This window comes from Microtus oregoni, unplaced genomic scaffold (assembly GCF_018167655.1).
Source record: "Microtus oregoni isolate MIOR12 unplaced genomic scaffold, Mior012 000012F_ref0000307, whole genome shotgun sequence".
Taxonomy (NCBI): domain Eukaryota; kingdom Metazoa; phylum Chordata; class Mammalia; order Rodentia; family Cricetidae; genus Microtus; species Microtus oregoni.
In genome coordinates, this window is record NW_024543071.1 from 47,726,376 (window position 1) to 47,867,804 (window position 141,429).

At 52.2% G+C, this 141,429-nt stretch overlaps 3 protein-coding genes across 10 annotated transcripts; 2 read left to right on the forward strand and 1 right to left on the reverse strand.

Annotated features, from left to right (window-relative positions):
- Nucleotides 1–17,725: 17,725 nt before the first annotated feature.
- Ppp1r32 (protein phosphatase 1 regulatory subunit 32) lies at nucleotides 17,726–25,897 on the forward strand. The gene is made up of 14 exons (XM_041662183.1): nucleotides 17,726–17,760; nucleotides 17,858–17,951; nucleotides 18,363–18,498; nucleotides 18,903–19,020; nucleotides 19,264–19,417; nucleotides 20,787–20,915; nucleotides 21,438–21,501; nucleotides 21,816–21,922; nucleotides 22,293–22,352; nucleotides 22,459–22,545; nucleotides 22,775–22,888; nucleotides 22,966–23,060; nucleotides 25,215–25,379; nucleotides 25,828–25,897. Exons 1-14 carry the CDS (start codon nucleotides 17,735–17,737, stop codon nucleotides 25,895–25,897), a joined length of 1,419 nt encoding a protein of 472 aa, XP_041518117.1. The 5' UTR covers nucleotides 17,726–17,734.
- A 14,361-nt stretch (nucleotides 25,898–40,258) lies between these two features.
- On the forward strand, nucleotides 40,259–42,431 carry Lrrc10b (leucine rich repeat containing 10B). The gene has a single exon (XM_041660758.1). It carries the CDS (start codon nucleotides 40,503–40,505, stop codon nucleotides 41,379–41,381), a length of 879 nt encoding a protein of 292 aa, XP_041516692.1. The 5' UTR covers nucleotides 40,259–40,502; the 3' UTR covers nucleotides 41,382–42,431.
- A 3,597-nt stretch (nucleotides 42,432–46,028) lies between these two features.
- Nucleotides 46,029–105,091, reverse strand: Syt7 (synaptotagmin 7). Of its 8 annotated transcripts, XM_041661905.1 has the most exons (13): nucleotides 104,483–105,091; nucleotides 81,421–81,524; nucleotides 77,146–77,225; nucleotides 73,378–73,509; nucleotides 72,260–72,487; nucleotides 68,705–69,073; nucleotides 64,931–65,053; nucleotides 59,734–59,869; nucleotides 55,990–56,260; nucleotides 54,119–54,288; nucleotides 53,621–53,735; nucleotides 52,915–53,114; nucleotides 46,029–49,278 (listed from the first exon to the last, which is right to left on the reverse strand). In XM_041661905.1, exons 1-13 carry the CDS (start codon nucleotides 104,511–104,513, stop codon nucleotides 49,174–49,176), a joined length of 2,064 nt encoding a protein of 687 aa, XP_041517839.1. In that variant the 5' UTR covers nucleotides 104,514–105,091; the 3' UTR covers nucleotides 46,029–49,173. The 8 variants fall into 8 exon arrangements, with proteins under 8 accessions (XP_041517839.1, XP_041517841.1, XP_041517843.1 ...); XM_041661907.1 differs by lacking the exon at nucleotides 72,260–72,487 and having other exon boundaries at nucleotides 104,483–105,090; XM_041661909.1 differs by lacking the exon at nucleotides 68,705–69,073 and having other exon boundaries at nucleotides 104,483–105,090.
- Between the last annotated feature and the right edge of the window lie 36,338 nt (nucleotides 105,092–141,429).

Genomic DNA, 141,429 nt, shown 5'->3' on the forward strand with positions numbered 1-141,429 from the left:
AAATCACTTGAGTCTCGAGAAAACTAGGAACTATAATTCATAACACTGGGATGGCTCCCAGCACACAGGGCACCATAGGAAGACAGGAGACTGCTTGTAGCCTCACCCCGAGACTTAGAGCCTGTCATCTAACAGATTGCTCATCATCAGTTGCATGCACACATGAGGGCAGTTTTGTCTGAAAGTCAGAAGGCTAAGCCTATTAAAGTAACCACAGAGTTCCTTACCAGCCAGTGGAAACTGGAAAGAAAAAACCTACCTTGGTGACAAGTCCTTTGGGAAAGTATAGCTCTCTCTCACTTAAAGCAAGTAATGGGGAATGAGACCTAGGGAGTAGAAGCAGAAGGTTACAGAGATGCTGGCCCTTCGTTTGGGCTTCTGATGTCCCTTGGGGGGTGCTAAATAGGCAGGGTTTATATATAGAAACATCCGGACTGTAAGGAATGCACAGGAATTGCTAGCACTTCCCTATTTATCCTGAGCACATTACACAACAAACCCCAGAAGCCACGTATGCTGTGTCGGCTCTCCCCACCTCGACTCTGATCCCGTCTTACCCTCATTTGTCTTATTTCACACAGTGTTCGGTTGCTGTCACTTGCACCTGAGAATGGCATGCTTCTAAAGGAACTGTTTTCCTTCTATGCTGCTGGTTTGTGTAATCTTTGAAAGTGAAGGATCGTGCTACCTTGAGCTGCTCAGTGTCAAGCCCAAGGGTGCTATGTAAACACTTTTCCCCTTTATTAGGCATTAAGGAAAACTAGGCCGGCCACAGTGCATTTTCAAAAGAGTTAATAAATGTATCACCAGGGCCAGCAGCTCCCCAGGACCCATAAGAATCACCAGCTAGACTCATTGTTCTTAGTTTGACATGTTGCTGCTCACTGACCTCATTCAGAGCCTGCGTCAGACACATGAGTATCTGACCTGCAGAGTATGGGTTACTTGATTAGAGTTACAGGTAGGAAGTGATAGGGTCTGAAAGGAGGCAGTGTCCCCCCACAGGGCTACCGTGTGTCATGCCGCTTCATGGCACTAGCCCCTTTGTAGATCTTGCCGCAGTCTGTGGAAGGCTGCCGATCCTGATGACTCAGCTGTGGCTACCCTTTAGTGGCTCCCTGTAGAACTGTTAGTCACTTCTTGTAAAATCATGCCTAGTATAATTAACTTAAAAGGAGAAAAGGTTTGTTTTTAACTCACAGTTTCAAAAGTTATGGTCCATGGTTGACTGACTCTGTTACTTTGGGGCTTTTGACAGAGCACCACAGCAGAAGGGTATGGAGTCCCAACATTCTTCATCTCAGTGGGCAGGCAGTAGGAAGAAGCAGACAGAATTGACAAGATGCATCCTGGGTATGTCTCCAGGACCTACTTTCTCCAGCTAGGCCCCACCTCTTGCTATTTACTACCTTCAAATAATGCCACCATATGATAACTCCATAAGGAGCGAGGTCAGAGTCCTCAGGAGCCAGTCACTTCCCAAAAATGTATCAGCTGGCAGTGCAGTCCCCAGTATAAGCCTGTGGGAGTCATTTCATATTCAAACTGTAATGAGTACCCTGGGGCATTGATTTTCACAGAGAGATGGTCACAGCCTTAGCCACTGCAGACTTAATTACTTAAGCCCTCCAAGTAGGACACATGAAGCCAAACTCTTCATGAGCTCAGACTTCCTCTGGACTTAGAGAGGGGGAGAAAGAGGGAAGGATTAGAGTTCTTATTCTACTGTGAGTATTTTCTACTCTCCTGCCCAACAAAGACAAAGTCTAGTGCTTACAAGGTTGTCCTGTCACTTACTGGCTGTTTCCTCAGTGTGGGTGAGGGGGATGGCTGAGGGTTGGATGAGTGTTGTCAGCAAGCACATGGGGACCTCATTCCAGGGTCCCCACATTGGCTTTCACTCCATCACAGCTTCTGTTTCAAGGCTGATGCTGACAAGCCAGCCTCCTGAGGTTCCTCCTGAGGCTGGAGACCCTGAGGCTGGCAACCCTGAGGCTAGCCCTCTTTAGCTGGACGCTTGCTCCCGGACCCCTGCTGCTCCTGGCTCCCATCCCTCAGCAGAGTCATGCCGCGGGAGGTTTTAGTGGATACTGAATTAGATCCTGTCTGAGTAGAAACAGGATGAGCGATGCTCAGAAATCTAATTGGAAAGATATACTGTAATGGTTTTCACTAGACACTGGGGATGGAGAAGAATGGGCCTTGTCTTTTCTTGAAGCGCTCACTGTTGTCTTCTGTGCTTTATTTCATTGATTGCCAAGCAGCGTGCTATGCTCAGTACCAGACACACAGACAAATCAATGAGATAAAGCCCACACCCCAGGGATGGCTGAAGAGAAGGCTTAGGAGGCCTTGTCTGTGTCTCAGCCACTGACACCCCCCCCCCCCCGGGCAGCAGCAGGGCAGAAGCTAGCCTTGGTTGATAGGTCTGTCTTTGCAGCAGCAATGAGGACACTAGGCCACAGAATCTTTAAGGCCATACTTATAATAAGTTCATTATTCTCCATTCAACTCATCAATCGGGATTGCCAGACAGACTCTTAAGCCTGGCAGCCTTACCCTTTGCTGTGCAACTTTTTAAAAAATAATTTATTATTAAATTTATTTTATGTGCATTGGTATGAAGGTGTCAGATCCCCTGGAACTGGAGTTGCAGACAGCTGTGAGTTGCCATGTGGGTGCTGGAACTTGAACTCAGGACCTCTGGAAGAGCTGCCAGTGCTCTTCACCACTGAGCCATCTCATCAGCCCCTGCTGTGCAGCTTTGATGGGATCAGCCATGGCTCTGGCATTGGCTACTGATTGCCAGTGATCGTGAAGCTCTCGTGATGAGTGCGTACTCTAGTTCTCATGCCATCTGTGAACCTGCCCAGGCCACGTGTGGAAAGTGAGGGACTATGTCTAAGCCACCCCCAGTCTCAACTGACATGTTAATTTGGTAAAGACAGGAAGAATTAGGCTGAGCAGTTAAGCACGCTCACTGCCCTTGCAGAGGACCTGAGTTGGGTTCCCAGAACCTACATGGCAACTCAAAACTGTAACTCCAGTTTCAGGGCAGTATCTTTCTCTGACCTCCACAGGTACTGTACATACATGGTGCATAGACAAACATGCAGGCAAGATACTCATACATATAAAATAAAAATAAATCTTTTTCTAAAAAGACCAGAATTAGCACATCCAGTCCTAATTGCTAACCCACAAACTCTTATGGGTTATTAGTTCATACCACCAAGTTTGGGCTCATGTGTTATGTGTCGTTATTGTCTCAGTTGATAATTGATGCCGGTGGTAAATTGGGCTCCAATGTAGCCTTGTTTACGGGGAGAAAAGTCACCGATTGCCTAGTGTGAATGAAAATTTGTCCCTTGAACTGGAGAACTTCCCACTTCAATTTGTGTTTAACTTTAGAAACATGCATGGGGATAGGGCAGGGCATGTATGACAGTCTGCGTGTGGAGATCAGAGGACAGCTTGTGGAAGTCCCTTTCTCTCCCTCCACCATGTGGGTTCTGGAGATTGAATGCTCCAGGCTAATAATACCGCAAAGCAAGCACCTTTACCTACTGAAGCCCTCAATTTTTTTTTTTGAAGGTAGTTACTTAGTATTTCCAACTCTAAGCACTTAGTACATCAATCTTACCTGAACACGTGCAATTTCTCCTTTGCTGTCTGAACAGCAAGTGATGACTAATACTATTGATCGTTTACTCCAACTATACTTGGGCTAGCCGTGGGGGCGGTACGTTGTTCCTAGGGATAGCTTTGCTCTGCCATCTTCCTTATCGCCAAGGAGTAGGATGACAAAGGAAGATTCCTCCCCCCTCCCCCCGCCCAGAGAGAAGGGCTGAGCCAACAGGAAGACTGAAAGTAGAGTCCAAGAGCCCAGCAGTGGCTGGCGTTCCCACTCAGCCTGAGCAGGTAACCAGGGTGGTCTACCAGGCCTTTGGTGGCTGAATGGTTGGACAAAGAGAAGCCACACAAACAGGAGACAAAACTATGCATATCACCACAGGTTCTGGACTTTGAGGTAGATATGGGGGCTTGTGCCCCGAGTATAAAGTAAATCTTGACTTGGCAAACAAAAGGATTGACGGTGCGAGAGATGAGGGTAGCTGGCCAGGATACCATTTCTGCTTTCCACTTCATTTCCACTTTGTGCATAAGTGGCTTACTCTGTAGTGTGTGGGAAACCTCTAGACACCCAGGGAACCAGAGGGAGCCTCAGTAAGGAGGTTGGTGCTGTTATCAGTCAGGCCAGAGGGATGTGGGTAAAGGAATGAAAGGCCTTGGTCCTCAGGACCTTCAACCGGCCATTGTACTGCAACTGATTTCCCAGAGGCCACTTGGTCAGAACAGTGGGCTACACAAAGCAGGAGGGCTGCCTGTATTATTTCAAACTGAGTATGAAGAAACCACCTTTCCTGCGGTAAGCCGGAGATTTAGCTCAGCTGTCATTTCCTTGTTATTGCTTGCTGCAGTTTGACACAGATTAGAACAGAAGGCTCATGGTGTGTCACCAGCTCATCTTAGAACAGGCTCATTGTGTGTCACCAGTGCAACTGGGGACAGTGACCTCATGGTGTGTCACTATCTTTCTACCTCATTACTCCCTTCCCAAGCACACTGAGACCTCTGCATCCTCAGACCATTGCTACTAAACCGTAGGAGAAACCTCTGACCTTAGATATACAGTCTGACGTTACCGTGGGCTTCTTGAGTCTCTGGTCATCCTTTTGCCTCTGTGAGTCATGGCCAAGTTGTGGAAAACAGTGATCTTTCTGATGCTGACCTCTTTTTTTCTGAATACTCCAGTGACCTCCACACCAGGGTGTCCCTGACCACATGTATGCGAGTTATTCTCTTTCAAACCATGCTTCTGAGTTCCAGCCTCAGAGCTGACTACTAATGTGGCACCTCTACTATACTTTAGAGACTCGACAGGTCCAGGGATCCAGGAACATGGTTCTGTGGTAGAGCTCTGACCTATTATACACAAGGCCTTGGGTTCAAGACTCAGCAATACCCCACCTCTTGCCTAGGCAGCATGGGAGAGCTGGCAGACTGACCAGCTCAGCTACCACCCAGGCCTAGATTCAGAGATTTGAGATGGCCCACCCCAACATCTCCCTCATCTATGAACTTCTGGAATGTGTGAAGGGGCTGGTCCTGCAGAATCATAACCACAGGATCTCCATGGTCAAGACAACAGCAGGATATCAAAGAGGAATCTTGGTGAGGTGTAGCAGAAGTCAGAGGCCTTGAGCCAAACCAATGACTCATTGTGATGAACATTTTTTTTAATATTTATTTATTTATTACATATACAATATTCTGTCTGTGTGTATGTCTGCAGGCCAGAAGAGGGCACCAGACCTCATTACAGATGATTGTGAGCCACCATGTGGTTGCCAGGAATTGAACTCAGGACCTTTGGAAGAGCAGGCAATGCTCTTAACTGCTGAGCCATCTCTCCAGCCCTGTGATGAACATTTTTAAGTAAAGCTTTTTGGGCAAAAGGGTCCACTGTGTAACACATCATAGCTTCCAATGCCACTACAACAGACAAATATGTGATGGAGAGGTGGGCAAGGTGGAGCAGAGTGGAGAAGGTGCACACAGCTGTGAGGAGAGAGGGATTGGGGAGACTTCTTCTTTTTTGTTTTGTTTTGTTTTTGTTTTTCAAAACAGGGTTTCTCTAGTTCTCTGTAACAGCCCTGGCTGTCCTGGAACTCACTTTGTAGAGGCTGGCCTCAAACTCACAAAGATCTGCCTGCCTCTGCCTCCTGACTGCTGTGATTACAGGTATATGCCATGACTGTCCAGTTATTTTTTTATTTTCTTTGAGGGGGAGGTGACAGGGATGGAGGGTGGATATAGAAGGAATGGAAAATGAGTGGGATTGGGGTACATGATGTGAAATTGCCAAAGAATCAACACCCCCGCCCCAGCCTCAGCTGGATGCTTCCTCAGCTTTCCCAGGAGACATGTCCTTGGTCTGTCCCCAGAGACCAGAAGGAAGGGACTGAGTACTGAAGCCTCCCTACTTATTGTCCTTGGGTTGTCTTCATCAGTTCCCAGCCAGAGCCCTATGTATGAAGGTGGAGAAAGCAAAAGACTTGAAGGATTGCTTACTCTGGCACAGGTTATCACTTTGTCACCAAAGGGAATAGAATGGTGGCCAGTGTCCAGAATGTTTAGTTTCAGTGATGTGTGAGTGGGTATAGTTTCCAGAACTCACAGGAGACTCCTGCCACCTAACAGGCCCCTGTGCAGCATTGCCAGAGGCTCTGGAGCTGGGAACTTGGGTCACATGGCCTGTTGCCTGGTCAGTGTCAGGAAAACAGTCAAACAGTTCTTCTTTCCCCTAATTTGGTTAGTCATCACCTCTGGGAGCCTGAGTCTCAGACTGTAAGCTAAACAGTGCTTACGTACGTGTGGTGTGCTGCGTGCATACCTCACTCCTATCTCTACAGAAGAGCGGGAGCTGAGCAGCAGAGGCAATGACATGTCTTGCTGCCTGCCCACGTGTCTTCTGGTTTGGATCCCTCCTGAAACAGCAGCGAGCCGCCCTCTTGAATGCACCACACTGCTATTTGGGCCTGCATTCTGCCACCTCTCTCTAGTCTGAGGCTACTGCCCAAGACCTCAGCCTCTAGTGAGCGCTTCAGCCCCCGAGTCAGGTCCCATTGAACCTCAAGGCGAGCTCTTGATCTTCTAGTAGCTGGTAGCACTCAAGATCCAATTTCTTAGATATGACTTTCATCTTTCCCAACAAAACACAGATGCAGCTAGAGAGTGAGCTCTTGTCACTTTGGGAACCATCGAGGAGCTCTGTGCAGGGAGGGACTTTCCCGGTCTCTGCCCTGGGAGGGGTGCCCCAGCAAGGAGAGGGGTTGCAGGCAGAGAAAATTGTGCAGGCAAAGGCAAGCACGTGGAGGGTGCAGAGTGTGTTTGGGAAGGGCTGCCAAGTTCCTGGCAGGGCAAGAACAGAGGGCATCGGTGGGAAAGCATTAGGTTGGGGCTTCAAGAAGGGGAATGACAGATCTTATGTGGCATGCTAAACCTACTGCACTTAATTATAAAGTTAAAGAGGTTTTCATTATGATGAAACAGCTGAGATAATTAACTTACAAATACAAAAAAGTTGTTGGGCTAAGGTTTCAGAGGTTCTTTCTGGTCTAGGACCGGGCAGACCCTCTGCTTTGGCATCTAATGGGGGAGTCAGCCGGCTATGGCAGGAAGTGTGTGACAGAGACTGTTCACTTTGTGGCCTGGAAGCCAAAGAAGGAGAAGAAGCCAAGGTCACCAAATCCCTGAGAACCAAATCCCTTCCAGTGACCTAAGGACCTCTGGTGAGGCTCCGCTTCTTAAGGGCCATAGTAATAGTACCTCCCAATAGCACCACTGTGGGGTCCTGGGCTTTAACACATTAACACTCGAGAGACATTTAACATATAAAATATAACAATGTAGTGTTTAAAAATTATGATGCTTAATCACAGACATAATTTAGTGATAAAGTGCTGGCCTACCATTTTTGTAAGGCCCTGAGTTCTATCCCCAGCATTATAAAATAAAAACAAATTAGTTAAAATTATGGAGGTTGGACCAGGGGTGATATCTCAATGGATAAAAGTGCTTATTGGGAAAGTTTGATGTCCTGAGCTCAAATCCTTAGAACCTGTAAAGCTGGGTTCAGTGTGGGGAGGTTGTGGCAGGAGAATCCCCTAGAAGCGCTCCAGCCAGGATCCCGGAGTGTGAAGCACAGATGGAAACAATGAGAAAGACTTTACCTCAGAAAAGGTGAGTGTGAAGAGCCAACACCTGAGGCTGGCCTTTGAACTCTATGCATCCTGTGGCCCACAGGCATCCTCGCACATAAACATGTTAACATGTAGATTCATCAGTCAGTCGATCAACCCATCAATATTGATGATAACAATGCATAAAAGTCAGGATATACTAAGTTGTATATAGTGACAGACCCCAGAACTTGGTGTCTCCCAGCAGCACATACCTGCTTCTTGTTTGTGTTCCAAGTCACCAAGGGCTGATTGTGGGCTTCCTGAGACGTCTTGATTGCCCCCACTCTGGGCCTCCCACTGGCAGAGAACTCCATGTGCCCCTGTGGAGTGCTGTAGGTCAAAGACCAGCATGTGTTCAGGCTATTTGGTCAGTCTTTTCTGCTGCGATCACAGAATGCCACTGACCAGGTCAGTTACAGCTGTAAATTACGTTTACAGCTCTGGAGACTGTGAAGTCCAGGGTATGGTGCCATGCTGGTCAGAGGGACACATCAGCGCCTGTTAGAAAGGGTTTCTGCTCAGGGGTCCCTCTCTTCATGTAAAGTCATTAATGCTGCCATCATGGACCCCATCTGACTCTAATCATGTCTTTATACCAGCAAATATACAAGTTTGGGGGTTAAATTTTCAACATGGATTTTGGGGGACATTAAAATCACAGCAGGCTTCCATAATAACACCAGGCTGTCCCCATCTGCCAGGTCTGACATTCATTCACTCTCTGTTCTTGAGGGGACACTTGTACCTCCAGGGTACCTCAGATGGGGGTGGCACAGAGTAGCTCCTCCCCTAGCTCCAGCCATTCCAGCTCAAGGCAGGATGGGAGTGTAGTTACTGCCCAACATAGTCACTAGGTCCTATCAGTGTGGCAGGCTGTGTGTTCAGCAGTTGGACACTGCCTTTTCTGGCTCCTCCACTCCACTCTGAACCGTCTCTCCATGATTCCAGTGTGCAGCCGAGGAAGTGGGCATAGGGAGGGGAGGCCTGGGTTTGGGATATGAGCCCAGATTCCTGGCCTTTGCAGGACTTGCCCTCTAACCCCTTTCCTGAATGTCTGTCTTGCTTTGGAGACTCTCCCTTGCTGTGTGAGACGGAGACTGGCTCATGCTTGCTCTTCCTTGCTGCATCTTCTGAGGGAGTCATAAGTTTTTAAATCTTCTGCAAGATCAACAAGTTCACCTGAGGAGACAGAACAGAACAGGCAGAGCCAGAACAGCCATCAAATCAGCACTGTAGAGTTCTTGCAGGAAGGCTCAGAGTTCTGCTAGGAGTGAGGAGAGAGCTTCTGTCCATCCTGGAAGTCAGTATCTTTGAGAATAAGGGAGCTGGGGAGAAATTACATTGAACCTATTAGACTCATGGCATTTTCGTTCCCAGGGTGATGTCACTCCATGAACAGAGTCCCCAAAGTGTGTGTGTGTGTGTGTGTGTGTGTGTGTGTGTGTGATGCATGTGTGTGCTCATGCAAACTTACCCTGCATGCACATTTACTTTTTTGCATGTGGAAGTCAGAGGACAGCCTTAACTGTTACTGATTAGACACTGCCCACCGTGTTTATTTTTTTAAATCAGTGTATGTGTGTATTAATGTTTGTGTGTGTACATAGGTGTGCATATGTGTGAAGGCCAGGGGTCAACATCAGATATCTTCCTCAGTCACTATCCACCTATATTTTTTAGATGGAGTCTCTCACTGAATCTAGAACTCACAGATTGGCTAGATTGACTGACCTGTGAGCCCCAGTGAACCATCCTCCTGTCCCTTCTTTCTCAGGGTTGGGATTACTGGCATGGGCTACTGTCCCCACCTTTTTCATGTGTCTCTGGGAGATCAAGCTCAGGTCCTCATGCTTGCATGACAGGCACTTTGCTGACTGAGCTGTTTCCACAGTCAGCCTTGTAGTTTGAGACAGGGTGTCTCACTGCCTAGAAACTTGCCCAGTAGGCTGGACCAGCTGACTAGCGAGCTCCAAGCAAGTGTCCTCTTATTTCTGCCTTCCAAGTGATAGGATTACAGGCATATGTCACTATACCTGGTTTTATTTTCTAATGTGTATGAGTGTTTTGCTTGTGTGTGTATGCATGGTGTGTGCATGCAGGCACACACGCATGCAACAGTTTTCTCTGACATTCCATCCTGCAGGGAAGTTCTTTAAGCAGGATGATAAAGGACTCAGAATAGCTTCAGGAAGTCCCTGAAACTGATCAGACTCACTGTGCCTCTCTGTACCAGCTATAAAAGCTGAGAGTCCCTCTTAGACAAGGCAGGCTGCAAAGAATTCTAAGATGAACCAAGCTGCAAAGAAGACTGAATCCAGACCAGTTTCCTGGAAGAAGCAGAAGCCAGCTGAGTTTTCTGGAAGAGGTTTAGACTAATTGAGGGTGAGAGGACATTCTCCAACTTTCTGAGCTGGTACAGGCTGTGCAGTGTGCCCCAGGTCCCTACTTTGTGAGCTGTCACCCATGCTGGGGTGGGCTTTGGTGATGCAGTTGTTATTGATGCCCTTCTTCTTCTGTAAGTAGTCCCTCACCCACATTCCTGTAAGTGACCTCAATAAAACTCACTGGTTAATCAAGTTGGACTTTGATGGTAGATACCTGTCTGGTACTTTTGTCTGCCATGGACTCCCTGTCTGGGGTGAGTAGATGTGTATGTTTGCCTCTCTACAAAAGGGTTGGTCACACAACTCACCATCTGTTCATGGCGGTTGTGGAGATCAGAGGCATCAGATCTCCTTGAACTGGAGTAGAGAGGGTTATAAATTACCTTGTGGGTACTGGGAACTGAACCTGGGTCCTCTGCAAGAGCAATGTGTGCTGAGCCATCTCTCCAGTCCTCCCCTTTTAGAAAATGTGGGTTCTAGCGGGGTGGTGGTGGCACATGCCTTTAATGCCAGCACTCACGAGGCAGAGATAGGTGGATCTCTGTGAATTTGAGGCCAGCTTGGTCTACAGAGCAAGTTCCAGGTCAGGCTCCAATGCTACAGAGAAACCCTGTCTTGAAAATCAAAAAAAAAAAAATTGGGTTCTGGGGATTGAATCAGATTCTCTTGCTTGCCTGGCAGACATGCTGCTGACTGGCCTGCCACCCCAGTTTGTCAAAGCAGTTTTGAAAGGTTGGTCCTGTCCTGGCATTGCTGCCTCACTAAGGCTGCTCACTGGTTCCAGTGTAGAGAAACTAGAGATGGTACCCGTCCACCGCATCTCTGGACACATGATCTGTCTACGCAGCCACATCACCCACCACTCCCCCCGTGGTCCTGGTGCTGGACCACCCAGACTCCTCTTTGCTCTGGTTGTGTCGTCTCCCTTTCCTCCAGCCCAGGAAGCAGCCACCTCCCACGGTCATGACTAGGACAAGCCTCCTTAGCCAGTGACAGATCTCTGATGGCCCCAAAGTTAGGGCTCTTTAAAATCTTTATATTTTCCTTTTGGGGCTAAGGTTTCATGTACCCTAAACTGGCCTTGACTTCACTATGTAGAAGAGGGTGACACTGAACTTCTAGGGTCCTTCTTCGACCTCCTGAATGCTGTGATTACATGTGTGTACCACTGCGTAGTGGCATCGCCAGTTTTATACAGTACTAGGGATTGAACCCAGGGCCTCATGCATGCTAGGCAAGCACTCTACCAACTGAGCTACATCCACAATCCCCTGCCTCACTTTTAATGTTCTTCTCTGTGAATTGTTTGCCCAGGGCATTTGAGGTACTGGGTGTGAGAGACCACCAGAGGGATGGATGAGTTTTTTTTGTTTTGGGGGGTTTTGTTTGTTTGTTTTTGTTTATAGGATTTAGGCTGGGCAGTGGTGGTGCATGCTTTTAATCCTAGCATTCAGGAGGCACAGGCAGGTGAATCTCTGAGTTTTAGGCCAGCCTGGTCTACAAATCAAGTTTCAAGTCAGCCAGGGGTACACAGAGAAACTCTGTTTCGAAAAACCAAGAACCAACCAGCCTAAGAAACCATGTCATCAAAGGTAAGATATTTGAAAAGAGATCAGAGAACCTCTGACACAATCTACGAAATGCTATCAAAGTGGTTGGCAGCGTGGCCTTGGAGGCGGGCCCACCTGCTTCAAATAGTGGCTGCTTCCTTCACTAGCTGTGTGACCCCAGGCAGGCAGGCTCTCTGTGCCTCGGCTCCTTCATCAATGAAGTAGAATCTGGTCTTTTCCACTGCTTGTGGTAAGGTTCAGGTGTGCTAGAGTGTGGGAAATGATCAGGATGGTTGGTGTCTGGTACCCCGCAAATCCCAAGTCGGTCTGCTGTCATTGTCAGCCTGTGCGGCTCTTGCTTGAATGCCCCTAATGGATGGTACCCTTCCATTAAGCTGGAATCTGCTGGCCTCTCTCTTCTTGAGAGCTCCGCACTCCGAGCTCAGCCATCAAGATGCTCCAGCCGAGGTGAAACCATGCATGCTTGATTGTGAGACATCTTACATGCTCCATTTAGCCCTCTTATGGGGACCTGTAGCCCAGAGCGTAGTACCTGAACTGATTCAGATCTAAAAAAGAGGAGGATGTTGCCCTCCTGCCCGAAGCAGCCATTACTTTGCAAAACCATTAAGCTGAACCGAGTGGTGTCAGAGCTCACGGCTGCTCTCCCAGCGCTCTGCAGAGGATCCAAGATCCACCTCTTCCTGCCTGTGAGACTGCAGCTGTTTTCCCCGCTTGTAAAATAGGTTACAGTAATCACTGGCTCTTAGGGCCGGAGCAAAAACTGATGGGGTGGCAAAGGGTGAGGACTGGGAGTGTAACTCACTTGGTGAAGCGCTTGCCTAGCATACGCAAAGCGCTGGGTTAAACCCCAGCACTGTATAAACTGAGTATAGTAGCCCGTGCCTGTGATCCCAGCATTTGGGAGGTGGAGACAGCAGGATCACAGACTCAAGGCCACCAGTGGCTACATAGCAAGTAGACGTGAAGCCCTGTCTCAAAAGTAAAGAGCCAGATGTTTCCTAGGTTGGTGTCCCACACAGAGATAGTAGTTAATAAATAGTAACAATTATGGGAAGAGCGAAGGGTGATGTGAGTCCTGAATTTCAACCTCGGTTGAAAGGATTGTTAGCTTCTCTGTAGAGGTAGAAAAACCTAGGCACACAGAGAGGCCCAAGTCACACAATTTGGCTACAAGGACCTTCATCCATGTGGGAAGCCATTAGGCTTTAGCCCTTCGTGAGACCCAGGCCTGTCCAGTTTGTTCTGAAGAGTGGTGTGTAAGGGGTGTGTAGGTGAACCTGGTCCCAGCCATCTTTCTGCAAGCTCCTCCAAGGAGTTGCCAGCTCTGTTAACCTTCTCATCCGCAGGTCTGAGTTATGACCACTAGATGTCACTGCACAACAAAAAACAAGGTTTGCAACAACCTGGGGCTGCTAACCCTAAGCAGCTGCTTTTGTAAGTCCAGCAGCCCAAGGTGCCCAAAGGGGCTATCTAGAACTTTCCTCCCACCTCTCTTCCCTGTACAGGATCCAGCCACATAGAGACACACATATGTCTCAGAATCTAGGCTGAAGTCCAGTTCACATTTGCCATTACCTTCCTGGTGGAGAGTCCTCTTTCCCTCTGCCTGTGCCGATTGCCAGACATGGTTGCCAGGTATTTCACCTCATCTGAGCCCCTGACCTTGTGAGTCAGATGTGTCCTCTCGGATTGCAGATGCAGAAACAGGCTCGGAGAAGTTACAGAGGAGACAGTTTTGAGCTCAAACTCAGAGTAGAGCTTTCTTTTACTCTATCACATGACTGTGTCTGAGACACTGTGGAATTCCTGTCTTTAACTGAATGCCTCAACTTTTTGCCTAAAGAACTAGGGCATGGCTCAGTAGGTAAAGCACTTGCCTCACAAGCGTGAGGGCCTGAGTTTGGATCCCTGGAAACCATGTATTGTGGAATATAACAATTGTTTGACTATGTAAAGATGTGTTGCTGTTTTACCTTGCCTGCCTAAGGCGCCTGATTGGTCTAATAAAAAGATGAACAGCCAATAGCTAGCAGAAGAGGGATAAGTGGGGCTAGTGAGCAGAGAGAAAAGGGGAGCTGGCCAGCCAGCTGGGGGTCAGCCAGCCAGACATGGAGGAAGCAGGAAAGTGGGCTGGACAGTACGAAAATGAGGTTAACAAGTCTCAAGACAGCACTTAAATTAATAGAAACAGTTAATTTTAGTTTTTTTTTTTAAATAGCTAGCTAGAAATAAGCCTAAGCTAAGGCTGAGCATTCCTAACTACTAATAAGTCCCTGTGCCATGATCTGAGGCTGGCAGTCCATAGAACACTGTGTGTAGAGGAATGAACTTGTAATTCCAGCCATGGCAGGATGGGAGACGGAGACAGGCAGATTCCTGGAACCTCGGAGAGTAGATAGCATAACTTATATGGCCAAGTTCCAGACAAATAAATAATTAGGTCTCAAACAAAATGTGGAAGGAGCCGACCATGGTACGTGCTCATTGTCAGCTTGACAGGACCCAAAATTTCCTGGAGATGGGCCACAGGTGTGCTTATGGGAGGGCTTGTTTTTTGTTTTTGTTGTTGTTGTTTGTTTTTGTTTTTTGATACAAGATCTCTCTGCAGGCCTGGCTGTCCTGGAACTCCATACGTAAACTAGACTGACTTCAAATCCACAGAGGTCTCCCTGCCTCTGCCCCTGTGGGGAGATTTAAATTATTGACAGCTCCATTCCCTGGCTAGGGAGGGGAGCCTGGAGAAAGCTAGCTGAGCAGAATGCATTCTTTGCGCTGTTTTCTTAGGGGGCATAGGAGTTCCTGGATCTGGAGTTCCAGATAACTGTGAGTCACCTGAAGCGCGCTGTCTGCAAGAGCAGAAGTGCCCCACCCCCGCGCCACCTCTCCAGACCCTGCTCTCTGCTTTCTGGTTGTGTACGCGATGAGAGCAGCTACTTCAAGCCTCTGTTACTTCGGCTTCTCTGCTTTGCTGGGCTGTACGCTTGAGCTGTGAGCCGAATAAACCCTTTCTCCCTTAAGTTGCCTTTTTCAGAGTGTTTTGTCCAAGCAACAGGAAAAGAAACCAAGACAGTGCCTAGAGTTGAAGGCAAAAGATTGATATGAGCTGAAGAGAAACCACTGAGAGCAACAGTCAATAAATGAGACCTCCTGAAACTGAGAAGCTTCTGCAAAGCAAAGGACACGGTCAACAAGACAAAATGGCAGCCTACAGAATGGGAAAAGATCTTCACCAAACCCACATCAGACAGAGAGCTGATCTCCAAAACAGACAAAGAACTCAAGACACTGGACAACAAAAGAACAAGTAATCCAATTAAAAATGGGGTACAGACCTAAACAGAGAAGTTTCAACAGATGAATCTAAAATGGCTGAAAGACACGGAAATGCTCAATGTCCTTAGTCAACAGAGAAATGCAAATCAAAACAACTCTGAGATTGCATTTTACACCTGTAAGAATGGTCAAGATAAAAAACACAGATGACAACTTATGCTGGAGAGGATGTAGGATAAGCTCCTCCATTGCTGGTGGGAGTGCAAACTGGTACAACCGCTTTAGAAATCAGTATGGCAATTTCTCAGAAAATTAGGAAACAATATATCTCAAGACCCAACAATGCCGCTGTTGGGTATATATCCAAAGGATGCTCAATTATATCACAAGAACATGTGCTCACCTATGTTCATTGAAGCATTGTTTGTCATAGCCAGAACCTGGAAACAACCTAGATGCCCCTGGATGCCCAGTCAACTGAAGACTAGATAAAGAAGATGTGGTCCATTTACATAATGAAGTACTTCTCAGCAGTAAAAAATAATGACATCTTGAAATTTGCATATAAATGAATGGATCTAGAAAAAAAAACATATTGAATGAGGTAACCCAGACCCAGAAAGACAAATGTAATATGTACTCACTCATAAGTGGCTTCTAGACATAAAGAAAAAAACCAACCTACAGTCCACAACTCCAGACAACCTAGACAACAAAGAGGACCCTAAGAGAGACGTACGGGGATCTACATAGGAAGGAAAAAAAGACAAGATCTCCTGAGTAAACTGGGAGCATGGGTGTCTCGGGAGATGGTAGAAGGGAGTGGGAGGAAGAGAGGGGATCAGAGGAAAATGTTTAGCTCAATAAAAACAATCAAAAGAAGAAAAAAATTATCCACAAGGAAGGATGACAATAATCCCCTAAAGATACTTAATTCCTAATTCTGAACACCCAACTGTTATCTTCAGGGGCAATAAAAGACTGCAGAAAAAAAGAACATACACTGGGGCTCCCCTCTGATATGCACATACATGCCATGCTGTACATACATACATACATACATACATACATACATACATACATACATTTACACACACACACACACACACACACACACACACACACACACGGCGCCTCTCTCCAGGGCTTTCCCTACCTCAGTAGATGGCCTTTAGCATGCACTGGTGCTTGGCTGCATGCTTCATTTGTGCTGCAACCTACAGGCAGTTGTCATTATTGTCCCCATTTCCCAGAAAGTCTATTAGGGCACACATACCCTGCACTAAGTTTCAAATGCATTTAATGGCAGACCAGAGCCCGTGTCACCCCGCTTCAGAATCTGAGCTCAGGCTGTGACCTCTTCTCCAGGGGCGCCTGGAGTAGCACTGCTCTTGCTCTCTCTGCCTTTGCCCTGAGTGTGCCCCACCAAGGGCCATCTAAATCTTCTCATGTTTCGTGCGTGGAGTGCCCATGGGCATCTCTGTTGGCAAGCTGGGAACTGCTTGGTGGGGGCAAGGCTGACTGCATTCACTCCTCCGCCCTTGGAACCCCGATCTCTGGGCTGAGTCATGACCTTGGAGGGTGAGAATCCATTGTGCCTTAGTTTGTCACGAAGCCCTTCTAGACCATGGCCACTTCTTGATCCGGGGTTTCTCTGTTGGGGTATAACGTACTCACAATCCCTGGTGCTGGTGGGCCAATGTAACGTGTTAATCCTAGGCAGGGCAGTCCCTTTCTTTCTGTGTTCCTTTTCTTCATAGGTCACTTGTCGCAGAGGAGAAGCTCACACACTAGTGACAGCTGAAGGCAGGGAATCGACAGGCTAGCTGTTAACCCTTGCTGTGTTAAACATGAAATTATTTAAAGTTTCTATTTGGGACATGGCATTGGTTGTCGGAAAGTAGCAGTGATGGCAGAGTTTGCACCCCAGTAGTTGGCAGACACTGCTCAGAGCCCCTCCCCTACCCCTGGAGACCCAACTGTCACAATGTTTACAAGGCCAGAAACCAGCCTGAGGCATGCAGGCTGTTGCAAGGGTCCCTGTGGAGTTGGCTGGGAGCGGCATTCAGACCACAGCTTGCAGATAAGTACCAACGTTGCCCCCTTCCTTTCATCAAACGCTGGCCCCACACTTTCTGCCGGAAGTCACATACTTGATTCAGATGGAGAAGAGAGGACATGAAAAGGCAAGGCGCCTTATCAAAGCCAACAGGCCTGGCTGGAGCTGTGACTTTAACCACTGCTGTAGTTATTGGCCATACACCAAGAGCCCCGAGCTCATCGGGGAGTCTGGAAATTGTAAGAGGTAATGTGTGTAAAGAGCTTAACACAGATTTGGTTGGAGCAGAACATAGTAAACATTAATTTACCAAGAGGCATAGGAGTGTGATCTGGGTCCACCCACGTGGAATCTTAACTGGGTTAATTTTTTTTTTTTTTTATTTTGAGACCTCTGGCTGGCCGAGCTGCTCTGCTTGTCTAAACCTCTTGTTCCCCAGCAAAGAGAAGATAATAATAGCTACCTGGAAGAGCCGGGAGGAGGATGGAGATAAAGGATGTAAAGTGTCTGGTGAGAAGTGGGTACTCTATAAATGGGAGCAATTGTCCAGAGTTAGCTTTTATTTTCTGTCAGTTAAGACATGGTCTTGTGCAGGCAGCTGGGGCCAGAGCCATGAGGAAGAAAGAAGTCTGTGCCATGCCTGGCGCTCCTCTCCTGGACAGGTCAGCCCCTCACTGGGCCATGGTTTGAGAAGGGCTTCAGAGACTTGGGACGCTGTTGCTAGGTGCTGGTTGCTAAGCAACACTCTGTTTCTTCTAGCTTGGCCATCTCCACCTCAGGAGGGCCGGCTTCTCTTGAGCAGCTCCTGCCTCCTGTGGCCTCTGCCGACCTCAGAGCCAACTGCAGAGGGCAGGTGAGGGTGGGGCCTACTGTCTAGGGTCCCAGGAGAGCACAGGGAACTTCCAGAGGGAGGGGATTGGAGAAGGAATTGAGTAAGAGATGGGGGTGCCTCACAGGAGAGAAATTACCAGGTAGGCAGTCATCTGGTCATGGACTCCCTAAAACACACATTGTGTGTGTGGGGGTGTCAGACCAGAGCACTGGGATTCAGATACCCCAGGTCTGAACCCCGGGCTCCTGCCTCTTCTTAAGAGCTTTGGCACCCAAGTTTCTTGGCTCTAAAATGGGGGTTTTTGAAAGCTGGTATGCGATAAGCCAGTGTGAGCGGAAGATGGGTTGACTCTTCCTTTGGCTTGGGGTCAGCATCCTTCTGGGGTTGGAGCCTGGGATCAGGACTCCTGAGGGCCTCATGGTTTCTTCTCAGGCCCGCGGGGCTCTGCCCCACAGCACCATGATGGGAAAACTCCCTCTCGGGGTTGTCTCTCCTTATGTGAAAATGAGTTCGGGGGGCTGCTCTGACCCTCTGAAGTTTTATGCTACCAGCTACTGCACAGCCTATGGTGAGGACCCCCTCTGTGGGAGCTACCTTCTGGACCCCGGGTGGGAAGAGAGGCCAGGAGCAGCACAGTTTCTAGGCCAATCCTACCAGTGACCTGCCACACTGAGCTGGCCTGTTATTCCCTGAACCCCAAAACTCGTGCTGTCAAGCTGGCCTTGTCTAGCCGCCCCCTCCCTCATCCTGTCACCGCAGTGAGTCTGCCACATGGTTCTTGTATCCCCACGCCATTGAATTTGTTTCCTGTCCTCATTGTCCTCTGAAGTGTCAGGCCTACTCAGCTCCCATCACCTGGGATGTTGGGTATTCCCCCAGCTTGGTGGGTCCTAGGGGACGCTGATCCGGCCTGGAAGCCACTCCTCCCCTTCTGATGACCTTTGGTCCTGTCTTGGTCTTGCCCCCTGGCAGGTCGGGAGGAGTTCAAGCCCCGAATGGGGAGCCATGTAGGTACAGGCTACAAATCCAACTATCGGCCTCTGGTCTCCTACCAACCCCATCTGGATACCCTGGACAATCCAGCCATAGGGTACAGTTTCCATTACCCCTTTCCTCCCACCTCCGTCCTGCTGAATCTTAGCTGTCAGAGATGTCATTTGCCCCAGGCTCCAAGGCAAGGCCTCAGTGGCTCTGGGCTCGCTGCCCAGTTGAAATGCTTGGGAGAGAGATGGGAGAGATGGAAGCTTCTGGGAATGAGTCATGCAGTCCTCAGCCCCAGAACAAAGGCAGATGGCACCAGAGGTCCTAGCTCTTGCTTCCTCCTACCCCTTAGGGAACAGATTCGTGACACTTCCAAGTCTGTGACCAGTCAGAGCTACTGTCCCCTAGAAGTGCCTGATGGCAAACACCCCATGCCCTGGAACCTGTACCAGACCACCTCTGGCTATGGGCGAGAGAAGCTCAATACTGGACCACTTTCCAAGGAGGTCAGTGCAGGGCCTGTGCGGGGAAGGAGTGAACCCCAGGATGTGTGCAGGAAGGTGGGGAGGGGGGTTCTTTCTAGCAAGCAGGAGCAGCACCTCCAACCATTGCACAAACCCGAGATGACGAAGTCTAGGGTGAGGGACCACCCCCAGTGTGATCTTATCTTCACATGCTATCCCCACTGCCCCTCCACACCCTCACCTCTACTCTAGCCTCACAGAGACCAGTATCCTATCCATATGTTCAAACTCATTGCCACCGCTCTCACTGCCTCTCCCTCACTGTCAGCACCCCCATCTGCTTTGCTTCTGTCGTCGTTATTAGCATCATTCAAGTCACCACCGTGGTCATGAGGACAGGTATTCATTCGTCCAACCAATCTGTTCTGAACACATTTTAAGTTTGGAGGGAGTGTGCTTAGGCTGTAGGTTCGTGGGTTTGGTGCTTGCCTAACACTCATGAGGCTCTGGGTTCCATCCCCTGGCACTTCAAAAATCAGGCCTAGTGCCGTTTACCTGGAATCCCAGCACTGGGGAGATGGAGGCATATCCTTAGCTACATATCAAATTTGAGGCCAGCCTGGACCACACGAGACCGAATCTCAATGCTAATAATGATGATGGAGATAAGACTCAGAGATTGAGTGTGCACTGCTCTTCTAGAGGATGCTGAGTTCAGTCCCCAGCACCCACATCAGGAGACTCATAACTGTCCGGAACTCCAGTCCTGGGGTATCTGATGCCCTCATCTGGCCTCTGTGGTCTACATGCAATATACACAAGCACAGGCACAGAAAATACTAACAAATCTTGTAAGCCGACACACGAGAAGAGGGCGCCAGATCTCATTACAGATGGTTGTGAGCCACCGTGTGGTTGCTGGGAATTGAACTCAGGACCTCTCCAGCCCCACTAATAAATCTTTTAAGATTAAAATAAAATTTAAAAAACCAGAAGGGGTAAGAGCAGAGGAAAATGCATCATGGGAGGAGAGATGAAGTACACACCCAAGATGGGAAAGAGGTTCCCATGGAGACACTGGGCAGGATTCAAGAGATGCAAGCATTCCTCTAGCCAAAGCTATCAAAGGGATATGTGCTCCAAGCAGTATATCAATGCAAAGGCCACAAGGCAGGAGTCTCTGGTTGAGGGGTCCAGCAAGGAGTTGTGTGCCTATAGCAGCTTGAGGACCCAGAGTCCCCATGAGAGTCACTCAGAGCAAGCTGTTGCAAACTCTGATCCAGGAGAGCCCACTGCCTTCATGGTAATCGAACCACACAGACTGCCATGAAGGTGCTCTGTAGAAATGGAGGTTAGAAAGTGATTGACATTTCTACACCCGCAGGATAACCACTTGTGTTCCCTCCTCCAGGTTAAGAAGGTCCATTTCGATACCCAGGATCATGGACCTCAGACCATCACAGGACTGGAGCCCAAGGAGGTTCCCCTGCTCCACCAGCAGCAGGGCAAGGGCTCTGTGGAGTGGGAGAACTCGCACTATGTGAGTGGGCCGGAATGGGAAGGAGTGGGGGGCCACACCAGCCTCCTCCCCCTGCAGAGGCTGGCCCTGTGATTACTCTTTCAGGGAGCTACGGCACGTGGGCTCCGGTCCTGAGGAACATTGCAAAGAGCAAGGCATTTTCAATTTGGTAGTTACCGAACTGTATCAAAGTGGCCACCATACCCTGCCCTGTCCCATGTGCCCCAGCTTATATGTATTTTCTTCCATCAGCTTTTCCCACTTCACCATGACCCCCTTGCTTCTGTCTGAGTTCCTCGGGGTCATTTCCAGGAACTCAGCATGGTGTGTGACTTGGAGTTTTCATGGAGGCATTCAGGACACTGCCATGCCTCCTCCTCAGGCATATCAGACGGGTATCATATCAGAGTGTTGTGCTAGTCTCCTCCTCCCAGGCCCACTGGGAGGTCACACACCCAAAGAGCTACCACTACCGCCATGGAATGTCTGCCCTCCATCCTGGCCACTGTGTGTGTCCCTATTGCCCCACCTTGTATGTTCCAGGGTCCACGCTTCATGGCTTCCGAGTACAATTCCAAGTATATCAAGGAAGCTCCAAACCATTCAGGTAGGCCTTCTCAGCTTGGCCTTCCTTCTCCAACCCCTAGGGAAGACTCCAGGGGGATTAGAGCTAGTACAGTTCTCAAAAGCCACCAGGGGAGAAAGAAGGACAGACATATTGGTGGCTTGAGGGAACCATGTCCTGATTTCAGAGCTCTGGCCTGCTGCTGTAGCAGAGTCTGTAGGGCCTGCCCACAGCTACTCCTGGCCTGTCAGTGCCCATTTCCTTCTCTTTTCCTGGCCTGGACCCTGGAACCTATCCCTTTCCTGCTGGGACACTGAGGCGGCCCCACAAAGCTCAGACAACTCTGCCTATTGCAGATCTCTTGCTCAAGAAGACGATTGGTTCCAAAGAAGAGACTGGCTTCACTGAAGAGTCAACCAAGAATCCCTTCCAGCCGCCCTCACAGGCATATCCTGGGGACCCCGTAAGTGTAGTCTCAGAAGCATTGAAATTCCCAATTCTGGGGGAGGGGCTGTGGTTACGTTTTAAACTCCTGACACAAAGGCCTCCAGTCACGTATGGAGTGGAAGACATGGACCGTGGTTCAGAATCCCACTTTATAGATGAGAATACTGAGGTCCAAATAGGTCCAAGAGGTGAGGCCAAGGTCACTTCCCTTCTGGCTCCCATTCAGGACCTTGGGGTTGGTCATTCCACTGAAACTCTACCTGTTCCTCAGTTGTCTGTACAGAACCCTTCTGCATTCTTGACACAGTGGGGGCTGGAGTCAGAGTGTGGGAGCCAGGAAGGACAAGGAAGGTTAAGCTGATCTCCCAGTGTGCACCCCTCCCCAGGTCCCCCACCCAGGACGGAGCATCACCAAGTCGGACTTCCTCCCTATAAGTCACCCTCAGGTAAGCTCTGTGCTCTTGGGGGTCCAGGGCTGCCTGTGAGGAGGACAATTACATCCGGCTTAGAATTGCGAAGGGATGGTACCCACAGATGCTCTGCTCCCTTCAGGGAAGTGAGTTTCTCCCTGTGCTGTCCAGAGGCTCTGATCGGGACACAGGATACAGCCGAGTGAATGAAAGGATCTTGAACCCCAGAGTGAGTGACAGGGGCCCAGCAGGGAAGAATGGGGACAGGCAGAATATCTGGAGAGGTGGGTGAAGGGTGTCTCGAATGGAGTGTAAAGTGGGGGCCTGGGCGGAGTGGCGTGTTTTGAAACACAGAATGATTTGGCAGGGGTGGAAGCACCCTGCCCGTCCTTCCTCCACCGTATGAACTCAGCCAGCCACCCAGCCTCCCATCTTGTCTGTGGCTCTGCTCCCTACAGATGCCTGCTCCAAGCCCACAGCCTGCCAGCATGAGCCACAGGTCCTACCAGCCGCCCCAGCGGATGCAACAGACAAACGTTGCCCTGCTCGGCAGGGAGTCTGTGGGGAACAAGGTAACAGTGCCACACCCATCCCTGCCCCTAACTATGCTCCTGAGTCCTGACCATCCCCCTGTCTCCATCTCTTGCAGGAGCCCACAGGGTTCACTATTAACAACCCCAGCTACGTCCGGAGCTCCTATGAATCGGACAGAGACCAACGGTACCTGACTACCTACAACCAAGGGTAAGGCTCCCTTCCAGGCTAAGAGCTGAGATCTGTTTGACAGACTGCAGATGAGGCAGAGCAAGTCACGAGGTCACAACCTCTGGACGGAGAACCAAGACCCACACTAAAGTCTTCCCCACACAGACCGTCAGCTGAACATCGCGTGCCAGCCCTTCACAGGGAGAGTGGTCTTTAGGGGGCATGTGGAAATTGAAAGCAAAGGGAAGCAGGCAGCGATGGGCTGTTATGAGGCCAGCTGTCCTGTGGCAGAAACTCTGGACAGCAGCGTAAGGCACACAGCTCTCTGCTGTCCCCACCTGAGGAGAGCCAGGACAGTCACACCCCAGGCCCATTAGTCACTAGTTAGAAAGCTGTCCCCAGGGTGACATTAAGCTTCATGGGGGCTCCTTGCTCAGGAGATACAGGTTCTAGCAACTTAAGGGGAGCTCTCACACAGACAGGCAGAACAAGATACTAGGACCAGACTGCTGGGCTCGGGAAGAGTAGGCGAATGCAGGAGTCTCAGCAGCCAAAACATCAGTCTCTAAGGCATTGCCTCCATCCGATGCCGGTCAGCTCAGTGCTTCCTCAGCAGGTGAGCTAGGAGCTGGGACTCAGGCCTGCAGGAGGCTTCCAGGGGAAGGCAATCCAAAAGCCATGGGTGCAGGGGCCTTCAGAGGCCAGGGTCAGGTGGCGAGGGCATCTAGGAGCAACAAAAAGGAAGTAGTATATTTTAAAAAGATTTATTTATTTAATATTATACAGTGTTCTACCCGCATGCATGCCTGCACACCAGAAGAGGGCACCAGACCTCATTGTCAATGGTTGTGAGCCACCACGTAGTTGCTGGGAGTTGAACTCAGGACCTCTGAAAGAACAGGCAGTGCTCTTAACCTTGGAACCATCTTTCCAGTCCTCCTTTGTTTTTTTGAGACAGTCTTGCTATGTGGCCTTGATTGGCCTGGAACTTTCACTGTAGACAAGGCTGGCCTAGAGCTTGTGGCAAGAACTCCTGTTTTTGCCTCCCAAGTGCTGGAATTACATCTTTATTAGCTCACTCCAAAAGGAAGTGCTTTTGGGGGATAGAATCCTAGAGCTGGGAAAGCCGGGTTTCCTCCCCGCACTCCTCTCACACACAACGGCCCTCCGACACCTGAGTATTCCAGGTTCCTCTGGCTTGTCAGGTTTCCCTTGTCCTGCTCCTGTTCTGGGGTACTTCCTGTTTTCAGAGTCCTGACTGAGGGCAGATGCTGGCCTAGGCCCTGGTTGGCATGATCACATCGGTGATGTGGTTAGTGGAGAGGAGGAACAGGAAGCCGGGACAGGGGGTTGCTTTAAGAAGATGGCATTGGAGTCTAGATTGCGAAGTTCTCTGACTGAGGACCAGCCAGCAATAGAGGTCTGAGCTGGAAGAGCCTTTGGTGCTTTCTGAGCTAAATTACCCTTGGGCTTCAGCTTGGGAGCTCAGTAACTTCTCTCCTTCCCATAAGGGTGATGGGGGAAAGGGGAGCACTTTGGGTGTTGGGAGACAAAGATCTGTCCCTCTTTAGATGACCACTCAGTTTTTGAGGCCCCAGTAGGCCCCCCCCCTCAGGCTATAGCCTTTCTGCAAGTCCCTACATCTGCCCCCGTTACCTGTCAGGAATTCTTGCCAGGTGTCAGGCACTCTGTTTCTTGCTGGGTTTCCCAAAGCTCCGAGGGGTTGAAATCTCTGATTTCCAAATGGACCTATCAGCAGCATCCTGGCATTCGTCTTCAGAAGCCAAGGGTGGGGGCCAAGTCTTCCTCATTTTGTGTCTCACAACCTGGCCTAGGGTTCAGTTCTCTTGGCTGAAGGAGGGGAGTCAGAGGCTTAGGGGAGACTGGTGGGCAGGTTCCTCCCTGGCTTCTGGCAGGGCCACAGATGGGAAGGCCACAGATCCCGTCCTTTGCTCTCCACACCTGTCTCAACTCTGGAATGAAGCAGAGGAGCTCGGCTCCAGGAATGGGGACAGGCTTTCTGAGTGAGAATGTCCTTGGTGGACAAAGGCTCAGGCACGACAGGCAGAGGAGAGACATGGACAGAGGCGAGGGGACTGGAGAGGTCCAAGGCCCAAGATCTGTTGGCAGTGAAGGGTGGGACAGGCCTCAGAAAGAAGTGAGCGGTGATCAAGGACCTACGCACTACCTTAGGTACTTCGAGAACATCCCCAAGGGACTGGACCGAGAAGGCTGGACTCGAGGTGGCATCCAGCCCCAGAAAACAGGAGGCTATGCCCTCAACGAATCTATTACCCGAATGGACACCACTCCGAACCCCACAGAGACCCTGCGGCAGCTGCACCCTCATGTGGGAAGGTAGCATGCCCCACAGCTCTGCCTCTGTACCCTTTTCTCACTTGGCAGCCTCCTCCAGGCTGGCTCAGCCCTATCCCCTACCTGTTGTGCCTGTGAGGCCGTTTCCTCTGGCTGGTCTTGATTCTAGATTCTGATTCCTGGCCTCCTACCTGCCCAGATTCTTTTCCTGGCTCCTTCCTCTGCATGTCTCCCTTCCTCCATGGTGTCGGGGGGCTGTGGAAGATGGATTTAAAGATAAATGAACTGTGAGCCTGCCCCTCCTGTCCCGCTGCTCAGTTCTTCAAAACCTCCACTTGGACAGGAAGGGCTGGTCCAGGTGGCAGGCAGAGATTGTCTGTGGTTTGGTTGCCCTTGTCTGGGCCTTGCGTGCTCTTGGGATCTCAGGGAAGGAGGCAGAGGTCATAAGCCTGGTCACCCATCCTTCTAGCAGCTTCCTTTCTTCCTACAGAACCTTGACTTCGATTGACCTCTTCTATCGAGACACTCCTCATAGCAACCGCTACACGGCTACCAGCTGAGTCTTGAGGGGTAAGGGGACAGGATACCCTCCTGCCCACTCCCCAGGGGAAGGCCTCACTGTCCAGCTTCTTTCCCAAGCCCTGGGTTGAGTTAGACTTTGAGGGATGGGAGTCAGGACGGCCTTTGTTTCTTCTGGAGAGTGTTCACAATCACCCTAGGGCCCCCCTCAGACCTTGTCTTTGTTCCTTCTGCCCAGGTTTGTCGTGATGGGACAAGCTGCTTTCCCTATGCTCCCCAACCACCCCCCCAAGTTACTTTCCTAAGGAAATAAAGAACACTGAATCAGCACAGTATTGCAGTTATTGTGGGACAGGGTGGTGCTGGGCAAAGGTATTGAGCTGGGGTGTGTCTGGGTAGAGGGTTCAGGGCCAGATTTGGAGCCAGGGGACTGGTTGGAGCATCTGAGTCACAGTGGCTCCACAAACAAGATGCATCAGTGTTTCCTGCCCTGTTGAGATAAGCCCCTCAGCTCGTGCTGTCTAGGATAGTGACCAGTCAGGTCAGGGTGGAGGTGGGCTCCAGGGGAGGGGCAGAGGGCAGGTGGAATGAGGGACCAGTTACTGAATTACCTCTCTAAAACAGGAGCACAGATTAAAGCAGGACTTTGGGGGTCCCACTGAGAGCCTCAGAAGGGAGAAATATATAGGGGTAGGCCAGGAAAATGCCAGAGATGGAAAGGGCTCTGTGATGGATGGGCAGCTAGATGCAAGCACAGGTTGAGAGCTGATGGCAAAGGCTGGCTCTCCCTCCAGCCAGGCAGCCAGAAGAAAGCGCCGTCTTTTATGAGGACAAGAACAAGTTGTTTGTTAGAGGGACGCCCCACTGAGCACAGTCCCCAATGAGCAAATGTGTGGGAAGATGGGGCACCTGGTCCTCAGAGCTCCTCGCCTGCAAGGCAGAATCTAGCAGGCTCTCAGCACCCGCTGTCACTCAGCCAGGTGTTTGCTCAGTGCACAACTGTGCAACTGTATGATGTGACTCTATCAGCAACAACTGCTCACCTCGGGAGCCTAGGTCCTAAAGAGGTGTGGAAGTTCTAGGGGTCCCGGAGGGCAGTCACATGGCAGCAGTACAGAACTTGGGGGTATCCTCCCAAAGCCCGGGCTGGCATGAGGAGGGCATGGCCACTCAGGGCCCATCAGCCATTCACTACCCCTGTATGCTCTTGTGTTTCTCAGCGGGTATTTATGTTGCAGTTTTGCTGGCTCTGGAGCCCAGCTGTACCCAGTGCAGTCCTGTGTAGCAGGTCTGGGGGCTGTCCATAGCCTGGCAGGGGTTCCATGTGGGCTGTGGGAGGCTCCAGCTGGTCCCAGGGTTGGAGGAGGGGAGTTAGGGACACATAGTCTCTGGGCTCTAAACACAGCCAGAATCAGGGACCAGTAACAGGCTCACAGGCTGTGCGTGGGGACTTGCTGGTCCATGGCCTACAACATTAGGGGTGAGTCACCAACCCAAGATAGTCCTGGGTCTCAACAATGTCTTGTCATAACTTCATAGTGAGGTGAGGGCATCTACCATTCATCTAGCCCCTCCCTGCTCAGACACACACACACACAGTCAGCACAAAAGCACACACAAGCAGTTAAAAAGGACACAGAACCCTGAAGACATCCATATACACAGGCACATCTCTGCCAACAAAATGCAACAGTTACACACTTGGGCACGGTGCACGTATGTGAGGATCACTAGTGAGGTGGAAACAGGAGGATCAGGAATTTAAGACCATCCTCAGATACGTGAGCCAGCTGGACTACATGAGACCTTGCTTCAGGAAAACATTTTTAAAAAGGCAATAACAAATAATGCGGACACGTGGACAACAACCTGGAAACACAAGAGGAACATGTACACATTATATGGATGTTCACATGAGCACCTACGATGCTTATATGTGCAGACACGTGCACATTTAGACACAGTGATGACCAAAGACACGGGTATGCAGACATATGAGAATAGACATGTAAGGGGTGGGGGAGATGGCTTAGTTAGTAAACTGTTGCATAGGCATGAAGACTTGAGTTTGGATCCCCAACACCCATGGACAAAAGCAGCCATGGTGGCATGTGTCTTCGGTCCCAGTGTTGGGAAGGCAGACAAGAGATCCCTGGAGCTTCTGGAGACAGACTGACTGAAACCATGAGCGTTGGGTTTGGTGAGAGACTCTGTCTTAAAAAAACAAGTTGGGGCCAGGTGGTGGTAGCACGCGCCTTTAATCCCAGCACCCAGGAGGCAGACGCATGTGAATATCTGTGAGTTTGAGGTAAGCCTGGTCTACAGAGCAAGTTCCAAGACAGCTAGGGCTATTAAACAGAGAAACCCTGTCTCGAAAAACCTAAAAACAAAACAAAACAAACAAAAAAAACTCCCCTCACATATTAAGGTAGACATTCAAGGTAAAACTCTACCCCTCCCCCAAGCATGAATGTACATGCATGTATGCACACACACACACACATAAAACTCTACCCCTCCCCTAAGCATGAATGTAACTGCATGTATGCACACACACATACATAAAACTCTACCCCTCCCCCAAGCATGAATGTACATGCATGTATGCACACACACACACACACACACACACACACACACACACACACATAAAACTCTACCCCTCCCCAGGCATGAATGTAATTGCATGTATGCACACACACATACATAAAACTCTACCCCTTCCCAGACATGAATGTACATGCATGTATGCACACACACATATATACACACAAAAAATGTGCATATAGCAACTTGTATAGCAAACACATACACACACAGACACACATGTACACCCACACACATTCACTCCCCCAACCCTACTTTCTGACTCTCTTTCCCCATGAGTGTCACTTTACGGCTCATGTTGCCTGCTTGTTCTATTATTCCTCTACCTGGCCCAACAGGGGACCTGGTGTCGGTGTCAGAGACAGTGGAGTCTGATAGCTCTCCTTGTTCTGGGCCTGCATGCCCAGTTTCCAGGACGCATGAGGTGAGGCACCCAGTGATGATTCTTGAGCGGGGGCTGTGGATTCTGCCTCTGAGGAAGGGTGAAGAACACTGTGTGACCCTGAGTTTCTGTTTCTACGTACAGCAGGGACTGCAGCCTGTAGACAGTCCAGGGGTCCTTGTTCAGGAACTCTGTGAAGACGAGGTCTAGGTACTGGGAGCAGGAAGGATGTCTAGAAAGGGTCAAGACTGAACCATGGTGGTGGTTGTAGAGTCCCCCCTGGTAGGCCTGAGTTGTCTCAGGTCACGTAGTCATCAGGGATGTGAGTAAGACACACTGGTAAGGAGTGGAGTTGGAACCCTTCAGTGGCAGCTATAGCCTGGGAGGGTGACTCCACCCCAAGTCAAGCTTGCTCCCTTAGAGACCTTTGCAATGGGTCTATGGAAGCTGAGGTCTAAGAGGGCAGTGAGTGATGGGCAGAGCCTGGGCCATGGCTAGGGCCTTAGAAATGGGCACTCTGGAGAAGGCGGGCTGCTCAGATCTGAGGACCTTGCTCATGGTCCTCCATATTCATCTCCTGGTGGGTTAAGACTCAAGCAGGGGCCACAAACAACATCTGTCTTGTTCACAGCTCACACACCAGAGCCCAGCACAGTGCTGTCTAGAATATTTGGAAGAACGTGGTGAATATAGGTGGATGGATGGATGGATGGATGGATGGGTGGGTGGGTCGGTGGGTGGAATTACACTGTCTGCCTATGGAAGTACCAGATGTGGGTTTCTGGGTGTCACCTGCCCTGACTACCATGGGATGTTCGCTAGCAGGCCTCTACTGTGCCACCTGCCTAGCCACATTGGCTGTGACCCTCAGGATGTCATCCATCCTCTCTGACTGATCCTAGCCTCCCAGCTGATCCTGTTGGGGTAAAGGGACCATATATTCCAACCCAGAGGGTGAGCAGTCCGTCTGTCTAAGCAGGCAGGAAGGCTGTCCCTCAGCAGGGCTGGGTTCCAGCTGTTCCCAAGGTCACACACTGTCAGACCTTTGTGACAGCTGACTACTGTAGATCTTCCATAATGCTTCCTTCCCCACACCATAGATATCTTAGAGAAGGTTCTAGGGGTGCCATGCTCATGATTAACCTTTATTAAGCTCCCACGGCTTGCCAGGTGCTGAGAATATTCTATGGGCCTCCCCGCTCTGAAGTTAGAGCACAGAGCGTCTCCCTGTGGGGGCACATTGAGGACACATGTAGGCAGCGCGGTGACGGCATTGGGGTGGGGGTGCAGTGTAGGGCAAAGAGGGAGTGAAGCTGGGTCAGGCCATACCTCTGACGCACAGGGACATGTGTGAGGCTGTTGCCAGTCATAGCAGCATGGCAGCTGATGTTGACAGGTACCATCTGGCCTGGAGCACGTGATGACACAGAACCAGCAGCTCACGGGCTTGACAGCTGGCCAGCTGGGAAAACAGGGCTCCCAGGAGAGTGGAGTGGGGAGGTGTTGTTCAAAGGCATCTGCCTGTGGGAACTGGAGGCTCTGGGCGGGTTGGGGGCTGAGGATGGTGGGCATGACACATACAGGCAGATGGAGTACATGAAACTTCTCCGATTTCCTCTCTGACCATCTGGAGAGCCACCCATTCCCCAGGAATTGTTCCCCAAACAACCACACAGGCAGAAGGGAGGAATTGGAACCAGGGGCCGCCCACTCGGGGTTTCTCTTGAAGGGTCAGGGCCTCTGAGTACTTCTGGCTTCCTCCACGTGCTGCTCCAAACAGCTCTGCCAAGAAAGGAGTTTGAGGAACACATGTCCTCTCCCAGCTCCAGAGACCTTTGGAATAATGAGGTCAGCCTGAGCCGAAGAGAAGCAGCCACCTGCCCAAAGTCTTGTGACTTCGTGAGCAAATACTGTCTCTGGCCCTTCTGATCAGGTCACTTATTTGGTGGCATGGGAGGGGTAGGAGCCTCGAAGCTTCTCATTTGCAGCCAGTGACAGTAACGGCTTCTTCTATTTTTGTGCTAAGTGGAGAGGATGTGAAGATATGTGTTAGAATGTGTAAGTGTTTGTGTGTGTTTGGGTGAAGTTCGAGGTAAACAGGCAAGTCAGAGAGGCAACCACCCACGTGACCTTAGCTCAAATGATGCTGAGCTGTTTTCAGCAGAGATGCTATGACCGCCAGTGTCCAGTGACAGGGTGTGAACCTAGGCACACAGTCTTAGAACAGTTACCTTCTCCCACCAGGGCCCTGGCACCCTAGGCAGAAGGCTCATACTGACAACCCAGGGCAAACTTACCCCTGGGCCCATAGAAACAGCATCGGGTGGTACAGGAGCTCCTCGGTTCACGGTAGAAGGTAGGTGTAGAGTGAAGGATGGGTGGGGGTGGCTCATGTGACTTCCAAAGTGATCGCAGCCTGGCTCTCAAAGTTCCTTGAAAGACACAGAAGCCAATTTGATGACCTTATTTTATATGTTAAAATTATGCTTTATTCATTTATTTCGTGGGGGGGGGGGCTGAGTGCGAATGTGCCACAGCTGTCCTAGGTCAGAGGTCAGCCTGAAGGAGTTGATTCTCTTTCCACCATTTGAATCCAGCTCAGGTCATCAGGCTTGGTGGCCAGTAAAATGACCCTCTGAACCACCCTGCTGACTTGATGCCCTATTTTATTTTATTATTTTGGGGGCTCAGAGTCCCACTGCATATCTCAGGATAGTGTCAGTCCCATAACAATTTTTTTAAAAAATATTTATTTATTTATTTATTTATTTATTATGTATACAATATTCTTTCTGCGTGTATGTCTTCAGGCCAGAAGAGGGCACCAGACCTCATTCCAGATGGTTGTGAGCCACCATGTGGTTGCTGGGAATTGAACTCAGGACCTTTGGAAGAGCAGGCAATGCTCTTAACCACTGAGCCATCTCTCCAGCCCCCCCATAACAATTTTTTAAAACATAATTTGTTATTCTTAAATTTTTTATGTGCATTGGTGTTTTTCCTGTATGCATGCCTGAGTGAGGGTGTTCGATTCCTGGAACTGGAGTTACACACAGCTGTGAGCCGCCATGTAGGTGCTGGGAATTGAACCCAGGTCCTCTGGAAGAACAGGCAGTCGTCCTAACCACTGAACCATCTCTCCAGCCCCTATGATGTCCGTTGGCCTATGACATCCTATGACAACTTTGGGCTCAATCTACCAAATGCTGGGACTGCAGATAGCCTTGACACTCGAAATGCAGGGCACTATGAGTGTCCAAACCCTCTCCTCCCGACCACATAGCAAAGAAACATAATTAAATATTTTAGAGGTTTTGAACTCTCACATAATCCTCGAGTGGACACAAGGCAAAACTTAGAGGCAACAGTCATCCTCTCTGCTCCCAAGCATCCCTGCTGCTCTGGTTATAGCCCAGGCCACTCCCCTCCATTAGGCAGGATCCTGCTTGGCTGTTCTCTCTGCTTTAAAACCCGTGTGGTACTTATTGGGGGAGATTCTGGGGACAATGTAAGTCACATACCTGTGCCCAGCTTTCAAGATTTGCTGGGTGTTCTAGAGAGCTGTATATTGTTGTGATAAAACTCCATGACCAAAATCAACCTGGGGAGGACAGGGTTAATTTCTTCTTACAGCTTGTAGTCCATCACCCAGTGAAGTGGGGGGGGGGGGGGGGAAGGGACCTCGAGGCAGGAATTGAAGCAGGGGCTCCTTGCTGACTTGTTCCTCATGGTTTGCTGAACCTGCTTTCTTATGGCATGCAGAACTGTTTGCCCAGGGGTTGTACCACTCACAGTAAGCTGGGAGCCTACATCTCACTATGTAACTGAGGCGTAACTCAGTTGAGAAAGTGCTTACGTATTACACACAAGCCCTGGTTTTGATCCCCAACATGATTTAAAGGTGGTGGTGGCAGCACATGCCTGTAATCCTAGCACTTGGAAGACAGCCACAAAAGGATCAGCAGTTCAGGGCTACCTCACATATAGCGTTCAAGTCAAGCTTGAGCTGTAGTACATAAAACACTGTTTCATGGAAGAGAAGAAGGGGAGATAGATAGAGGATGGATAGATAGATAGATAGATAGATAGATAGATAGATAGAGGTGTTTGTGTTTGTGTGTGTGTGTGTGTTTGTCGGGGGCATATGGAGGTCAGAGAGCAATATTGTAGAGTCATTTCTCGCCATCTTTGTAATTCTGGGATCAGCCTCAGGTAGTCAGGCAAACAAGGCAAGCACTTTTTTTTTTCCCACTGAGTCGTATTCTTGGCCTGCTTTGGGCTTTCTTGAGACAGGCTTTCATGCATATCAGTTAGCCTCCAACTTGTTATGTCACCAAAGTTGGCCTTACCTCCTGATCCTTCTGCCATTACCTCTCAACCGATGGGATGGCAGGTGAGTGTCACCACATACGACTGTTTCCTTGGTGTCATTCATCATGACCCATCCTCCTTCAACTGCCCAGAACCACCCCTGCAGCTGGCTTATGACCTCTACTGCTCAGTCCCTTTGAGCCTGCCACCCTGTGCCTTGACGCATCTGTACCCATCTCAGGGCTTCAGAAACATCGGCTTTGACACTGGTGGGGAAAGAATCAGGACAGCTAGCTCACCTCTGCCTCTGCTCCAAGGCTTCTCTGATAGGTGGGTCACATTCTCAGGCTTCAGAACTGGCTCCCCTTGTGCTGGTGACCCCCATCCAGAAGGGGCTTCTTTCTTACCCCCTTGGGCATCTTGGCATCTTGGAGGGCAGGGCCCTTTTCCTCCCTCTCACCTGCAGGTCCAGCCTGGAGGTTCTTTTGGGTGGACCCTTGGCTTCTGTGATGATGCATGCTGTCCCTCTCCAGGGCTTATGGGTATCAGTTGTCTGCTCTCAAATTCAAAGGCAGGCTTTCCGACCTACAAAAATTCTTTTTCTCATCCAAACCCTGGCTGTTGTAAGACTCTGTAGTCTCAGCTCTGGATTTCAAAGCCTCTTTTGCAACTCTGAGCTGAGGATTTGCCTCTTTGTTCTGGTTCCCTTGGAGAGTAGCAGGCTTGGAAGCAAACTCGGCTTATGAATGGACAGGAATGAAGGGAAGGGAGTGTCTTCTGAGGAACCTGGTCCTGAGTTAATGCCTCCCTTGATCAACCACCCAGTCCTGAGCTTCATGTAGATCCCCCAGGGCAGAGTGGTTCTGCTCCTTGTGGACTGGAGGGGGAGGGAGGAGGAGACCACACTTTAGAAAGTGCCAAAAACCAGGTTGGAAGAGGGTTCAACAGGTAAGAGCACTTACTGACCAAGCATGAGGTTCTGAGTTCAAACTAGAATCGGGGGTGGGGGTGGGGTTGTCCATCCTGAATTATCTATCCCTAGATATCTCAGTGGTTAAAGCACTTGCCTCACAAGTGTGGGGACCAGAGTTTGACTCCTCAGAATTGGATAAATGCTGGGTGGCTCCCCCTGTGCCCTCCTCCCCAATTCCAGCCTCAGAAAGCAGAAACAGAATCCCCAGAAGCAGCTCTGGTCTTCTTTGAGAGCCCTTGCCTCATTGAATAAAGAGGAAGAGTAAATAAAGATGACTCCCAGCATCAACTGTGGTCCCCTGCATGCATATACACCCCATGAACAAATACTACCCACGTGTGTGCCTTTATACCACATATTACACTCAGTGGGGTAAGGGGGAGAAAGAGAGGGAGAGAGAGGGAAGGAGGGAGGGAGGGAGGGAGGGAGAGAGAGAGAGAGAGAGAGAGAGAGGAGAGAGAGTAGGGAGTACCCAGGATCTACATAAAATGGGTATGGATCTATGCCTCTGGGACCCCAGAGCTGGAGTAAGGTGAGGGATGGAGACAGAGGATCTGGGGTTTGCTGACCACCAGCCTAGCTCCAGGCACAGTGACAGACCCTGTTTCAAGGGAACAAGGAAGAAAGTGTTAAAGTAGGACAATCAATTTCTCCTCTGGCCTTTGCACATAGATGTGTGCACCTGACACACACACCTGCGTAGAAATGTCTTTATGTGCTTGTTCACATATTCATGTGTATGTAGATACAAGAACACATGTGTACACGCGTGGTTTTGGAGGCCACAGGACAACTTGAGTACTGTCCCTCAGAGGCCATCTACCTTGTTTTCTGCGACAGGGTCTCTCACTTGCTTGGAACTTGCCAATTAGATCTGGCTGACCCATGAGCCCCAGGAACCCGTCTTCCTCAGCCTCTCCAGTGCTGCGGTTTCAAGCACATGTCACCCACCACACAGCTTTTCACGGGTGTTCTGGGGATAAGAGTCAGGTCTCCATGGTTTGGGGACGAGTACCTCACCAACGAATGCCTTCCTGATTCTATGACAAAGCAAGTGCCTTCCTGCCCTACACTCGCCTCCTGCTCCTTCTCCAGGTGTCAGGAGCAAGGTTTGGATGAGGAGCTCAAGTGATCCCATGAGAACAGAAAACAGAGAGGCACCCGACTCTCCTAGAGCTCACACCCTTAACAGCCTTCAGTCCAACACCCCATGACGGGGTCACCTGATCAGGAAGCCATTTTGTAGCATGGTGACCCACTAGGACCCACCGTGATAGCCTGGGTCCACCATGTCCACCACTCCCTCTTTGACCTCTGTTCATGTTTCACTGGGCTGGAGGAGAGGCGCTGCAGAGACTGACCCGGCCCTGTGAACTCCATTCCACTATGCACTTCAGGGCTCCGGGATAGCAGCAGGCTAGAGACTGCCTGTAATTTGCTATCAGGAAACCCTGAACCTGGGTCCTCTGGACTTGGGAACCTCTTTGTTCTTTTGAGTCTGCTTTGGGGCTGCAAGACTCTTAGTTGCAGGATGCCTCCGTACCTCAGTTAAGCAAATGCAGAATCCTTGTGCTGTGATGGGGGGGGGGGGGTCTGTTTCTCAGCCACTCTTTGTCCTCTCCAGCTACAGCGACATCTTCAGGTGGGGCACACTGGATATCTTGTTTTCAGGCAGAGAACAAGCATTTGGGCACACTGGGAGGTTTCTCTGACATCTCCTGGCCAACTGAGTCACTGATCCAAGGTGTGAAATTTTGACTTCATGCTGAGATGGATCTGCACCTCAGCTTTGACTCTTCCCAGCTGTGTGACCTTACTCAGGCTGCTTACCCTCTCTGAATCTGTTTCCTCATCTGTAGAGTGGGAGGGTGGTGGGGGATACAGTACCTGCCTGGTGGATCGGCAGTGAAGGATAAATTAGACAGCCCGTAGGTGCTCAGTACCTGACAACGCTCATTATCGTGTGGGAGAGAACCAAGATGAGAGGGGGATGCCGTGCAGGCGTCTTCCTGCAGCTGTTGTTCAAATGCATGGTCTCTGCTGCAAGTCTCTCAGTGACCTCGTATTCAAAGTCAGCACCAAAGGCAGCTGCTGCCTCCGCGCCTTTCCCCTCTTCCTCATCTGCTGCCACACCCTGGTAACTCCTGGGCTGCTCTGCCCATCCCAGACCTACTTCCTACTCCCTGAGCTCCTTCAGGAAGGCGCCTCTGTACACATTTTCCTGCCTTACTCTCACCTTCTCTTTTCCTTGCTCAATGCTCCTCTCTTATTGTAGCCTCCCTTGGTCACTGGGGTGTCCACTCACCTCTTTTCTTCCTCCTCCTCCTCCTCCTCCTCCTCCTCCTCCTCCTCCTCTTCCTCCTCCTCAATCCTTGCTTTGTTCCTCCACAGCCCGACCACCACTCCTTTTCCGTTGACTCTCTCCACTGGCAGAATACCACCCTCAGAGGTACAGACTGTAACCTTGGTGTGTAGATTCATAGCAATCCCCAGTGCTCAGGCCTAGAAGCCGGTATTGGATGTTTTTTGAATGAATACCTTAAAGACCACGGGGAATTAAGTTCTGGCTGGTGAAGGTAAGGGGACAGCCCTGTGGCATGAAGAAGCCATCACTTTCCTTTTCCCAAGACGAGAGGATTAGACTTGATCTGTAGGAGACCAAGAACCCGTGAGTCTGAATATATCAGGGGGAGAGTCCCTTCTGCAGGGTTTTTGGAAGTCAGGGTCTCTAGCTTCATGCAGATATTAAGAACATCACCTACGCCCACGAGACAATGAGCCCTCTCCTTGCCCTGACATTTCCTGATTGGTTCTAATAAGCTGGAGTCTTTGCTTTCTAAGAACCTCCAGCAATGTGACTTTCTGTGTCAAGTCTTTGCCAGCAGGCAGTAGCCCTGGCTCAGGGCAGGGAGGGTGCGGCACGCAGGAGGAGCCTAGGCAGGGTTAGCAGGGGAGAGGTGCCTGCAGGGACACAGAAGGGGAGACAAAAAGCCTCCTTCTGTGTGGTCTGTCAGTTTTTTGTTCTTTTCTTTAAAAGAAAGCAGATTTAGAACAAGCATAAGAAAATGTGAACAAGCGTGAATGCCGGAGACTGGGTACAGAGACGTTTATCTCTAAGAGCACTGAGCTGCTTTTGTATTAAAAAAAAAAAAACTCCATGTAGATTTGAGGGGTGGGATAGGATTATTATAGCCGGTGGCTGGCAATAGAGAGTCCATTTTAAACTGGGGACTTGTCCTTCAGGTATTTTTGAAGTGTGTGTGAACAGAGGGCATAACTGGGCCTGGGCTGAAACCTAGAGCTCTCAGATCCCTGGCTCCTCCTTACAGGTCTCACTTTCCTCCACTCCTGGGAAGTGGGGAAAGGCTGAGGGGCCCCATGCTGCGGTGAAGCTAATTCATTAGTGACACCTCAACAGGGACCAGGCTCCTGCAGTGCCAGCATGACTCATTGAAATGATTGCTTCACTGCCAATCTGCGTGGGCCCTGAGCGCAGCAACACATTTTACCTTTACCCACTGAGAAGGACCTGGTGGGAGGGAAAGGTACAGGATCTACCCAGAGCAAGAAAAAGACCCAGAGGAAGCAGAGGGCTGGCCTCCGTGCTTCTAACTCCAGGAGCAATGCCTGGCTGGTACAGGAGCAGAGGCACTCACAGGGCTTCTGGGATGCCCACAGAGCCCAGGAGGGCTGCCTGGTGCTGCAGTGCCAGCCTGAGCATGTGGTGAGGGTGGGCTGACTAGGTTCCCTCCTCCACATCGAATGTCCCTTGATAAAGATGCTGAAGGGATGTAGGGGGTTGGGAGGTAGTCATGCCTGGCTCCCTGGTATGTGAGTACCCACCTTCTCTGAGAAATCCCCTCATGTAAGGAGAAGGGAAAGTACTGGGTTGGAACTTAACACAGTCTAGGAACTTGAAGTTGAACCCTGCCTAGCTGGGGCTGGATCCCTTACCTTGGCTGAGGTCCCCACATAATTTTATTAGTTTTCCCAAGGATGGAGGGCACATGGCTGTTTCCTAGTAACAGCCTGCCTCTGTCTGTGTCTCCCATTATCTGCTCACCCCAAGAAACACCTTGCTTGAAGACCACTGTTAATGCTCTGCCCTTCTGTTCCTTTAGCTCACAAATATCTATTAAGGATCAGAGAAGGAGAACCCAGGAGTGAAAAAAGGATTTTCTGGGTGGTTTCATCTCTAGGAAATTTAAGAGCAAGCCAAGTTTGACCCTGGATGATAGATGTCATGATCAAAGTTGCCTCTGGGGTCTGGAAGAGGTGTGCAGGAACTTTTGGGTAATAGAAATGGGACATAAGGACTGGGGATGTAGCTCAAGGCTCTGGGTTTGATTCCCAGTACCACGTAATCAGAACTTAGTGGTGAACACCTGTAATCCCAGCACTAGGGAGGTGGGAGGACCAGAAATTGGGAGGCTAGCCCGAGCTATGTGAAACTCACAAAGGAACAAAAGCTTAAAACAAAACAAAACAAAAAGCCAGTGACAACATTTTTCAAAATACACTCAATAGCACTGAAGGACACCCCCAGCCCTTCCTTCTTTATATCATTATTTTTAAATTTCCAGATAGATTCTTGCCCAGTCTGGTTAACACAGCTGGGGTGGCAGGTGTGAGTCCCCCTATCCCCTTTTATTGTCTCCATTCTGAGACAAGGGCTTGCTATGTATCCTGTCAGCCTTAAGTCATTATATTGCTTTGGCTGACTTTGAACTTGCAAAACCTCTCCAGTTTTTGCTCTGAGAAAGTTCTGGGATTACAGGCCTTAGCCATCACACCTGGGTTCTTGCTGTGTGTTGTTGCTCAGGCTGGTTGACCAGCTTGGGCTGTAGGAGGTGAACCAACGTGTCTTAATGTTAAGATTGTGGGGATGGTTTGGAGGACACTAAGGGCTGTCCCAACAGCCGGGTCAGAGAGGGCAGGGGGAGGAGGTGTGAGGTCTGTTGACTGAGTCCCACGGTGCCACCTCTTGTCATTGCACAACCCTCTAGCAGGTTTGCCTAATCCCTGGAGGCAGCTTTCCTCCTCATCTCTATGGGATTAGTAATTCCTTTCTCCTAGTTTCGGCATTGTGAGTCAGAAACTCTGTTGAGGAAAAATCCCCTGGAGGGGTGGGGTGGAAGGATGTGTTTTCTTTTACTGGGAAATCAGACGGTTAGGAGTTAGGGCTCTTGAGTCACACGACCTGGCTTCAAAGGCCAGTTTTGTGTTGTTGTTTTGTTTTGTTTTGGGTTTTTTTTTGTTTTGTTTCTTTTTGTTTTTCGGTCAACCAGCTAAAGTCCAATCTCTTAGGGCTTCACTCAGTGCCTCTATCTTTAAAATATGGGTAGTAGTTTTGCGCAAAGAGCCGGGCACATGGATCATTGGCAGAGTGGAGGGTCGAGGAAGCAGGTCAAAAGGCTGTTGGTGAGAGCAGCCGAGACACAGAACCAAGGTGATTATCGTTGGTGGCACTCAAAGGAGAACTTGTTCCAGCTCTCCGCCCATCACAGACACACGCAGACCTTGGGTATCCTCGGGCGGGCCTGGATAGCAGCTGCGGGTTTGGAGTGTGAGAGCACCAGCAATGGGCGGAACCCGGCGAGGGCGGAGTCAGACATAGTCCCGCAAAACCTCAGATCTAAAAAAGGCCAGAACATAGCATTGTTCGTAGTTAGTCCAAGATAGTCTTGAAGTGACCCCCCCCCCTCCGCCCCACTTACTGGACGACTGGTCACATGCCGCTGGATGTGAACCAAAACGCAAATGACCTCGCCTTCCGGTCCTCCTCCAGTGTCCCTCTCCAATTTCTTCAGTCCCAGGTTTCTTCCTCCTGGGTCCACTCGCCTTGAAGCACACACACTATATCAAGTGGCACGCTGAGGCAGGTGTAGACAGCGTAGGACGTCGGGGCTCAGCGCTAACCGGTTGTGTGCTAAGTTTGCGCTCAGCGACTGCCTTTGGCTCGGGCTAGCTCCCGGCGGGGTTAACTAGCCGGGGATCCGCTTCAGTTTCTGGACCCCATTCCCGCGGGCCGCCTTGGCCACGCCCCACCCCGCCCACTCTCTGCCTCATTGGCAGCCGCACGCGCGTCGGGGGTTGCCAAGGCGACGGGTCGCTAAGCTGCGAGTCAGCTCGAACTCGAGCCAGTCGGCCTCCGGCGGAGGCAGCGGGGGAGGCCAGAAGGCGGGCGGCCGAACGCTGTGCCGGGCGGCGGGGCCCAGGCGGGCGCCTCCTCCCGGCACGGCCCCCCTCCCGGCACACAGGCAGGCCGGGGCGGGGGGCCCCCGAGGCCGGAGCAGCCCAGGCCCCGTCGGGGCGGCCGGGGTGGGGCGATGCCGGGTGGTGGCAGCGGCGGCCCGGGCTGGGGCCCGTGACCATGGGTATCGCGGAGTCCACGCCGGACGAGCTGCCGTCGGACGCCGAGGAGCAGCTGCGCAGCGGCGAGCAGCAGCTGGAGCTGAGCGGGCGGCGGCTGCGGCGGCTGCCTAGCGCCGTGTGCGCGCTGAGCCGCTTGCAGAAGCTGTATGTTAGCGGCACGGGGCTGCGCGAGCTGCCCGAGGAGATCGAGGAACTGCGCGAGTTGCGCATCCTGGCGCTCGACTTCAACAAGCTGGAGCGCCTGCCCGACGGCCTCTGTCGCCTGCCGCGCCTCACGCGTCTCTACCTGGGCGGCAATCGGCTGCTGGCGCTGCCACCCGACTTTGCGCAGCTGCAGAGCCTGCGCTGCCTGTGGATCGAAGGCAACTTCCTGCGGCGCTTCCCGCGGCCGCTGTTGCGCCTGGTGGCGCTGCAATCGCTGCAGATGGGTGACAACCGGCTGCGCGCGCTGCCCGCGGAGCTGCCGCGCATGACGGGCTTGCGTGGCCTCTGGCTCTACGGCAACCGCTTCGAAGAGTTCCCGCCCGCGCTGCTGCGCATGGGCCGGCTGCACATCCTGGACCTCGACCGCAACCGCCTGGGAGGCTTCCCAGACCTGCACCCGCTGCGCGCACTGCGAGTTTTCTCCTACGACCACAACCCGGTCACTGGACCCCCGCGTGTGGCAGACACCGTCTTCTTAGTTGGCGAGGGCGCCGTCGAGCGCATGGCTGAGCGAGACGAGCCCATTCCTCGGCCGCCATCCCGGCGGCCAGTCCGGGCCTTTGAGGATGAGGAGGAAGAAGACCTGCTCATAGGAGGCGCAGGACCCAGGGCCCTGGGGCCCGCCAGGGACAATCTCCAAGCCTTGGAAGCCCCTCCAGGATTGGGCACTTGAACCTCTGCCTTGAGTGATGGGCTTGGCCACTCTGGCAGGAGGGGCTCTAGGAAGCCGTGGCTGTCTGGATATAGGGTGCCGCTGGGCCTCTTGGGGCAGTGAAGGAGTGGCACTGAGTGAGCTACCTGGCAAAGGCCTTAGGCTATCTTCAGAGACTTCTGGGTAGTAAGAAAGACTCCCCGGGCGGACCTCTGGGCAATTTTCAGACCAAGAAGTCTGGGATAGAGTCACTGATGGTACAACAGATGAGCGGGTTCTCACCTGGAACCAGGTCACCACTATCCACAGAGTCATCCCCACTCTGACACTGGATGCCCAGGGTGCCTATCACTTTCATCTGGGGTTCGGATCGCCTAGGCCTACTCTAGCTGTTGCTGGAGTCATTACCTCTGTGGTGAATTGTATGGAGGCAAAACTTGCCCTCTGTGTGTGTGTGTGTGTGTGTGTGTGTGTGTGGAAGGGGGGAGGTTCTGGCCACAGGTAGGGCATAGGGACTGTCCAGGACAGAAGCAGGACACACCTTAGCTTCCCTCGGCTCTCCACCAGGTCCCCGATATCTGTACGGAGCACAGAAGACAGGGTCTCCACTCCACCTTTGCTTCTGATCTCTTCGCCGATCATGTGCTGAGAGATTGCTGGGCAAAGAGATCTTCTCTCTCTTACAATCTGTGCCCTCAGATGTCAAGTTTGAAAAGAAGCCACTGTGCCTCTAGGGCTCCTGCCCCGAAGAGAGGGCTCTGCTCTCTAGGAGGCTGCTTGGGCCTCGCTACTGCTCCCACTCTCCATTTCCTTACATGGGCACAGCCAGGGTGGCTGGCACGGCATGGGGCACTGGACGGGCACTATGTGCCTCTACTCCGTCACCAGGGACAGCCTCCGAGGGGGTGAGGAGACAGGCTTTGCAATTCCCAGGGTCAGATCCAAGCAATAACAGGAGGAAGGGGCCAGAGGACACTCAGGGACACTGTCAGGGGTTGGAGCCCCAGAAGGTAGTGTTTTCTTTAGGAAGAAAAAAAAAAACCTGATTGCAAACATAAATTATATTTCTTGGAGAAAGAATGTGCGTTTCCCACATGTCTATTTATTTATAAGTCTGGGAGCACCAAGTTCCACTGCTGTGGGTGCACCTCCCCCACCCTTGTGCCCCGACTCTGTGTCAGAATGACCCTGGCCAACTGTTGTGTCCTTCCTGACTGGGGAACAAGTGCGGGCTGCAGAAAGAAATGGTGTTGGCTCCCTGAAGCTGGTCTCCTGGCATCTTTGGGTGTCGCCTTCCCCATTCTGGCTCACAACCCTACCCTAGGTTGTGCCGTGGGGGTCATCTGCAGCTTAGTTCTCAGGTTCTGGTTCTGGTTCTCCCACCAGCTGGAATCGCACCAGTACCGGCCCCTCCCACTCGCTCTGTGACTGTGCTTGCTCCGTTCTCCTTTGCCTTTCTCAGCCTAAGTTCCCTCAGTTTTGGCCTCTATCACCATGGCAATGAGGGCTGATGTCATATGAGGCCAAACGGTCAGGCTCAGTCCAGTAGCTGGGCTCTGGGTAAGGAGGAGGCTGGGCGTGGATCTGGAGTGAGATAAGACTGTGGATAGAAAGGGGGAGAAGGCGGGGAGTTTGGGAGCTGCTGCTTTTACAAAGGGTAAGAGTGCGGGACCCAACTGTAGGCTTTGTCTTTGTTGAGATGCTATCAGGGCCCTGGGCCTTCTTGGGGTCTGGTGACTTAGCAGTAAGGATTTGGGAGGTGAGGTTAACAGATGGGTTTGGCAAGCACTCCAGCCCACCAGGGACTGACCCCCTGACCCCCTGACCCAGAACTTGTCCGGTACAGGGAAACCCCTGTGGACCAGGTCTGGCCCCCTCCTAGTTCAGCTGTTGGTTGAGTGATCCTGATTAAGTCTTGATCTTAGTCCCCCGAGCCTCAGTTTCTCCATCTGTCCAATTCTCCAACCTAAGACTCTTCACGTCGTTTATTCACCATCCCTTTGTGTGGAACTCCAGGTCAAGGTTTCCTTCCTTTCTGATGTTTCTGCTCCCCTTCCCTGGCTCACCTGAGGCCAGATGGTCTGGAGAGTACCCTACAATGGACTCCCCTGGGCCATCCTGAGGCGTTCAGATCCCTCTCCCGCCCCATTTTTTCCTTTGTCCAGCTTGGCATCCTTATCTATAGCTGTTTACCGACCAAGTGGGAGCTACGGAAGCTGATGGAAGCACATTCCGTGTCTTCTGGAAAGTTTGGTTAGAGTTCCTGCGGATGTCTGCCAGCACTGTTAGGAAGCTCTCTGAGGAAATGAGGGCACTTGGGGAAGGAAGGTCTGTTGCCAGTTCCCCGGATACTACTTCCCTTGGTGGTGGAGAAAGCACTGTGTGAGGGGTACCAACATCATTGCCACCCTTACTTGGCCCCTGGGAAGAAGGAAGAGATGTGTGACATTTACAGCCTCATCTGTGGTCCCCACAGTCTCAGGGCAGTTAAAGGTGGGACACATCGGGAGGGGACATGGAGGCTCTAAGGAGTTGGGTGTGTGTCAGGTTGGGACAGAGGCCAAGAGTGCAGGAGGAGAGGCCAAGGGAACATGAGTAGGGTAGAGGAGGCGCAGGGCAAGAAACAAGCTGAGGAGTTTGTGACCCGCCCATTGGCCTATTTGTGGACTCCGCTACCCAGTGCTCAGTTAAGGCTATGAGAGAGCACCCCATCCTTGGCTGGCAGGCAAGTTGGCAAGCGAGATGGAGGAGAATTATAGCCTGTCTCCTCCCCTCTGACCCTCAAGTCTCCAGACTGGTTCCCAAGCCTGCGGACCAGCTGACCTCTTTACTGGCAGACAGGGTAGCAGATACTGGGATCTTAGCAGAGTTCTTTCCTAGCTTTGTTACTGTTCCTGCAAGAGATTGGTAAAAGGGGGAAATGGGATGACTGGGAACTGGAGACCCTCCCCGAAAGCCCTTCCCCTCCTTCCATGCAGCCACACTGGCTTTCTTTGACATCTTTCCCAAAGCTTCCTCAAGACATCGGGGCACTGTGACTCTGAAGATGGACATTTATTACCACAGCCAGACGTGCCTCACAGGACGTGTATTCAGACAGGGAACGCTGCCCAAGGGCTCACAATCTAAGAGACACCACACTCGCACACATGTGCACATACAGACACATACACAGGACTCAGACACGGGGAGTGGATGACTTCACAAGAAACAGATGGCGGTGGCTCAGGATAGGGCGTCAAGCATGTTCAGATTGTCCTTTGGGCTGTCTTTCTCAGAGAGGGAGAGGAGAGCCCAGAATTCAGAGAGGCCAGTGAGACCTTTGGAAGCAGTGTATTTGGGGGGGACTTGCAGGAGAAAAGTGGTCTCAGGCACATGAAGGGATGAATGGGTAGCTCAGAGCAGGCAGAGCAGGCGAGCCGGAGAAGTTCAGAGGCCCTGTGCCGGCGGCTAGGGTCTGACACCTCTGCTTGCTGAACTGCCTCTGCTAAAGTTGTTTCCTGGATTTACTTTCCCAAAGAAAAGCTAACCCAAACCCAGGCTGGTTTAGGGTGCCCCTGAAGCTACTTACCTGACCCCAGGACTCCCTTCAACCTCTGGAATAGAAGCCAAAAACGTCTGCTTTTTATCCCCTTTCGTATGCCTTTGCACATCAGGCAAGCGCTGTACCTGAGCCACGTCCCAGCAGCACACACCTTTTAAAAGGGATGTTTGAACCATAGTGTAGGAAGTTGACAGGCCAGAAAGGCAAGGGTGGGAAAGCTTCAGAATGGGGGTACTTAGTACAGACAGAGGAGGCAGCTGCTGGACCCAGATATGGGAGAACAAAGGGTCTGTGCCCCTTTTCACTCCAGAGTGGGGCAGGGCCCATGGAGATATGGGCTCCCCTTAGTGTCTATCTGAAGCAGATATAGTTTTCCTTCTGCAGTACCCTGAGAACTGGCAGGCCAGCTGCCCTGGACCAAGCAGGGAGTGGCTAGGAAATTATTGCTTCTTTGTGAATAGCGGACACCGAGGGCCCAGCAAAAGACATGGCTTGCCAGAACCACAGACAAAAGGGCACTGGAGTCCAATCTCACAGGCCCTCAGCTTGGAACTTGCCAATAGGGCTCTTTAGATTGGAGAGGTTTTCTTCCAACCATAGAGAATCAGCCTAGACAACAAGTCAGAGAAAGGCCACAGGTGCAGCAGGCCAACCTAGATCTCAGCCTATGTTTCCACCCCTGCCCCCCGACCTGGAAGGAGACATTGTCCCCAAGTCATAGCAGCTGAGCAGGTGACGGTGAGGTGGTAGTTGGGGTCCCACCATTGCTTTTTCTGCCTACCTGGGATGGTATTAAGGGTCCTCTGGGAAGAGAGGGAGTGTGTGCCCAGCTAGGTGAGCTCCAAAAGAGGCCCTGTAGATCTATAGGAGAGCTGACTACATCTAAGCATGACTTAGGCCTCACCTAGGACATGCAATGCTCCCTGGTGAGTGTGGAGATGACAGTCTAGATCTGAGGGTGGGCTGGAAGCTCAGGCAGGCCCAAGCCATTAATGAAAAATCAAGTCCCAGAGGTGACAAACTGAATGGAGATACCCCCAGGCTCCCCATTCTCCCCACTCCCAGCTTCTGCTTCCCTTGGGGGAAGAGAGGGCTGGAACCCACAGAGGAAATAGCCAAGGCCCTACTTTTTCACGATTCTTTATTTATCAGAACAGGCCTTGCCACAAAAAGCAGGGCCCATTCCCACAAAAATATGATTTGCAAAGAGGAAGATTTTGCTGGCTTAGAGGGTGCATATGGTGGAAAATTTTGTATGGTTCTTTTTCCCTTTTTTTTTCTTCAATTCTCTTTGCTGTAATTTTTCTTTTTTTTGTGATAGTGGATTTTTGTTTTATTTTTTATAAAACACTTGCGCTCAAGGACTCAAACACAATACAAACAGTTGCCACCTGTTCCCACCCCGGGGGCCCAGCTGAGCTGGGAATCCCCTTGGCTTTTTAAATTTTTTTTTTAATTTTTATTTTTTTGTGGCTGTTTTCCTTTGTCCCTTCCCTGGCCTCTGGTGCTGGAGGGCAGGTGGAGGGGTGTGCTGGGGCAGGTGGAATTTGTATAGCAGTTACATGGAGAAGATGGTCACAAGAAAAGATACCTAAACGACATAACAGCTAAGTCTAGGGTGCCCACAAGATGTCAGGTGACACTCATAAAGGGGCTTGGGACACAGTGAAGAGACAGATTGGCTCTGGTGGTCCCTCGAGGCTCTGTGGGGTAGGGTGGATGGGCAGGTGGGCCTTGCTTTCAGGTGTCAGGGACAACTTGGCTCTGGGTAGCACCTTCAGAGCCTTCCTGCCTCGATCCCCCGGGTCAGGTGATAGTGGCCTCACAACCTCCCCCATGAGGTAGGTGAAGTATTATTACCATCATTTTACAGATGGAGAAACTGAGGCCCAGGGAGTGTGGGTGACTTGCCCAAGACCCTAGGAGGGTGGTAGCAGAGCTCTGGTGCCCTCCCCACCCTCAGGTTCCCCCCTTCCCCGGCTCCCCAATTGCCCTAACTGTCCCATACCCAGACTCCTTCTCGGCCACTGCCTCTTGTGCAAACCCACTCTGCTGAGTGCACCTTTTGGGGACCTCTTGCCGGTATCCCTCACTCCAGCTACATGTGGGGGCTGAGGAATTCCAGGTTGGGTCACCAGCATCCCTAGGTCTCAGGGGAACCAGCTCTGTAGGTGATGCTCTCTGAGCTGATTGGCTAAGAAATGCAAGAGCGTGTCTCCCATAAACCCTGCCATTCTTACTCTCGTTGGCGGGAAGTTGATTGGGCCCCTCAGATGGTCCTGTGGGAATGCTCAGGGAACTGAGGCAGGTGGAGTAAAGGATAGCAGCAATTTCTCTCTCACTTCCAGACTCTTGAAAGTACCCTCTCCTATTTCCACACAGCCTCTGGGGTCCCTTTTTGGGGTCCCAGCTGGGCAAGGCTGCTGGGGCAGATCCCACTTAAAGCAAAAGTCGCAGTATAGAAACATTTAGATTTACAAGCAAAATGGGGAGCTATTTGTTTCACAATAGAATTCTCCAGCCTAAGCCTACAAATGATTCACTTAAAACATAAGAGATTCCTCCAGGTACCAGGGGACGGGGTGTGAAATTCAATTTAAGAATACTTTGCTATGGATAAAAAGGAGACCTCACTGCCAAGAGCAGGAAGCTGAGCGTAAGGGGAACCCCACTAAAGGAAAATGTGCCCAAATATCTATGCTTCCACTGTGCTCTAGGTGTGTAGATCCAGGACAGAGCCTCTTCTGTTCCTGGGGTGGCAGGTTTGCCAGCCAGGGTAGAACTGTGGTCCCCAACTGTTACCACAGATGTGGTGGTCTGGTGCCACCTGGTGGTAGGTTCTGGGTATGTCCGGTTCCAGTCTCTGAACAGGTTTTGAGGCTCTGTCACAGTGGGTCTTCTCTAAAACAGCGTAGAGGGATGGTGGGACTTAAGAGGGAACATCCTGGAGTCTGCTGTTTCTAAGGGGAAGCCAGTTTTCCTCAGCAGAGGATGCAAGGAGAGACGGCGGCTTCTTTGGGTATGGCAACCTCAGACTCCTGGAATGTTCCCGGCTTCCTCTGTTTGCAAGGTGGGGGCAGGGCAGAAAGAGCTACTGCTCTGGGGGTGGCGGTGGGGAATAAGGGAGGGTGAGGGAATGTGTCAAGTCAGCCCGGAGGTTAGGGGTAGATCAGACAATGAAAGGAATTGGCAGTATTGGGGTAAGGAGTGGGGCTGAGGGACTGTAGCCAAGCCAGAGAGTGTGGGGCAGATGCCCACTTGGCTGGGAAGGTGGGCTGCCCCTGGGTAAGGGGTTAGGGATGCCTGATAAGGGTGGGAGTGGTGCCCTGGTGGAATGCCATGCACAGGATGAGTAGGTGCTTACAAAGCAAGAGCCCAGACCCAAGGAGTGACATTACAGGGGAGTTGCTACTGGGGAATTATGGGGGTGGGGGCTACAGAGACAGGCAAAGTGGTCCTGACGGCTCCTACTCAGCTTTCCATACCCTTCCTCTTCTAGCGCCCTTGCGGCATTAACCTCTACCTGACCCAGCCCTACCTCATCCTCTCGTCACAGAACTCCGCTACTCTCCATAGCTAGTCAGCACTGCTGGTCCCGGGGGACAGGGAGTGAGCACCCCCTTCACACGTGTGTGCACGAGCTTACACGTGCACATGTGTGCACTGTGTGGGCGTGCACACACACACACACACACACGCACGCACGCACGCACGCACACAGTAGACACAACACAAATACACAGGGCCATGTCTCCAGGACCCCAGAGCACAGGCTATATACTATCCTCAGCATCCAGGGCCCAGCCGGCACCTGAAGCTGGGGATGGGCCTGAAGACCAGGCCATGGCCAAACGCCTCGGCCTTCCTCTCTTGGGCCCCAAAAAGGGGGACTAGGGAAGGGGTGGCTTCTCTCCACTCCAGGCACTGCCTTAAAGAAAACGGAGGGCTGCGCCCACCTGGCGGCCTCTGGAGGGAGGGCCTCTCTGGCTCTTGAGCTTTCCCCCACTTCTTTAGTATCAGCAAATCAGGAAAGAAAGAGGCAAAGCAGGGAAATGGCTCCCAGAGCTCCCACCCCCAAGCTGGACTTGTGGAGGTGGGGCTGGTACTTCCTAGAAATGGGGCCCAGTAGAGTTCCGGTACCCCTCCCTGGCTGAGCCTTCAGGGTTCTCCCCTCACCCATGGCAGGGGTCCAGGCTGGGCATTGTGCATAAAGAGGCGGGGGCATGATGGGAACCCAGGCCTTGGCCCTTGGGGCTCCTTCAGCCCCACTCAGGCTTTCAGCTGGTGCCACTGTGCCACAGGCTGCCGGGGGCGAGCGATCATGTCCTTCCAGTGCTTGACTTCACCTGGGCCGCTTTTCCATGACAGGTAGATCTGGGGAGGAAGAGAGGATCCATTATGGCAGGCTCTGAGGCTTGGGCCCTGTCCCACAGTAACAGCCTGTCCCGCAGAGGCTGCCCCTTTCTCTCCTTGCCAGCCTGACCTAGTTTCCTGCCTGCGCTACCCCTCAGGGGCCTGAGCATGCCTGGCCCTTTGACATCAGATTGCAACCTGTTTTGCGGTGAAGGTCAGGACACAGGCAGTTGACTTGGGTGACCTTCCCTGCCCTAGGAGGGGGCACGTTGTTTCTCTCTCCCATCTCCTGGTATTTCCTGCTGCCACCCACCCCAAGGCTTTGTCCTAGGGACTTGACATCCAGAGGTTGATGTATCTTTACAAACCTGACGTGTGAGAGACCATGTGATTAGCCCAAGTTTTCAGATGGGGAAACTAAGGTACAGAGTTAAGAGTCTTAACTTCTTCAGCTGGAGTTTAAATGTTCAAAATAGCGTAAGGCAGGTCTTCAGGGATCTGGACGACCAATCCTGCTCAGGCTAATGTCAGGACTCCATACATTGCATGGCTAACCCAGAACCACCCCCCCCCCCCCCACACACACACAAGTGTGTTCAGCTGAGCCAGGCCTGGACACTGACGGGAAAGGTCGATAGTGCTGCAGGATCTCTGCCAGGGTCCCTAAAGGCCATCAAGATGACACCTTAGAAGGTGAGAAACTGTCACAGGTCAAAGAACCTGGGCAGGGGGCCTGGACAATGGAGTACAATGTGCTAGCTAGTACTGGATCCTCAGAGATGGGGCATTAGTGGAAGAACTGGCCAAAGGCAAAGGAAGTCTGGAGGGGTCACAGAGAGGTCCCACATCAGCTCAAGCTGTGACGGATGCAGTGTGAGGGGCTGACAATTGAGGACACTGGGCGAAAGGGATATGGGTACTCCATGTTGTCTTTGTTACTTTTCTGTCAACTTAAAATTATTCACCAGGTTTAGTGTCTCATACCTAAAAACCTCACACTGAGGCAGGAGGATTACTATGAGTATGAGGCTAGCCTGGAGGTACTTAGTGAGTTTGAGGCCAGCCTGGGCTACAAAGTAAGTCCCTGTCAAAAACAAACAATAAAACCACTTAAACAAAAATGCACGGGGCAGAATATCCTGCCAGCCTCAGGCCCCTCTGTATAGTTTGTTGATAGTAGGGCCTGCCTTATAGACACTGGAGATGGCATGCATCTGCCCTCATGTGACTGAGTTCTCAGTCAGTCCCGTCTCTGAGGCTTACTCTTCAGAGAGACGACTCCTCTTCACTACCCCCTCACCACCACCACCACCACAAGGCCACAGACAAGAGCTCCTGGGCCCCTGCTTGCATTTGCAACTTCAGCCTAGCATGACACCGGAGCCTGGAGCAAGGGCAGAACCCCAGCCTCTAGGAGCTGAGCTGAGGCTGTGACTCAGAACGTCCTTCCTTGGCTTTCCAAACCAGCCCAGGCCAAAGCAAGAACAAAACCACTTTTGACTTGGTGTGGCCCACCAAAGGTAGGTCTATTAAAGGAGCTAAGTTAAAAGTAATCCCCAAGGAATACTGAATTCTACGAGACTGGGCTATGTTAGGGGCTAGAGAGGCCTCTGAAGACTCAGCGGGCTCTGCACTAAGCATACACTCTAGCTGTGGTACATGTACCCACAGGTCAACAGAGTGATACTCCCAGGGCCAGCTTTCTTCCTACCAAGGCTAGATGCTTTCCTCTTCCCAACAGCTGGGTCCTCCCTTCCATCGTCTGTGGGATGTCTCCAGATTGGCCCACTCCCTGCAGAAGCCAGGCCAATCTTCTCCAAACATGGCCATTGTGGGGTTTGAATGAGAATAGCCCCCATAGGCTCATTTTATTTAATGTTTGGTCCTTAGTTGGTAGAACTGTTTGGGGAGGACTAGGAGGTGTGGCCTTGCTGGAGGAGGTGTGTCACTGGGGTGGGCTCAGAAGTCCATTCCATTCCCAGTTAGCTCTCTCTGCCTTATGGGTCAGATGTGAGCTCTCAGCTCCTGCACTGGTGCCATCCCTGTCTGCTGCCATGCTCCCTGCCATGATGGTCATGGATTCAGCCTCTGAAACTATTAAATGCCTAAGTTATTATTTTATATTTCATTAACCATAAGTTCCCTTGGTCATGGTGCTTTTTCACAGCCATGGAGAGGTAGCCAAGACAGTCATATCCCCAGGGACCTGTGTTTTCCACTCCCTCCTTCCCTCTTCTCTGACCACTGGTTCCCCACACTATTCCTGGGCAAACTTCTGAGACTTGGCCAGGGCTCAGTCAGTAGAGCTCTTGCCCAGCACACACGAAGCCCCGGATTCAATCCTCTGCACTGCACAGAGCAGGTACCGCGGCACTTGCCTATAATCCCAGTGTTTGGGAGGTAGAAGAAGCAGGGTCAGAAACTCAGCAATATAATGAGTCTGAGGCCAGCCTGAGCATGGTGGCACAAGGCTTTAATCCCCGCACTAGGGAGGCAGAGACAGGTGAAGTCCTTGAGTTCAAGACCAGCCTGGTCTACACAGTGAGTTCCATATCTGCCAGGGATATATTGGGAAACTGTCTCAAAACAAAACAAATGACCAAAACAAAACATAGGAAAGTAAACCTTTGTTACTGAATAGGTGACCACATGTACCATGGGTAGGGACATTTCCAAGCTAACTTCTATTACAACTGAAGCTATACATGTGCTCCAAGTGCAAGGCTGAGCATCTCGCTACACCCTTATCAAATGCTCCCACTAAACCGTGTAGCTAGGACTTCCCTGCTCTCATGTTGAGCAGAGAAAATGAGGCTCAAAGAGGTGACAGCTGCTAAGGGGGAGTTTCAGGGCCATAGGTATAGATCAGGGGCACTGTATAACTGGATTCCATTCCAAAGGCCACAAAACAAACAAATGAACAGCAACAAAACCAGAACCAGGCAGACTTTTGTGCCCACACTCCCAACACTGAATCATAAACACAGAAACATGCTTTCAAAGTGGAAAACTGGAGGGATTATGTTGCAGAACTGTGTTGCCGAAAAATTCAAATCAGCTCTGGGTCTGGCTTCTTGCTCAACATGCAATTAGAGGTCACTTTTGCTGGGCGGTGGTGGTGCACACCTTTAATCTCAGCACTCGGGAGGCAGAGGCAGGCGGATCTCTGTGAGTTTGAGGCCAGCCTGGTCTACAGAGTGAGATCCAGGGTTACACAGAGAAACTTTGTCTTGGGAGGAAAAAAAGCCACCTTCATCCAGAGTCCCTATCTATCTCAGGTAACTCTTACCTGCCTTTGGGGAGCTCTGGAGAGCTGGCATTGCTGCATTTTTCAGACAAGCACATAGAAGCTCAGAGAGGACAAGGGACTTACTCCAGGCCACACTGGAGTGCAAACCTACTAGGAGCTGAAGTCAGGTCTTTGGTTTCTGGCTAGGGCTCTGCCACAGCCCCACCCAGCTCGTCCCATGAGCAAGGTTGAACCAGTCTGAGAGCCCACCCAGAAAACCTTTGGGGAACTCAAGGCATTTTCCCATTCCTTCTTTCCCTGTCTGACTGGCTCTTTCCTGGTATCCAGGCCTCTGCTTATCCTTGGCCCCTGCTGCCTTTTAAGGACAAACCCTCGTGCACCTGGCTATGCATCCCATCCAGTCCTACCTTGCCAATGACATCATTGCGGCTGAGTTTGTCTTTATCCATGACAGTGATAATGATGGTGGTCTCCCTCAGCTTCTCCGTGGGAATGTCGAAGGCGAAAGACTCATTGAAGATGGGGTTCAGATTCCTCTTCTTTGTTACTGTCTTCTTTTTCTCTACCCGCTTGTCTTTATACATCAGCCACACCTTCACGTAAGGGTCTGGGGGGCGGTAAAGGAAAGGTCAGAGGGGCAGAGTGTGGTGTCAGGAGGACTCGAGGATTTCCATGCCTTTCTAGGTGCAGAAACTTAAGCGGGAGCTGGCTACATGCTTTCTAAGAGGGTGACAAGGCCAGACCAGTGCAAGAACGAGAGAGATTAGGGATAATCAGCAGGTAAAAGGACCCTGGACACTGCCCTAATGTTCTTATGCTAACACTCCACCGAGTCTGTCCAAGGTCACATGCAAGTGGTACTTGGAGATAGAATGGGGTCTCCCCACCACAATGTTGCCTTTCTTCCTGATTCAGGGATGCCTGGTTGCCAAGATGACAACCGATCCCGAGTGTGTCCAAAGAGTTCTCACAGGTCTAGTCAGAGGAGCTGGGACTGGTCGAGGCCAGGGTTGGGGCCCCCAAACACTTATATCCTTCATATCCAAAGTGACCCTCATGTGCCAGGAAGCCCTCCGCATCCCCTGCCCACCCTGTCGTGATGAGGCTCAGCACCTGATGTGCCCCCGATGTCCATGGCTTTGAGGTTACGAGCTTTGATGATGTTCACGATGATGGAGTTGGCAGAGGGGTTGTAGCAGAGAGACAAGAGCAGCTCCCCTCGGCTCCCCTGTAGGGCAAGAGAACGGGTGAGGCTGGTTCACAGGGAGGGGGATGCTCCCTTTGATCTCCCTGCAGGGATGATAGGTGTAGGAACTAGAAGGGAAGGTGTGGTCGGAGAACTGCAGGTCCCTCTGCCCTGCCCTAGGTAGTGCCAGTCCCTCTGCCTGTCACTGCTATGCTATCTTCTCTCCTCTAGCAGGTCTGTGCTTACCCAGGGCTCCCAGTTCCATGAGCAGAGCCCTAGGCTCACTGCACAGCTCAGATAATTTGCCCCAGCTTCTGGAGCAAGTTCTCCGGGGGCTGCCATCAGTTCTCCGCTCTGAGTCCTACCGGCATCCTCTGCCAGCCCTGACCACACCGCTCCAGTTAGAGGAACGAAGGGGGGCTTACACTCCCATCGCTGCATGGCTTCAGATCCTTCCAGAAGGTCTGCATCTGGGTCAGGTCCACCTTGTTGAGAGGGATGGACACCTCCCCAATGGGGTCATTGCGGCTGAAACGGTCATAGTCCAGGACCTGGAGGTAGAGGACCCTCTGCACCACTTTCTCATAGGGAAAACCTGGGTAGGGGCAGACAAGCAAGGTGAGGAGGGTTATTACAGCAACCAGAAAAGAAATTAGGATAGAGGGAAGGGAGGGGTGGGGAGAGGGAGGAAGGAAGGAAGGGAGCAATGGGAGGGAGAAGGAAGGCAGGCCTTGTGTCCTCTGTCAGGGCCTAGGCCAAGGGGCCGCAGTTTACTGCAGTAGCACTTTCTCAAGTGCCAGAAAAACTTTGTCTCGTGTGACCCAACAGATGGGGGAACAGGCTGAGATGGTTTACGTGACAGTCCCAGGAGCATCAATAAGACCATGGCCATTAATGTGCTCACTGCTTGTATGTCCATTGCTGGTCTGGGCAGTGGCCCCCTTGCTCTCTGGATCAAGTCTGGGCAAGTGGCTCTGCCTGACCTAGGAAGACTGGGGACAGGGAAACTAGAAAGGTACCCATGAGAACAGACCAGCTGCAGGGACTCTGCTTTCTTCTTCACTTCCTCCCTAGGCATAAGCCTACCTATCTGTTCCTCCCCCTAAACAGATCCCATATTGGGTACTCAAACTACCAGTAACTCTTCCCAGCAGCCACAAGAACGTCCAAACTGCCCTTCCTGCTCCCAAGCTTCTTCCCATGGTTCATTCTCAACACTGTGGCCAGATTGATTTTTTTAAAAATAGACAATATCCCACAGCCTGCTCCTTTTAGCATTCCAGTGTACCCAGAAGGTGCCCAGTCCTTTCAAAGTGTGGCCCCAGTGACTTCCCACTGTGAGCTGGTACCCACTCTTTCCTCTGTGCCCAGGCTCCATCCCTACAGACTTTCCCCTGATCCCTTGAAATCCTGGCTCTGCTTGCATCAGGACCTAACCCACAAGCCCCCACCATACCTACTCCAGCCAAATCCCAACTTTTACATCTAGGTTCTCTTTCCTGATATCACAGATGGGTGGACAGTTCTGTCACTACACACCCTGTGTCCTCAGACATGAGAGATAAAGAGTGGTTTTGGGAGCAAGGGGCACATTCAGCTCAATGCCTCTTGGAGCCAGAGGGAATGGCTCCAAGATCTTGCTCGTCTCTCATGGTGGGAAGGAATCAAAGGCCAGCAACAAACCATATCTTCAACAAGCCATATCAGCGCCTTCTGGATATCAGGGTCTGCTCTAGGTGCTTTGAAAAGTTACTAATTTGTTTAATTATAATTATTACCTCTTTTATAGCCGAAGACACCAAAGGTTGGGTGGGATCTTGCTTAATGCCACACAGCTAGTAAATGAGAAAGCCGAGATTTGAGCTTAGACAGCCTAGAGCAAGGGGCCGATGGAGAGGAAGATGAGGATGAAGGAGAAAGTCCCCGAATGTTCTGGCACTTCCACTAGATGCATAAAGGCCCTTCACATGGTTGCTCCAGAGCAATAAACCTCTGAATGCCACAAGCTGGGACTCTAGCCTGAACCAATCTCTTTCCTCAGTCTATGGCTTGTATATTGACATTTTTCACCTCCTGGGACTAGTCTCAGCTAGAAGCAAAATGCATTGGGTTAATCGGGCCTGTGTGTGCATGGAATTAGTGTGTGCATGCATCTTGTATGTATGTATGTACACCTGTCTGTGTGTGCTTGTACACGTGTACCAGGCATGGGTTGGTTCATGTTTCTTGCCTGTAGCCTCATGTGTGGGATGGGATTAGTGGGGGGGGGGGGCAAGAGGCATGCTGGGAGCCTCACCTTCAAAGAGGAAGGTCTCGTTCCAGTGTGGGTTCAGGTTCTTCCGCTTCACCTTGGTCTCCAGTTTGTGCTTCTTGTCAGGGAGCAGGTAGATCTTGACAAAGGGGTCACTGGTGCCACTGAAATCCTTGGCCGGCAGCTCCTGGGCCTTCATGACTTTCACGGTGAGTGTAGACTCCTGGAAGTTGTAGCCAACGCTGAACTGGATGCGACCCAGGTTTTCTCGGCTGCAGCCCTCATGGGCCTCATCCTCCTCGGAGCCTGGGGAAAGCTGCAGGGGGGAAATATGGCATGTTGGTGGGGAGTCTGTCTCCACCAGGCTCCTGGGCAGCAGGACAGGGTCCATGACATCAGGACAAGCCAACTTCTTCTGGTCACAACGTGGCTGGATACAGTAGTGGTCCATCACAGTCATGGCCCGTGGAGGACGTTCTGGCTCTGAGAGCCTGGACTTAACTATAAAGAGGGTGGGTAACAGGGCCAGAATGAGTTTGACTCCTGGACCCCATAGCTGTGAGCAGGAGACCCAACTTCCCACCTCCCCTTGAAGCCATAAGTCTGCTCAGTTTCAAGAGCCACCCTGAGGTGTCCTGGCCTCCCTCCCCTCCTATTTCAGCACTCTGGACTCATGGGAGGCATCCCAGCTCTTACACAGGAGGCTCTCTGGGGGCCATGGATGATGCAGTTTACAAGATAGTGTTCAGGAGGATGATGGGACGCTGAGACACTTGCCAGGCTGTCCCCAGGGAGTCTGACTGAATGAGGCTGGGGGTCCCTGGGCACCGAGGTTGTACCTCCAGGCTACGCCTGTTCCCAGTCCCCACTTCTCAGCATAAAGGATGGGCAGTAGTAGATAGTCACAAGGAGGGACTGGGAGCCGTATTTTCATCTTAACTGGGAAAGGGGTGAGGAAAGCAGTTGGGATCTCTTAGTCGGATTACTGCTCACAGGAATAATGGGAGGCCTTGAGGCTCTACCTGCCTAGTCAGGGCTTGCTCCCTGGTCCACATCTCCTTTCACCAAGATGGGAGTCAAGAAAGGGCCCCAGGGAATTGCAGATGTGACAAAACAGTAGGCATTTGCCTTCTCCCCACACTCCCTCAGAAAATCCCTGGGCCCCTCAGGCTTCCTGGAGTGACAGCCCCAGCTTCTCAACACAGACTATCACAGGTGACATAAGGCAGAGAGAGGCACCTACCATGGTGAAGACACATCACCTTCTTACTGCCGGACCAGGTGGCTGTCACCCACCTCTTGCTGAGGAGGCTCTGGCTCAAAGAGGTCAAGTCACATGTCCAAGTTCACACAGCAGTAAGGACCCTCCCTCTCTGATGTCATGCCCCGCTCTTTCTACCAAGCATGCCCAGGCCCCAAGTCATAGGAAGGCCCTCCCTGCAGCCTCCGAGAGCAAAGGCCTTCCTGCACCAAGGAGAAGTGTCCAAGTCCCACTGATAATGGCAAATACTGCACAGAGGCCAGTCACCTGCCAACCCTACTGCTGTATGTCACCCACTTGGCATCCTTTGTGCCATATCTTAAGGCAGGCACTAGTATGTTCAAAGTTTGACTTGGAGCACACTAGGCCACTCACCTCAAAGCTCCCTGATTGACTGGCCGGTTAGAACTTGAAACCAGGTTCGTGGCCAGCAATGGTGGGGGCCTGGCTCCTGCCTGAACTTGGACCATAGTTTGAATCTGACCTCTGGCTCCACCTAGTGGCTGAGGAAGAATTGCACCAAACTTTTTTTTTTTAATTATATTTTTAATTTTTTTATGTCTCTGTGAGCCTGAGGTTCACATAACCCAGGCTGGTCTCTATTTCTCTGTTGAAAAGATGGCCTTGAGCTTCTGTCACCTGACTTCCGGGACATGTGCCGCCGCACCATCAAACAGTGCTTCGTGCATGTTAGGCGAGCACACTACCACCTGAGCTACATGCCTGGCCCACTGCTGATGCTCCTGTTACCCACCCCCACACACAGCTGATCTCGCTGCCCACAGGCTCTCTCCCAGGCCCACGTAGGATGTGGCTTTCCATGCAGAGACCTCTACCACGCTTTTCCCACGGCCCACAGCAGCCCTCCCCTTCCCCTGAACATCACTTTCTGAACCTGCAGGTTGGGGATCATGGAACTTAGACTGAGGGCTCCCAGGAGCGTGACCAGGCACACGACACAAGTAGGCAGAGTCAGCCCAGACTACTGGAACACCAACTCCCTCTCTCGTATAGAGGCATCTTAGGCCACCATTTTCCCTTCGCTCTTGGCGGGAGCCTGGACTGTCTGGGTGGACTTTACTTTTGAAAGGGGCAGAGCTTTTGTACCCACTTGCTTAGATTTCTCAAGGCCCAGTCCTGAGCCCTAGTGAACAAGTCATTTCCATGGCAACCAAGCTGCCTAATTTTCCCTTCCCCTGCCCCAAACCTCTGTCCCAGAAGTAACCCTTAAAAGACATCAAGCTAGCCTGTGCCAGGTCCCATGTTCCCCAGTGGGGATGGTTCTGTCCATCTCTAGGTATCTGACTCCTGGTCCTCAGCTTCTGCAGCCTGGGGTCTGGAGAAGACCACGGGGTGAGGACGTATTCTGTCCTGCTTATCTTTACTGTCATTGTTAACATCAGTGACCTCGCCCTGGCAGAGGGCTGGGCAATTGCCCTCCCACCTCCGGGCATCTGTGGAGTATATGGGAGGGACACTGGCTTGTACTTCCTTCCGCTGCTTGAGTCTGCCAGCCTCTCCCTGAGGGCAGCAAGGGGCCAGCCAGCCAGCTGGGAAAGGGCTGTCCCTTCTGGGAACCCGACTACCAGGAAACAGCACCAATTAAGGGGCCTGTGAGAGCAGGCAGGGTGGTCTGTGGTAACGGGCTGCAGAGAGCAGAAGACAACCAGTCTGTACAAAGTTAGAGATAGGAAGTCACAAAGAGCCAGGCCAAGGGAAACGCAGCCTCGGGCTCCACCTCAGGCCTGATGCCTGGAAGCCAGAATCCTTACCCAGGTGACCCGTGTGACTCTGTGTGCATATTGCTACTTGAAAACAGGTCAGACTGGCAGGAAATTGTGGGTCTGGGTGGGCAGGGGGGAGCTTGAACCCTTCCTCACAGGAAGGGAGTCAAGGAGCCCTGTTATGTCCAGTAGAAAGACAGGGTGCTGGATTCCCACCACAACCCTCTCCAAGCCTTGGAGGAACTTCTGGTCCACCAGATCTCAACTGGTTCTTGTCTGCTAACTTGCTGTGCCTGTCCATGGGCCTCCCTCTAGGGATTAACCCGGCGGCTCTCTGGAAAGTACAGGTAGCTGTGACATATTGTTACCACCAGGGGGTGCCGTGAGAACCGCAGCCCCAGCTTTGGAAAACAACCTAGACTGGGATCATAGGCCTGACAGCAACAAAGAGCAACTGAGGTCCCTGGCGGGCTACAAGGCAGTCTTACGTCTCCCCCCACCCCCAAGGGAATGCCATTGGAGGGAAAGGACACCTGCCTCAGATCACTGCCGGACAGCCTATCCTCCCAGGATGTAATCGTCCTGTATGCGTAGGTTTCTTAGTCTTTTCCTCAGTTCAGAAAAGGATCAAAGGGGGACAAATGAGGAAACGGAGGCATAGAAAGGCATTTTCATGGAAGAGATGGGAAAAGAAACCAGGCCTCATTTGGTCAGCCTACAGTGACAGCCATCCTGCTGGAACTGAGTATCTAAGTCTCTTGCCTACTTCTGCCCCCCTCCCAGCCCATCCCCAACCCTTCTCACCATGAGCATCTCGCTGGTCAGGGAGTTGACGAGGTCCGAGACAGAGGAACGGGGCTCCGTTCTGCGGTCAGACTCATCGTGAGGTGTCTGGCCAGGCACTGGGGCTGTGTTCACAGCCTTCCCTCCTGCAGGCAACCTAAAGGTTGGGGGTGGGGGGGGGAGAGTTCCAATGAGCATGGTCTGCAGGTTGGTTTGGGTTGGACTCCATGGGCCTGGGTGGTCACAGGATCTTCTCTGAGAACTCAGCCCTTGTCACCTCCTGTGAGCCAGCAGGAGTGAACCCCTGTTCACAGAAAGTCTGGTTTCCCTGAAGACCTGCGCTCAGGGCTCGTCTTCCTGAGCCTCTGCCTCAGGTGATTGATTGAGCTGCCCTGTGGGGGCTGTTTAGGGGAGCCTTCATTCTTCCTGTAACCTCCCTCACACACAAGCCCCCCCGAGCTCTGGCTTACATGGCTATTCTCTGAACTCCCCTGCTCGGCAGACGCCTGTTCCACCCAGTCTGGAAAGGGGGAGGCGCCAGGTGGCCTGTCCAGGTGTCTCTCCACGTCATTGCCCTCTGCAAACACTCCACAGCCTCTCTCCCAGAGCCCCACCTGTGTTTGCTCAGCCTCGGCAGAGCCAAGGTGTTCTTCACCCTGTAGCCAAGGTGAGGCTGGGACCACTATCCGCATGGTTCTGTCTGGCAGTGTCTACTATAACAGAATTGATCTTTTGCTGTCTCATGCAGTACTAGTCACGTGCTTGGAATCTATACATTTGCCATGTGGCCAGTGTGAAGGAGTACTGTGTGTGTGTCCGTATGTGTATAATATGCACATGTATGTGGAAGCCTTGACTGTCATTCCTCAGTTGCTGTCTCGTTTTAGATACAAGGTCTCTCATTGGTCTGTGGCTTGCAAAGTCTGGCTAGCCAGGGAGCCCCAGTAGCCTGCCTGACTTCACCCCCCCAGCACAGGGCTTACAGGCCCACCATGCCCTGCTTTTCTTTCGACATAGGTTCTAGGGGCTCAGTCCTCATGCTTGTGCGGCAAGTCTCTCACTTACTGAGCTATCGCTCCCGTCCTGAGCATGAAAGTTTAAATCTGATTTAATGCAAGCTCTTTTACAGGCTGAAGGTGTAGCTGGATGGTAAAGGGCTTGCTTAGCCAACACTGATCAGGACCTTCGCACGGCGCCCATTCAGCTTGAGTAGCCGTTTACACCCATTCAGCTTGAAGAGCCGTTTTTGGGGTAGGCACGTGATAACCTCACGTGCCCCTGTCTCCACCATGCTCCCCACTCACACAGCACATTTGATAAGACTCTTACCCTGAGTCAGAGAAAGACAGGCCACCACCTAGCCGGCAACCATGTCTACACCCAGTGCCATGCTGGTCCAGGGGGCTGGGATCTCTGGTTTAACAGCCAGATGATGAGCCCAGGCTCCATTCAGCTGGGACTTAGGAAAAGACAATTAAGACCCTGCCCAGGGACCAGGCTGGAATGCCTCATGAGAAGGAAGAGGTGGGGACAGGCTGTGAGGAAGTAATGGCATAGGGCTTGGGGCAGGCTAAAATTAAACAGTTTTGAGAACACAGAGCCACACAGACTGGATACAAGCCACATCCCCTAGTACAGACCAGCTTGGAGTACACGGGCGGCCACAGCAGGCAGAGACAGACATGCTCAGAATATGCCAGGCCCTGGGGGAAGACACCAGGATCCAACAGCAGGGCGTGCACACACAGACACACGTACATACACATAAAAATTCACACAAGCCCAACAGACACCTAGAGCAACAGGGAGAAGACGGGCAGGACAGCCAGAGCCTCGGTAGTGGCACACACCGCTGGAGGCAGACTTAGATCCCCCAAAGGGGAGACCCAGCCATGCGAAAGTGTGCGTGTGAATTGGAACGAAAGAGAAGCAGGAAAGGCAGGGACAGCGGGTCATCGGGTGCACTATCCGCCTGCCGTGATACCCTAGCCTTGCTCTGTAACAGCACCGCATGCCCGCCCACCTGCCTGCCCTCTCCCTGGACACCCTAGAGGTGTGGACACACCAGTGCACGGAGTGGCAGGCACACACAGGGTCCCACCCCCATAACCACACACACACACACATGGACATGTGCTCACACAGACAGGCACGGGGAGGAAGAGGAGACGGAAATAGCTGGAGAGGTAAAGTCAGGTTAAAAATAGAGCGGGAGAGGAGAGAGCGTGAGATTGACTGCTGAAGGTATGAGAAAGTCGGAGTTATTTTGGCCACACCACAGCGTCAGCATAGCTGCAAAGCAGCCTGGGAAAAGATGGTCAGCACCCCTGAAGCTGTTGGAGGTCACAGGACAGAGAGATAGGCACAGGGAGAGGCATAGGGAGAGGCCGAGGGGCTGGTCACTGGCCTGGGGACACCCCTGTGAGGAGCAGATGGAGGAAGGAGATAGAGAGAAAGACAGAGAAGGAGAGGAGAGGCTAAGAAAGGTTAGTCAGACGTGTGAAGAGGCTGCTGGGTGGACAAGGGAACTAAGAGGAGGAGCGTGGCGGCCGACAGGAGAGGCAGAGAGGAGGCGGGGGACACACAGAGGCGGAAGAAACATGGTGGCTTCGAAGGAGGCGAGCAATGGTGGTGGCCTGGTCCACTCTGCCCCCCACTCGGGGTGGGGGTGGGGCCACGGTGGAAACCATTTGGATCCCAAGGAGCAAAGGTGAATGAAATGCTGGAAGGATGGCTGAGCACGCAGTGGGTGGCGTGGGAGCATGAGTGGGACAGACACAGCAAGGGTCTCCAGCCCCACCCCACTCCTTCGCTCAAGAGTACCTTGAGGGATATGCTGAGGCCCAGGGTTTGGGGCATCCTGGAAGGGAGCCTTCTGGAGCACCAAGAATTGTTGGGTGGGTTGGAGGCAGACTGTTCTCGCAACCCCTGCAGCCTGTTGGATACCCACTTTCTTTACCTGCGCCCTGGAGTGGCTTCTCCCCACAGAGCTCTGTCTCACAGCACCCTGTTGCTTAACAGACCAAGGCGGCTGAGACTCCCTCCAACAGCAGCCATGACGCCTGGTCAAGGGGTCAGCTGGGGTGGAGAGGGCATGCTTTAGAGGATGGGACAGATGGGCCAGCCTGTGGCTGTAAGGCCCCAAGGTCAAATGGGTGGGTCCCTAAGGTGCTACAGTCTGGCCCGGACAGACGCACCGGGGCACCGATGCTGAGCTATGGGGGAGGGGCACAGATAGGGAGGAATCACTTGCGTCTGCAGCCCCTCGAAGCTGCCCACCACTTGGAGACACCCCAAGAGCTGTGAGAAATGAGTTTCGAATATGGGAGGGCGTGAACAGGTGGGGATGGCATGTGTCCACTCGGAAAGTGAGGCCAGGTGGTGGGGAGGGCCCAAGGCAGGCCTCCACCTCCACACCCCTTTTCTAGGCAGGCAGAGGACAAGCTGATGTCATGATCAGAAGGGATGGGTAACTAAAATATGGAGACCTGAGTGGCAAGGAGGTATAAATAGGCTGTTGGGTGAAGATGGAACCGGTTAATTAACACATGGGTGATGTGAAATCTCGTTTCCAGCCTGCATCTGCTCCCTCACACTTCACACCCCCTGCCCCCCCACCGTGAGCCCTCCCTGACAAAGGGCTTGGGTTCTTAGCAGGCTTTCAGAGGGCTCCAGTCCCCCGCCCCCCATCCTCTTGTTCCTGGCCCCACCCCTCTCCTTGGGGCCCTCTGGCCTGCTTGGTGCCCATCTTTGAGACCCTGTGGCTTCTGTCAGACCCAGGTAGGTAGGGGGTGGCCGGCTCTGCCGCTCCCCCAATCTGTGCTTCACATGCAAGGGGCTCGGGGAGTGACGCCAGCTGTGCCACCAAGTGAAAGGACAGGTCTCACTCTCCCCTCCTACTCTCTAGGGACATCTGACCCACTAGACATGCAACATGGATTCTGGGTGGGAAGGGAAGAGAGGGCTGGTCTCCAGAAGCCGCTGTGAGACAGCCAGTCAGCCGTCACATACAGCCTGTATCCCCTTCCCTAAGTTACACGCCCCTGGCAGCAGCCTGGGGCAGTCCCTTCCTGTCCCCAACAGCCTCTAATGAGCATCGGGCTTGCCAGTCTAAATCTGATCTCTGTCCAGCTCACAGGGTCTGACAAGTGCCCCAGTCCTTGGGTCCATTTTCTCATTAGAAGCTTCATGTGTCCCTCAGAGGTCACCCTGCTCAATCCTTCATTTGACAGAGGCAGAGCCTGAAGCCTAGGCAGGGTCTCTGACTTGTCTGAGTTTGCAGAGTGAGGCTCTGGCTAAACCAATGCTGGCCCACGTGCCCTACCACAGACCCTTGGTTTCATGGGAAGCAGAGCTGGGCACAAGCAGATGTGAATCCAGCCTAAGGCCACATCAAGGGAACAAGTAGGTAAGGACTCCACCTTTAGGAGTGCTAAGAAACCCTGCCACCTGCAACCATCCCTTTACCTATGAAGGCAGTGCCCAGCCACTCCTCGACACAGAGGACAGCAGGAGATGCTTTCCTGAACTGCAGGAGGTGAAGGCTAGGAGGTATAGCCTGTACCTCAGCCACCTGCCTATTGTCAGTCTTCACAGGGAGCCTGGCAGAACCAGAACTTGCTGTAAATAGCTGGTCCCACTTTCCATTCCTGGAGGCTGTGCTCAGGGGTCACCCTTCTGGTTCCTTCTGGTCACCAGGCCTCTCCCATTGTTCCGCACCCCAGACCCTCCCCACCAGGGGCTCCTCTTTCATGGCTGAGTAGCACAACAGGCCCTACAGGCCAGAGGGAGGTTGAGGTGGAGAGGATGCGGAAGAACAGGCTTATGCCATTCCTCAGCATCCCCCCTCACTCACCAACCACCAGAGAAACAGGGATTTCTGGATTGGGGAGTGGGGGTAGAGATGAAAGATGGAGGGGCGGCATAGGGAGGCAAGCAGGGAGATGGGGCCCAGGAGGCTGGGCTTGCTCCAGTCCAGGATAAGCATGCTTGGGGAGCAGGCTTGATCCAGAATGGTCCCAGGATGGTCCCTTCATCGACCCAAGGGACACCACTGAAGTGGTCAGGGGACAGAACACCAGCAGGAGGACTTCTCCTCCCATCTGCTGAAGACACCACCACCTCGTCCAGCAGTCGGGGCCAGGTGAGGCAGGTGGCCTCTCCGTGCCTCCTTCTCTGCCGCTGCCGCCGCCGCCGCAGACCTCGCCCGTGCTCGTACCTCTTGTCCCCCTGAGCGTTCTGGTTCTGCTGGGTTCCTGGGTTTTGCAGGTCAGGGATATTGGCAAAGTCATCCTGTTCCGAAAGCCCTAATACCAGGGATAGCACCACCATCCGGCCTTCCCTGCCCAGGATGGGCAGCCCAGCAGCCGGGGTGAAAGGAGGCGGCGCCATTGGCAGGGGCAAGGGTGAGGGGAGGAGAGAGACAGAAACAAAGAGAGAGAGGAGAAAAAGCGTAAGAAACTGGCCCTGGAGAAAAGAAACCAATCTTCAGAACTGTAAATGGTTGAGAACGGGGCGGAGGGGAGGAGAGGGGAGGGTCCAGCTGGCCTTGGGCCAAGAGCTCTCAGGCAACTGGTAACATGGGGGAAGGGGCTAGGCACAGGCCTGAGGAGAGGACTTAGGTATCTGGGATAGTCCCCAAGGAACACACAGGCTGGAGAGTGGAGCAGAGGCCCTGGGACATGGTATCCCCAGCTGAAGTCACCCTGATTGTCTGTTCCCTGGGAGAAGGGGAGAGGCTCTCTCAGTATCTTGTACAGGGCATACTCCCTGGAGGTTCGGGCCACAGGGGAAGCACTTAGAGAAAAAAATCTGACACACAATGGGCATTGACCACTGTGTTCAGGGATGCCCTTCATAGATCTCGGGGTCGTGGTCACCAAGATGTCCTTGAAGCCAGCATAGCAGCTTCTTCCAGGCTTCCAGATATACAGCCCATCATTAGGCGAATTCCAATTCTGTCCCTTCTGGGATCCTAGGCATAGCGGGACTTCTCTCTTATCCACGTCCCCAGAGAGTCAGAGAATGACCGGAGGCCTCCAGGACCTGTTCAATGGAGGCCTTTCCGAGGAGAAGCAGTTCAGAGGGCGTCAGGGAAAAAAGGTGGAAAGTCCAGAAATGTGGCGATGTCTGGGCACGCTTTGGCAGGGCCGCAGGGAGCCTGTGACTGCAGTGGAGACACCACTCTGAGGGAAGGTAGCCAAAGCAGAGTGCTGGGCAGGTATCAACAGGATGAGAGGAACTCGGAGAGGATGTGTGGGTAGCATCTTGGTGTCTGAGGTCACACAACTCGAGTGTGGAGACCTCCCCAGGGAACCACTATGTGGAGCTTTGCTGGTGTCACAGGCACTTCCTGGAAGGAAATGCAAATTCTGGTGGCTGTTCTCCCTGAAAGCCATTGAAGTCTGAGTTGGCAGAGGCTCTGTAGAGCTTGAGAGAACCTCCGTAGAGCCCATCGGAACGAAGAGTTGAAGCATTCTCTGACGGGGCAGGCAGGAAAGCATGCCTCAAGAATGGCCAAGGGAAAGACAGGGAGACTGACAGAATGTTCCAGAAGTGGGTGGATCTTAGGTCAGGAATCTATCACTTCAGGCACTGATGGAAAGCAAGAGCTTCTGTGATTAATCCCCAGGGAGACTGTTGAAATGGGAACTCAGGCCAGACATACCGTCTGGGGTCCGAGGGCACAAGAGTTGTGGAAAATGAGAGCCGCCCCCGGGGTCTGAGTGAGGGGAGGAAGCTAAGCCCGGAGGGGCTCTTCTTTAGAGTCTTTATCTTGGGCACAGCCACACCAAGCTGACACTTGTGCTGGCTTCTAACTTTGGGGGCTCAACTCTCCCCTTCCCTCAGGCTAGGTCCTGGCTTCTTTTGTTCCTGACTATCGCTATTGTCTGAGTTGGTAAAATTCCATTTGGCTGTTCAGGAGCTAGTTGAGCTGGGGGAAGGCGAACCCAATGAAAACACATGGTTTTTTTCCCTAGTTAATGCATTTTTCAGATAGTGCTTTTGGTCTTCTTTAAAACGGAGCTGTTCCTCTGCATAAATACCCAGATTGTCATTCTCTGCAGCTTCGTAGGCCACGAGGGCAAGGACGAGGAACGGAGCTGGACTTGGGGAAGACACACTGGTCTGGTCGGAAGGGGCTGAACAAATCAAGTGGGAAAGATGCACCCTGCATGCGAGGGAGGGCAAGTTCCTGCAGGGCCTGGATGGGCCTCACAAGGGGACAATGGGGCCTCTATGGGTGAAGAATCTCAGCAATAGAGCAGCTAAACTGCAAGGCGGGGGTTGGTACACCTCAGCCTGTCTGTCAGTTCTGTATAGTCCACAAGCTAGGAACAGTTTCTGCAATCTAAAAACATGAAGGGGGAAAAAAGAAAGCCTTATGTGGTAGAGACTGAACGTGTCCTGCAAAGTTGAAAGTGTCCGGCTTTTACAGAGTATGCAGCCCCTTACTGTGAGGGGTAAGTAGAAGATGTGCCGAGCTTAGAGGTGGCCGGCAGGTAAGAGTACGAGAGCTGCTGTGGGGGCAGAATTGTGGGTACGTGATGCTGGCATTTAAGTCATGCCCATCAGAATTCTGGTTGGTTAGGGAGGTGGTGGGCTGGGAGAGTTGGCATCTGGGTTTCTCCTGCTGCTGGGCAAACTTAGTGATTGCAAGAAGAACAGGAAGAGGGTGGGCATACTCCCTGCTAAGGTCTGGTGGGAACCAGCTGACCCTCAGTTCTGTTCAAGCCATAGCAGAACCAGATCTCTTGATCTCCTACTCCGTGGCCACAGTACCCATCCCAGAACAATGCATTGCCAAGACAGGAGGCCTTGCTGGACATCTTCTCTGGTGCAGCACTCGATTGCCTTCCCTGAGGGCAGCTGGACAGGGTGCCCTGATTTCTCAGGGGCAGCCTTGGGAAGAATGGCTGGTGGGCCGCGGTACAGGCCTCCTGCAAGCTGGTGTGGGCACCTAGTTCTTTTGGAGGACCTTTCCAAGGGTGGCTCTTGTCTGAGCTGGAAGCTCTGGCTGGGCTCTCAGATGGGGATAGAACGTGTTTTGGGAAACTTGCTTGCCTTCTGGAAGCCCTGTATCTTTTCTGGTGAGCTTGGCCTTGGCCTTCTCTTCTTCCTCCCAGACTTAGTGGTGCGGCTCTATACCTAAGAGGCCTTCTAGGGAAGACACGGATGATGGGAATGATCTCCTCATGGCTGGTACAAAGCCACACTTCTCAGTTTTGACAGTGACTACCCCGCAAGGGTGGGTGGTGGGGCAAGTGTCAGGGAAGCAGCTAAGGTCAGCTCTGGCTAGCATGGTATTTCTTTTCCAAGCTGGGTCCTTGAGAGAAATACCATACTTGTCATCTTTGGGGCGTGGCTCAGATTTGTCCTCGGGGGAGGGGTCATTATGATAGGGCTGTGATCAGGGATCAGGGATGGATGGACAGGGAGGTGATGGGCGGGGGTGGGGTGGGGTGGGGAGGATGCATGGGGCAGAAAGGTCAACAGAGTCTAGTTACAGACAGGAGGGGCACTGCAGGGAGGACTGCAGGACTCTGGAGATTCGGTGACAGGGATGGCTTGGGGAGGGGAGGAGGAAAGGGCGGAGTGATGCATGGCTGGCGTGGTGACAAGAGCAGCTGGGGACTGTTGGTGGGGTGGGAGGGGCAGGTCTCAGGGACCTCCAGAACTCTTTATTATGTGTTCTCACTAAACTTTAGAGGGGGGGGCTTCTCTTCTCAAGCCTCAGGAGCAGTTGGAGAGTTCTAGGGTCCTCAGAGTTCTGGGGGCTCTGATACAAATCCTTTCATGGTGGCCCTCCAGATATCAGCCACAAAAGTCTGGGGAGGGGGACCCCTAAACCTGCCAGCCACACTGTGGGAATATGTGTGTTCCCACACGGAGGAACAAGAGTGTCCTGCTCCAGCTGCTCTCAAGGAGATTTGGAGGGGAAAAGGCCGGGTTGGGGAGGTGGGGAGCTGGCCCGCTCAAGGGGAGGACTTACAGGAAAGATTTCATGTCCAAGCCTCGGTTTCGAATCTGCCCCACCACGTGGTCCCAGCTGCCTGGGTTGGAACGGCTGCGGCCCCCAGCTGCCCGGTACTTGGAGCCGGCCGAGGTGCCCTGCCGAGCCTGACCCCGGCCATAGGCCCGGGGGTTGGAGCCCGGTGCCGAGGCCGCATGGGCCTGCAACTGGCCCAGGCTCTGGCTGGTAGTAGGCTGGCTGGGCTGCCGGCCCCGCTGGTTCTGGCTCAGCGGCTGCTGCAGGCTCTGCTGCCGCATCAGTGTGCGGGGTCGCTGGCATTTCGGCTCTCCCGTGGAGCTGGGGATAGACTCAAGGGTAGTGGCCGTGGACAGGGTGGAGTCCTCGAAACTTGGGGCGGGTGGAGGAGAGGAGAGAAAGGAGAAGCAGGTGAAGGGATCACAGTGGAAGAGAAAGAAGCCGAGGGCCAGGGCTGGGAGGCCCCAGTGCAGGGCACGCTCGGCAGGACCTCGCCAGGCCTCCATCGGAGTTGTCACTGCTGCAGTCGCTGCCACCACCTTACCCACCCTGAGGTCCCCAGGCTGGCCCCATCCGCCCACCTTTGGACATAGCTCGCTGGTTCCCCAGTACCTGTCTGGGCCAACCTCTCTGCCGGTCTGAGTGGGCCACAGGAGCTGTGGCAGCTGCGTGGTGAAGGCAGGTCCCCGGGGCCCTATGACTGTCTGTCATGTTGGAATGGGAGGGACAGGGAGCTGCCGCCACCCCTCTGCCATCTCACTAGGGGAACACTAGGAACAGCTGCCTGTGTGTTCTAGGTACTACTGTCCTTTGGAGACAGAAAGAAATCCAGGCCAGCACAGAGCTGGCCTAGTAATGGCTGAGGAGGCAGGGCAGCCGTTCCTCATGCTTTGTTAGAGGAAAAGAAGGCAGACTCACATATAGAAGCCTGCCCTGTGGCCGGAACAGAGCTACTGGTCCAGCCTCACCCTAATTCTGACCGACAGTGAGTGATCTTGCTTTTTACATCTAAGGATGTCTGTGCAATGGCCCACCAGCATCTTTAAATGGGCTAGGTGAAGCAGGGCAGGAACAGAGGGAAAACAGAGCCTGGCTGTGAGGCGGTGTAGAGCCCGAGAGACCTGGGTTCAAAGCTCACCTCGGCCACTTACTAACTGGGCAACTTTGAATGAGCTTTTATACCTCTTTGGGCCTTAGTTTCTCTGCTGTAGACAAGTTTACAAAAGAGCCCGTCAATGGTCTTCTTCAGAGCTGAGGTCAGGGCTGTAACACTAACTGCTACCATGCCAGGGCTTGGGGGCAAGAGCTTGTGTTTTGCCTTAAGGTTTTGTGTTTCTGCCTGTTTTTGCTTTGGCTAGAGATTTAGCAATTTTCATGATAGGACTGGAGGCAAGCTGTCACCCAAGTACCAGGGAGTCAAACTAGGCACTGTCCTGAGTAAGTCCCTTCTCCCTAGATCTGAGGTTCCAGCCTCCTCTTCCTTTACCAATATATCTGTCTGGAACTGGGGGAGGTGAACTCTGATCTATAAGGTGAATCTGGTCCACTGCCTGCTTTTATAAACAAAGCTTTATCGGTACTCAGATGCTGGCATTTGCTCACATCCCACTTGTGGCTGCCTTTCTGCTCCGATGACAAGGCTAAGCAGTGTGAAAGACGTGGCCTTGGCTTGCAAAGCCTAAATAATTCCTAGATGTCACTCGGCCCTTTACTGAGAGAGCTGGTCCACTCCTGCTCTAGGGCCATGGGACAGCCAAATACATCTATTGTAGTAGTCAAAGGAGGGCCCAGGGCCCTTGGGAGCCACGTTCACCACAGCAGCCAAACCTCAGCCATGCTCACCCCCTGAACTTACTCTGGGAACCAAAAGACAATAGTTAGGTGGCCCCTGTGGGCTGGGCAAATAAAGAGAGAGAGGGGAAGGGAGAGAGAGAGAGGAAGAGAGAGAGAGAGAGAGAGAGAGAGAGAGGACAGAATGAGAAAAGAAAGCAAAACATGGCTGTAGCTGGGGTTCTAGGCAGGCAGCAGCCTGGCCTGACTTGGGCTTGGAATCAGGGCTCTCCCCAGGGCAGGTCTAGGTCTGTCCAGCCTTGGTAGGCCCACAGCTCAATGGGGACAGGCCAGCTGGGGGAGGGGTGCACACCATCTTCTCTGTCTCCTTGCCGACCTCATTTCAGTTTCCTATCACATCCAAAATTAGTCCAATTTACAACCTTTCAGTCACAGGAAACTAAAGCTGGATCCTCCAGGCCTGAAGCCAGTGAGCCAATGCCAAGGAAGCCCAGTCAACCCTGAGCCTGGCGTGGGCAGCCTGGGGGCGGGGGGAGGGGCGTAGCTCTCTAGTGGGGTGTGAGGCATCCATCTCTAGGGACATTCCTGAGACCATATACGAGGAGGAAATGGACTTGTGTCCACTCAAGGCAATGAGCAAATGAGGTCTCAGCCTGGTACCCTCCGTGTTTCGATGTGTGCGGCGGGGGGGGGGGGGGGGGGGGGACTTCTGAAGAGAGCCAGGAAGGCCTTGAATTGAGCTGGATAGATCAACACTAAGAAGGCATCAAGGCTGTTCGCCTTCTCACAGGAGGCTCGTTCCCTGGCAGGGAATGAGACAGGGTCAACAGCTCAAAGTGGAGCCCACATTCGAATCTGTGTGGTGCTCATAGTTCAGAGGACCTGGGGATTGGAAGGGTTCTACTGTGGGACCCTGGAAGTTCTGAAAGCCAAGAGGAGAATCAGGCAGCCTTGGTGGGAAGACAGATCAGGCTTGTGCCAACTGCCCACAACTGCTTGGCAAGCCCAGGAAGCCATTAAAAAAGGGACAGGCTCTTCTGATCCCCCTTTGACATTTGAAAGGAGCTGCTTGCTGGGGCTCAACAATCTTAACCCTCAAGAACTCCTAATAGAGGGACAGCTCACTGACCAAGGCAGGATCAGCCAGTGGGGATGGCTGCGATGGGATGGATCTGCGGCAGCCTTGTGGCTGCTCAGAGATGAAACCCTGTGGCACATGGCGTCATGGTACAAGCAAGGCTGGGACAAGCAGATGAGATCGTTCAAAATGGAACGGCTCAAGACTGGGTCTAGAGCCATCAGCTGGCCAAAAGAGGAAAGGCCCACTGGCTGATGAGCGTTATAAACACAGGCAGAGATGGGCCTGCTCCCCGGGATGGGATGGTCCCACAGTGGGACAGCCAAGGGCCTGTTGACCACAGAGGGATGACCTGATGGCTGAGATGGGGTGGCCAGTCAAAGAGGATGGGATGGCCCAAGGACTGGAGCGAAGCTGCTCTGGGGACAGAGAATGGAATGACCTGGTCACTGGCAAAGGAAGACATTCATGGGAGGCTGCCAGAGGCCTGAATGCGAGAGCATATGGCTGAGTTGGTTGTGCCTGATGGCGAGGACGATGAAAGCGTCTCGTGAAGGGATGGAATGAACCAGGGGCCGAGGACGGCACCTCTGGGGGCAGCAGCGGGCATGCCAGGGGTCCCGCTGTCCACCCTGGTGGGGGCGGGCCTGAGCTCGTGGCTCTGGCAGCCATGGGGTGCCATCACTCACTTGGACAAGTTGAGCTTCCCTGCGGCCAGGTGGCTCTGCACCATCCGCCAGCGGCCTCTCCCCGCCTTGCCACTGCTGCCCGGCTCGCTGGGGGCAGCCCCGCCGCTTCTCAAGGCGTCCTCTCCGGGTGGTGGCACCGGCGCTGGCTTCTCCCCCAGCCGGCCTTCCCGCTCCACCGCCAGCCCCGCCGCCGCAGTGGCCACTTTGGCGCCTGACAGGAGGGTGCCACTGGAGGCGTGTAGGAGGCAGCCAGGCCAGAGGAGCACCGGGGGTGGCGGTGGGGGAGAGAGGGCAGGCCACACATGGGGGTGGGAGGGGGAAGAAGAGGAAAAACATCGACAGATAAAAGGAAGAAAGAGACAGTGAGAGAGGAGGAGAGAAACAGACGGACAAGAGACAGACAGAGAGAAAGAGAGACATCAGCACTGCAAATGGGTTAACAGTGGAGCCTGCAGAGGAGAGAGGGGGACCGGGCGGGCTGGGGTCAGAGAACAACGCACCACGACAATGGAGGGGGGCCCCTCCCCACCGCCTAGGGCAGGAGCGGTGGGGGTTGGGGGAGGGCAGCCACCTCCAACTCTATCCCACAGGACAACGAAGGGTTAACGACGGAGGAAGAGCGGGCTGTCCAGGCCAGGAGGCCCCCAGGCAGGGAGAGAGAGAAAGCCGTGTTAGTCAGAGTTCATCACCACCACCACCACCATCACCGCCACCACCACGAACCACCGACCACCGACCACCGACCACCAGCAGCCACGGCCGCAGCACACAGCGGGGAGGAAAAAGCGAGCCACAACCAAGAGGGAGGGACCAAAACGGGCAACCCCATCCTGACTGCACAGAGGGTGGGGAGCCAGGGGGCGTGGCTGGGGACCAGGTGTGGCTGCGGAGGGGGCTCTCCTGCATGGGTGGCCCTGGGGGAGGTGACAGCAGAGGGACAGGCAGGCGAGGGGGGCAGGAGGGGTTGCTCGTCTCCATGGCCAGCCTGCCCATGGGGTGAATGGAGGGGTAAGTGAAGGGAGAGGAGCCGGAGAGGAAGTGAGGGGGGCAGGAGAAGGGAAGGGTGGGGCGTGCGCGGATACTCAGTACATATGATCAAACCAGGTAAAGTCACTCACTTGAGGGACAGTCGAGGGTCGCCATAAGGGGCGTAGGGTGAAATGTTTAGAATAAACTCCTTGGGAGGATAGGAACTCCATTTCTGCTGCACTGTGCTTTCATTGTTATTCCAAAAGTCTCTGTCTAGGTCGCTGGAGGGGCAGAGAGAGAGGGGAGAAAACAGGGAGATACAAGAAGAGACCAGAACAGCAAGTCCTGCAGGGGCAGAAGGGACCAGAAGGGACGGGGGGCCCCTGGGGGCACACAGAGGGTAGGGCCTCGAGGGTCTGCTCCTGCAGAGGAAGAAAAGCAGGAGGGCAGCGGATGGGCATCGCAGCCTGGGCCAGGCATCCTTGTGCTCACACATCCATGGAGGCGCACACATTCATACAAACACGCGTGCACTGGAAGGCTGGCCAGGGGAAGCCACACAGGAAGGAGACAAGCTGCAGGCAGGCGGACGGGAGAGCCTCGTGCCTAGGAAGCTGGTGGGAGAGAGAAAGACCATGAGAGAGGAGGGGGTTGGGTTGGGGGTGGGGTGGGAGACAAGGCCCGGATGGGGCAAGGGGGACTCTGGGAGAAGGGGAAGGTACTAGTTTAATGTTAGAAGGTATTGGAAAGTAGGGCAAATCCTGTTGCTGGTAGCTGGCCTTTTCTCTCCCTGGCCTCAGTTTCCCATCGAAGGAGAGGACTGATTTTTCTCCCTCTTCAATCTTCTCTCCAGTGGCCTAACATGTCCCCTGCCCTCTCTCTGGTGAGGCTGGAATCTTAGGTTTCCATGAGACTGGGTGAGCAGACGGCTCCACTTGAGACGAATGGGGTGAATTCGTCACTGGAATGGTTGGGTGAGCCTTCCCAATAAGGGAGGTAGCCTGGTCTCTGACCTCAGAGAGGGTATCATCAAGGATCATTAAGATCCTTTGCTCTGGGGCCTATGCAGAAGGAGTTTGCTCTTCTGTCAGTGGGGCCAATGGGACCAACCCAGCCTTGGGCCCACAGTATATACTTGGCCTGGCCAGCTGGGATGGTTCCCTGGGCTCCTGTTTCTAAGGTGGAGCTGCTGGGTTTAGAAGGGCCCCTCACCCTAGTCCACCACTGCTCCTCCTGGTGACTTGTCCTCAGCTGACATGCTGAGAACATAAAGGCTGTAGGAATTTCTGGGTTCCTGCAGGTCATGACGTGGAGGTTTCAGAAAGTACGGACAGCTTGTTAGTTTCCTGGGCTCCCAAAGTGACAGGGACAGGCACTGAGAGAGCGGTAGCTCCCAGGCCACTGGACTGTTCTAGAAGGGAGCCATGCATGGGTGACAGGACTGTTACTACATTAAGAGTCTGGCCCGTGTCCACGCTTGGGCGAGATGAAGCATGGATGGGGCCCAGCATCATGGGTGCATTCTCCCCTAAGAATCAACTGTACTCAGGGGAGCTGCCTCTTGCATCCCTGAGAGTTAGATCTTGACCTTGGTGTGCTCCATCTGAGACACAGAAACAGTTAAGAAAAAGATAAGAAGCTGGCCTGCCACCATGAGCCCGGAGGAAACGGTGGCCTTGGCTGTCCCTGATGATAGTTATTGACTGTCTAAATACACTTTGGAAATGTCTCATAGGGGAGTACATGCACAAAGTTCAAGCCCAGGCCTTGAGCCTGCTCACGAGATGAGGGAGCAGTGGGGAGGGGAGGGAGGTGGAATAGTCTCCAGTAGAAAACTTCCTTTCTATGAACAATCTCATGCCGGTCAGAGATACTCATTTGGCTCTGCTCCCTAGCATCCTTGCTTGGATGGAGCCTCCCCACATCAGGTGTTAAAGGAATGCAGCAGGTTGGCCATCTCCCTCCTCACACCCCTCCAGGTCTCCATCCAATCTAGGTCCTAGAGGGAAAAGATCCACCCAACATCATTGCCAGGCTGTCCTCCGACCCTGAGTTCTGGGACCACTTGGATTTCTACCATGGTACTGAAAAAGAAGATCCCTCATGAAAGAAGGCTGGGGAAACTGGTTCCTTTCCTACAGAACTTATCAGTCTTGTGTGTCAGTGGCCACCAGTGCCGCCAAAAGGGAGATGGAACGTGCAGTGTTTCCCAAACTCTGAAATCCCAGATGTGTTCATTGTTGCTGAGGCACGGGTGCTCCAAGGAGCAGTTTGGGAAGAGCACTACTGAAGAGTGCAGTGTCCCCAAACCCCTGACAACAGGATTCCTTTGGAGATGGGCCTAAGCCAGTGGGGAGTTGTGCAACGAACTGCCCAGGATGGGGAAAACAGGAACACAGACATGAGTAGTGGCTTCTATGTCAGGGGCAGAGGGACTGACAGCACACCAGACGGAAGCAGGCTCAGGCTGTGGACGGTGGGTCTTCAGGGTGTCAGAGAGGGCACTCTGCCCTCACTAAGCCCTAGAGAGCCCTCTGGACTCTGCCTGTAGCCTACTTCCTGCTCTGACGCCCTCTTTCCCCCTTGTTGGCTAGAGGAGGATCCTTTCTAGAATGTCTGCCCCGTCATGAGCATCCGTGTCTAGGAAGGTTATGATCACCTGTCTTCACTTGGGGCTTCAAATAGCCCAGACTGGAGGTGGCCTCCTGCTCCCCCTCACGTGATCCTCCTCGACCCCCACTTTCAGAAAGCTCAGAGCCTGTGTTCTGCAACAGCCCCTGAGTCCCACCAGCTCCTGTCTTTGAAGACGAGAGCATGCAACCAAACTCAGCTTCAAAGACTCCCCTTGGTTTCCTTCTGAGCTTTCCACCCACCCAAGCCCTAGTTGGCCCACCCTTCTATTCATCCCCCACCTCAGACAATCCCCCAGAACTTCTATGAAAGCCCCAAACAGGGTCAGAGCAAGATATAAAAAAAGAGGAGGGACAGGGAGGGAGCCCTCATGAATGAACAGGGGAGCAAGGAGAAGAATGAGAGATGCAGGAGGGCCAGGGTGTGCAGGGGTGCAGGGGAAGGGGCAGTGAAAGTAGAGGGCCTTGAATTGACAGGGGAGAGGTATGGGTAGGGCTTGGGCTCAGCTTCCAGGCAAAGCCCCTTGGCCAGCAGGCTTGATCCCATCCAGATGGGCTGAACAGAGCTCCCTTATGAAGGCCTGGTCTCCATGGAGAGCAAGGTAGAAAAAGCTCCATTCTCAGAGCCTGAGCCCTAGGTAGGCAGGCAGTTCTGAAGTGCCTCCCAGGGACTCTCAGCAGAGAGTTGGCCAAGGTGGTCTTGATCTATGAACTAGTCTCTTAGATCTCAGTGGGGAACCCTAGGCAGGGTACAATCAGTAGGACCTGAAGGGGGACAAGATGCATTAGGAGGGCAGAGTCTGATTCCCCCAGCTCTCAGCACCGAGGCCAGCTGGGATCCTCATGGTTTGTCCGTCACCCTTTCTAGATTGTCCTGGGAGCATGTGTGGAGAGTAAGAAAGGAAACCCAGTCTATGAGGAGGGAGTTCCAAGCCCATAATAGGGTCTTGGGGAGGAGACTGAAGGGTCCAGGGGCCTGGCTGGAGGGTGGGGACAGTGTGTGTGACATTAAGAACTGGGTGGAAGAATCAGCATGGCACATACAGGGCTATGGGTGAGAGTCAGTCTTAAGGAGGCTACAACCTCCAAAATCTCAGGGTCTGGGCATAAGCACCAAAAGGGGGCCCTGGAGTTATCCAGGGTTCTGAGACTAAGAAGTGGGCATGGCCTCAGGGAGTGAGGGAGATATTAAATATGTCTGTGGCCAGGTCTGAGGACTGGGAGAAGGGGCTTCTACCATTGGGGCTATCTGTGTACCCCCCAAAAAACTGACAGCCTGGCACCTACTTGATGGCTTTCTTCTCACTGCGCCCACGCCCCGAGTCTGGCGTGCCCACCGTCTCCAAGGAGTTCTTGTAGCGTTTGCCCTGCGAAGACAGTATCAGGGTTACTTCTTGGGGGAAGATCAGGACAGTTCTCTCTTCCCAGAACAGGGGCTTCTGAGGAATTGAGAGAGACCAGAATTTAGATTATCAACAAACTCCAGAGCCAGTGTGAGCGATTGCTGCCCCATGCCTGGGTACCCTGTGGGCTCTAGGACCTGCCTCTGCCCAGAAGCTATCCTTCATGCCTGACCCTCAGGTATCAGGCCATCCTGTCTGCCTGTCTCCTGGGCCTCTGGCCCAGCTCCCAGAAACACAGTTCCCTCTGCCGTGGACAGACGGCTCTCAGGCGCCTGGCCACGTCACAGTGTCCACGTCACCACCCCCAGATGGTGGGGGTGGCATCCTGCAGGGAAAGGTTGGCAATGGCCAATGACGTGAGTGGTGGGGGAGGGTGCAGGCCACATGCCTGAGTCTGCCAGGGTTGTCAGTCACTGCCTGGGGTCTTGCTGGGGTCCTCATGCCCTAGGGCTAGGAGGCAGGGACAAGACCTTTGTAAGACTTCATTTTGGGAAGAGAGAGTACATCCTAACCCTGGGGGCTCCAAGGATGCCTGGCCCCTGGACAGCCCCCAAAGTTGCTTAGCCCAATGTGAGCAGAAAAGAAGCAGGGCAGGGATGGGCACCCTGGTTCCACCAGCGTAAGAAAGAATAGCAACGGCTAGGCCTGCTGCTGGGAAGGTGAGCACCATTCACCTTCTCGGTTTGGGTTTCTAAATTTAGCTCATGCAGAGCCCAGCCCCATTAACATTCCTGGCTGCCACCAAGCATCCTCACGAACACCCCATGGACCTCAAACCTGGGCCAGGCACCAGGTTGGTGCAGGCAACTCGAGAATGCAGGCTGAACAGAAGCCAGGTCTGCCCTGCCAACCCCTTTACCACTGGGTACTACTAACTGGTCCTGACCTAGCTGAACAGTGACAGACAAACGCAGACACACAGACACACATGTATGCAAGCATGCACGTGCATGCTTTGATAGTCCCTCATGTGCACCAACACCATAGCCATAACAGTCAATTATTCCATCCCCTCCAAACACAGAATAAAAGCTGCCACAGCCGTGTTCCCACATGCCCCCACCAGCTGCAGCCCCTTCCTGGCCACAGGAGCCTGGGGAAACTGCAGCAAAGCTCCCATGAATATGTGGTGAGCAGAGCCCTCCATTCATTCTAGCTACAGCACCTCTACAGCTCAGGACACCTTGATGTGGCCCTGGCGAGGTCACGGGTGCCCCCATGTCACCCTGGTCAAGCCTTCCACCCTCTCTGACCTCTCTCTCCTCCCTCCTGCAATGATTTGCTGTCATCAGGTGGGTCCAATGGAGAAGGGGCTCCTGGTACCAGACAGCATCACTTTCTCTGTTTATTGATGTCAGTTCCTATATCCTGGCACAAAGCCACACAAAGGCAAGGCTGTCAAACCTCTAGCACCTAGAGTGACACTGGCACCTACAAGTAGTTTCCAGCACCAACTGGAAGTGCCGTCCTATTTTCCCATCCACGCTGGAGCTCGGGCTCAAGTTGTTTCCCTGAGCTGAAATCTTCAAACTCAAATACAGAGGTGCCAGGCCCTTCAGGCCCACAGAGCCACCCTTCCTCACATTCTTGGTCCTTCTCATCATTCGTAAGTTAGAGGTTCAAACCCCAAATAATTCCCAACATTAACTGAGTCCATCAGCGGTGGGGCCATACTGTGGTCACCAAAGGCTATTTTTGGAAGGACCTTAAGTAAGAGCCAGAGTCCCGCTAGTCCCCAACATCCGGGCAGTACAGGGCCCTTCTGAGGGAAACCTTGGAACGCCATCTACCTTCTCCTCTTTTTTTCCAGGTATTTGCAGGAGAGCTTGCCTTGGCTAGTACCCTCTTCCAAGGATGGCCAGCTGCCCCTTCCTCAAGGACAGGCAGGACTGGGGTTGGTGATCTTGATGGCCCAGGGCATTTGGGAGAGATTCTGATTGTCTTCCATCTGCAGCTCAGAGAACGTTTCCTGCTGTGACTGGGTGTGCGGCAGGATCCAGGGTGCCATGTGGGGCAGGACCAGGGCAGGACTGGGCTGGGGCAGTGAGGATTTCACACAACAACCCAAACTAGCAGAAACCCTAGGTGACGTCCCAGAGATATTGGGTGGCTTGAGAGGAGCCCCGTGCCACTAGCCTACTTGTCAGGGAGGGGACTTGCCAGCATGATCCGGAAAAAGCCAGCTGAAGATTATGGAAGTTATTAATGTTTGGAAATGGGATCTGGGCTGTCAAGGTATCATGTCACTAGGGCTGAAGGCATAGAAAGGCAAGGAGAGCCCAGCAGCTGTCTGTGAGGATAGCATATTAAAACTCCTTCTAAAGACCAAGGGAATAGCCTGGGTAAAAAGGGTCCTGTCACCCAGGATCCATGGTGCCAGGAGGGGGTGGTGGTGGTGGTGGTGGGGGGATGCTGAGGAAATGATGGTCTATGAGAGTTAGTCCAGGGAGACAGACTGTGCTCTGGAACCCTGGGAAGGTTCTTGGCTGGAGGCTGCGGTGTGGTTGGGCCATAGAGATTGCTGGTTCAGAACCTTCAAATGCCCAAGTTCCCAACTACAAACAAACCTGACCCATACTCTGTTCCCTTTGGAGATGAGGGCTGGTGGGATGAGGCCACTTGTACTCTGGCCTTGGAAAGGGCGTCTTCACACACAGACGCAAACCCACTCAGAGTGGCACGGTACATATGCAGGGAAGACACGGGCAGACCTTAGTTACCAAGGCTCTGAGAAAATGGTACACATCCTGCTGCTCAGCAGTATGTGCACACACACACACGTATGTGCACACACAGACACGTGCATGCACACACACATGCACACAAGTGCACGCACACACACAGACACAGTCACCAGCTCATACAACCTTCTTCCTCTGCCTTCAAACACAGACAGGCAGGGACAGCCTAACTGGTCCTACAATAAGGCAACACCAGGCTGCAGGATATGCAGAACAGCCACTTCCATGGTCTCAGAAGACACTGGTACTCAGCTTACGAAGCCCAACCTTAAAATTTTGAGGCAGATACAGTGGACCAAGGAACAACGGAGGGCAGCTAGCTTACACTCCTGCCCATAGCAGGGGACAGGTCACACTCATGTAGGGAACTGAACTTGTGGTTCTTCCCCAGTTCAATACCCCAGGGTGTAGCAGCTCACCCAAACACAAATTTGCCTTCTTGAAGGAGCCATGTTGGGTTCTCCCCATAGGTTCCTCACCAGACTCCAAACTCTTTCTAAACTCCCTTCCTACATGGGAGTGGGGTATGCAGCCTCTCCCTACTCAGGGCCTGTAACTCAGCTTTCAGCCTGCCCCAATCATCCTATCAGGAACAGGGGTGGGGTATGAGCATGAGGGGTGGAGGGGTGCCTGATCCCTGCCTGCATTTGGGACCTCTATTGAGATCCCTCCCTGTAGCCTTCTCAAGTCCTACTGCGCTACTGGGCAGGGTGGGAGGTGGGACTCAAGCTTGAAGGGCCCGGAGAGGGGGTCCTGCGGGAACAGCAGCGCTTGCCTCGCTGCAGTGTGCTGGCGGAACGGGTGGCTCTCAGCTCTCCCTCCCGGTGCCCTCGGGTGATGAATGTCCCTCCTGACAGTCTCGTTACTTATTGATAGCCTAATCCTGCTCGTTAATTCCCCAGCCCTCGTTAAAAATGAAAAGAAGCCGTTTGTGCTTGTACAAACCAGGAGAATCAGGATGGATATGCAGGCGGCTGAGGGGTGGGGCGGGGCGGGCGGCGCCTTCTCATTGGTCAGAAGGCTCTGCGGATTGGCCCCGCCCACTAGAGGGGCCGTGGGGCGGGAAAGGGGGGTGCGACGAGCGGGGCCTCAATTCTCAGTCTGCGCGTGTGTGTCTGCAGTTCCTTATGCGTGAGGTGAAGCATGGGAGCGCACCCGCCCGCTCGTGTAGTGCTCCACGAGTTTGTCCCCATGTGCGTGCCTCCGGGTGTAAAAAGATGTATAGGACCAAGACCCAAGCAAAGGAAGTGGGCTAGTATGTACAAGTTTGTGGTGTGAAGTTCTGTGCACTTGTTCCTGGCTGGGGGCAGGCAGGTTCTCTGCTTAGGCACACCATAGAATTCACAAGCCAGCGACTGCAGGATGGCAGGGTGCAGGGTCAGGCCCAGCCCCAAAGGGTCTCCCCATAAGAGCCTCACCAGTTTGCGCTGACACCAGTGGCACAGGCCGCAGAGGACGATAGTGACGCTAAGGCTGACGGTGATGATGGCAGAGACCAGCAGGACATCGCGGGTGGGCGCCCCTGAGGAGGACATGCACAGTCAGAGCATTATGGGCCAGAGCCACTCTCCATCCCAGAGTCGCTAGAACAAGCACCCCTCCCCCTCCTTTCTGGCACTTTCCACTGCCAGCTCTGCTTTTTCTGCCTGAACCTGGGAAGTCCTGTCTGCTCAGTGCCTCAGCTTCTTCCTCAATACACACTGCATAGACACTCTGCCGTTCTCTAAACATTACGCCTTTCAAAGGGAGAGGACTTGCTGATGCCCCGTAGGTCCATCAATGGCTCTAGAGGAGACATTCTTCTGTGTGGCCTAATTCTGCTTCCACATGCCACAAACAATTCTGAACAAGCAAACGGGCTCAAAGGCCATCTGCCTTCTGAGTACCTTCAGACTCTCTTAAGGGCTTGGCCAAGACTCAACAGAGACATGTGTAATCAAAGGGAATTGCTGGGATCTTCAGCCCACATTAACTCAACTTTGCTTGTGCTGGAAGCCCTCTCCTGTCAGCTCCGTCCTAAGCCCCTTGGCTTGCTTCCAGCCTTCTCATCCCTGTTGGCTCCAGCCTCCTCAGCATTATTTGTAAGGTTCCAGATGCTCACAAGAGCCACCTGAAGCTTCCATCTTAAGCATTCTGCGGTCTCATATTTTAAGGGTGGAGACCCACTGTGGGAGGAAAGCCCCAGGTTTCCGCATAGATTCTGTTTCCTAACTCTGTGGTGCTGGAGCAGTCGTGTGAGCACTCAGTTTTCTCCTCTGGAAATGCAGATTTAACAGCCTCCCCTGTCTTCCTCACAGGGGGCTGTAAACATTAGCACAAAACAAATGTACAGGATGCAAAACCTGAACCAAAAATGACCATGTGGGAGAGTGAGAGGGGAAAAGGCAACAAGGAGCATTCATGAGCTCTGAATGTGTGTGCACTGGGATGTGTCCTAAATCAAGATGTGTGCACTGGGATGTGCCCTAAATCAAGGAGATGCAGTTTATTTACAGAGGAGCCTGCATGGGCCGCTCGGTGCCAGTGATTGTGGTAATTAAGAGTTGACGATATCTGTCTGGTCCTGGTTCCTGTGGTTTTAGCTTCTGCCTCTCCTCTCCTCCGGGTCTCTCCTGCATAGATGCCTCACGGAGGTGGTCATTCTCAGCTCTCAGGGCCCTCAGACTCCCTCCCACCACCGTGGCACCCCGAGGAGCTTATTTACTCTCTATTCTTTCTAAAATGCTGCTGTTCGGGCCAAACCAACTTCCTAGACCTCCCAGGAACCATCACCCTCACACAGCCTTCGCCAGCCCACCACCTGCCAGCCAATTGCTTGTTCCTATTTACAGGAAACCCCCGAGTCAATTCCTGTCAGCCGCATGTGCAGCGACCATGAGCTCTGATCTGGTCCTGCCCTATGGCCATGGGCAAGCCCTTGCTGTCTGGGACACCAGTGTCAAACATGTGGAAGAACATCAGGAAGGAAACCCTTCCTGATTCACAGGATGAGTCCAGAGTTCCGGGTATCTCACCTAGAGGGACGACTTCCTCCTCGTGACAACCAACGAGACGAGGACTATGCTAGTGTCAACTTGCAGACAGGGTAACTGAGGCTTAAGGGGCTGTGAGATCATGTTCAGTCGCTCAGCAAATGGATGAGAACTGAGGTCCAAGCCCAGGCAGTCTGTCTCATGGTCCATACTCTTTGCCTTAGATATTGGTTATTGGTGCTTAAAATGCACCCTTTGGAACACCTAGGGTTCTCTGGACTCTCTTGGGGGCTGCAGAGGTAGATACCGAGTAGAGAAGGCTGAAGCCCCTCTACAGTCAATTCAGCATCATTTCCCTTGGCTTTACATCTCGGACTTTTGAAGAGAATTACATTTGAAGAAGGAGATGCTGAGCAAAGTCGAATCCCTCTGGAATGATGGCTCTAGGGTCTCCTGCAGTGTGGATGCTATTATCTTTCAAGGAGCTGACTCCTCCCCCACAAGATCCATCAGCCCCCTCAGCATCCTTCGCACAGCCCTTGAAGGCAGGGTGAAACAAATGCTTGCCATTACAAATTGCACTGATGTTGGGAATAAAAGTGACAAGATGTCCTTGGCTAGCATGCCCTCAAGTACTGTTACCATCAAGGGGCACAAGCGTGTTCTCGCCTGCCAGCCAGCAGGAACCATTCCTGAAGGATGGAGTGATCGTGTTCCCGGGCTTCAAGGGACCTTCAAGTCACAGAGTCAGGCCCCATGATGCATGATCCCCTCTGGACAGCCCTGGTGGTGACAGGGAGCTGTTCCTGCAGGAGACTGGTTCTCCTGCAGACACACCATTGAGGAGGCCGCTGTAGCTTGTGCCGAGTCCAATCTGTCTCCCTGTGACTCGCAGCTGCGGTCCTCAGCCTGCCCTCGGGCAGCTCTGCCACATGACAGGCCTCTGAATCCTTGCCGACAGTTCTCATGTCCCCTTCAAGTCTTCTCCAGGCAAAGCCGCCCCAGCTCTTCTATCCCTTCCTCAGATGACATGCATGGTTTCAAGTCCCCTTATCGTCAGCACATTAACATTTGAGGAAAGGAAACACTGCAGCCCTAGTCAGCCTTGGCCCAGGGCGGAGTTCCACGACCTCTCCTTGGGCAGAGGAGACATCCTGGGTCCCCAGGGGTGAGACACAGACAAGGGCAGACAGATGACATTGGGAGATCTGGGAGGCAGGGCAAACCAGGAGCTAAGCAGAACCAGCCTGCTGGGCCAATTGTAGTGGGTGTCCAGGAAGGGAGGGGTGAGCTCAGGCGTACTGCTGCCCCCTCTGCCCAGGCCTGTGTTGGGCATGTCCCGTCCTGCCCATACCACCCCCCAAGCAAACCTCAAAGAAAGAAGAAGCAAAAAGGTGGCCCCTTTCTGAAGGGGGCCCAACTGCCAATACACAGAATGCTCTAGCAGGTCAGCTTTATGGGGACAGAGATCATCTTCTTAGGTAACACGATCCCATCATGGAGGCCGGAACCTGGTATATAGTAGGTGCTCAATAAATACTTATTGGAAGAATGAATGAGAAAGACTCCCAGGCCTCTGGGAGGCTGCTATTTATTAAGCACCCACTGTGTTCCACACTTCCGGGCCTGCTGATGCTTCACTGACTCCGGTATCCTTGGTGACACACAAAGACGTGCTCAGTAAATATTGTTTGAATGTTCAACGCTCGCATATGGTATCTCATTTGTCACCCAAACAAGATAGAAGGGAAGAGATGAGAGAGGCGCTAAGAACAGTCTCGGAGCCTTTCTCTTTCACACACATGCACACAGGCACACACAGACACACACACATACACACACCCTGTTTATTCTTTCCCCCATGCCAAATCTGCCCCAGAAACCCTTGAGTTGTCAGGACCCTGATGAGAGCGCCTCCATGAAGCCTCCCATAATACGGACAGTGAGAATTGAGGTCTTGTGCTTCAGCATTCCCATGGCCCTGTGCCTGTAACCATCTTTTAGGGGTGTAGTATTTACATGCTGCGGCTCTGGAACCGGACCTCTGGGCTCAGATTCTGGCTCAGACACTTCTAAGCCATGTGATTTAATCCCTGCATGCCTTGGTTTCTCTACCTGTAAGCGAGGACTAATAATAGCACAGTTTTCCTTGGACCACTGGGAGACTAACAGGAATTAGCACATATAATGTGCTTAGCACAGTGCCTGACACAGAGTAAGCAATAAACGCTGGCCATTATCATAGCATTACCGCACTGTGCCCTGGACCAGAGATATCTGGGGCAGGGAGCTGGGCTCTCTGAGAACTGAATGAAACATTGAACTGGTTCACCCTCATTTCTCCCTAGGACAAGCAGAGGCCAAGTGTCCCATTTTATTGGGTTCTGTGCATGCTTATCCACCCCCTGCCCCAGGAAGTGCCCCTCTAGAAGCTTAACTGTGGCAGGCATCAGTGAGTGCTCCGTGAACAGAGGGGGAAGGGCTGGCTATGGGGTAGGGGCAGCAGCTGGAAGCCAGGCTGGGCCTCAGGTGTGAACTGTAGAGACCTGGTGCAGGTTGGTAAGGCTTTGCTTCCACTGCCTCTCATCTCCTCAGCAAGCCATGATTTATGGATGAACAGAATCAAACAGGACCGCGGGCTGCTGGATGCCCTGGGGAAGCTGCTTGAGAAGCAATGGACTTCTGAAGGCAAGCTCACTGGCTGCCTGGTAGGGGGAGGGTAGGTATATGCACAAAGAACACAGATACATGCACCACAGCCCTCTCACGTACACGCAACATGGAGACTCATCCCTAACACAGATATTCACACACACACACACACACACACACACACACACACACACACACGCACGCCCAGTGTCAGGGCTATGGGCAGATGTCCAGTCTACTCTATCACTCAGAAGGCCTGTGCTTTCAGACACTTCCTCTGGCTTGGAACTCTCACTCCTGAGTGGGATGTCATTTGTCCACTCACAGATTGCCTCCTCTTTCCTTTCTGGGTGGAGCACAGTAGGCGTCTTGTGAGCCCGTGACCTGGGTTCAAGCACCAGCCCCATCAATGGCCACCTGTGTAACCCAAGCAAGGCCCAGGGTGGGTCTCAGTGCTCTCCCTTCCAGTTGACAACTCCTGGTGTTGTGCTGTCAGGACTAAATGACAGCCAACACCATTGGGGACGCCTCGTGTGGCAGATACCACACCAGGCAGTCTCTGCGTATCATCTCTAGGACCTTGGGCCATTAGGATTCCCCACTGATGGGGGAAGAAGCAGAGGTCCGGAGAGCCAAAGGCCCTTGAGCCTGTGCTTTCAATCGTGCTACAGTGGCCTCCCTCTGGGGGGAAGGAGGTCACAAGACAAGCTCTATAGAATAGCCTAGCCACACCCACTTCACTCATTCCCACAAGCCCCTGGGCCAGTCATTTCATGCTTAGGAGGCTTTGCATGATGTCTTAGTTAGGTTTCTATTGCGGTGATAAAGACGACGACCAAAAGTAACTTGGGGAGGAAAAGGTTTATTTCACTTTACACTTTCAGGTACTACTCCATCAGTGAGAGAAGTCAGGGCAGGAAACTGGAGGCAGAAACTGAAGCATAAGCCACGGGGGAATGCCGCTTACAGGCTTACCCCTTCTGGCTTGCTCAGTTTGCTTTCTTATACACCAAGGACCATCTGCCCAGGAGTGGTACCACCCACAGTGGACTGGGCCCTCACATGTCAATCATTAATCAAGAAAATGCTCTATTGACTTGCCGACAGGCAATCTGGATGGAAGCATTTTCTCAAGTAAGATTACCTCTTCCTAGATATATCTAGGTTTGTGTCAGGTTGACTGGATGGCTGTTCCTTACAGCCTTTTCTTCAAGGTACTTGACCAAATATGGTCTTTACTGCCTTCCTATGTACTGAAACTATGACAGGTCACCATTTGGGATTCATAATTAGCTCTCTATATCCCTCCACGCTGGAGTACCTGGAGGGTTGAGACCCCAGAGCCATAATCTCTGCAGTCAATCATTTATAGAGAGGCTGCGGAGATAATTGCTAACTAAATGCATGAAATCACCCAGTTCCAGGAAAGCCCACTTCCTTCAGGAAGCCCTCCCCAAAGGACACAGCAGTGTCTTCATCCTCCAAGCTTGAACTAACTGACCTTCTGTCCCATTCCCTTTTCTTGGGCATAGATCAGTTACCTCAACCAAAGTCATGGGGTAAAGTCCTGTATTACTGGCTCATGTTGTCCAGATCATACTAGAGGGGGGCCACTGGGCCCACCAGAAATCTATACACAGGCTTGTCCTCCCAAATTCACTCATATTTGTACTCATAGATGGTGACATGGATACTGCCTGTGCCTACTACTTCCCATCAGTCTCAGCCTGGACTGTCCCCTTTCCTGGAGGCCCCTTCTGGCATCCTCAGCGTGTACGCTATTGATCTGCTTACCAAATACTCTTAGCCATAGTCATCGATAGCACCAAGTTGGGTTCATACCCTTCAGCACTTCTTTGAAAGCAAATCTCTTTTTTGGGGGTATGGGGGACGGTAAGACAGTGTCTCATTTTGTAGCCCTGGCTGTACTAGAACTCAATATTTAGACCAGGCTGCCCTCGAACTCACAGAGGTTGCCTGCTTCTGCCTCCTGAGTGCTGGGACTAAAGGTGTGAGCCACTGCACTCAAATGAAAGTAGTCTCTTAGCCCATTTGACAGTGAACGAAACTGAGGGCCAGAAGGATTCAGAACCTGCCCAGGAGCATACAGCAAGAGAGAGGTAAAAGCAGGATGGGATTTGGGGTCTTCAGGACCTATGTCCCTTGGCTGTCCTCTGTTCTCCTCTAGGGGTGCTGTGCCTTAAATCCCTCAGTGGCTAGAGGGAAAATAGACTGAGTGAACACCAGATAAAGAAGTCAGTGAAAGGGCTTGTCCTAGCTAGTTTCCCCCTTTCTTTTCTTTTTTCCTTTTTTTCCTTTCCTTCCTTCCTTCCTTCCTCTCTTTCTTTTTGTCAACTCGACACAGCTAGAATCATTTAAGAAGAGAGAACCTCCATGAAGAGCAAGCCAGTAAGCCATGTCCCTCCATGGCTTCTGCCCCACAGGTTCTTGCCTTGAGTTCCTGCTGTGACTTCTTTCAATGATGAATTGTGATATAGAACTGTCAGATAAAATAACCCCTTTTCCCCTCAAGTTGCTCTTGGTCACATGGGGCTTTTTTTTTTTTTATCACAGCAATAGAAACCCTAACTAAGACAGGGTTCTTTTTCAAGAACTGCCCGGAAGGAGCCAGAGCTGAGTTTCCCCAGTGTTTCAGACACTCCTCTGGCATATGTTGCCTAGGGATCATCCCTCAGATGCTAGCCTGATAAAGCACCCTCAATTGATAGAGGCTCAGACTGCTTAAGAGTCCCAGGAGAAGCTGGGGGCCAGGTGCTGGAGCTGGGCTAGCTGGGAGTGGAAAGAATAGAGAGTAGTCTGAGGAGGTGCAGGGGTTCCATTATTGTACTGATTAGGGCACAGCCACTATTCTACACACACACACACACGCACCCCCCCCCACACACATGCAGACACACACACACACACACATACGAGAGAGAGACAGAGACAGAGACAGAGGGAGACAGAGGGAGGGAGAAAGAGAGAAAGAGGGAGACAGAGAGAGAGAGGAGTATTGTTGGGGGTGGTTGGGTCTACGTCTGCCAGCACCTTCCCATACTGAGCCTTCCTCCTCCCACCTGATTTTGCACTGTGCTGAGCTTCCCTCAGCCCTCAGGATGACGTTCAAGGTGGAAAGCAGTGAGAGCTGGCATCACGGCTTTCCATAGGAAGCCCCCCTCCAAATGCATGCCGAGCATATGGAAATTGGGGTGGCATTTACAAGTGGACAGAGCCTCCCCGCCTAAGGTAGGTAATGTGGGCATGGGAAAGGTACATTTGTGTGCTTGCGTCACCTCCATTCTTTCCCCAGCCCAGGACACATCAGAAAGCCAGGAAGTGGTGAGAAGGAAAGGCAGAAGCCCTGAGCCAAGCCCTGGAGCCCGTGCAGGCAAAGCTCCGCTGCTTGGCATTCAGTAGAATTTTCTGTCCTCTCTTCACTCCGAAACTCCTCCTTCCAGGCCACCCACCTTGGAACCTGGCAGCTCTCTTCTTACAAGAGAAAGAGAAAAGGAGATGGGTGGGAGAAGAGAAAAGGAAAAAGGAGGGGAGAGAGCCCAGCATGCCTTTCAAAGGCAAGCCGGGTCTTGGCCCTCTCCCATACCCTCTGGACATTGTCTCTGAATGTCCTTCAGAAAGCAGTGGAGGAATCCGCAATACCTTGGGCCTCACCTGGGGCAAGAACAAGAGGAGGCCCGAGGGGAAGTGTTTTGGAAAGTTACAAATAGCTGAAAATAGGGGCTTAACACAAGCAAGCTTCCTCAACCTTGACTGTAATAAAAACAGATAGTGTGTGAGCGAGCCAGGGAGAGCATGCTGGCAGGGGCCGCAGAGGCCGGCTGCATGCAGACAGTTTAGAATTCAGAGGCGATGCCAAGTGAGTAAACAGCGAATGAAGGCTTATCCGGATGGGCCAGAAGCTGGTCCAGCAAGAACTGGATAGGGACATGTCAGGATCCACAAGCACTCCAACTCCTCATCAGAAGGTGAGGCCTGGCAAGCTCCAGGGTTTTATCCACGCCTCCCCTATTTCTGCTCTCTCTTCCAGCAGAAATCATCGTGGCCTAGGGAATCATGGCTCACATTTGTACTGTGAGGAACAGTTTGTGAAGTGCTGGACAGTTTACCGAAGGTTTTACATCCACTATCACACTTAATGGAGGACACGAGGGCATCTTCTGTCCAGTCACCTCCTCCCCACACCACAGTCATCCTCACCTCCCACAATTCCTGGCCTGGAATTGCTTTGAGTGCCGGCCTTCAGCCTCAAAAGGAAGGGAGACAGGCTATCTGTAGACGACAGAGATCTGCCGAGGCCAGAAGCCATCAGGATCAAAGCCGTTTGGGATGGACAGGTTCAAGTGTCAGCTCCATGCAGGGTATCTGGCCAAGTTATCCAGGAACCTGCTGCTCTCCCTGCCCACCTTGTTCCCAAAGCTGATGAGCTGCCTGGGTAGCCATGAAAATGATCACATCCATCAGAACAGCAGGGACCCAAGGAAGGAGGAGCTCACAGGAAGAACCTCTCCTGCAGGAGCGTGGAGCGGGGGCAGGATCAGGAATGTGTGATGATTAAGTACAAGCCTTGACCACTAGTTACTCCTATGAATAATGCATTGTTGTGCCTTGGCCTAAATCAGCATCTTATTGTTATTAATAATACACGGCGGCACAGAGGCTGGAGTTGGAACGCTGTGCTGTATCTCATTGGAGGATCTCAGAGCACCACGCAGTTCCTCATACTGATGACTCAACGCCACCTCCCCAGGCTACAGGCTTCCTTATGGGCCAGGAAGGGCACATGTCCTTCTCTGACTTCCTCCCACCTGAGGCTTGGAGTCACAAAGGCCACATGAGTGAGGACTCATCCATCCTGGATCTCAAGTACTCATCCAGGGTTCTGGGTGGGGGAGGGAAGGGCACTTAATCTTCGCCAGCTCAAGGGCTCTTGACGATGCAAGATTATGTGAAGCAGCTTCCGGAGATGTTTAAGAAGGTAAGAGGTAACTAGAGAGGGCCTCCAGATATGGGCAAGGAGGATGGAGAGACACTGGTAGGGATCTGAATCCTGCTCTGCCACTCATCAGTTGTGTGACCTTGGACTACTCACTCGGCTCTCTGTTCTCAGCCTTGTAGCTAGAACTTAGGGTGTCCCTCCTGTGCCTGCTAGTTCACTATGTCTCTGTCACAGGGTTAGATCTGAGCCACTGAGCGCTGCAGTGCTGCCCGTGGTCCTGAAACAGATGTAGGACCGGCCATCCCTGTCCTTGGTGCTGAACAGTTCTCGGTCCCAGAACTGTGATCTTCTCATTGTTCCTCTAGACTGAAACCTTCTCGCAATTACAGAGCAGTAGCTCTACCTTCCTCTGCCGGTCCCTCCCTGACCAAGCCCCAGCTGAAGCCACCAGAAGACTCCAGAGCTCCTTTTCTTTAGATGGCGAGGCCCCAGGAAGTCACAAGTCTCTCGTCAAAAGTAAATACCACACCCTCTTCCCTCTAGGCAGTCTGCCACACTGCCTCCTGGTGGCAGTCTTGGAACTGCACCCAGAGCAGGAGCACAGAAGGTCCCCAGTGGTGGTGCAGGGTGCGCCGGGAAGGAGCAGCAGAAGGCCTGGCCCCCGCCGCCCCCTCACTGCTCCTAGGGCAATCTGGCACTCTGAGCTTGCATCGTTGCCCAACACATGCACGCTCCAACTCGTCCGTCCTTGTCCTAGCCTGGTTGGGCGCCTTGCTGCTCGGGTCACAGTGCAGACTGAACACAGATGACCAGAATAAACCAATCAAAACTTGCCGATTCCTTCTCCAGGTGGTGGGCGGTGTAGACTTGACAAACATCAACCCTCTTCTCCCATTGCTAGGCCAGAAAACTCCTATAATTTGCTTCCCTCAGGGCAGAGCCTCCATCCCCCTCAGTCACCTAAAAGAGGACCTCCTCACAGCCCTTCCCTAGAAAAAAGTGAGCAGCTTGGGGAGGAGGCCATACCCATGAGACACTCCTATTCTACAGGTGGGAGGTTCTTTTTTTTTTAAAATATTTATTTATTTATTATGTATACAGTATTCTATCTGTGTGTATGCCTGCAGGCCAGAAGAGGGCACCAGACCTCATTACAGATGGTTGTGAGCCACCATGTGGTTGCTGGGAATTGAACTCAGGACCTTTGGAAGAGCAGGCAGTGCTCTTAACCACTGAGCCATCTCTCCAGCCCCCAGGTGGGAGGTTCTTAAAGAAGCAGTTGCGCTTGGTGATGCTACAGATCTATGCTAGCCAGGCTGGCTGAAGAAACTCCCCCTAGTCACCCAAAACTAAAAGCAGGAATAAGGGGGCTGGCAACAGGGCTCAGCTGGTATATATGAGTATACATATGGCACACATATATTTATATCTGGTATATATATGCACCAGGCCCTAGGCTGCTGGGAACGATGGTGCACACCTGTAATTCTGTATTCAGGACATAGAGGCAGGCGGGACTCCTGAAACCCTACCTCAGCCAAATGAACAAAAGCAAAGCAGATGAAGTCACTGAAGACAATACTGAACCCCAGATTCTCTGACTTCGTGGAAGGAGTGACACTGATTCCCTTTAATTGCAGTAGAGCCGTCTAGTGCCATTGGCTGAGCACTTGTTACATGGTAAGCGCCATGCTAAGAGCTCTACAAACATCAGCCTTGCAAATGCCCACCGGAGGGAGTGTCACAGTCAGCCTCTTACACATGGAGAATGTGGGGACCAGAGGGCAAGAGTGAGCCCTCAGAGTGGTGCAGCTGGTTAACATGAAGGCTGGCACGGGAAACCAATCTTTGCACCCTTAAACTTCAGCTCTCTTCCATCGTTCCAGAGGCCTCACCCTCCCTCAGGTACCAGCAAGACCATTTTCTCCCTCCGTACCCTCACCTCTCAGCTGAGAGTCACGTGGATGAGACAGTAGCCATGCACTCAGCAGTGTGTGTAGCCTATGTGTTATCATAGCCACTGACTGAAACTCGTGACACTGAGGGCTGAGGGCAGGCAGGGATGGCCTGGTTCTGACCTCACAAGAGTCCACACTAAGGCTCAGAGGAATAAATGGCTTGCTCTAAGTCACATTTTGAGTCAGAACTCAGTTGAAGGAGGTGAGCCTGGCAGTGCAGTACTTATTTCTCACTTGCTCAAGGCTGAGTGCTGGGTCCATAGGGCTGGAAAATCCTCAGGGCTAGGAGGCTTTCTGAGGCCCTGACCCAGGCTCCCTCCCCTCCCCTCTTCCTGCTCCCCAGAGACCACCAGCTGGCTCAGCTTTAAGTTGAAGTCTTGGAGTCTCATTCTAAATGTTTTTTTTTTCTTCCAGGCAATTACCTCCTGCTAATTAGGAAGCAAGGCTGCCAGTCCCAGGGCCCTGGACTGACCCCTTTCTCCACCCACAGGGATGAGGGTATGTGGAGGCAGTGAGTGCCAGTACTAGTCACAAACACTTCCTGGGTAGGAGGATCGAGGAGTTTCAAGGACATGGAGAAGGGAAGTGAAGATGCTCAGAGGTGAGGGGGGAGTGAATGGGAGTGAGCCAAGAGCCCAGGATTTAGAAGCAGCCTAGACACACTCATGTAGAATAATAGAGACCTGGGCAGCAGAAGGGGCTAGATTACCTGGCATAACATAGATATGAGGAAGTTGGGAAGGAAAGAATGAAGGAAAGAGTCTAAGGAACTGACGCAGAGATAGACAGATCTCCGTTCTTCAGAGAGGAGAAAGAAGGTACCCTATAAGATGGCCAAGATTACAAAAGAGAATGGCAAAGAGGGAGATACTAGGAGACTCCAAGAGGGAGAAGGAGACAGGAAGGACAGGAAGGAAGGAGGAATCACTGGAAGAAACCCCAGGGAGGAGTGGAGAATGAGGGAGAATGACTTGGAGTAGCAGCTCCCAGAGCCCCAAGAAGGGTTATTTCTACATTGTTGTCCTTGAGCCTCCCCAATGTCAGTACCCAGCCAGCCAGGCCTGCGTGCCTTCATCCTACACAGCCACAGGTGTGGGCAGGCACGATGATCACCCACCGGCTAGCTCATGCCCCAGATGTTCCACATTCTGGGGACAGCCAGCTGAGTTTCCTCCAAGCCAACCTGTAACCCCTTCCTGTGGGCTGAGCCAGGGGACCCTCCAGGGTCACAGTAACATGACCGGAGCACATGGGGATGCACGCTGCAGACTCTCCGTGTCTCAGCAGGAGGAATAACACATAAAGAAGTAGTGATTGGCCAAGGTCACACAGCGAGTGGGTGAGGAAGCCAGACAGAGGACTCTAGGACTCAGTCCCAGTCAGGGGTCCCATTCTCTGCTGAGCAGCAACAGCAGATGGATGTGAAGCCAGGCCGTCAGCAAGTCAGACCTTGATGTGGTGGTGTATCACATGGAAAGAAGCAAGCGTGGCCAGGGCTTGAAAGTGAGGCTAAAGAGGGAGGGGGCTGGGTAGGAGGGCTCTGCGAAGGCGATGATGGCAGCTAACACTATGGAGTAGTTACTAGGCACAGCGTGTCACTTGCTTAACACATGATGTGTGGGATCCCATTTGATCCCCATGACAACCCTATCACCCTATTCTAGTGAAGAAACTGAGATTCCGAAGAGCTAACCAGGGAAATGATTCTAGCCTGGTGGCTAGCCAGCCACTGTCCAGAAGACCCCTCCACTATGGCATTCATTATCTGAGTTCCCAGCTCTGATCATTTAGGCCCCAAATGCCAATGGGGAGAAGTATCATGAGGCCCCACATTCAATAAGTCCCATTTCTAGGCACTGTAGCCTAGGTTCTAGTCTTGGCTCAGCCATTCACTGTGTGACTTCAGGAAGGTTATTTGCCTTCTCTGGGGCTTGGTGCTCTCAACTCAACACCTAAGAGTAGGGGCCAGATAACAATGACGGTTCACGTATGTGGTGCCGACCTGCTGATAGACACAGTTCCAGTTCCAGGTGGCTTACACACCAAGATCCCCAGAGGCAGCACTGCTATCTCCCTTTCACACACAGAAACGGAAGCACTTCAAGGTTAAGTTGCCGAAGGTCACAATGTGAATCAGTACACAACAGAACCCATCACCTGTGAGTCTACCTGTGCAGATGTGTGTGTGTCTGTGCACATGTGTGTGCATGTGTGCATATGCTTGTGGAGGCCAGAGGACGACCACGGATGTTGTTCCTCAGGAGCTGTCCATTCTGGTTTTTTTTTTAACATCTTTATTATTTATTTTGTTTGGAGAACATGCAGGTGCCATAGCATGCATGTGGAGGTCAGAGGACAGCTTCCAGCAGATTTTCTTTCTTTCCACTATGTAGGTGCCAGAATTGAACACATGATTAGGCTTGGTGGCAGGTGCTTCCCCCATGGAGGATGGAGCCACCAGATATACCTTGTTCTGTTTTATCTTTCTTCCTTTCTTTCTTTCTTTTTTTCTTTCTTTCTTTCTTCCTTTCTGATACAGGACCTCTCCCTGGCCTAGAGATCACCAAGATGGCTGGGCTGGCAAGTTCAGGAATCCTCCTGTCTCTTCCTCCCCAGTGCTAAGATTACAAGGGTGTGCCACTGTGTGAGGATTTTGTTTTTAAATGTGTATTTTGGGGATTGAACTCAGATCCTTGTGCTTTCAAGGCAAGCACTTTACCAACTGAGCCATCTCCCAGCCTAGAAACTCTTTTTGATCCAGAGCCCCAACAGTCTGCCTGCCACCCTGTACTCTCTTGGTCAATTCCTGCATGTGGCTTATCATTCTTTACCTGTTCATCTGTTCTTAATCAGTATCTGCTGGGTATAGCCATGCTGGGTCACTCATGCTCACAAACATTTCAGCACCAAGAAGAAGCCAACTCTGGTATGTGCTTATGCGTGTACACACACACACACACACACACACACACACACACCCCTCTGGACTCTGGTTGGTTTGTGGAGCCTTGTGCCATGCTTCAGCAGAGGAGCACAGCCACGTGGTAGTGACGTGGGCCACCACACCCTCTCTCCTCTGCTTCCCTCTAGTGCCTGGGTGGCTGGGACGTCACATCACACACCAGCCGGCACCCTCATCCCCGCTGCCTTCCTTCCCTCATGCCTCTCCTCTAACAGAAGCAGGCACCTTCTCCAGGAAGGAAGCAGGCTCAGGCAGAGCCTGGCTCCCACGGCCTGAAGATGCCACCCAACTTGGGGGTGGAGAGGGAGAAAGAAGCATCAGTGTGAGGCTCTGGGGGGCTTAGGGTCTATGGTTCCTACCAAAGACCAAGTCTTCCTTCAGTCTGGCTGTCATAACTCTGCTCTCACAACCTTAAGGATGCCAGCCCCCCTTAGCCATTTCCAAAAATGAGACAGATGGGGGCCATGGGAACAGAGGGTCTAGCCCTCACTCCCAAGCAGGGTGATGGTACCACCAGGGCTCCTCTGGCTGAGTTTTGGCTGCACTCCTCCACCCCATCCCTGGTCCCTACGCTCTCCTCCCCCTGCCCAAACATCTCAGAGTTCTGGGTATTTTTAGGCCTCAGCTGACAGGCTGTGAAATCGCTCCCTTCGCACCTCCCCAACCAGGCGGGGGCTGGAGAGGGAGGAATGAGGTTGGGGAGGGCCACATAGACAATTTATTGGGCTCCTCCCAGGCTGGCAGGTGCCAAGTAGTGAGTGAGGGGCTCCTCCCCTTTTCCCCAGATCTTCTGGCAAGACAATCCCTCCACTTTGCTTGGAGAAGAATGAAAACAGGATAGAAAGGAACCTCTACTCCATTCAGGGACTGGAGAATAAAGGGTTTATAGGGGACGGCCCTAAGCACTAACAAAGGTGCTGGGGACATCCTCTGAGTCTGAATCTGCAGCCAAACAGAGTCTAAGCACTGCCTTCTGAGAAATGGGCTGAGAGACGGATTGGCTGGGATCCTAGTAGGATAAGGGAAGCGCTAGGCAGCATAGCTTAGTGGTTACCACCCAGCCTATGGACTAAGAATCACTCAAATTCTTTATCCTGATTTGTGGAATAATCCAGCCAAGACCCTTTAGCTCTCTGGTCGTCAGTTTCCTCACCTATATAACCTAGAAAACAAGGGGATACAGATGCGTGCCCGTGCACACACGCCCACACTCACACACACACACACACACACACACACACACACACACACACACACTCATATGCATGCATGGGCACACAGACGCAAATGGCAACATGTATACATGTGCTGCCAGCCCCTTAGTGTAAAGCTGTTTGCCCTGGGATGACTGCTCCCAAGGGAAAGAGGAAGATATATCCAGATCCTGCTGGAAATGGGCCCCTGTACCAGGGACCATGGGCACGTGGAGGTGGTGGGAGGGTGGGGGGACTTGCCTAGTTGTCATGGAGACAGCTTAGCTCTGTTGAGACTCTGGAGCCCAGACTTGACAACGTGAGTGTAAGTTCTGTGGTTCCTGCTATGGCCTCTCCCTGGCCCAAAGTGAGAAGTGGGGTGTAGAAGTAATCAATGGCGGTATCACCTATGTCCCTGCACCCTGGAACAGCTCACCTCCGAGGGGCCTTTTCTAATGACCCCAGTGCTAGAGGGCCCTCTCAGAGTCTCTACTCCTACCCATCCACACTGACTGCCCAGTCACTGGTTTGCTAAGGTTAGGACCCAGGTCAGCTGGATCCTGAAAACTTAAGGCCTTGGGCTCAGCCCTATTCAGGGGAGAGAATTAGGCAGGAAGACTGAGATGAAACCGGGCAGGTATGGTCCCTGCTGAGACTCTAACTCCATTGCCAGCCTGCCGCCAAACTTCCCATCTCCCTTACTGCCACACGGTTATAGATCTGTTCAAAAGGCTTCCATGACCTTACAAAAACAAAACACAACTAGGGATGTGGCTCAGAGGGTAGAATTTTTGGCTAGCATGCACAGGGCCCTGGGTTCGATCCCTGGTACTTCATAATCTAAGTGTGGCAGTATAAACCTATAAACCCAGCACCTGGAGGGTAAAGGCAGGTAGACCAGAAACCCACAGTCTTCTTTGGCTGTGGTAGAAGTTCCAGGCCAGTCTGGAATATATGGGACCGTGTTGCTCCTCCTGTCAATAGCCCAGTTCTATTACGGAAGCCAGGCCTTTCCTAATCTGGCCCAATTTACCTTCCCAGGCCTCACTCCAGGTTACAGCTTCCTAGGATCTCCCTTCCAGCCAATTCAGGCAGTGCTCACTACTGTGTCGACTGGCCAAGACCCCTCAGGCCCCTGATCCCAGTGGCCAAATGCCTGGCCTGTGCTTCCTCCCATGGCAAGCTCTTCTATGCTCTTCAAGACCCAGAGCTCTGCACCCAAAGCTCTTGGTTCCTGCAGCATGACTGGAATCCCGAGTTGACTTCTAATTGCAAGTCCTCACCGGGGTGTGCTGATGATGGACACACTATGTGGGGACAAAAGCACCTGTAACACAGCAAGCACCCCACGAATCTCTGCTATCTCGACCGGGACAGATCACCGTGGCTTCAGTGAAATCCTCCCCAAACTCTTCCACTAATGAAGTAGCATGCACGTCCTTCCCAGAGCTTCCAGAACCCCCGTCCCACACATCAATCTCTCAGAACGGGGTAATGTTGATGACAGCTGCCCTTCCACATCACGAGTGTTTACTACGTGTGAAGCTCGGGGATGACAACTTTTCTTGTCTCATCTCTCCTCATCCTCCAGTCACCCAGAAAAGAAAAAGCATCATCATGCCCATTTCACAGAGGAGGAAACTGAGGCAGCAGGGGAGGAGTGAGACAGCCACAGTTACTTCTGCAGGAGTTCCCAAGGACAGCAGGTGGGTCCAGGGCTCTGGCTTCAGCAAGTCATCCCTGCTAGCACACACCTAAAGTGCCTAGCATATACTGAGGGCTCTGCAAATAAGAGGTTGATACTACAGTGCTTGGCTAATGTTAGTGGTGGGAGGTGTTGGGTGACCTGGGGAAGAATTCCTTAAGCTACATGCCCTGCAGAACACAACCTACTCCATTCCTAAAGGAAGAAACCAGGGGCTCAGAGGGGCCCTAGCTCTGCTACACACAGGGAAAGGGATGGGAAGGACAAGGAACCCTAATATCTCACTGAGCCTCGAGACCCTGTGGGATGTTTTGATGAGCAACTCCTGTAGGGGGCTCTGGTGTACTCAGATTGGGCAGAGCACGAGAGGGCCTGCTCTGGGCTGGCCAAGCCAGCCGCAGCTCTCCAGCCCTGCTGACACTATCCCGTAGTAATGAGACGGATCCAATTTGTACCCAGAGCCCCACCGGGAGCAGCTGCCGCAGCAGGGTTTGAAGTAATTTAATTGGACACATTAGCCACACAGCTCTCTCCTCTACTCCCCTGTTTGGGGCTTCATGCAGGCACCCCTTTCTCACTTATCCAGCCCTGGCAGGAAGCAGGCGTGCACACCGTCAGTTAGAACAGACTCACTAGCACCCCTCTTTCCTTTTTATTGGGGTTACTGGAGGTGCAATAACCAGAGCCCCCCTTTTCTTGATGCCAACAGTAGCTGTGCAAGCCTACGGAAGCTGAGACTTAGACCTCCCTTCTGTCTCCTCCAGCAGCTCTCTCCACCCAGCAGCCCCAGAAGCCCTCATCCTCCCCAACTCCAAGGACACTGAAGGAGCAGGGCCAGAAGCATAATGCTGTTCTGACAATATGCTTGGCTTTGTCACTATCAGGGTAACTATTGATATAGGGGACAGTCCTTTTCTTAGGGTCTTGAGCAGGGGTGCAAACACACATGCATAGAATCAGACAGAGTCACCAACACACAGATTCGTTTAACCCAGCTAGACACATACACACACAGAGCCATACGGCATCAAGGTAATCTTGTATCTGTAGATGGAATACCCCCACGACCATTTCTTGTCCACACCCATGCATGCTTACAGCTAGGTGAGGCCCTGCTCCCTGAAGATGGAAGATTCAGAGGTGGCCAGGTTGGCAGGTTGAGGGTGTGGCAGGGGGCAGGCAGGATCCCTAGAGAGCCCACACCCTGCCAGGCTGAGTACAGGGCCAGGGGAGGGGCCCTCCCCAAAGCTTTCCATCACAGTTCCCCATGCACCTCAATGCACCTCGCTATGAATACACTCATTAGCTGCTGTTTACAGCGGGCAGGGCACTCGGCATTCGGATGAACACAGCTATTACGGCCAACCAGCTGCCGCCCGCACACGCACACACGTAGGTACACACAGTCACCAAGCTTCTACCACCACCCCGTCTTCCCCTTCCCCCTCACTCGAGCCCTGCATGCTCTGTCACGTGGATATACCAATTCCCCAAATGTCCCAACCAACCACCCGGGGTGACACACCTTTCCCAAGGGTCCCTTCCAGGTAGAAGCTGACAAGCCTTTCTGAGTAGCCGACGAGCCAGCCCACCTTCCTATCGATGGGTTGGAATGCAGGCATAGATGCTGGACTCTCTCCAGCCCTTTCCACAGGTCCCATGCTGTCTGCCAACTCTGTTCCAACCCTTGGGAATTCTGCTGGGTGAGACAAAGCCTGGCCCTCCAGAGGCAAATTGGACAGAGCCCAGCAGGGCTACCCCCTGCTGCCTGAAGGTCAGCACCTCCATGTCCATGGAACTGGCACAATTCGCTTGGCACCACTGGCTGGGGTTCCCTGGCAAGGTAGAAGGGTACCCAGGCTTATCCTGGCACAGGCTGGCTCCGGCACCTGGCCAGAGCGGTAACTGCCCCGATAGAGAAAGCTGACCTCATTGGCCATGAGGCCACCTGTGGGCACTGACCATGAAATGGGGACTACCCACAGAGGTGTCTGTGCCCACCTGGGATATCGCAGTGTCTCTGAGGAGCCCATCAAAGCAACAACTCCTCCTCCTCCACTCAGGATTGAGCCTCCCAGCCAGCACATGGCCCCCTCAGCAACTACTCCCCTGCTGTTCTGGGCCTCACTCCCCTGGGGGAAGCAGTTATTGAAAACGGTCCATCAGATTCAATAAGAATTCAAAGTCCCTGAGAGAATAGAGGGGTGGGTGGAGAGTAGGGGTAGCTAGGAGGGGACCACATGCTCCTCCTTTGCCCTTCCCCCATGACATGCTTCAATATCAGGGCTTCAGGGCCCTTGCTCTGTTGCCCTTGGAGCCTGAGGGTCAGCTAGGACCAAGACCAACTGCCCAAAGACCTCTCTTTGCTTACTTGGTGTCCACCTGATCCTCTCTACCTTCTAGTTTTCCTCCCGCCCCTCCCCACCACCTATCACAAGCTGGCCTGTCATTGCCACCATGAGCCAACCTTCTCTGGCACCCCAACCAACAAGGAGAGGATTCAGGATCATCTCTTTTCTCCATCCCTGGGTTCGTAAACACCTAGCCTGAGGGTCGAGTTGTCTCCACAAAGCTCAGACCAGCACAGAACAGAGTCAGTGGAGGCCTGTCTCTACAGCAACTCTATAGCTTAGAGGGGTCCCTATACCCAAAGGTCATCCCCTCCCAGCCCAACATTAGACCCTTTCCCTGCCATAGCTGTTGGAGGGAGTAAGTGTTCTGGAGTACTGACCTCAGCGCCAAGCCCCGGACACCGACATGACAGCACATGGGGTCAGCTAGGCGAGGAATGTCATTTGGAGAGCAGTTGTCAGGGAAATTGTGGGATAGTCTGTTTTTGTTGGGTTTCTATACCCATCCTTGGCTCTGCCGCTATCCATGGTCCTCATACCACAAACTGAATCTGTTCTTTCAGCCTTAATTCCAGCCTCACACCAACCCCTTCATCGGACTCTGCCCAGGGAGAAGATAGGTAGATTTAGACAGTTACTTGCCACGCCAAGGCCCTCTGCCCTATATGATCTATATGTATATGTGTACATATATATGTATGTATATGTATCCCTTTGCCCCTAAGGAATGACCTGCCTGATGGAGTGTCTGTAGGGGACAGAGCCAATAACAGGTGGGACAGATAGAGGCTTCAGGCACTGCTGTCCTGTGGGATTAACAAAGTCCCAGAAGCCTGGTGACTGAGTAAAGAGACCTCAGAACCTGACCTCTCTCTCCCAGCCCTTCTCTCTTTAGCCTTGCTCACTAGCTCACCGCAAGGTCACTTCTCCCTCCCTCCTCCTTCCCACTGCCATCCTGCCTGTCCTGCCTGCCCACTGCAACGCTGACCCCTGCAGGCCTGCTGAGGCCCTGCCCAGCTTGGGGACAGGCAGTAGAGACAGACTAAGGAGGCAGGCCAGGCCAGCTTTGGGAGGCAGAGGATGAAGGACAGGAGGGAGAGAGCAGGGGAGGCTGCAGGTAGGGCAGAGGTGGCTGGCAGTCTGGAGCGGGAGCTCATGGGTGAACACGGGAAGGAACAGGTCTGCATTCTCCATCTGGCTCCTGTTCTCCTCCACCTCTGCTTTCTTTATAACACAGGAGTAACAGTAGTGCCTGGGGGCCAGGGACCAGGTGGGAAGGGAAGAGCAGCCATCGGGTAAAGTCTTAGTCTTAGGATGAGCCCTATGGGGACTAGCAGAGTGAGTGAGCCGAGGGAGAGAGAGTACCAAAGGAACACTCAGGAACTGACCCGGGGCACGAGGAGCAGAAGAGGATAAGGTATCTTTTATTTATTTATTTAATAAGGCGACAATGGGCCACAGGTGTTCCTGAGGAGATGGATGAGGAGACCAGGCTGTAAGAGGTACTGGCTCCTGTGGGACCAGAGGGGAGATGAGGGACTGGTCTGAGTCACACAGGAATTAATTTGCATATCTCACTCCTACCTGGTGCCAGGCAAAGGGGAATAGTGGGTGGTTAGAAATGGGGGACATAGGGCCCTAGCTGTGGGTAACAGAATCTGGGAGACCTTGAGTAAGTTGCTAGGGATGGGAGCCTCCCATAGAGCTTTGGGGGTTCTAGGAAGTGGGCAGTGATACTAAGGGTCACAAAAGGCCCCCAGAGATCCCAAAGGAGCAGGAACCAATCATACCGTACCCGCTACAACCTATTTTTAGTCCCACCAGCCCAGTGCCCACACAAGAAACAAGAAAACCTCACCAGCTTCCTTCACAGTCAGAACCAACCTTGCCACAGGCATTGGTGGACCCTGCAGTTTCAAGGGGGCAAGACAGGCAAGCAGAAAGGGAAAGGTTCAGGGGCGGCCAGGCTGTAAGGAACAGCTGTGGAATCCAGGCCCTTTGCCCAGAAGATGCCAAGCACGTCAAGTTGGCCTCTGTGGAGAGGGCAGAGGTGCTTAGAGGAGTGGTAATGTCACGGCGCCAAAGTATTAGAAGGGTACTAGTGGGTGGGTGAACCCACGGCCCCAGGCCAGTGGCCTCACAGCAATGGAGACTATCCCTACTGCACTCCCTTCCATCCTCATTCCTGATCTGAGCTCTGAACTGGGCTGCTCGGAATGAACCAAGCACAAGGATGCCCCTGCCCTTGGTCCAAATGCAGGAAGCTGACTTTTCCTGGGGAAAAATGTCAGGGTAGGTGACCTGGGTTCAGACAGATGAGGGAACAGCCCCTCAAAGGTAATGTCCCTTCAGTCCACACCTAGAGGACGTTCAGAGAAGGACATGACGATCCAGAGGAGACTGAGTCTCAGACCCAAGTACTGGGTGAGTACAATGTCTGCCACCCAGTAGGTCAACATCAGTGGACTTGGAGTGCCCTTTGAGAGAAAACAGCAAGTGTGGATTGGGCACAAATGGGCAAAGCCAGTGTCCACCAGCTTGCTGTGCAGAGCATTAGGGCTTGAGTCCCCTTCTATGGACGGTTTCAGGGTTGATCTTTCTCACAGCACCTGCTTTCCCCAGAGACCACAGCAAGGAATCCAGAGACTCTTGTAGGAGTGGGTCTTAGGCTGGAGCCCCCACTCTTAGCCTTGGAGAGCAGTCCAGAAACAGAGACCCCGGAGGCCAGGAGGTTGAACTAGCAGAAGTGGGGGTATGGGGCTTCTTCGGAGTCTGGGCTTTTTCTGGTATCCCAGGTGGGAGCTGGAACCTGGTCAAGAGCTGCAGGGGACCTGCCTACAGGTGGGCACTGCGTGGGGGAGGCGTCAGGAGCCAAGGAGGAAATGGCAGAGCAATTTCCCGAGGAAGGAGGAGAGATTCCTGGCTTGGGCTCTAAAGATGCCAGAAGGATGCTAAGCCAACAGTGGGCTCCCAGGCCACTCCCTTTCAGAAAGGCAAAGGGGTGCGGCCCCTTTCCCCTCCCTCCCTGGTAGGACTGGAGTGAGTTTGGTGTTCTTTGAGTCCCCCTCCCCAAGCCCAGGAGAACATTGCCTGGCCACCCCCATTGTCATCAGCCTCTGAGATTTCTCTTCAGGTACCCCTGCCTCCCTTTCACCGCTTCTGCGGTTCCCCACCCCCTAGAAGCCTCTATCCCCTGCCGCTGCACCAGATTCCCACTTGCCCCCTGGAGCCCTCTCAATTCACAGTTGGCACCGCAGATGACACTCCGTTCCTCTGTGCCCACAATCTTGGCCCAAAGATCCTCCTTGCCCCGAGGTCCCCCAACATTGACGTCCCCAGGGCACCGGTGCTGGGGAGCAGGGGGTACCTCTGAAGGCACTGCCCGGCTACCACGGGGACAGCAGCTCCTCGCTCCGCCACACACGTTGTCCTTGGGCTGCTGGGGGTGGGGGGGGAGGTCCTTGTGGGGACACTGCGAACCCGGCCCCGGGCATCCAACCTAGCAACGTCCCGACTGCGGGGTCTGAGTCTGAGTCTCTGCCGCTAGAACCCACGCCCCCGGGGCTGGGATGACCCTGGTAGGAAGGGGTGCAATTCGTGAGGCTCCAGCCGACAGCAGCCCTAGGCTGGGGCTCCGAGACGGCGACCAGGCGCTGCAGCCATCCTGCCCGCCGGTGCGGGGCGCCCCAGCCCGTGCGGGGCGCCCCAGCCCGCGCGGGGCCGCGCTTACCTGGGCTGGCCGCCTCCGGGTCCCGGTACATGGTCCCCTCGTCGCCGGCTCCCTCCGGGCTCCTCAGAGCCGCCTGCGGCCGCGCGCTGCTCTGCCGCCGCAGCAGGGCATGGGGCCGGGCGACCCCCGGGGGCGGGTCCGAGGGCGGGGGCCGCGCGGGCTGCACCGAGCCGCGGAGCCGGGGAGCGGGGGCCGCCCGCCAGCCCTCCCGGCCGCCCGCGGAGCACGCTGCCGCCGCCGCCGAGCCGCGCGGAGCCTCCTCCCTCTGGCCTGCGCGCCGCGTGTGCGCGCCGGAGCGTGTGTGAGTGTGTACGAGGCGGAGTGTATGTGTGTGTATGTATGTCTGTGTGTGTGTGTGCGTGCGTGTGTGAGTGTGTGTATGTGTGTGTGTGCGCCCGGGGCACCGCCGGCGCCGCCCGCCCGTCGCCGAGCGCCACGGCCACTGTCACTGCTGCGCCCACTGCCGGCCGCGCGCTGCACTGCAGCCCTGGACTGGCCGCCGCCGCCCGGAGCCGCCCCGAGGGCACGGCCGCCGCCCCGCACACCCCAAGCGCTCACGAGGCCCGCCTGGAAGGGCCGCGGAGCTCCACGGCTAGGTTTGTCCAGACTATGGAAGACGTGACCCACTCGGCCCTTGCGCCACGGGTGGCAGTGGACTCGCAAGCCGCAGGGTCGCCCAGATGGCCACCTCCTCCGAGGTGCCCTCTTGACTCCGTTCCGAAAGGCGTGGAGATCCGCCCCGTGTTTTCCTCTCGGTGGCCACTCGAGGGCGTTAGCTCTGGACTCAGAACAGCGGAGAACCAGGGAAGAAGGGTTGGTGGGTATCAAAACCAGGAGTGGAGTGTGTTGCCAGCGCTGGGCCTCGGTCTGACAGTCTTGTCTTTCTCAGAGCTGGTGCGCTGCAGGAACAGATAGAACTAGAATCTCCACCTTCCGTGGGGTACTACGTATCGCAACCTTTCCCACCTCTTCGAGCTCCGTGAGAAAAGAAAGCAGCTGTTCAGCCCCTATTCATTCCTTTCTCGACCCTGTTCTCCCGGTCCTCCCCTTTCCCTTGACCCACTGTGCCCCTAGTAGAAATGAAATCCCCTTCTGTCAACCTTGAGGATCTCTTGGAGCTCTCTCTGATATCTGCTCCTTGTATCTGTTTAACGTTTTCCAAATCTGACGAACTCTGGGACAATATGATTCTGGGGCAGGGAAGAGACAGAATCGTGTCTCAAGAACTTTAAAGGCCCAGGACAGAACCATGGGGATGAGGTACCAGGCCTCCTCACACACACACATCTTTACACGTCTCTGCCCCCAGTACCCAGAAGTATACGAACAGCCTAGTTCACAAAAAGTCACAGACCCTGCCCACCGTGCAGGTCTTGCCCCTACCCTGCCCTGAAAGGGGTGGGTACAAATGGCAACATCCCTCCTTTCATGCAGTTGACAAGTGAACCAGGCTTTCCAACACTGAAGGTTTTTGCTCTCAGAAAGCCAGCTAGCTGGCTTCATACTGTGTGTGTGGCTCATGCCCTACCATACCTCCAGCTCCCTTGTGGTACCGCAATCAGCATCCATTGGGACAAATCTTTGCTCCAAGTGTCCCTCACTGTGTGTGTGTGTGCATCACACACACACACACACACACCATTCCCTGGAACTCACATGGAGATTACCCCCACACACAGACACACACACACACAACACACATTCACCTCCTCCCACAGCTTTTCCGGTTGAGAAATAGATAAGGAAATTCCCCCAGCAAACCTCCAAGATTGTTCCGGTGGAAAACAGATTTCCTGGGATTGAATATTCTAATTAAAAATGGAAGGGGAAGAAAGGCATGTGTAGGTTAGGGCCTGTAATTCTCCAGTGCCCAGAAATCTCAGCCCTCCTCCTGAGGTCAAGGGCTGTTTTGTTCCACATGCTGCAGCCACCCTCACTCACATGCAGCCAAGAATCCAGGAGCTAGTCATAGCCTGTGTTGTGGGGCCCCTGAAAACCCTAGGAAGCCAAGCCAGTAGGCTAGGGTCCTAGGGTCTCCAGCCTTTCCTCACTGCTCCTTCTGAATCCATCTGCCTCTCAGGGCCTTGTAGAGTGAAGAGTGCACTACCCCTATCCCAGCCATCAGTGGGTACCCAGGAAGGGCCCCCCCTCCCCGGGGAAATCTTCCTACTCCAGATCCCTCCCACCCTCCTAAGAGAGAGGTGTGGTGGGGAGCATAATCCCTTCCGTTGTAACTCAACATGCCCCCCCCCCCCCGCTGGGCATCTGGAAGCTCCCAGTTTCTCAAAGCTGATGAAGAGGACATCAGGAAGATGACCCAAGCCACCTCAGGTGAAAAATGGTGAAAGTCAAGCCCCTAGAGGAGACCCAGGAGCCAAAGCTCTGAGAGCTCACAGCCCAGGGTGCTGCTAGGGGACCTGGAGAAGTCCTTGCTTTAATTCCCAGATTTTCGCCTGCGATTCTGAGATCCATGAAAAGCTCCTTCCACTTGCTCCCATCTCAGGGCTTACAAATAAAACGTACTTCATTCTCTCTCAGCAGGCATGAAATAGCCACTGCGCCAACACAGAGGAGATGGACAGTCCCCAGACATGCTAGATCAAAACCTCAAGAGATGGCTTTGTGCAAAACAAGGCTCCAGGGCATTGTGGGTTTGGGTTTATTTCTTTTTTCTTTTTATTTTTTTGAGTACTGGGCACTGAGTCCAGGGCCTTGTTCTCACTAGGGAAGTAATCTACCACTGAGCTAAATCTTGAACCCCTTAAGACTTTGAAAACCCCTTTTCTGTGGGTCTCAAGGGAAGCAGCAGCATTGGAAAGAGGATGAAATGCACATGCCATGCATAGCTGTAGTCAGCCTGCACATACATGTAGCTCTGCCATTCATAGCTGTAGTCAGCCTGCACACACATGTAGCTCTGCCATGCATAGCTGTAGTCAGCCTGCACATACATGTAGCTCTGCCATTCATAGCTGTAGTTAGCCTGCACATACATGTAGCTCTGCCATGCATAGCTGTAGTCAGCCTGCACATACATGTAGCTCTGCCATTCATAGCTGTAGTCAGCCTGCACAGACGTGTAGCACTGCCATGCATAGCTGTAGTTAGCCTGCACAGACACATGTCTCGGGGCCTTGGTTTCTTCATTCTGCACAACGAGGATAGCAATACTTATTTCTTTGATTACTGTAAGATTAAATGTGATACCATTAACAATACTTGAAGCATCTGATTTATTCTTGATATTGATTCCTTTTTTTTTTATTCTTAAGAGAGACGCTGTATACACTCCATTCTCATGTTTTGCTTGTTGAAGAAATCACTTCAGAAGCAGTCTAACCTCAAACCATTTTGCTGCATTTGAAGGCTCCTCTCTCCTACTGGAGCAGCCTGAGAGCCCAGCCAGCTGGGAGTTGCTGCCTTCTGAGCACTCACAGGGACTAGGCAGAGGCAGGAAATGGGGTTTACCAGAGAGCTTAGGTCCTTGGACAAAGAACCCAGGAGACTGTGAATTACCCCCACCCTGCCATCAGGTCCTGGGCCTCTGGAGGGGACTTCAGGAGAGGCCCTTTCCTTCCATGACGCTGCTGGGTGGGCCCCTGTGTCCTGGGTTCCATGACGTGGCAAGAAACGATCACAGCACCTAGTTCTCCAAGGACTGGCTTGCTACATGCCTTAGACCCCTCAGGCCTGTTTCCCATCTGATGCAGTCATTGAAATCAGGTGTCCTGGGTCAGCTGCAGGCTGAGAGTAGGAGCAGGGAGGGACATTTCGTCCCTCTGGAGCAGATGCCAGGCCTCCACTCTCCCAAACAGGGCCCCCGAGGCCACCTGGTTGTGTTGCTAGGTCACGGCATGGAGGCAGGGCTCCTGGGTCCACCAGCTTCTTCCCTGGCATGATATCCGTACTGGCTGTTTCCCTACAGCTTCTGTCCCCTCACCCCCACCCACCAGACTACAGGATGAATTATTAATAAAAATGCTGAGGAAGCTGCTTGGGTGTTCATGTGACAGAGCAAACATACCTCTCCCCTTGTCACCATCCATGTGGCACCAGACTCAGACTGAGCATTGGCCTGATCCAGCAGTGACAGACTGAGACCGGCTAGCTCGGCTCCACAGAGCCTGGGCCAGCCAAAAGCACTTGCCCCATAACCCTGTCCCTGCCCCCAGCCAGCCCCTACCTCCTATGCAGAGGCCTAGAGTCTGGAGTGCGTAAGAGTGTAGGATTAACAGATTAGCCAGGTGTGGTGCTGAATGCCTGTAATCCTAGCACTTGGAAGATTGAGGTAGGAGGATCAGGAGTTCAAGTTTAGCCTGAGCTGTAAAAGATACTGTCTCAAAAGAACAATAAAGGGGTGCCATCACCTTGAAGGGACAGGACACAAGGCCATGGCAGCTATCACCACGCTTGTCTCACAGAAAGAGGTGTAATCCGTACTTTTGGATCTCCTACCCATGCCCAGCCCTGTGCCTCTCCTGCCTTGCAGGCCTAGTTCTAAAAAGATGGAATCCATGCCACAAGATCAAGAGCAAAATTGTCCTGTGCGCTGCCCTGCCTCTGTTTCTCTAGCCACTGATCACTTACTGGGTATCTCTGGGCCTTGATTTCCCCATCAGGGCTAAAAATAATACTGCAGAGATGTCAGAATACTTTGGCAAGATGTCTTTCTGGCTCCCCAGCGGTGACCCCAAAGCATCAAGAACCCTGACCCCAGCTGATCTCTCCATAGCTGCAGGCACTCAAGAATCCCCCAGGCTGTTGCAAGTCCAGAAGCGTTCTCTTACCAGAAGTCCCTCCTCCATATCACCTGTCCTCCCATGTGTTTCTCCCCATCTTGATTCTCTCTCTCTTTTTAAAATTTTTAAAACATTTATTTTTATCTATTTGTGTGTGTGTGTGTGTGTGTGTGTGTGAGAGAGAGAGAGAGAGAGAGAGAGAGAGAGAGAGAGAGAGAGAGAGAGAGAGATGCACATATGCACATGCCCTGGCTTGTGGGCGTAGCTCTCTCCTCCCACTGCATAAGTTCCCAGGACGAGTTCAGCTCATAGGGTTTGGTGGTAGGTCCCTTTGCTTGCTATCTTGTGCTCCTGTCCCTCTTTTCTTCATGTTCCTCCTGATAGCTATCCTTTCTTCACTCAGCTTTTGTAGCATCTGCCCCCAAAGCTGAAAACAGGTGGCCTTCTTCTAGTCACCTCCTCCGGGGACAGCTACAGCCTTAGAGGGAAGCTTGGTCTCAGCCTCTTTGTTGATTCTTGGACTGCCCCAGGCCTCTGAGACTGGCTGAGGCCCCTTGGAAACTCCTCTGTTCGCCGATGCCAAGCTCAGGGAGCTGGGGTAAGACCCTCAATTCTTCTGAGACTCTATTTACCATTCAGTGCCATAGGGATGCTGTTTGACCATCTTGGTAATGTCTCAGACCCTTCTGGGGATCTCATCTCCCTAGAAAAAAATGCAGACAGAGATACAACATTTTGCTTATCAGTAAGTGTGTGGTCTAAAGTTTCCAGAAAAAGCTCCCTTGTCCTGAAGCTCCACAAGGTGGCTTCCAACAGCCTCGGCCCACTTCTTTGCACACCTTGCCCTCCCTGTGATGACTCTGGGTCATGAGAGAGGTGGGCTAGGAGGATCTATTCCTAAAGTGTTAGCCTTTGCGGCCTCTGCCTTCAGCACTGCTGTGGCTGGAGCCGGCCTGTCTCCAGCTCAGACTGATGTTTTAATCCTTCTTGGAACCCATTGAACCGGCTTCACCTGCCTTTCAAGGTATTTAAAGGTTCTTTGACCAAATGCTTTTTGATCCTCGATTGATGGGAAGCAAGCAGAGGCTCTTTCCCCAGCTGCCCCAATCCCCCTACATGATTAGTCTCTAAGAGCTCTTTTTGAAATTGCAGAAACTGTCTGTGGTTTGTTCAAAGCCCTAGCTCTTGCCACTACCTCCTCCAGAGAACCAAGCTGGTCAGCTCCAGCCTCTACCGCCCATCCCCAGTGATGGCCTAGTTAACAGGAGCCTCCCAGTATCAAACTCCTACCTAAACTGCTTTGGGACCCCAGCCCCAGCCGGGATGATAGAGAATAAAGCCCCGCTCATCCCAGGGAGGACCCTGAAGTCTGGATAGGATGGAATGTGGAATTAGTGGCCCCTAGACTTCAGAGGACCATGCCTCTGCTTCTACCCCCTGAGGATAGACAGGCCAGAGGGCCCATGGGGTCTCTAGACCACTTTTCAGGGTCTGGTTAATGATATATCTTAGCTTGATGATGAGAGGGAAAAACGGAGGCTCTGAGTCCCAGATTCCAAGTTCCCCGTGTGAGAGGACAGAAAATAGAACATATCACCTAGTGTCTTCACCCTTCCACCTCCCCCGGCCTCCTTCAAGGCAGCATTTAGTGTATCCCAGGTTGGCCTCGAACAGGCTGTATAGTCAAGGATGACTGCAAACTTCTGATCCTTCTGCCTCTATCTCTCTGATCTTCTGTCTCAGGTAACAAGCACCAGTAAGCCAGGTTTGCATAGTGCTGGGATGGAAACAGCTAGGCGAGCACTAGCAGCTGAACTAATACACTCCCAGTCCCATCCCAACACTTCTGTGCTTCAGAAGTGGACAGGTACCCCTTCACTGGGCCTAAATCCAAAACTGGGGAGGGTCGGGGGTTGGGGAGAGAGACCAGGTACCTTTGCTCCTAAGAGTGGAGAACCTGTAATTGCCCAGGTTGGGGCCCTGGACAGCCACTTCTCAACTGGAGCCCAGAGAGGAGCGTCCTTCCTCACAACTCGGACCAACCTGGTGCTGGAGTGTGAGCAGAGTCAGGGTCCTTACAGGAGAATGGAGAAGATGGCCCGTGCAGAGGGGGCGTGGCGGTGCCCTCTGGGCTCACAAATTGCCATGGACTAGAGAGGACAGGACCGTTCCCTCCCTGGAGGAGGAAGAGACCCATCAGCACGCCGCCAGAAAGAACTCAAACCTCTGCCCAAGGTTCACCCCAGCTCTAACTGAAGTTGAAGACTGCAGTGGGTGTGGGGGTCCTTCAGATCACAGATTATCCTTAAGGAGACACGTGGTGTCCTGCAACAACCCTCCCCAGGCTTGGGGCTTAAGTGGAGACCATAAGCCCAGGAGATAGCGAGTGCAGATCACCAAGGCCCCTCCTTCTCACCAAGACCTCTAGAGAGGCTGCTGGGCACCTTAGCTGTGCCAGACCCAGGGCCAGAACCCAGGCCCGGCACTGTAATAATCATAATAGCAGCAGCCAGCATTTATTGAGCTCTGAGGGCTTGGTTGGCCCGAGTGCCAAATGCATAACACGCATTATCCCACTTAATAGTCACAGCAACCAACACAGAAATTGTCTTGTGGTATTCCCCTTAGGAAGGCGAGGAGCTTGAGCCTCGGTGGTGGTCGTGTTTCCCCCTCCCGCTTACTGCTCTGCAAGGTCGCAGCCAGAAGGAGCGGTAAGGGAACCAGTCACCTGAGTGGGTTGTGCTGCCTGTGAAGCATTGGCGGCGAAACTGGGCAGGTACCGGGGCAGCCCCTCAGCCTCCTGTGGTCCTGCTCACAGAGGTGAGGGGGAGCAGAGGCCCTCCTCAGTGTGGGAGGAGGGAAGAGAAAGGGTTCTCTCTCTCCTACATCTTGGCTGCTCTGATTTCCCCCAGGTCCCCTGTCTTCCTGCTCCTCTCCCTCCCAACTGTGGGTGGCCCCCAAGGCTCTGTCCTCAGCCTTCATCTTCGGTGCTCCTCTTCTTGTGATCTCATTCACTCCCACAGGCTCAGCTCCTGCTTCAGCCCAGCTCCCAGCCCTGTCTCTGGAGCCTTGACCTCCCTTCGGAGCCTGGCATCTGCATTCCTAATGAAGCTTCTCCACCCAGGTGGAGTGAACTCATTCCCTTCCCCAGGGAAGCAGCCCCCATTAGATCACACAGCCACCCACCCCAGAAGGCCTCATTAACTCTCCCCAGCCCCAGATCTGTTTCCCAGATCCTCCTGGTGCTCTTCCCCTCATCCAGTCAGTCTCTTTGCTCTGCAGCGCTTCGCTTCTCACACCCTGTCTCTGACTCTGCAGCCACCTCCCCACGACACACTCACAGCCTCTCACCCTGTGCCCCAGCTATAGCTCCTGAGCAGTCCCTTGTCTCCCTCTGCCCCTCCCTCCCAGTGCCCTTCTTCACTGTGGCTTTCTGACCAAGGTCTGGTCAGGCCCCTTGCTCCCCAGCTCCTGGGGATCTCCAATAGCTTCCTACTGCCAGTGGCGTTAGTTGTGAATAGCTTTGCCCTAAGAGTGTCTTCTCTGGTATGGCTTCTGTCTTCTGCCGCTTTGCTGGCCCAGTGTCCCATCTTTAGCTAAACACTCTTTCCTTTCTGAGTTTCCACCTATGAGTCCCTACCCTCTGAGGTCTGTCTGACAATCTATTTCTTCCAGGTAGTTGTCCCTGATTGTCTTAGGAGAGCCTGAATTCTCTTCTGAAGCCCAAATGTATTTCCTTGATGGAATCACTCAATAGTATTTGACATATTTTCATATTCTTTTGTTTGCTTTCCTTTCCAAAACAGGGTTTCTCTGTATAGCTCTGGCTGTTCTGGAACTCACTCTGTAGACCAGGTTGGGACTCACAGAGATCTGCCCCACCTCCACTTCTGAAGTGCTAGGATTAAAGGCCTGAGCCACCACCACTCGGCTTATTTAACATCTTTCTAAACCCACAGTGCAATGGAGATCCTTCTTTTATATATTAGGCAGGGTCTCACCATGCCACCCAGGCCGACCTTAAACTCTCCCCTCCCTGTTCCTTTACCCCTGACCTCTGAGCCTGGGATTACAGGCAAACACTACCACATCTGGCAGTGGGAACTCTTTAAACACAAGAATTACTTGTTACTATCCATCTCCATCTTCTTTCCTTCGAATTTTTATTGATCCATCCAACAAACATGGGTGGAGTAGCTACTTTATGCTAAGCATTGGATATGAAGAAGTCTGACTCTGGGCTACCTCTGGGAGCCAGGCAAGCAAGTGACGGAGGGGTGTTTGAGTACATTCAGTATGACAGCCCTGCCTAATGTATGACTTTCCATCCACGAGCCCCTGGAGTGCCAGACTTTAGGTGATGGCATGCAGCTGATGCAAGACCAAGCCTTACAATGAACAGTATAGCATGCATAATTGCAGGTATGAGTCAAGTCCTCTTGGATGAAAGAGAACAATACAATGACCTTAGCCCTGGGGAAATACAGAAACTTCCCAAATGCGCACGCTGTGTTGCATCAAGCACGAGTCTCATAAATCCTTGCTCAATTAAGTGGATTTGTGGCAGGAAGGGAACATAAACGGGACTAGAGAGAAAAAGAAAGGCTATAAGGGCAGAGAAGTTTCCTAACAGCTGCACGGAGTAGCCCCACCATCTACTACAGAGGACAAATGAGATCATGGAGGTGTATGTCTCTGAACTCTAAAGAAGAAGAGAGTTAAATAAATGTATTGGTGATATTATTAGTCTGTCCCCATTAGATCAGGTAAGTCCTTCTGTCGATGAAACCTCAGCTTCTCCCCACCTGAGAAAACCAGCCAGGTCCTGTGGCAGCTCCGTGCTCTCATTGGGCCTCAGTTTCTCTACCTGTCGTGTAAAGATCTGAGAAGGTGTGGTCCTGAGGATCTCTGATTTTCTAGTGACGTAGTCCCAGGGTCAGTATCTGCCTAGGACGCACCTTTGTTCTCTCCTGATTGCCACTCCCTGGGCTGAGCTGAGTTATCCACACAGTCTCATCAAGGTCACTCCCTGACATATTTGTCTTTCTGGTCAAACAAGGCTGCGGGGGACTTTTCATCAGTGAGTTCCCTTATAAATCCTGGAGCATGGGCTTAGAGATTTTTTTTCTTTCCTTTTTGTGTATCTCTGTTCACATGTGTATACCTACATATGTATGCAGATATATGTACACATGTGTGTATGCATGTGAAGGGCACAGTCAATGCCTTCCTCAGTTGTTCTCCATCTTATTTTTAATAAGTCTCTCATTCAACCTAGGGCTTGCCCATTGGACTAGACTCTCTGGCCAGCAAACCCCAAGGGTCACTTTTTCTTTGCCTTCCCAGACCTGAGATCACAATTATGCACAGATGTGTCAAGCTATTTACATAGGTCCTGGGGATCTAAAGTTGGGTCCTCTTGCTTACATAGTAATAGTAAGCCACTTCGCTAACTGAACCACCTCCCTAGCCCCTTAGAGCCTGTTTTCTAGAAAAGCCCTTGTGTAGACTCTTCTTTTCCATTCCATGTCCACAATCTGGTCCTCTGGGGCCTTCCTACCCCAATTCACACAGGTCTTGGGTACCAGATCCCCTGGTGAAAAAATGGGGACTGCAGCAGGAGAGGGGGACTTCAGAGGACCACCGTGTCCTCCTGACCATATCTTGACCCTGGACAACAGACATCAACTGTCCCTCTTGCCCTCTTCTTACTTGACTGCACGTTTTACTGGTGCTGTATTTGTTACTCTTGTGTCACTATGATCAGACAATTGGCAGAAACAAGTCACAAGAAGAAAGATTTGTGTAGGCTCATGGTTTTAGGGGATTCTAGTCTATCAGCATCCTGGTGGGACAGCTCCATCTGCAGCAGTGAGATTTGTGTTGGCTCATGGTTTTAGGGGATTCCAGTCTATCAGCAGCATCCTGGTAGGGCAGCTCCATCTGCAGCAGTGGGATTTGTGTTGGCTCATGGTTTTAGGGGATTCCAGTCTATCAACATCCTGGTGGAGCAGCTCCATCTGCAGCAGTGAGAGTGTGAGAAACTGTTCAGATGGCCTTGGATCAGGAAGCAGAGAGCAGCTGGACCTAGGGACCAGATTATAACCTTTAAGGTCCCAGCCTTAGTGACCTATCTATCTATCTATCTATCTATCTATCTATCTATTTATTTTTATTTTCGAGACAGGGTTTCTCCATAGCTTTTGGTTCCTGTCCTGGAACTAGCTCTTGTAGACCAGGCTGGCCTCGAACTCACAGAGATCCGCCTGCCTCTGCCTCCCAGTGCTGGGATTAAAGGCATGTGCCACCACCGCCCGGCTTAGTGACCTATTTCTTCCAGTTAGGTTACACAAACTCAAATTACCACAGGGGGACAAGTACTTTAATATGAGACTGTGGGGGGGCACTTCAGATTCAAAATTTAAGAAGTGATAAGTCCCCCCCACAGTAACCCTCAATCCACAACCTCCCCTTGCCTTCAACCTCTGCCCTCCTCCCCTGCCCTCATCTCCTCTCCATATCCCACTGTTCTCATCCCTCTCTCTCACCCACTGCCCTCCTTTCTTCCCTCACTCCCTGCCCTCATTCCCTGCTCTCATCCCCTGTCCCCATCCCCTGCCCTCACCTCCTGACCTCACCCCTGCCCCCATCCCTTGCCCTCACCTCCTGCTCTCACCCCTGCCCCCATCCCTTGCCCTCACCACCTGCCCTCATCCCTGCCCTCAGCCCTACCCTCATCCCCTGCCCTCACTCCCTGCCCTCATTCCCTGCTCTCATCCCCTGTCCCCATCCCCTGCCCTCACCTTCTGACCTCACCCCTGCCCCCATCCCTTGCCCTCACCTCCTGCCCTCACCCCTGCCCCCATCCCTTGCCCTCACCACCTGCCCTCATCCCTGCCCTCAGCCCTACCCTCATCCCCTGCCCTCACTCCCTGCCCTCATCCCCTGCCCTTCCAAGAGGCTTGCTCAATAGTCCCCACTCAGTCTCCATCCTGACTTCCCTTTCTGCATGCTCACCTATGGCATCAAAGCATCCGCTAAGAGCCCTTCTATGAATCCTCTTTGCTTTTGAGCAAAAGCTCAGATTCCCTTCTTCACCTAACCAGACCTTTGTAAGGTTGTCAAAGGGGCCTGAAGGATATCGCTCACCTGGTAGAGCTCCTACATTGCTTAGCGTGTAGGAAGTCCTGCATTTAATTCCCAAAGCCGCATCAACCAGATGTAGTGGTACACATCTGTAATCCTAGTACTCAAGAGGTGACAGCAGGAGGATCAGGTGTTCAAGGTCATCCCCAACTACAAAAAGAGCTCAAGGTCAGCCTGGGCTATGTGAGAGATTGTTTTAAAAACAATCCTGCCAAAGGGCTATGGGGAGCACACCTGAGACAGTGGGTACAAAGGTAGGAACATGTGGTGGCGCCTGGGTGGGAAGAGTCGGAAACCTGAGAGGACAGGAGCCTGGGATGGGCATCGGACACATCTGCCATGTTCTGAGTTCTCATACTGAGGATGCAGCAGGGTCTGAAATAAAGATCGCTGCCCTTGGAAAGCTGATACCCTAGCCTGGCAAGGTATCATCAGCACTAAGCGTTGGAATACAGAATAAGCTAGAAGACAGGAGCACTGTGGGAAAAAGAGATGGCTGTGGCAATATTCACTAGGTGGATGGGGCAAGTTGCCTTGAGAAAGATGAATAGACGTGAAGGACGGGAGGGATTTGACCCTGTGGCCCAGTACGTAATGGTGGATGGGAGAATAGGCAGTAACCAGGCAAAGACCCTAAGGTGAGAGAGCAAGCCGGGGCCAGAGTGAGAGAGAGCAAGGAGACTGGGGTGGAGCAGGAGAAGAAGGGGGTGAGGTGAACAAGGACTCGGGGAGGCAGAGGGCCACTGAGTGCTTCGTGAGGATCAAGGACAGATGGGAGCTGGCTTCCATGGTGGGAGAGCCTCTGTAGCTGTGTGGAGGAGCTGGGCAAGCAAAGGGAGGCAAGGTGGATGCTGTTGCGATAATCCAGTAGAGGGATAATGGGGGAGGCAGATTACGGATCTATTTTGAAGGCAGAACCCAAAGGACTTCCTGATGATCGGGTGTGAGCTGTGAGGAAAAGGAGGAGGTGAGGCAGCCAGCAGGTTTGGCCTGAGTAACGGTTGGCAGGGTAGGCTTGCCAGTGGCTGACTTGGGAAGTTCTCATGCCAGCTACCCTCCTTCCAATCCTTTCTCATATCGCCCACCAAGGAAACTTTTTAGACTTTTCCCCAGTTGCTCCTCCCTATGGAATTTTAATTTCAAAGTTACCATAAGTCAATACGCTTTGAGAAACCGCAAACCGATGCACTATGTAAGAGGATTTTTGTCCTGTGTAAATTCATGCATGTGTGTGTGTGTGTTACCTGGAGGACTATGTGACAGATATAGTCGAAAAGGAAGAACTGAGCTCAGCTTTGCCCATGTTGGCCAGGGCTCCTTTTTACAGGGCTGGAGATGAGGATGTGGAGTCATAAGGTATAGACACTGTGTAAAGGCAGGAGAGTGCATGAGCTCACCAGAGGAGTAAATGAAGAGAGACCAAGATCAAATGTATCCATGCAAGCATAGAGATGCTTCTGGTCCAGTTGTCTTCAGGGAGTAGGAAACAGGATCAACCTCTGGATGCGGGCTAGGAGGGGAGGGGAGGCCTGCATGGTGAGAACACGGACAAAGGGAGTGGCGATTGCAGCCCTGAGCCTTCCAGGCCCTTTCACCAGACCAGACTGCTCACCTCCAGGTCTCAAGCTCCCTGACTCTGTTGTTGGGCAGCAGGGAAAGCAGAGATTAAATTAGGCCTCATTCTTGAGGGCATGCCCACTTTGGTGAGAACCTGGATCTTGCTGATTAGGCCAAGTTGTCTGGTGATCAAGCCCAAGGGATCCACCTGCCTCCACCTCCCCAACACCGAGACTACAAAGTCTCTCCTCCACATCAGGCATTTTGGTGTGGTGACTGAGGTTTGAACTTGGGTCCTTGCACTTGAATGGCAAGTACTTTAATGACTGAGCCAGTTAGTTCTCCAGGACCAAATTTTAAATTTTTAAAATGTTCATTCCTGTGACACCACCAGAAAAGGGTCCTTCTCTTTTAAATCCTAGTGACGAGTAAGGGTTGTGTAGTCAAGCAGCCAGTATTGTAAGAACTCTAACTGCCTGTACCTTCTGGTCTGTGAAAAGAAGCAGAGGAAGGAGGCAGCACCATGCTGTTGGTGTTTTGTACCTGTGAAGGGTGAAGGTGCCGTGGATGAAGAGCGAGGAAGAGCAAGGGATGAGTTTGTTCTTCGCCCCTCCATGCTAAGTAGAATAAAGAGGGTCATGCCACATCTGTGTGCCCACTGAGGGAGGACTTTGACTCCCTGAACCCCGGGACTCAACTCCATCATGTGAGTTAAAAAATGCTCACTTGATAGCCAGGGGGAGGCAAATGCTTTAAATTCCAGCACTCGGGAGGCAGAGAAAGGTGGATCTCTGGGTTTGAGGCCAGCTTGGTCTACATAGCGAGTTACAGAACAGTCAGGACTACATAGAGAGACTCTTGTCTTTAAAAAAAAAGGAAGGAAGGAAGGAAGGAAGGAAGGAAGGAAGGAAGGACAACATTCAGTTATGTGTGGACCCTGGGGACAGACCCATCAGTAAGTTCAGAATAGTCAAAGGCCAGGTTCACACTGGTCACTTTCAACTTCCAACAGGGCTCACAGGGCCAAGGAGGTGAAGCCTCTTTCCCTAGGCCCACCCTTGGACTTCCTTCCTGCCTGGCCCTTCTTGTTTGCCTAACCTGCACTCCACCTCCCCACCCATGGACACTTCCTCCATAGGTTCAGGATAGGTGTGGCTTTCTCTCTTGAGAGCCTGGAGTTAGTCCTATGAGAGCATGTCCAGTGTGCAAGTGTGTGTGGATATATGTGGCTGTACGTATAGATACATGCGTTTATGAATATGTGTGTAAGCATGTGATGTATGTATATGTGTGTATGCGTGAGTGTTTCTTTGTGGCTTTGAGTGTGAGTGTAGGGGATAGGAGGACTGAAGGAGCTGGTATGACCTTGCTCTCTCCTCATAAAAAGACTTCAAGAAAAACAGCTGTGAGAGGGGTCTTTGGGTCCTGCCTAGATACCTGCTGAGCACATGTGCAGAGAAGAGCCTTTTGCTCCCAGCTGTTCACTCTCTACCTTCTGAAACCTGGAGGCAGCAATAAAGCCTCACCACAGGGGCCTCAGGGAGCAAGTGCTAATGGGCCAGGATGGGTTCCACGTCTTGGGAGGACAGCCGCAATGTTCCCTCCCCATGTAAAGGCCTAGTAGAGGGCTGGGTAGGAGCCGCTAAGTGCCAGGTGGTGGGGAAGCTATAGAGAAGTGGGTACAGACAAAGTGTTCTGCAGAGCCCTTGCCCTGCTTCTTACCTCTTAATGACCAGCCAGAGAATCACAAGAAGCTTTGGTCTCGGGTCTCAGCAGAGGCTGGCTCCTGCACTAATGGCTGGCAGCCCGGGCCACTCATGTAACGCAAGCAGGCAGCTAATGGAAGCTGGTTCTCAGGTGCCCCTGGCCCCTCTCCCTGCCTCCTCTACAAGAAGTAGGTCTAGGAGGATCAGTCAACAAGCTGCGGTCTTTGGGCACCATCCAGCCATGCCCACTCTGCTTGTACCACAAGGCAAACCAAACAGAAAAGCATGAGACCGGCATACAGAAACACAGCCATCATTCCTAGGAAGCCTGCTACCTCTTTGTCCTCCTTCAGACGACTGAGACAAAAGGAATCATTTATACCCTCACTCATGGTGTCCAGCTGGAAGCAGAGTAGGTCAGGATGACCATAACCACTCTTCTTTTTACTGAGAACCCACCCTGTGCCAGGCAATGTTCTAGATGTCAGGAAGAGTGCTGAATGAGAAGCTTGAACTTGTATTGCTGATTTCAGTCCTTGTCACTGCCTCCCCCAGTTTACAGAATTGAATAAGAATGAGCCCCATAGGCTCATATATTTGAATGTTTAGTCACCAGAGCGTGGCAGTATTCAAAAGGATTACAAGGTTTAGGAGCTGTGCCTTTGTTGGAGAGAATGTGTCATTGAGGGTGGGCTTTGAGGTTTCAGAAGTCCACAACAGGCCCAATGTCTGTCAGTTTCTCTCTCTCTCTCTCTCTCTCTCTCTCTCTCTCTCTCTCTCTCTGTGTGTGTGTGTGTGTCTGTCTCTCTGTCTCTCTCTGTCTCTCCCCCTACCAATCAGTATGTGGAGCTCTCAGCTACTGCTCTAGCATCCCACCATGCTCCCCACGATGATGATGATGATGATGATGATGATGATGATGGAATAACCCTCTGAAACTGTAAGCAAGGCCCCAGTTAAGTGCTTTTTTTGTAAGTCTCCTTAGTCATGGTGTCTCTTCACAGCAATAGAGCAGTGACTAAGACAGGAAGGGAAGAAGACTGGCATTGCTTACCCAGTCCTTGTATCTCCTTTACCTTCTGTTTCTCCCAAGGCTTTGCACCCTTAGGCCCCTCTCATTGTTGAGAGGGAGACTAGAGATGTGAAAAAGATGGAGTGGACCGTAGACAGGTCCGAGTGGGTGGTGGTGAGGACTCTTGGAAGAACATGCTGAGCTGGAAAAGCATTTCTCATCGAGAACATGCCTGCCGAGTAGTGGGAAGGCCTTTTCTTCCTTTGCTTTTTAAAAATCCCTAAATGACATGACTGAGAGAAAGGATCCCAGGAAGGAAGATGAGCCAGGAGTGCACAGCTAACTTCCAGGACCTTCTCTATACCACTCAGTTATATACCCATGCCCAGCCAGGCTACAGGCTACAGCTCCAGGCTGGGACAGAAATGCTAGCCTGATCTGCTCTCATTCAGGTCAGTTACAATAGTGTGTGTGTGTGTGTGTGTGTGTGTGTGTGTGTGTGTGTGTGTGAGAGAGAGAGAGACAGAGAGACAGAGAGAGACAGAGAGAGAGAGAGAGAGAGAGAGAGAGAGAGAGAGAGGCTCTGCCTCATGGATTAGACAAACCAAAACTCAGAGCAGAGAATGAATGACTGATCCTGCGGTAGGTGCCTAGTCACAAGCCTCCTGGGAGTTTCCTGGACTCCTCAGGTTTACGGTGCTCACCCAATGAGAGGGGGCCAACTCTTTATTCACAGGATGGAATCAGAGAGGGACAAAGAGGGCCTGGAGAAATGACTCAGAGCTACACAGATGCTGCTCTTGCAGAGGTTCCAAGTTTGGTTCCCAGCACCTACATCCAACAGTTCACAACTGTTTGTAACTCTAGCTCCAGGAGAATCTAACGTCTATTGGACTCTGCAGGTATCTGTGCGCATGCGCACTCACACACAGACACACACACACGCACACGAAAAATAAAATTACTATTTTAGGAAACAGGGAGCTCTACAAACTACAGAGAGTCCCCAGAAAGCACTGTGCCTGCACTTCACCACATATGCTTCCTCTCCCGGACCTTTATCTCAAACAGCCTCCCCTGTCTAGCTAACTTCCATCCATCCTCTGTGTCAGTTGGGGCTCTGTCTCTGCAGGAAGCCTCCCCTGGTTTCTCTGGTATTCCTGATACACTTCCCTACCAGGGTGCTAATCATCCGGAATGGCATGCATAGACATCTCTATTTTTTATTTTAAATTAATTATGTTAATTATTTTTCCAGTAACAAGGATGGGCATAACCCAGGGCCTCAGACATGCTAGAGAAGCCAACTACCACTAAGCTTCATTCCCAGACTCTTATTTGTTCATTTATTTTAAGATTTTATTTATCTTTATTATTTTATGAGAATTTTGCCTGCATGTGGGTATGTGCACCATGTCCATGCCCAGTGCCCATGGAAGCCAGAAGAGGGTACCAGATGCCCTGGAGCTGGCGCTATGGACCATTGTGTGCCATACTGTAGATGCTGAAAACTAGACCCAGGTCCTCTTCAAGACAATCAAGTGCACTTAAACCCTGAGCATCCTGGGCCTGTTTAGATTTTTTATTGAGAGGCAAGATCTTGCTAAGTTTCCCAGGCTTTTCTTTAAAAAAAAAAGTCATTGATTTATTTGCTTTTATTTTATGTGCATTGGTGTTCTGTCTGCATATATGCTGTGTAAAGGCATTGGGTCCCCTGGAATTGGAACCACAGATAGTCATGAACTTCCATGTGGGTGCTGGGAATTAAACCAGGTCCTCTGGAGGAGAAGTCAGCGCTCCCAGCCACTGAGCTGTTTCTCCAGTCCCCCAGGCATTTTTTTGCAGTAACTTTTCTTCCTTTCTTCCCTTTCTTTCTCTACCTTCCCTCCTTTCCTACTTCCTCCTATTCTTCCTTCTTCCTCTCCCTTTTTCCCTTCTTCCTTCCTCTCTCCTACCTTCCCTCTCTGCCCTCTCTCTTTGAGTCAGGGTCTTATGTATCATAGGCTAGCCTTGAACTAGCTTTGCAGTAGGGTATGACCATTCACTGCTTGGGATTACAGGTTTGAGCCACACCCAGTTTATGTGCTACTGAGGACTGAACCGATTGGTGCATATTAAACAAGTAGTATACCAATTAAGCTGTATCCCAGCCTTAGCTTTCAACATTCAGTCCTCCCATCTAAACCTCCCAAATGCTGGGATTACAGCCGGGCAACATCACACCCTGCAAAATCTACAGAGGTTAACTATATGCTGTGCCAGGTGTCCAGGGCCAACAAGGACCCAGCCCAGCACTGACTCACACAGGCCCAGCATATGTGAAGCATGAGTTTAGACAGGTGGAGTAGAAACTCAGAGAAGGGAGGAGGGACACTGGGGTGGGATACCAGACTTCCCAGGGAAGAGGCCAGGGACCTTGAATGACAAATCACTGGGGGCAAGGATTAGGGCAGAGGACTGGCGTAATGATCTGAGAGTATCTGCTTTGTTTGGGGCCCAAGACTGTATCTGAGTGGTCCAGAGGTCCAGGAAACTAAGGCATGCCATGGAGAGCCATTTCCAGGGTGTCCAGAGAGGGTAAGCAAGATGTTCAAGGTGATGCATCTGGGCTGTTGCTCTGGACCAGGGATCTGCATGTGTACTATCGTTGCCCATCTTTCCCTACCTAGCCGCCTTCTGTCTCTGGGTAAATAAGCTGCCACGGGCTCCAAGGATGCAGCATCAGAGGGAGGTGACAATAAAGGCTTATCAAACCGCTATGTAGGAGGCAGCCACAAATTGCAGCGGCTAAGTAATCTGTGTCTACTGTTGACTTAGCAAGAGCTCAGGCCTCTGAAATGTCAGTGCCACAATCTGCCTACAGCTGTCAGGGCTGTTGCTGGGGAAACTGAGTCACTAGAGGAGCATAAAGCTCTGTGTGGCAAAAGATTTCAAGGGTGGAGAGTGGGGGTTGAGGTTGGAAGATGTTTGAATGTTTGGACACTGGGCCATCAGACCCCAGCTGGCCATTTCCAGAGAGACTGGAAGTTTCGCTTTGTGACATGGACAGGAGTTTAGAATCACAGCTGCTCTGGTCCAGACAGGCATTGTGCTGGGTAGTTTTACATCAGCTTGACACAAAACCTAAAGTCATCGGAGAGGAGGGAATCTCAAAGAAAATGCCTCCATAAGATCAGGCTGTAGGCACACCTGTACGGAATTTTCTTAATTAGTAATTGATGGGAGAGGGTCCAACCCATTGTGGGCAGTGCCATACCAAGGCCAGTGGTCCTGGGTCTATAAAAAAGCAGGCTGAGCAAGAACAGGGCAAGCAAACCAGTAAGCATCACCCCTCCCTGGCCTTCTGCCTCCAGGTTCCAACTCTGCTTGAGTTCCTGTCCTGACTTCCTTTAGTGATGAACAGCAATGTGGAAGAGTATAAGTCAAATAAACCCTTTCCTCACCAACTTGCTTTTAGTTATGGTGTTTCATCACCTGAAATAGAAACCCTGAGTAAGACAGGGATGGACGAGGCTCAGCTGTGAGGACCTCTGCTCAGTGAATGCAGAGCCTGGCTTTACCCATGAGCCTCTGCCACGTCACCAAGTACCTTACAACCTGTCTCACACACGGCATAGGGAGGAAGTCTGCCTTTGTCCAGTGCCTCCCCACCCAGAGTCATAATAGTGAACTACTCATGGGCAACGTTGGAAAGGGCAGGACTCAAGTCCTTTCTGATTGCTAGAGAGGTCACACTCATCTTTAGCCCACACGGGTGACTTTGGGACCTTCTTCCATCACAGCTCCTTAGGGGACCTCAAGCAAATCTTGAGTCTGTGCTGTGCCTCGGTTTCTTCCACCTGTCAAGTGAGTGGGAAGGTCTCCAAGGTCCCGCTCTTCCGTAATGAGGGAGTCATCTTCCCTGCAACGTCCCCCCCCACCTTCTCTGTTCTCCATGGTATAGGCTCTTGATTTCTTTTGATTTTATTTACATCTGAGATCGTTTGTGCCCCCAATAATTCACGAAAGCACAGCACATACTATAGAACACATGTGCAGGTCAGAGGACAACTTGCAGGAGTCGGTTTCTACTCTGTGTATTCTGGGGACCAAACTCAGGTCATCAGGCCTGGTGGTAAGCACCCTTACCACTGAGACATCTGTATGGCCCCTAGGGTCTCAGTTTCTTTCATTAAAGTCTCCTGGGGTGCCTGTTGCACAATAGGAGCTCAGACATGCTACTGGCTCTGTAACTCCCAGTGACCCTCCTCCTCCCACCCCACATCCTCCTTTCAAGTCCCTTCTCCCAGGAAGCCTGGCTGGTGCACCACCCCCCTACCCTCAGGTTCAGCTGGGCCCTGCAAAGCTGGCTGTATCATGGGCTCCTGTGCACATGTTGAGATACAGATCTGGAAGCCTCCCCCTGCTTCTCTTCCACCTTCTCTTTTCCATCGGGGGTGCGTGGGCACAGTGTCTTCTTTTAGATTCCCCTCGGCACGGCTAGGATGAGTGCCAAGGCCTTGGTGGTACAGCCGGTGCTCCAGGGGGTTGTTTACAGCCTGCAGTGAATCACCCACAACAGCCCAGAGAAGGCTGGACTGGTCTAGGCTCAGGAATGGAAACAAGGAGACCATGGTATTTTTATTCTTTAGACACAGTCTCATGTAGCTCAGGCGGGCATTCAACCCACCGTGTAGCTGAGGATGACCTTGAACTCTGGATCTTCCTGCTGACAGCACCAGAGTGCTGGGATTTCAAGTGTACAGGACCAAACCCAGTTTATGTACTCCTGGGGATTGAACTCAGGGCCCCATATGTGCTAAGCAAGTGCTCTATCAATTACACTGTAATTATTTCCAGTTTGGGACAGTGTTTTGTGGGGCTGTAGATGAAGCTCAGTTTATAGAATGCTTGCTTAGCATGCATGAAGTCCTGGGTTCTAGTCCCAGTCCTGCATAAACAGTTGTAATTCCAGCACTCTGGAGTTAGAGGCAGAAGATCAAGGTCATCCTTGGCTAAATTGTGAGTTTGAGGCCAGTCTTGGATACATGTGACCCTGTCTTTAAAGAGGAAGGGATGGAGAGATGTCTTAGTGGTTAAAATACTTGTCACAGGGCAGATAGATGAGAGTTTGGGTCCCCAGAATCTACATAAATGCTAGATGGGCACTGGTGGCCTGTCTGCGATATCAAGGTTCAGCAGACAGAAACAGGGTCTCCCTGGAGCAAGCTGACTAGGCAGACTAGCCATATCAGCAAGCTCTGGGTTCAACTGAGAGCCCCGCACCTCTCAGCCTCTGAGAGCAGAGAAAGGTGGAGAGAGAGCAATTGAAGACTCCAAACATCAGCCTCCAGCCTCTCTAACACAATACATATACACACACATTCGCTCACACACACATGCATATACACACACATCCTCTCATACACACATACACCATATACATATACACACACCCACTTATACACATATACACCATACACACATACATATACACACACCCACTCATACACACATGTTCCGCACACTCACATTCACACATACCCACACTCACTAACACGCACACATATACAACCCATATACACAAAAACACTCACACACACACCCCACACAGATGCCCAAACACTCACCCCCACATACCCACATACACACGCACACGCACACACACACACACACACACACACCTCCCCACCCACACATGCACATCACATGTATCTATCAAAGCCTCTTGAGATGCTGGGACATTTCAAGGTCTTCCAGCCTTCCTCAATCCTAAAGGAGCAGGGATTGGGATTTGAGAAGCCGAGCTGGGCCAGGATGGAGAGGATCTACTCTGCTTAAGCCCACTGATTCATTCACCTCCTACCCCTAGCCAGGGCCTCACTCTGGGGGGGGGGGGGGGCTTGAGCTGGAAACACCAGGCATTTACATGTGCTTGTGTATGTCTCTCAGGAATGAATTATTCTAGACCTTGGCCTCTAGGAACTTCTAAAGGATGTTGTGAGCCATTGGAGGCAGTCATGGGATGATTTGGGATGCCATTTATTTGGTGGCTCAGGTTTCACTGAGGCAAAAGTAACACCATATGCCAGTTGCAGAGATTGTATATCAATCACAGAGAGTGGCTGGATGCTGGCCTGACCATCTGTGTGTACCTTGGTTCCCACTCTCCTTGGGTCTCTGTTTCCTCATTTGTAACACTGACATGGCACTTTAGGGGGTTGGGGCTGGCCTCAAATTTTTCATGGGTTTCCCCAGTAGTGAAGGGGTATCCCGCTGGGACAAGAGATTTGAATTGCCCACAGGGCAGGGACCTGGGTATTTATTAGTGAGGTCTTGGGGGCTGGGCAGGTAGGGCAAACAGGGCTGTCTGTTTAAGCAAGGAGGGGAGCCTGCAATAGGACACTGCCAGCCAATAAGACCATCTTTCCAGGCCCAGTGTTTGCTGTTGGAACAAGAGACGGGTGTGTCAACAGTAGCAAATGAGGTGGCCCTTCACTGCATACACAGCCTGTCCCTGGAGCCAGCTAACAGAGACCTATGGAGCCCACTGTCCCCATAAAGTAGGGTATTCAAAGAGCACCTGCCTGAGCTGTACTCTAGCTCCCTTCCCAAACCTCAGCCTGAGGCAAGGAGCAGGGGTGCTAATGCCCCCTCAGGAAAGGAAAGAGTCCCTGGTGCCAGCAACTAAGGCTTTTCTCCCTGGGCGGGGGGGTGGGTTGCACACAGGTTTAGTCTTTTCCTTATTTTAATTGCATTTTATTAATTTATTCACCAAGTAGGGGAGGAACTCACCATAGTGTACACGTGGAGATAAGAAGACAACTAGCAGGAGCCGGTCTTCACCTCCCGCTGTTTGGACCCTGCAGATCAAACCTGGGTCATCTAACTTGACAGCTAGTGCCCGATGAGTCATCTTGCCAGCCCCTCGGCTCCGTCTTGACGCCGATGCCAATTAGATGGATGACCCTGAGCCAGTCCCTTCCTCTCTCAGATGAGGCCTTAGTGTCACTTTCACTTCCTGAAATGAGAGTACGGGAGATAATATATCAGCCATTTGCCCACGGGACACTGCCTCTTCTACCTGATGCAACTCACAGCTGACTCTTTGGTGTACTAGTCCATGGTCAAGATGCCAGGTGGTGGGGCCACGCGGGTAGAGCTGGCTGTCTAGCTTTGATGCGCTTCTCCTTCTGACAGGAAGTGGCTCCAGGCTGCGCATAGGGACCACCTGTGGCTCCATGGCGCTGCAGAGGGTCTGGAATCACACAAAGCTTAGGTCACATCCTGATGCTACCATCGGCTAGCCACGTGGTCTTATGCATTGTATGCCATCTTTGAGCTGGGCATGATGATGATGATAATGTCTACCTACTGGATCGTGGTGACACCACTTAGCCCTAGCATTGTGCCTTCTCAGGATGCTTGGAAGATGTTCAGAAAGCCTTTCTGTTGTTATTGTAGCCATGATTCCTGACAACTCCCCTCAGCCATGGAAGAAAAATCTCTGATCCTAGCACGGGTAAGAGAAAGCGAATCGATTCAAATGCCCCCAGATTGATGGGCAGCCTGGGGCTGCATGGGAAGAAGGCTCTGGGAAGCAGTGATTATGCCCCTCCCTCTTCCATTGCATCCCATCCACACCTCATTAAACTTGTAGTTCAGATGTCCTTAGAAGAACGCCCTCGGCTTGGAGAAATGGCTTAGTTTGTAAAGTGCTTGCCTTGCAAGTGTGGCAACTAGAACTCTATCCTCAGATCCCACATAAAAAACCAGGTCCAGCAGTCTGAGTTTGTAATCTCGGTTATGGCAAGAAGGGAGGAGGTGGATACCTGGAGCTCCTTGGTCGACTAGCCTAGCCTACATACAGAATGCAATTCTGGGCCAATGGGAGACCTTATCTCAAACAAACAAACAAACAAACAAACCAAAAAGGCACATGAGGAGCAACATTATCCTCTGATCTCCACGTGAATGTGCATATATGCATCTGCACACACGTGTGCACTCACACACATGCACATATGCATGAGCACACTCAAGCCTCAGATTCTGGCTAGCTATGGTTGGTCAGAGAGGAATGAGGGCGCTAGCAAGGCAGGCTTCCTACCATGCAGGTGGAGAAACTGAGGTTCAAGCGTTAGGAGAGCCAATAATTTTGACATCCCTTAGGACCCATCAAGAGCTCCCAGACTGGCCCCCTCACCTCTTTATAGGCAGCAGAGTAAGGGATGGAAGGTCACGTGAGCCTGAACTCCTCCCTGCAGGTCCCCAGCGACTCCAGCACCCGCTCTGAGGAGCCTAGGTCTGGGGAAGCAGATGGTGCCAGAGCCTGCCAGGTACTGGCTGCCCTGAAGCCCAGCTGTTGCACAGATGTGGGGCAGGGGAGGGTGTGTGGAGCCAGGTTCAGAAGGCAGGGACCCTTGGCAGCTCCTGCCTGAGTCACGCATCAGCTCTGGGAGTGGTAATGAGGGGATTAGGATTATTACTGCCCAGTGACTGGGAATGTGCTCGCTCACCCAAGCAACCGCCTGCGGCAGCTTATCCCACTTAGCTGTCAAACCGCCTCACCCCTGCCCTCCTGTCCACCCTCAGTCTCTGGCCTCCACATGCCTCATTAGAGCTGTCTGGGTGTGTCTCCTCCTAGACACATCATTTCTCCCTCAGCTTTGCCTGGGCCCAGGTCTTGGGGGCCTTGGGGATCAGATGGGTACAGTGATACACATTTAGGGTGTGGCAGGGATACCATCACTGGGCAGACTCTGGACAATTAATGGGGCTCTGAAGCCAGCAGAGCCAGGAGCACCTCACTCTCTAGAGAGGACTGTCCCTTCTCCCGAACTGGTCTTTGCTTCTGCTCCAATCAGCAGAAATCGACCCACATATTCGAGCGGCCTAGAACTGGGATATGAGACAGAGGACCAGGGTAGCAGTCAAAATAACAAATGACAGATGGCCGAACCTTAGTGTTTGCTCTATCCCAACTGCCCTGGTCTGTGTTGGGCTCATTTTCATTTACTCTGTCCTCAAAACAGCTCTGTGGACTGGTATATTATCATCCCCATTCTACAGGTGAAATAACTGGCCCCCAAAGGTTAAGTAAATGACCTCGGGTCACACAGCTGGTGAGCGGAGCAGCTGGGCTTTCATCCAAACATCCTGGGCCCAGAAAGCTTCTCTTTCTACCTCAACCTTCCAGGGTTTCATGACACCTGCCCCAGGGCATCTCTGCTTGAGTCAGCTCCTGCTACCATCCTTATATTTGTGTTCCTGGGTGACAGCAGCCATTCCTTGCATCTTCCAGACTCTCCTTCTGTGTTCTAAGCAGTTCCTCCACTGTGTGCAGGTTTAGGCTCTTTCCAGGGTATCTACCTGGTTTCAAGGTCATTGCCCTGTGTGCCTGATCTGGCTCAGATACATGAGCACTCGTGAGGCAGATGGGGAGGAACATGAGGGAGACAGTGGAGAGAAAGGACCTTGGGGTCAGTTCGGTGGCTTAGGGACATGTGAAGTGGCCACCTCCCTGAGCCTCAGTCTCTGAAAGTGGGGTGTCTTCCAAGCTTCCTTTGAGGACCCACGATGTCAAGTTCCAAAGGTCCATACCTAATGGATCCATAAGCAGCCAGTGTGACCAATATCATGTCCCTGTCCTCCGCCTGAGAAGTTGAGCCAGGGCTTTTTGCCTAGTGCATCCCAAACGTTCTGGCCTCAGTGTCTCTGTGCTGGAGTCCTACACTCATAGGAAAACCAGAAAAAGAGACCACTGCTCACCAGGTAGCCCCTCATGACCTGTTATAGGGGACAACCTTCACCCTATCTCCTGGAGCCCAGTACCCGCCCTCCCCTGAGCTGGAAAGGTAGGTGGCACCCTGCCTCCTGCATGCTGTCGTCACTACCTCCAAGAGTGAGATTCCAGGGAGACGGTCTCCTGGCAGCGGAGCTCCTGCTGCCCTGCATGGGTGTGTTTGATGCTGCCACACCCGCTGAGAGCTGACTAGACTGTAAGAGTGGGCTTAAGAATTCCATTCTGTCTGGGGCCCAGTGCAGGGAAGTGGGGGCCGATGAGATGGCCACCCTAGCTGCTGTGGCTCCTGCTTTTAGGTGAGAGGAGGCACAGGTGCATGGCAGGTGCTGGATGCGAGAGACAGCATCATCCCTCAGTGGGGTTCTTGAATACTGGCCCCCCAGCAGGGTCAGAGTGGCTGGCGGAGTTGTGCCTTTGACAATGGCTGTTGAGAAAACATTTGTTCAGCCTTTGCTCAAGTGAGTGAATGTGGCAGACTCTACCCAAGACTGCCCTCTGTCTGTTCGTGCACGTGCACACCAGCTCCTTCTCGGCCGGTCTCAGGGTGGGTCCTTGATGCCCTTTGCACCTCTGGAAAATTCCATGGAGCCAAAACTTTGAAATTTTGTCTCAGTCGGGAGGGCCCGAGAAATGAAACAAAATAATTAGAAGGTATATGTGCGTGTGGTTTAATTTTGAGGCAGGCTGTAGCTCAAACTGGCCTTGCATTCCTGATGCCCCTGCTTCTTCCTCTCAAGTTCTAGGATCCCAGGCATGCTCCACCTTGCCCAACTTAATTTATGTTACACGCACAAGGTCCAAAATGCAAGTTTAAAAAGAAAAAAGAAACCATAGAAACAAACTGGAGATGCTGATATATGAGATCAGCACTCCAGAGGCTGAGGCGGGAGGATTGCTGTGAGTTCCAGGCCAGCCTACAATACAGCAAGAGATCCTATCTCAAAAAAAAAAAAAAAGAAAGAAAAGAAAAGAAAAAAAAAGAGATCCTATCTCAGACAAACAAGCTAACAAAAAAACCTCAAACCAAGCTGGGCAGCGGTGGTGTACCCCTTTCATTCGGGAGGCAGAGGAAGTGAATTTCTGTGGGTTTGAGGCCAGCATGGTCTACAGAGCGAGTTCCAGGAGAGGCTCCAAAGCTACACAGAAAAACCCTGTCTGGAAAAACCAAAAAGAAAAACAAACAAACCCTCTCCAAAACAGCAGCTACAAAATCCCAAAACAGGCCCATGAGGTAGCTCAGTGGGTAAAGGCTCTTGTCACTGAACGTGAAGACCTGGGTTTGATTCCTGGGACCCGTAATTTAGAAGGAACAAACTGACTACCCTAAGTTGTCCTCTGACCTCTACGCGTGTGCTGTGGTATGGAAGAGTACACACACGCACACACACACACACACACACCAGGCAGCAAACAGTCCCTCCCGCCAGCATCCCCCCCTCTCGTGTCCCCTCTGCAAAGAGAGGAATTCTTATTTCCTGGAATATATTGTATATGAATCATAAGCTTTGTTGGTGTCCACACCCGTCGTCTTTTACCATGTGTGCACATCCTTCTGCTACCTGCCTTTCTTCCCTGACAGATGCATCTTGGTTACTGCTAGGCGTTTTTTGGAAACAGTACCCTTGTCTCTTGTTTATGGCTGTGCAGGACTTCCTTATATGGAGGGACCACGAGTTATTTAACAGATCTTACTGATGCACATTTAGTTTGTTTCCAGCCTTTGGCAATTACTTTAAATGTTGCGATAAATAATCCCCCACATGTGGCGCTTCAGTGGGGGCTTGCGAACCTGCAAGAGGAGACCCTCCCAGGGAGGTGCGGGGATCCGAGGTCCTGATTGGGTGGAAAGGGTCACAGTGCCTTCCACAGTGGTGTCCCCAAGCTATACCAGCCCAGCCTTGTCTGCTCCCCCTGCTCCCCTGTGGCTTTGCCAGCAGGCATGTTATCAAACTGTGAGCATTGCCAATCTGATATTTGAACAAGGCTGTGTCAGTGTAGTAAGAAACTTTAAGACAGCAATTATATAGTCGGCTGTCTGGTGAGCTGAAGGACATTGTGCCAAGCACGTGGCACACGTGACGTGGTGCTCATTTCTCCTGAAGGACCACTGGATGCAGCTAGCAGTTGCCTATCCCATATAGGAAGAAACGAAGGTTAAGAGAAGTTAGGTGTTCTCTGAAGGTCCCACGGCCTCAAAGAGCAGAGTAGGATTTCCACCCAGATCATCTGACAGAAGCAGCCCTGCTGTTCCAAGGGCCTTCTGGTGATGGCTTGTTTCCAGGCTAAGGGCACTGGGCCCACCCAGTTCCTCAACAGGGAGCGATGGACAGAGATTCAGTCCCCCACAGCCTTGCCTGATATGGAGCCCTCCCTAACATTAGGTCCCCGAATCTCAGCTCTGTCTTCAGAACAGGCTCAGTGGGAAGCAGGCAGGTGAACAGTATCTCCCTTGGCAATTCCAGGGTTCATTTCCAAGCCCTGACTTCCTCAGCCTTCCCTGAGGACTTCCTTTGCTGCAACCATCCCCAATGCCCTCCACATTTAGCCCAGGACCCAGGGCGTGGCCCCTCGGCTTTCTGATTTCATGCCTTCTGGACATACCTACTCTTCATCTACAGCTGACCTCATTCCCAGGGAAACAGAGGAGGTGGCTAGGAGGTTACTCCATTGAGTCATCATCTCCATGACCCCAAATGGCTTTACAGAAACTCTGAACTCTGCTCCTGGACAGTGTGGGTGGGGCAGGAGGCTCTGTCAACAGTGGGAGAAACTCGTTAAGTGAATGTCAATAGGATTAAAAGGTTTGAATGGTCCAGGAGACACCAGTGACATCACCTGACAGTAGGAAAAGACTCCCTGGGGCATGTGGGGGTGGTGGTGAGGGCAAATAGTAGCCCAGATCTAGGGAAAGAGGGAGGGAGGGAGGGAGCAAGTGAGAGGGATGACGTATGAGATGAACAAAGGAGAAAGGCGAGCCACTCAGACAGAAGGTCCAAGGAGAGAAAAAAAGAAAGCACAGAGGGCTGGCAAGATGGCTCACTGGACAAAGGAACTTTCTGCCAAGTCTGATCACCCGAGTTCAGTTCCCGGGCCCCACACTGGTAGAAGGGGAGAACTGAACCATGCAAGTTGTCCTCTGGCATATGTCATTCGCTGTTAAAAAAGAAAGCATGGAAACCCAAGAAATGAGAAAAAGCATTTGGGAAAAAAAAATGAGAGGGAGACAGACAACGCCCAGGACAGCAGAGAGAAAACCCAGAGAAAGGGAGAGAAGTGGCTCAGAGGCTATAGACAGGATGAGAGAATGAAGATTGAGCGACTGAAGCGTCCTGGCCTGGGAGCCTCCCCAGGACGCTGTGGACGGCATTCCTGGACTCTGAGTGGCAGGTTTGTCACTCAGGCAAAAATAAGATGGACTGAACACTCACAAGGTGTCAAGCTTGGCTATAGGTATCAGGGACAGGTAGGGAACTGGCAGAGTGAGGGGGAGATGGCCTCTCTCCCGGGGTCTATAGGCACACAGGGAAATTGGCACGGATTGGCTCAGAAGAGCCCCTGACCCTAGAGACCCGTGATGAGGTCACATGGCAATAGCTGGGAGTAAACGTGACCCTGGGTCCTTGTCACAGTGCTTATGCTACCGAGCTCGGCACTGTACAGTCAAGGTGTGTGTGCGCACATGAGTGAGTCCTCGGCCTCTGACACACACGAGGAGGGGTAGCCTGCCTGGCGTCTGGTGTGAGTAATGGTGGGCTGTCTTTCACCTGGAGCTTCCTAGGCTGATCGCAAAGGTTGGGGGAAGAAGAGTACTGAGCAAAGACTGGGGTCCAATCCCTACAGGTAGGTGATAGGGGCCAGTCTGAGCTCCAGCTCTGCCATTGTTTGGGGTACCATCTTTTCAAGGGACCTCCTCTCTAAACTGTCTCCTGATGGAGAATGGCAGGGTTCTGAGGATTAGCAGAAAGTCCCCACACATTGAAGGACCTCATCAGTCTGACTGGCCTTGCCCCAAGTTCGTGGAAAGACCAGTAAGATCCCCTTGGCTGCCCTTGACCTTGGGTGGGAAGCTGGGAGAAGCAGAAAGGAGCTTCGTCAGTGGAGCCGGGAGAGCTGAGAGTGGGAGACGAAGCCCAGTGGACAACTTGAATCCCACTCTTGTACAACCAGAACCACCCTTCTGAAGTGCTCGGGGCACGGGGGAATTCCTAGAGCTGCCTAGCTCCTGGTAGGGTCCAGGATTTCTGCTGTGCCTGCCAGGCCCAGGCTGCTGGTTGGCATACAGACAGGCAAGCCAGCAGGCAAGCAGGCTGGCCAGCGGGCACTGTAGGAGGGTAAATTCCACATTTGCATTTGGATGTTCCTGGCCCCAAGGGCCGCTGACCTTTACGCTGTTACTGCTGTTACTTCCGCCTCTCCTCCAGGCCCACTGGGTTCAGCCCTGCTGACCATACAATACCCCAGCCTCTGGGGCCTGAGAAATGTCCTGCAGACCCCCCCTCCCCGCCGGCTTGCCCTCCCCCCTTATCCTATTGTACCCCAACACAATACCAGCTACTGCACCCTCCTCGATTCCCTCACAACCCCAGCATCCTCTCTGACCCTCACAGCGAGTCACCGTCTGATGCACAGACAGCTTGGGCCCTTGGATTAGTAATGTCAAGGAGACGTCAGTCGCCCCCGGCTGCCGTGATGTCTCCCCGGGGAATCCCCGTCTATGCTGAGTGACAGCAGTGCTGAACACTGAGCACTGTCAGCTTTGCCAGGCTCAGCAGTCAGGCCTACACTTCCGGGAGTGAAAATGCTTCCCAGCCCACCTGGTCCCCAAGGACTCTTGTCACGGGTGGCTTGGCTAGCCAGCTGACTGAGCAAATCCCAAAAGATTTCTATAAATTAAAATCCATCTCCCAGATGGCTCAGTGCAGAAGACTTCCTGCTCTACAAGCATAAAGACCAGTGTTCGAATCCCCAGAACCCACATAAAAATCTGGGTGTGGTAGAGGGCGCTATAGGGAGGCAGAGACTGACAATTCAGGGAGATATCCAAGGGTAGCAGGCAGAGTACTGGATGGAGCAGGACATCTGATGTCTTTCTCTGACCATGCACACCTACACACACACAGGTTTTTTTTTTCTTTCAGTATTTTGTGTACATGGGAATTTTACCTGCATGTATATTTATGTATCACATGTGTGCCTGGTACCCTCAAATACCAGAAGAGGGTGTTGGATCTCCTGGAATTGGAGTTAGACAGTTGTGAGCTGCCATGCAGGTGCTGGGAATCAAACCCAGGTCTTCTGCAAGAGCAGCAAGTACTCTTCACTGCTGAACCATGTCTCCGGCCCCCTACCTGCAAAATCTAAAAACGAAGTCCACCTCTCTGCCCTCTGGGGCAGGTTTTCTACTCAGCTCTAGGAACACAAGGACAGGACATGGTTCCTTCGTATCAGTACTAAGGATTGAACTGAGGCTTTGGGGAAAGCCGGGAAAGTATTCTTTTTCAAAATAGACACTTTGTTATCTTTTGGTGTATTTACTTTGTGTGGTTGGTAACATGGTATGGCACACATGTGGAGGTCAAAGGACACCTAGCAGGAGTCGCTTCCCTCCTTTCTCCTGGGTTCTGGGGGTGGGAACCTGGTTGTCAGGCTCAGCAGCAGGTGATTTTGCCATCTGAGCCATCTCACTGCTCCTGCTCTGTTTCTTCTTCTTCTTCCTTCCACCACTTTGGCCAGGGGTGTATGTGTGTGTGCACGTGTGTGCATGTGCATCTCTGTGTGTGTGTGCACGCAGGAGTGTTCATGTGCGTGCATGTGTGTGTGTCTGTGCGTGTGTATGTATATGCATGCGTGTATGTGTGTCTATGTGTGTATGCGCATGTGTGTTCATGTGTCTGTGTTTGTGGGGGGGGTCTTGATGATTATCAAGAGTTGAATTACCTATAGAGATATGCTGAAGTGCCTTTCCCTAGTATCTCAGAGTAGGATCACATTTGGAAATTGGCATTGATCACGCAGGCCTGCTGAGGTAGGGTGGCCCTGATTCCAATATGCCTGGCATCCTTAGGAGGAAAATTAGTAAAGATATTGACAAAAGAAGAGGTTGTCACATGGCAGCAGACACAGGCTGAAACCTCGAGGCTCCAAGTCAGGGAACAGCGAGGAGGATCAGAAAAGGGCAGGGAGGGGTTGTCTCCCCAGAACAAGACAGGGGGGAGGCCCTACCAGGACTTTATTGAAGATTTCAGAGCTGGGAGATAATCCATTATTGTTGAAGGTGCCCAGGTTGTCATTAGTTACGGCAGCCTAAGACAGGAATGCAACCAGGCACAAGGGCCTCAGTCTGCTGTCGCTCTAAGAGAACAAGGGAGTGATGGCAAGGATCCAGGAGGTTGGCAGGTGAGAACAGAGCAACGGGCTGGGGGTTGAGAGAGCGACCAGGCTTGCGCGTGTTTGCTCCTGCCTGGCTCTGTCACAGATCTGCTTGTTTCTTCCTGTGCTGCCGAGGCCGGCTTAGAATTCCTGTGCTCCAGGTCCTCCTGACTCTACCTCCCAAGAGGCCAAGCCTGCAGAGGTGGACCACAGCACCGGCTTGGGATAGGTCTCACGGCAAAATTCACCTAATCCTAGCAGTCCGATGCCAAGACTGTGATGCCATTTTATAGATGTTGACGGGGCACACCAGTCTAAGGTAGGGGAGGACTCAAACCCAAGATTTGGACTCCACACCCCACACACTATTACTCTATTCCCTGGATAGGAAGCAAACAAGGGACTCACAGCTATGGGTGGGACCTACTTGGAGAAAGAACCAAGGACTTTTTCTTACACAAGCTGGTCATGTATCACCTTCCTCTTGCTCAGATCTTCCAAGGCTCCCTGTCTTCCAAGTCCAAGCTTCCTCATCCGGCACACAAGAGGCCCACCCAACACACACACACACACACACACACACACACACACACACACACACATCCTACACACCTGCTTCTCACTCTGCTGCAGCTGCAGAGAAACCAGCTGGTGGCTAGGAAGGCAGAAAGGCTGAGCTGAGCTAGAATACCTGTTTTGTCCCTTATGAATGTGACTTCTGATCCTGGCACTTCATCTGTGAGGTAGGAATGGGACCAGGGCACTATAGTTGAGGGCCTGCCCACAGGCCTCCACCTGGACTTCTTTCTGTCCAGGCTGGCCCTGTCCTGCTGGCGAGCCTCCCTGCAACTGTTCACCCATGCCTCTGACTAGATGCTTTTCCCAGAATCCTCTGTTGTCCTTGAAGATCCACCTTGAGGCATCCTTGGCTCTGGCTAGCCCCACCAGACCCTCTCAGAGACGTCTAGCTTGGAGACTCATCTACCAGAGATGTTATATTCATTACCTCATTCTTTCCTCCTGGGATAGCAGCAGGGGCATGTAGCTTTCTTTCCTCAGTTTACCTATTTCCATGGTATAGTATGTCTGGTATAAATTCTCTATCCCTGCTCCCATTGCTTTTTGTCATTTGTCCATCTGCCCTCTAGTTGGTCTCCATGGCTCCAACTGGCTGACCTGCCACCTCCTGTCCACCATGGCCTCAGCAGGAGGTGGGGGAAGGGGCAGTCCCTGACAAGCAGATTGCAGAGCTGTCTTTCCCAGAAGACAGTGGGTGACAAGAGTAATTATCTGCCTGCCAGCTAACCACCCTGAGGAGCTGACTGTGCCCTGGGGGTTGGTGACAACTGTGGCCAGTGTCTCCCTCCCTATTGTTTGTAGTTCTGGGTCCAGGGATCCTTGCTCTAGCTCCGTAGTGTATTAAAGGGGGCTGGCCAACCATGACATCATCTCATGCTGGGGGCCTTAGAAGGCCTGGGTTCCAGTCCCACTCCTCTTCTGCTACACCCACGATTGAACCCTGGTACCAGGTGTACAGGTGGGTCTGAGTGGGGCGCAGTGGCCTGGAGGACACGATGCCTGGAGGTGCCCCTCCATTGTGTGTAAACTCTCCACTCCCCATAGCCTGCCCATTACCTCCCACACCACATGCTGATCACACTACAGTTTGTACAGGGTTTCCAGGGCCCTGGGTGGATTGGGCTAGACTCTGATAATTCTCTCCCTCTGTCACCCACTTACTCTTTACTCCATGGCCCACCCATGGGCATGATTGGAAGTTGGGCAGGTGGAATTTCAGAGAAACACATCTTGAAAAGTAAGGGGCACACTGAGATCAGTACATTCCTTTTGGCCTGAACCTCCATTTTTTTTTTTTTTTTTGCCAGGTATTATAGACATGAGGCTTGGAGGTAAAGCAGCCATTGTGCTACTGCAAGCTAGAAAGTCAACATTGGAAGCTGGCGGCATCTTGAAACCAGCACACTAGCCCTGGGCCTTTACCACTATAGCCCTTGGTATGTGGGAGTAACACAGCTTTCAGGTTGACTTAAGATCAAATGTGTCGCCTTGGAGATCCCAATTGTGCCAGGCCACTTTAGGCCTATGCTTGAGTGAGACCCCTCAACACCTATGGATGAGATCTCAGGGTGCCACAAATTCCCATCCATCTGCCCCTACAGTGGCCCTCTGGGTGGACTGTCTGCTCATTCCCAAAACCTGAGGAGAGTGTGGAGAGGAAGCCAAGGCCAGTGTCCCCTGCACCTTTAGAATGTGGCCCTTGCTTGCTCAGCCAGCCATATCAATATGGCCAGTGGGACGCCCTGGGGTGGAAAAGCCACCAGGCCAGTAGTCCCTGTTCCTGTGGGCATACACTACTCAGAGAGAAGGAGCCCAATCCCAACATGGAGGATCAAGGGACAGCCAGAGTGAAATTGATGGAGAAGGAAGGCAAAGAGCAGAGAGGAGGCTGGGGCATAGCTCAGTAGGTAGAGTGCTTGCCTAGCATGCATGAAGCGCCAGGTTTAGTCCCCAGCACCACCTAAGCCGGACCTGATGTCCATTCCTATATCCCAGCACTCAGAAGGTAGAGGTGGGAGGATCAGAAGTTCAAGGTCATCCCCAGCAGCATAAAAATTCGGGGTCAGACTGGGATACATGAGGCCTTATTTAAAAACATTTTAAGCTAAAAAGGTATCTCAGAGAGAGGAACCAGGCTACAAGGAGCCTTACTAGCTTAGCGTGAGGGACAGGTGAGAGAGAAGTCAGTGGGAAGTGAGAAGCCAGCCCTGGGCCTGAACTGTATTGGGTTTTATACACAAGGGCGTGGAGGGGTAGGCAATGTTCCATCAGAGAGAAGCGGACTGGGGTTAGAATTCCAGCATCCCTCGGCTTCTCCTGACTCAAGATTCTGCGTCTCAGAGGCTGCAGCTAAAATCCAAACAACTATGTAAACTGAATGTTGGGCACATGGAGATGTTCATGGGACAATGACAATGGAAGATCTGTGGTTTCCTCCAGTACCACAGGGAGACAGGAAGTAGAGGTAAGACATCTCCCGTGTTCAAAGCCAGTCCCACACAGCTCCTGACACGGCCTCTATCTACCAACACCGTTCCGGAGACAGGGCCTCCTCTTCTCCTGTCTGGGCTTTGGACACAAAGTGTGGTCTGAGAGGCGGTCATCATTGTTCATGGACTATGACACCGCCTGCCTGAAGAGGGTCTCTGCTTCTGAGGATGGGGGAGGGGAGTGTCTTGAGCAGCAGACATGTGTGGTAGAAGGTTGTAGTTTGGCTCCATGTATCTCCCAAAGTCCAGGGCACCAAAGATCTGTGTGTGGAAGGCTTGGTGCTCGACTTGGCATTATTACATGGTGGAGTAGGGCATAATGGAAGGTTTTAGGCACACATTGGGGCTGTGCCCTGGAAGCAGAGAGTGGAAACCCAGCTCCCTCTCATCTCTCTTTCCTTCTGGCTACAATAAAGTGAACAGCTTACTCCACCCTTTGTTGCCTCATCACGGGGCCAAAGGCAGCCCTGACTGATGCCTCCAAAACCGTGAGCTAATGTGAGCCTTTTTTCCAGGTAATTGGCTCTGAGGTTTTGTTATAGTAACAGAAAGCTAACATGCTGAGGGGAAAAACAAATTACTGGACTTGTCTGACCCTCTGTAGAAGGCAAGAACCCTGTGTATTCTTGCAGACTCCAGTCATTTCTTGGAGGGGTCCCTTCCCTGCTTTTTTTGGTACACTAGCTCTCAGTTCCTGAGATTCTTGTGAATTAATGCAATATCCACAATGATGCCCGCTGCAGCTGAGGGGCCTTTTGCAATGCTTAAACAATTCTTACTACTTTTATATTTGTATATATAAATTTAGAGATAATGTACATGAAATATGACACTGATTTTTGCTTGCTGGGTGCCGATACTACAATTGCTAATCATTTTTTAAAAATGGTTAACAGGATTTTATTAAAATTTCTAAAAATGTTTAATTCAGATTTGATTTCGAATGAGGATTTCAACTATCACATTAATTATAATTTCTATTTTGCCTCTTTGTTTCAATGAATAATTCTGAATGTTAGAAAAAGTATCTTTGGGGGACAATACTTTAAATTTTCATTTGCTGGAGAGATGTCTCAGTGGTTAAAAAAGCTTCCTGCTTTTGCAGAGGACCTGGGTTTGGTTCCTAGCACCCATATGGTGGCTCACAACAGCCGGGAACTCTAGTTGTTGGGAATCTGACTCCCTCTTCTAGTCTTAGGTACTTGCACACATGTGGCACACAAAAACTCCTTCAGGTTCACAGATATTCACTAAATAAATCTTTACAAATTCCATTTACTATAATTTATTCTTGATTATTTTTGTAGCTATTAGAAATCGAACCCAGAACCTTCAGAACACAAGGAAAGCACCCAGCACTGAGCCCTCCTCCAGCCCCAGTTTATATTTTGGCAAAGCTCTATTTCTTTCGATTACTACCATCACTGAAAATTAGTCATTTTTGGTGAAATGAAGACATGGACATTTTATAAAATAAAATAAAAATCTATGAATTATGTATCACGCTATTGCTTGTCTAAACACAGCCGGCCCTGTCAGTGGGCTACCCAAACAACAGTTTCCAAG

What these genes read in the sequence shown, in the direction of transcription:
- Lrrc10b (XM_041660758.1), top strand. Translation starts at nt 40,503, where the DNA reads ATGGGTATCGCGGAGTCCACGCCGGACGAGCTGCCGTCGGACGCCGAG.
- Ppp1r32 (XM_041662183.1), top strand. Translation starts at nt 17,735, where the DNA reads ATGCCTGGCGCTCCTCTCCTGGACAG. An exon ending in AGGCATATCCTGGGGACCCC is followed by an intron (nt 21,923 to 22,292) that starts GTAAGTGTAGTC and finishes ACCCCTCCCCAG; the next exon opens with GTCCCCCACCCAGGACGGAG. An exon ending in TCCCTATAAGTCACCCTCAG is followed by an intron (nt 22,353 to 22,458) that starts GTAAGCTCTGTG and finishes TGCTCCCTTCAG; the next exon opens with GGAAGTGAGTTTCTCCCTGT.
- Syt7 (XM_041661905.1), bottom strand. Translation starts at nt 104,513, where the DNA reads ATGTACCGGGACCCGGAGGCGGCCAGCCCAG. An exon ending in CGAGACCTTCCTCTTTGAAG is followed by an intron (nt 54,289 to 55,989) that starts GTGAGGCTCCCA and finishes GCCCCTACCCAG; the next exon opens with GTTTTCCCTATGAGAAAGTG. An exon ending in AGCCATGCAGCGATGGGAGT is followed by an intron (nt 53,736 to 54,118) that starts GTAAGCCCCCCT and finishes CTTGCCCTACAG; the next exon opens with GGGAGCCGAGGGGAGCTGCT.